This window comes from Myodes glareolus, chromosome 19 (assembly GCF_982192425.1).
Source record: "Myodes glareolus chromosome 19, mMyoGla1.1, whole genome shotgun sequence".
NCBI classification, from domain to species: Eukaryota; Metazoa; Chordata; class Mammalia; order Rodentia; family Cricetidae; genus Myodes; species Myodes glareolus.
The window spans coordinates 9703216-9809171 of NC_142044.1; the positions used below are offsets into that span (position 1 = coordinate 9703216).

General features: G+C 40.1%; 1 protein-coding gene across 1 annotated transcript; it reads left to right on the forward strand.

Annotated features, from left to right (window-relative positions):
* The first annotated feature begins 37389 nt into the window (after positions 1-37389).
* Trhr (thyrotropin releasing hormone receptor) lies at positions 37390-74015 on the forward strand. Its single transcript, XM_048457282.3, has 4 exons — positions 37390-37657; positions 38223-39095; positions 66248-66634; positions 71872-74015. Exons 2-4 carry the CDS (start codon positions 38307-38309, stop codon positions 71926-71928), a joined length of 1233 nt encoding a protein of 410 aa, XP_048313239.1. The 5' UTR covers positions 37390-37657; positions 38223-38306; the 3' UTR covers positions 71929-74015.
* Positions 74016-105956: the final 31941 nt, after the last annotated feature.

A 105956-nucleotide genomic window follows, 5' to 3' on the forward strand; every position in this document is an offset into this window, starting at 1 on the left:
TACTTATTTTTAAAACTAATTATTGGGAGGAGTGTAGAACTTTTGAATAAAATTTATTAAGCCTCTGTGCCATGGCCATATACCAATCACAGTTCTAAAGTTTTCACACATAAATATCACAATAAGCATCCTGGAATCATAGCTTTGGTGTGGACATTATCTTTCCTGTTTTTGCAGATAAATAATTTGGGGTCCTATTGAGGCACTCACAAAACTTTTTCAATAAATACCAGAAGAGTAACTATTTTAGACTTTGTGGGCAACTGAAACTCTATCACAACTGCTCAGCTCAGCTGTTGTAATGTGAAAGCTGCCACGGGCAACGCTTAAGCTAATGAATGTGGTTGTGATCCAATAACGCTATAGTCACAAAACAGATGGCAGGTCCTCAGGCCAGAGTTTGCTTACCTCTGAAAGCCATTCATAACTTGCTCGTGATCATTCAGGCAAGAATAGGGGAATTTGGAGTCAAATTCAGATTTTCTGCTTTGAAGATTAATGTTCTTTCTATTCTCCCATAGCTTCCTTGGATATTCTACTCTGAAACAACTGTTATTTCTGAGTTATAAAGAATTAGTTGCTTTCAAATCTAGCCAAAATTATATACTGCAAGCTGATGGAAAAATTTTAGCTCAACCAAAGAAAAAGTTTATAATAGTTTTGTTTACTTTGTGATAAATGCAAATGTTTTTAATTCAATGGTAGCTTCTCCCCTTTAGTTGAACAAATAGACAAATTATGAATGTGTTCACTCAGCCAGCAGAGAGAGAGTTGATGAGAAGTTTGCATATATGTGAAAACTGCACTCAGATTCAGAAAAACCCAAATGAACAAGACATGAACTGAGAAGGACAATAGTCAAGCTCCATTGTAGCACACATACAAACTCCCTGCTGTAATGTACCTGAAAAATTAAGTCTGCTTCTGACCATCCCAAGTAAGAAACAAAAACAGTTCCTAAAGGTGTAAGACTAAACGCGAGTAAACATTGCTTGAGCAAAGCCTATTACCATTTAAATGCTAGAGCTAAATGCAATTCTGAAAATATAAAATTTAAGAATGCTTGAGGTTTAATAAAAATTACAAAGCAGGAAAACAAATAACACAACAAAAAACACTTAGCAGAAATAGGATCGATATGAATCTATATAAATAGATTCTATTTCTATTTAATAGATGCTATAAGAACAAAAGAATAGGATCACTGACAAAGGCATTGATGCAGCTACTATAACAATATTCTATTTTATGTGTTTAAGTGTAAGGATGAAAACACTATGGTCGCCTACACAAACCAAATGAAGAAATGAATAAAGTGAAACATATAAAATATACCCATAAATAATTGGAGTTTAAAAACTGCATCCGGTAGAATTACAAGAAGAAGATAAAGAAAAAAATACCAGTAGGTGTGGAAGCATCAGATAAATTATCAAAAATAATGAAGCAGTCATGGTGGCCCATAGGCCAATATCAACTCTGCTATTGAAACCCCAGAAAAAGAAGGGAAAAAAAAGATGGAGAGGAAGACAGGCAAAGTCCTTTGGAGAAATATAGCCAGTATATTTTATAGATTTGATACAAATTACAATTTGCTTCCAATAAATGACCAAGCTCAAGGGAGATTTTAAAGCAACTAATTAAAAATTGCTCAGAAATAAGTATGTGTTGAAGTAGGATATCAAGGAAATGAGAACCCAGGAATTAGTCCTTATTTAGGTAATGTTAAAGACAAATTCACTAACTCTATAACCCTTTTACTAAATAAATGGATGTTTAAAAATATTTGCAGTAGTGTGTAGAATCAACAACCTACTAAAGTAAAATTGACTTTGAAGTAAGAGAAGAAAGACAAGCTTACCATTTCTAATTCCTATAAAAAAACTGAAATTGATAATATTATTTTAAGATAAAGTATACTGAACAATAATAAATATTGTCATATGTACAGAGGCACATTTCAAAATCTTATAGGTGAAAGCAAAAACTAATCTCAAGTAAGATTAAAGTGGAATAGTCATCTCTAAAGAAGGAGAAAACCAAGAAGGCATGGGAAATGAGCAGGTTAGACAATGAATAACAAAATTAAATAAGATAAAAGCAATAAGTTCTAGTGTTTCACAGTATCTAATTTTGTTATAATTTACAACAACATATTACATGCTTCATTAAGATTTATGAGAGCAGTTTGAAGGTCCCAAACACAAAGAAACAACAGAGATAGAAATGTCTCAACCGTTCAACATTTAAGCATATATTGAAATACTTTGTTTTACCTCATAAGTATGAAACATAAATTTTATACCCATAAAAGTTTATGTTATTTAAAAATAAAACACATGCTAAAAATATTGATGTGCATATACCTTTGAAACAGAATATTGGTAAAACTTAAGGAGATACAGCAAGCAACAGTTAGAAATACCAGCAGTTGTCTCTCAGTAGTGTATTGACCAAGCAGCCAGAATCCTCAAGGGTACAGATACAAGCATTGTCAGTCAACTTGTTCTATTTGATTTTTGCATTTTACCCAGCAGCTACAGCTCACCATCTGATCACAAGTACACAGAAAACATCAAAGAGTACATACAATCAGTCCATCACAAAGAAATCCTTTAGAATTCTTCAAATGAAACTGAAATCCTAAATAGAAGTATATTACTTAAGCACAACAGAAGTTGAGCAAATATCAATAATAGAAAGATACTTGATGTTGTTCTCATTGGTATACTAAGCAATTCTACTCCAAATAACACACATTTCAAAGGAGAAAATAAAAGTGAATTTATAATATACTTTTAATTTGATGAAAAACAAATTGCAACATGAAATTTGAGGGGGTTCTACTAAGTCCATACTTAGAGAATTTGGAGCACTGAACACTTATTCAATAAATGCCTATTGATAACAATCAATAAACTTAGCATGGAAGCACAATTTGTTTGACAAAATTTAAGTGTTACATAATACATACATTTTATATATATATATAAACATATATATATATAAACATCATGTAGCCAGTTAACATAAACACTTGAAGATTTTATACATTTACTAAAACATATTTTTAAGTATTTCATATATGAGTACTGTACTGACCTCATTCCCACTCTTCCCTCTTCCAACTGTTACCATGTCCCTCCAAAACCCTCTCAAATTTATGCTCTCTTGCTCAATAATTAACACTGTTACACACATACGCACATACACCATACACACTCACTACCTAATGAGTCCATTCGTTGTTGCTTTTATGTACTTGTATTGCTTGAGATTGGATAACCTATGCTTGGGAAGCAAGCAAGGACAATGGAAATTACCTGTGGAACAGACAGATTCTCCGTCTTTCAGCTGCCACTGACTGCTTCTAGCTCTTCATTTGAGTGTGGGACCTTGAGAAATTTCATCTCTTAAGATTAGTTTGCCATCTGGTGTTGTTACCATGCCAATCATCTCCAGACAGGTAGATTGTCAAGATTTTCATGCATGTAGCATTTCCGTCACAGGTAGAAGACACTGTCCAGCAGAAATCATAGTCCTCCAGGTCCTGTGATCTCTTTGTTCTCTCTTCTGAAGTGTAGATGTACCCGTTGTTCCAGACACCCTGTGATCATTTAATCTCTTCTTTTTGACAAGTTTTGGATCTCTGGAGTATCCTCTATGTGCTCCAAAAAGAAGGATTTTTGATGAAAGGTAAAAGCCACACTTACCTATGGCTATAAGAATAAGTACTTCGACTACATTTAGATATTATACTGGTTTAAAAAAATGGCAGTAGTGGTGGCTTCTCTTCTTTGGTCCATGACATATCTAGCCACTGGTTGTTGGTTAGATTTATAGTACATTGCATGAAGCTCCTTCCTTTTAAGTAGGCCTTACGTTCAATTAGGCAGCTGTTGGTTACCCACAAGATAAAAGTGCACCACTGGGGATGTCTTGCCAAGCTAATCATGTTATGGTTTATGCCATTTATAGCTGAACGCAGCTACTGATGGAGTTTTCTCCTTTGGTGGCCTGTATTGTACTTCCAATAATATGAGAGCTAGTCCTCATGGAGAAGTCTTCCTGTCGGTATTATGTAGATTCTTCTTGCAGGTCCTATGTCTGAAGTGTGTATGTAGTGTCTTCAGCTACAGGGTCCTATCCTGGGAGGCAAACAAGGGCACTGTGAATAGCCTTTCTATGCTCGGGCGTCTCCCTTCTAACAGCTCAAAGAGAGATTACCTATGCCTGGTGCTGGGTATTTTGTTAGATAGGCTATGGACCTTGGAGGAACATAGTCATTCCATGAGTCATAATTCTATTTAATATGTGTGTGTTTATGTTATATAAGTATTTTAAATAAGCTTATAAAATAATGTTTCCTTACAGCTTTTTAAAAAATCTTCAGTATTATTTAATTTTTATTCCTCCCTTTCCATCTGTATTAACCTCCCTTTACCCTCCATAGTTATAAAAGGAAACCAAATTAAACCTAGAGAGAAGTTTTGAAGATAAGAGTAAAAATTGATTATCTAAACAGAACCTAAACATGAAGAGAAAATGTATCCTGAAAGTATAAATAAATTATATAAAACAAAAAAATGAATCAATGTCAATTAGAGTGGTCAGAAAAAGGAAAAATAAACTAAAAATAGAAAAAATCTTGACTGTTGCTGGGTCCTAACAGCTCTCTTGGGCGAGGGGGTGAGAAGGCATGGTGTCAACAGCATAGACACTGGGAGTCAGGCAAAAGTCAAACAGCAGACTCATTTATTCGGTAGGGAGAGCCTTACACACCCTCCTCCCAGCACCCAGGCTACCTTTCTGTCCTTTGATATTGCATGGTCGCTCCTCATTGGCTAGGCACTTATAGGGTTAGTACCTGTTGCTAAGCCCTCAGGCAGACTTCAGGTTTGCTCAGCCTTGAAGGCCTTATCTTCCTACACTTAACTATATAGTTCTTCATATACAAAACAACATGTCATACTCTTAAATATAAAATGTAAAGATATAAAGTTTCTCCAATTAAATGAAAGATACATGTGAACTTTTACTATGCAATTTTTAGTTAGAATAGAATCATGAAAGAAAAGAATGGATTTTATCTGATTTTAGTTACAAATAGTGGTTCATGCTTATAAGCCTCACAATCAGGAGGCTGAGACAGTAAATTCGATTCAAGGTCAACGCCAGATTGGCTCTATAGTTGATTCTAAGCTAACCTGGTATCTCAAAAATAAATAAATACTTCACAAACGCCTAGTAATAATACATTAGAACATAAGCATGTTAAAATCTTCATTAGTCTTTCAGTAAGCATAAGTCTACACAAAATACAACTGGAATGGCCACTGCTAAAAGCTGATAGTGCCTGGCTGTGTCAGAATGCATAAGAGCTAAGATTCTCTTGCGGTAATGACAGAGAAAAATAATTCTTTCATTTTAGAAAAGTCTAATATATGCCTCCCCTTTGGCCTCAATTCTAGGTGTATTTTCAGAAGAGAAAATAGAAGACATGTGGATGAACAAAGACTCACATTTGAATACTCATTGCCGTTTTATTGGTAAAGCCCCAAACTGGAAACAACCTAGCTGCCCATGGGTAGTAAATAGGTATCAACACCCTGTCCAATAGTCACAAAGATGAAATGTTGCTCAGAAATGGAAAGAAGCAAGCTAACAATGTATGTGAGCATGGATGAGCCTGAGAAGAGTTGTAATAAGTGAAAGAAGTTAAGTAAGAATGTGCACCTTTGGGCAGAGTGGGGAGAAGCAAGGTCGTTGGTTCAGGCCTGCTCCCGAAGATGTCCCTAGCTTGGGTCTGCTGCTGCAGAGGTCTCTCTACTTTATTTCTTGTTTATAAAACAGAAAACAAATGGTCTGTCTGTAATAAGCTAGTAAGGACCAAGAAGTATTTCTTTCTATTTTCCTTCATTGTCAAATACATGACCAAACACTGAAAATAAAGACGGGACTGTTCTTGATGTCTGAAATTGGACACACAACACTTTGTCAAACCCTAATGTTATTTTTTCCTTCTCAGGGTGTGAGGATTTTGCTGTCCAATGCAGAAGCCCACCCAATAGTATTCACATTGACACTCTATGTCCAAGGCTCCTCTGCAACTGCAGAGCATATTGGATTCACTACCATATTGGTGGCTGATCTGTCTCATTCATCAATTAAACACGTACTTTTATGGAGTATCTAGTATGTGCCTTGTCAGTGCTTGATCTGCTTCATCAGTAAAATGTGTATTTTTACTGGCTATCTACTATGCCTAAAGTTCTTTCTCAAGTGCTAAGAGAACAAATTTAGAGTCTGGTAGTGAACATGAATGAAAGGAAAAGCAATAACAGTTCATTAAAGTGAGTCAAATGTCATGACTTCCTTAAGCTAGTTCATTCATCTGAGACACCAAGTCAGTATCTTGGTTTTATCCTTCTCTATTTGGCACCAGATTTTCATTTCTCTGCCAGGAATCTCAGGATTCTCATTCCTTAGAAGCTATCAAGGCAGGAGCATCCTGTCTACATTTGGGGAAAACAGTGGAGGCTCATAGTTAGAGTCTCGTTACAAATCTCTGTGAACAGTGATGTGGGAGGTTCCTCTATGTGTTGCTTGTATTGGTTAATGAATAAAGAAACTGCCTTGACCTGATAGGGCGAAACTTAGGTAGGTGAAGGAAACAGAACTAAATTCTGGGAGAAAGAAAGCAGAGTCGGAGAGAGATGCCATGGATCTGCCGGAGATAGATGCTGGGAATTTCCCCCAGTAAGCCACTGCCACGTGACAATATACAGATTAATAAAAATGGGTTAAATTAAGATGTAAGAATTAGCCAGTAAGAATCTAGAACGAATGGGCCAAACAGTGATTTAATTAATACAGTTTCTGTGTGGTTATTTAGGGGCTAAGCTAGCCAGGTGGCTGGGACAAACAAGCGGCTCCTTTCCATGCAAGAAAACAGAGAGTTGTCTATGACTACTGCAAGCGTTTTTAGATTTGACATCAGTTAGCAATCTAATGGGCCTGTCTTCTCAGGGGCTAAGATGAGAGTGGACTTAAGAAGAGAAAGGGGTAGGTAGAATGTTTTCTGGCCAAGATATAAATCCCAAGTGGCCAAGTGATTGCCACACTTGTGATTATAGGATCTCCCATCCCACACTTCACACTATAGCTAAATGGTCCTTGAATAATGAAACAATAGATGTAGTTGAATGATAAGCTCAAGAAAGTTTTAGCCAGAATGAATAGGTATTTCCATTAATGGAAAAGATATTCCAATCAGAGGAAAGCCTGTGAAGATTCATGTCACCAAACAAAATCGAAATAATAAAGAAACATCAGGAGTATGGCAAGTCACAGAGACTACAAACAGTCTGGCAAGGATGGAGAATAAGGTACTTAATAAGAGACAGAGGTTAGTAGCGTGATTCTGACTCAAATGTGATGAACACAATAATGTCACCTCATGAATTTGAGAATAAGTTATTTCCTTTTCCATAAACTGGGTGAGAGTTCTCTAACATGTTACATAATATCTAGATTTTAAATACTTAGCCACTTTCTCTAAATCATTATGGGTTCCTGAAGGTATCACAATAAACATGCCTATCCTTCTGAGTTTAAGCAAATATGATCATTTAAAACATAACTTCTTTAAGAGTGGCTTGCTTCTCTTCTTAGTGACTTGCTCCTGGTTGTCATGGTTAGAAAGCTCATAAAACCATTCTACAATTGAGAAATAGTATTAATCGGTTTTAAAATTAACATTTTGTTTTGTGTGTCTGCAGAAGTGGATTCTGAATGTTTCCATTTAATTAGAGATATCCAATTATAATAAATTTCTCAAATGACAATATAAAGGGACAGGAATAAAAGCAGAAGGAATTAGAACAGAGAAAATAGATTTTTGCAGGTCAGTCATACTTTAGCCTCTTGTCTTTGCCCTTGGAATCCAATACCTGGCCTCAAAGAAGGAAATATAAACCACGTGTGGTTAGTAACAACTGCATTTTGGAAGTCTTTAGAGGAGTCAGGCATCTTTCCCATCTGAATATTTAAGAGTTACAGTATTGATTGCAGGATACTAGTTCAAGAAACAATTAATCCTTCTGCATTGCTTCAATCACTGCGACCTCATTCAGATAATCTTGAAAAGCTGAAAGGAAAGAAGCCGTCAAGCGGTAGCATTCCTTTGAACCTAAGTTCATGGCTTATCGGTTAGGATTTTTCTTCTAACTTTTAATCATAACTCTTAATTACTAGACCACTAACTCTGCCAGCTCTAAATTCTTACAACGCATGGCTGGGAATAATATCCTGAATGGTTTTTAAGAAATCACTGAAATTCAGATATTCTGGCAAGGTTTTTAATCACACAAGTAGCATTAGAAACAACCAATTTTAATAAAACTTACAAGCCCAAATTTTTTTAATGTGTAGGCATCTACCTAAGCCTAGAACAGCACTTTCAAATTGATGATATGACTAAGTTCAGAGAGGCAAAGCATTTTTTGAAGATCTTTTTCCAATTGTAAAAAAATATATTTTTGTTACCAATTTTGTAAAAAAGGAAAGTCAAGAATTTATAAGAAATAACACAGGAAGTTTATGGGATAACTGTGTTTACTATTTGTTAACTAACATCTATGCTTTTTGTTTGGTTTTAGATTTTTGTTGTTATTGTTCCATAGTTTTCTTCTTTAAATTAATTTTTAGATTACATTATAATTGCAACATTTCTCTCTTCCCTTTCCTCTCCTTAAACCCTCCCATATAACCCTCCATCCTTTCTTTCTTTCTTTCTTTCTTTCTTTCTTTCTTTCTTTCTTTCTTTCTTTCAGATTAATGGTCTCTTATTTTTTACATTCCCAGATCCACTTCCCTTTTCTATCCATCCAACTCTGTATCCTTTTCTTTTTTAAATTGGCCAAATCCAGTTATTGATGCTTAAAATATTCCTGTCTGTGTGATCTTCCACTAGTGAGTGGCTGACTTACCAGGGGCTGCACTCTTGGAGAAGACTGACCCTTCCCTCCCCAGTAACTAACAACTGCCGACTGCTGTGTAGTTCGTGGTAAGATGTTGTGCCCAGTTATTTTCTCCAAGCTGGTCTGGCTTAGATCTGCACAGCAGTTATGTAGGCTGTTAGAACTTCTCTGCATTCATAGAGTTCACGTGTCTAACTGTCCTGCTGTGTCCCAGATAGGCATGGTTTCATTCATCTGACACGTCAAGCTTTTACATTCTCCCTGATGCCCCTTCCACAGTGATCTCTGAGCCTAAATGGGGTCGTAGATCAGAATATATACTCCCTTTAGGGCTGAGCATTCTACCGTCTCTTATTCTCTGCACTTTTGGCAAATTAAGAATCTACATTAATTATATTCTACTGAAAATAGAGACTTCTTTTATGAAGGTTGAGAGAAGCATTGATCTACAGCTATAATGATACAACTTTAGAAGTTGGTGTAATAGAAATTGGCCATTTAGCAGAACAATAGTAGTGGGTTCTTCCTTAGGTCTGTGATCTGAATAACCTGGATTCTTGACACAAAAATTGTGTCAGATATGAGTGTCATCTTTTGAGTGGGGTTTAAATACCACCAGAAAGCGACTTGTTACTCCCATCACGCTAATGCCATCATTATACTAGTGGGCGTGTGTTCTCGGTCATTTTTGCAATCGGAAGACTTCACAGCTAGGTAAGATTGGCAATTACTTTTCTTCTCCTATAGCTTACACTGAAACCTGCTGTCAGTACCAAAGCTAGCTAGTAGAAAACATACTTCCAAATACATTCTAGTGATTTATCAGGTTCTATGACTCAAGTATGTGGTGTCTTCAACAATGAAGTCTTCCCATCAAGTTCTAGAGGGTAACAAAGAGAAATGACAGTGTCCTGAAATGTTTGAAGACATATGGGACATCATTGTTCAACATCCACAAAAGATATGAACCATTCCTGACACCAGGCTTTGTATTCATTATCCTATTGTGACTAGTAGCGTTACTAGTAAGTTAAAAATTTTGCTCTCTCTCTCTCTCTCTCTCTCTCTCCCTCTCTCTCTCTCTCTCTCTCTCTCTCTCTCTCTGTGTGTGTGTGTGTGTGTGTGTGTGTGTGTGTGTGCCTGTCTGTCTGTCTGTCTGTCTGCCTGTCTGTCTCTGTCTGTCTGTGTGTGTGTGTGTCTGTCTGTCTGTCTGTCTGTCTCTGTCTGTGTGTGTGTGTGTGTGTGTGTGTGTGTGTGTGTGTATCTAAGAAAATAGGAGACAGACACTTGGCTAATGGCACAGCCTAGAAGAATGCAAGTTTACAGTATTCCAAAGCTCACAGCTTGTACGCCATACCCACAAGCACATGAGCATTTTAAAGATAACTTGGAGCCCTTAGCAACTTCACTCCTAGTACCCAAGAGGTGTTGTCCTTTTCCCTGAAAAAATGTCTAAAATACTGTATTTGTCCTTTTTTGCTGTTTTTGTTTATGTGATAGGATCTCACTGGCCCAGATGCCTCAAACTCACCCTGTAGTTAAAGAACTCACATCTTCACTTTCCACATACTGGGATTATAGTTGCATGCTACCACACCCAGCCAACAATCAGAAACTAAATAACAATTGTAAATCAACAGCTATACCATATTCCCTATCACACTTTCGACTTCATGAGGCACAGAGAGTAAGCACATAGATTCCACAACTATTGGCTTGAATTTGCATTCCGTCTTTGTCAAGTTAGATATACCTCAGTTTTCCCCAATTTGAAATGGAGACAATAAGTGCCATGACTTGAATAAGAAATGCTTCTCTGAATCTCATGCTTTGAAAGATTATTTGCCAGGTGGTAAATACAGCCACTGAGAGACAATGTGATCACAAAGGCTCTGACCCACCATTGATAGATCCATAAAATGAAAGCTTTATTAGGCAGTAATGGAAACCTTCGGAGGTGAGCCTAGCTAAAGAAAGTAGAACACTGGGAAGAAGACATAGCCTTGAGGGTTATAGTTTGCTTTAGCTCTGCCTGCCCTCCTATTCTTTGTGTTCAAAATGAAAATGAAAACTCTGCCACATGCCCTTCCTTATAATCTACCTAGCCTTAGGTCCAAAGCAATAGATCCACAAACCTTAGACTAAAACTATGAATCCAACTTCTTTCTTCTTTGAATTGTTTCTCTCATGTATTTGTCCCAGTGATGAAAAAAAAAAAAAAAACAGCCTGAGCATCTCCTTCACACAGCTGTACTGAGGGGTAAATATGAATTGCCTACAATGGTGTCTGGTTCAGATACATTTACAATTCCTGTTAGCTCTTTGAAGGAACCATAAATTTGACTCTACTAAGTCCATGCTTATATAATTATAGAATTTCCACTGTATTTTCTATTTGATTTTGGAAAATGGTACTTTTATTCCAAGCTTCATTAATACCTCATTAAACACTCACAGGAAAATATCCTACCTCCCTTTGAACAATATTTCAAACATCACTGGTCACAAATGCCCTTCTCCTCTAGCTTGTTCATTCTAGCAGGGTTTATGATCATGCGTTTTTAATGAGTTGAGCATTCACACATTTCTGTCTTTATTTCCTCTAGCTTTTAATAGTAACAATAAATACTCTCAACTGTTTATTAATTCAATCTAAGTAGCATTCTAATGTCTCATGTCTTTTGGTATTTCTGTGACCTTTAAAGCCAACAATTGCAGAGAAAAATGAAGAGCTCAATAAAAATCAATAAAAAAGAAGTCAACAATTGCTTTGTCTTAAAGTCCTACAAATGGTTATTAAAAGGTGACACCACTCCTTATTCTTTGGGATTTTTAAGTTTCACAACTGAAAGTTCTTTATCCAAGAAAACTTCTGGATCCTGTAAGAACTAGAAAGCCTGATCCTTTTATATCACTAATACTGGACAAATATATTCCAGTTTGTTATTAAAATATCCCAAATCATTAAAAAGTGAAGAACAACGATGGTATAAAACGAATACTTTGCATTGGTGTGGATCTTGGTTTATTGATACAAATTTTAGGTCAATTTTGCTATATGTATCTTTCTGTTCTTGATTAAGGTATTATGTTTGTACAACTCATTTTAAAAATGTAATGTATAATTAAGAAATAAAGGTTAATAAATAATCATCTAAGCTTATAATCATGTTAGTTAAGTTTTCTATATCTAGAGAGATATATTTTAGCTAGATGGGTTATTCTTCAAATTTTTCAGAGACCTTCAGAATATGGCATTTAAAATGTTTAAGAACTTAGGACTTTTCATGACAGTGAGACACATCTGCTCCTGGCAGCACCAATAACTTCAAGAGGAAGATGGGCATCAAAGAGGCTCCTCAAGGAGTTTGATAGCCATTTGGGCAAGAAACTGCGCTTGCCTGGACTGCTTGATGAACTGGACATGCAGGACCCACAGAGAAATGACTGCTGAACTTGCCTAAGAAGTCCTTCAGGGGTCCTGCTCCATGAAAAGTATGCTAGACATTCTACAGGAAACAGAAGAATGTGACTGACAAACTGCCAAAACAGGCGAAACTGTCTTTGAAATTTCCTGTTTTATGGAAAAATCTGTCAGATACTATGGGCCTGTGGGCTGAAGATTGGATGCCCCAATGATACAGGAAAACTTTGGGTGACTGTCCAGGTAGCAAGATGTCTCTAACAATTCTAGAGTTTTGAAAGTTGCTTACAATGTACTTCCTGTTTACTTACATAATATTATATCTTACTGGAGTCTTTGATGGACTTAAAGAACAGATAGCTATAGTTTTTGTTAGTTATGATAAAAGATAAAGTAGATATAAATATTGTAACTATAATTATTGCTTGATAATTGTTTTGTTATATGTAATTACTATGTTAAAGTTAAAACCTTTTTTATTTAAATAGAAAAGGAGAGGTGATGTAGGACTCCCCTCTTTATGCTGTGATTACCATTAATGAATAAAAACCAACTACTTTGAACCTATAGCAGGGCAGAACAGAGGTAGCCAGGGAAAACTAAAACTAAATACTGGGAAGAAGAAGAAGGTGGAGTCAAGGAGAAGCCATGTAGCCTCCACTAGAGACAGACGCCAGACAAAACTTTACTTGGTTAGCCACAGCCACTTGGAGATACACAGATTAATAGAGATGGGCTAGTTTAGGATAAGAGTTAGCCAAAAGTATGCTTAAGCTATTGGCCAAAGAATATTGCTAATAATATGGTTTCTGTTTGAGGCTGAGCAGTCGAGAAACAAACAAGCAACCTCCTTACTACACAGTGAAAGCAGCCTTAGACTAGTTTTCAATAACATGCTAATTATGTACTTTTATCTCTTCTATATTAGCCAGTGAAGTATTTAAAAATTTAAATGGAAAACACTGGTCACTCATAGTAGGACTTTATTGATTTTCCAAAGTCGTGATGGTCAGGTAGACAGTGTCAATGAAGAAAGCTTCACCTGTTCTTTGTTCCGGTCATAACATTTAATGCTGCAAAATTGTATTTCTACAAGATTTCAATTGCATTTAGTCTTCAAGAAGATCTCTTCCAAAATTTTGAGTTAAGGCTTTTCATATTCAAGTACGCTCTAGAGTCAAAAGATGGCATCCCAGTGCCTTTTTGTTCTGAATAATGGTGTTGATGTGGTCTCAGCATCTGCAACCAAAAGAACCTTCATTTTTATTAACCTTTCCATGGACCATCTTCTTCAAAATATGTACCAAAATATTAATACCACCTCCATTAACAAGCAAATGTCTGGTTTCCATGGTTTTGTATAATGTTAATAGAATTGAAAAGCTCTCCCTCAGCCAGGAAGTTAAGGCATCCTTTGTAGCCATGGTGACTATTCTGGCAAGATAGCCTCAGTTCCACCCAGTCCGCTGTGACTGCCTTCCTTCCCTCGCCATGTTGCCTCACTAATTCTGCAGCATGAGTCATCTCTCTCCACAAAGGGGAAAGAGGCCACTGACTTGCTGCTGTGACCAGCTGCTCAAGGTGTTACTATTTAAATTTCTTCCGCTTTAATAAGATCACATCTGTCTTGAGTAACTGTGAACCTATTGAGTAACATAGGGACTAGCATTTAGTTTTTGTCAGTGAGATAACAAAACTGTCTTGAAAATGACAGCCAGGTCTTCTCACTTTTCCCAACCTTGTATTTTGTGTTTCATTCTTAAGAGCAAATGGGAATAACAAGGGATAACAATTTTGTTGACATGGTTTCACAGAAGTAAGTCTGGTGCCATCTCTTGCCCCTCAACCAATGGACCATTAGTCAACCTCTATTCATTAGAATAAATTAAACCAAAAAAAGAAAAAGAACAGAAACGACAATCAAGAATAAATTGTATAATAGTCTATAGTAGAAACACACTAATTATAATTAATAAAACATGAAATAATTGCAAATGTATGGAACTGAGGTTAGCTCTGTTTAAGGATAGCAGAGACCCAGGCTTTCCCTGGCCAGATAAGCCAGCATCTAAAAGATACTCTGCGATCCACAATGGCCGCAAGATCTGAAGGTATCTCTTCTGTTCCCCAGGAAGAGACAAAATTCAAAGATTTCACCTCCTAATTTGCAGACAAACTTTAGTCTTCCAGGAACTCCGGAAAGGCAACTCCCACTTATGCATCTGCAACTAGGAATTAGAGGTCAGAAATGTTCACAGTGCTCAGGGTGGAATGAATATTGGGAGGCAGATAGCAACACCTGCCAAAACATCTAGGAAGAAATCCTCTCTACATAAATCATGCTTCACAAGATGAAACATGCTTTCTTTCCTGGAGATGAAATTACTGTCGAATAGAATGGTGGCCTTTTTTTTCCCCAGTTAATTTTGGGGCAGGTGGCTCCATTTCATTTTGGCAACAAATAATTTTGCAGCTCTCCACTCGCAGTGTGTGACAAAGTTTTCAGGCTCTTACACTGAAGCCGTGTCCAAAACAGAGGATCGCAAGTTTCGTGAGCAAAGACTTGAAAGGATGTTGTCTACAAAACTGCGCAGAATGCTTGAGGGAGTGCAGTGGGCCCCAGGATGCCCATCAGCCGGAAGCTGCAACCGCAGCAACTCCAGACTTCATCAGAGACGAATGTAAATGAAGTGCAGGCTGGCATCTTGTCATCTCCAAGGCGCAATCAAGACCTGAACAGGCTGTGGATAGTACCGGAGGCGTTATTCCACTTGGGAGAGGAAAAGAAGCTAGGAAGGCAACCTTAATGAGACTCCTGTGGGCTGAGAATCAAAAGAAGTAAGGTGTTATTTACGCTGACCACAGAGACAGCTTTGTATCGGTCTGTGAGCCTGAGCGACTCAGCGTTCCTTTTACAACACTTTCAAGGAGATTATTTAAACACCTTACTATGCTGCCATAACAACGTGATTCTATCTTCGTTATTGAAAATAGAATGCCAGACAAAACAGAACCTTAACAAATTGAAGGAATGCCCTATCACTACGTCAACCATCTTCTTCTAGCATTAGCTAAAATTTAGTTTGTCAAAATTAGCTTATCATTTGACCATGTGAATTGCTATTCAGGCATGACATGTGACCACAGTGCGATACTTGACAAATGCATACATCCAAAGGAAGTCTAGTTTGTGTGGGCACTGGGAGTCCAGAGCTCAGGAAGAGTCCACCTCCCACCCTCAGCGCTGCATAACTGCCTGAATCTCCTATCTTGCTTGCCTAAGTTTTCCCACCTGCAGAACTAGGATGCTGGCATTTTATAGAGCAGCTTCTCAGTTGGCTTCAGGTAAGGCTTGGCAATAAGGTACTCGGGATGACTAAAGAAGGAACGCGGTAGCAGAGAAAAAATAAGTCTGAGTATGAGGGATCTAACGTTTTCTCCCAAATATTCATAAGCAATAAAGTTAAATCTGAGCGCCCAAGTACTTGCTCTTAAAATAATAAATGGCCTTCATAATTAATGACTTAAATCTCCTAAAAGCGCAACTTCTCAATAATTTTGGAAAAGAGCTGAACACATGTTCCCAAATCAACATTTCTGTTTTGATGACAAATTAGAAGCAATTGAGAAATCTAAGGGCAGTCTCTAGTTCTTTCAGAGTCCCACCAGGACTGTGTGGTCTAAAATCTACCCTCTAGTTGTCTGTAACTGCTACCTTTCAATAATCCATTGTACATGGAGCTTTGTAAGCCTGACTGGTCAAGTTTAGTAGGATGCAATAAAGTAGAAAAAAAAAAACAGAATTGGTTATTGGATAGTTTTAAAGATTTTCAAATGATGTAAATTTTTGCTAAGCTGAATTTATTAAGTCAATCTTTACTCCACATTAGGCGTGGAGACATTATTCCTAAATCACCATGCAAAACAGAACAGGACCGACATCTGAGTTAGCCCTAGTACAAATGGATCCCTGGCCTCCATGATTAAGAGCTCTGAAGGGAGCCCAGCCAGGTTTTCACATCAGCTCTAAATGAGTCTCTCAGAGAAACTCTTTGCAGACTCTAGAAATGTTGCTACTTTGCTTGGGGATTTAGCATGAATACATAAATCCATTCTCCTGAAGAGGAACAGACACAAAGGACTGGCCAACCCAGGCTGTGCACTAAAACCCTATCTCAAGAAGAAAACACACACACAAAAGAATATATATATATATATATATATATATATATATATATATATATAATCTCATATGGCTTTTTGACAATCTGCTCAAGTACTTTCCAGCTCATACTTGTAGGTAAGATGTAAGATGTTATAACAGCTGACCCTGGCCATTGCTAGTCACTTTTTTCTTCTTCAAACAATACATTCACTGTCAGACAGCCCATCCCTGCCGATGCCACATGGATAGGACCTCTTGCTGCTTACAAGAACCATACATGCAGCAACTGGAAGTAATGTGTACAAAACCTGAATTTCATAGAAGGGAAAGATTTATTAATGCACAAACAAAATCCTCTCAAACCTGAGATGAAAGACCTAGAACTACACATTTGCAATGAATCCCAACTATCACTCGTCCGTTTCTATTATTTGTGAGGTGGTTTTGTTTTTCCGATTTCAAAGTGTTAATCTGATGCTTTGAGAAAGTCTCCTTTAAAAATATTTTAAGATGTTTATTATAAGCTCGCTAGAGGCAGTTCAAAGTAAAAATGTGTCTAGCAGTCCTTTAAGTTCCCGGAGATGGGAAACAAGATTGTGCCTGGTATAGCATTATGTTTTGACCCCCAGGATAGCCACAGGGATGTGAGAAGCAATGCTACAGACCTACGGGAGTGCTATATGAAAGCTAATGCATTACTTTCCAAAATTACTTCTAGTAAAATAAAACATAGACAGTGCACGCCAATGAATTCTGTGCTTAAATATAAGACTATGAGCTATGTACTCTATACCTTCACAGAGGTACTTGATATATTCTGTCTACATTTCAAAAAAAGGTAGGAAATGTTATTCAATAAATAACTTTGTTTAATACAGAGTTTCTCCACATTTTTAGGTCACAAAATTCTTATCACGTAATATTAGAAAAATACGTGTTTTCACTAAAACATGGTGGGGATTTTCTCTCAATAAGGCACAGGAAATATTTACATGAAGACTTGACAAATGCATTAATTTTACCTTGGTGCAGAGTTTCAGTATCTTTTAAAAAAAATTTTTAAACAAAATTTCAGTTTCACAGAAAAGGTAAGGGGAAGGTACTGAGGCTTCCTGCCCTGCTCTGACACTCACTTCCATGGCTTTCCCCTTCATCAACACCCTTCTCATCCCAAAGTGGTACAGTCATGGTAACTGACGAAACGTATCCGCACAGCATCATCTTCCAGGGTTCACAGTTCATGATGGCGTACACCTGCTGCGACGGACACCTGCTGCTGCGTGCTCCGTGACCAGCATATGATGGTGTGCACCTACCATACTAGTGTCGTGAATAATAATTTTTACTGTTCCCAAAGCCTCCCTTCTACATATCTGTCTCTCCCCAGACCACAGCCTTGGGCGATCATTGATCATTTTATTATTTTCCTAACATTGCTGTTTCTCAAACATTAATTTCAATAGATAAGATGCAATTCCTTTAAGTAAATACCAAGAACTGTAGTAGCTGAATTTATGATAAGAATGTATTTACTTTTATCAGAAATTTCATAGTCACCCTATGTATTTCTATTGTTTTGTGTTTCTTGGACATTTTTGTTGCACCATTACCTCCCCACCTTCTGAGACTCGATTTATGGATTTCGGTCTTTTTAACAGGTGTCATTTCATTGTTAATATAATTTGTACTTCTCTGGTATGGAACACCTTTACATACTACATCCTATGTGGTTGGTTTCTATGTTTGTCTCTCTAATTATTCGAGCATCAGTTGTTGCATTAATTATATTTTTTAAATGTAACTTCTGACAATTTTAATGTTTTTACTGTGTGGCCTCAACAATCATTCTTGTTCTTTCATTCTTCATAAGTTCAAAATTAATAATATTAATTTGACTAGCAATGTGAATGCTTTTGTCTCTACAGGCTAAGTGATTAGGCCTTATTTAGATCAACAAATGATTGGTTTTATAATCTTATTACATATTTGGCAGTGGTAGTCACTCCTTCCAACTTAGTTTCTAATGTCAGAACCTTATCCATAACTCTCGTGTGCCAGGTATGAAACACAGATTTTCTCAAAACATCCGTTCAGGTAGGTGGGATGAAGCTCCCTTGAAGCCTTGGTACCTCAGAGAGGCTGTGAATCTGTATTAGTTACTTTTTCCTTGCTGTGGCAGAATGCCTAGATAAACAGCTTCCAGGAAGAAGGAAACATGTGGCTCATGATTTCAGAGGTGCCACCCAAAGACAGACAGCATGACAGATCTAAGCAGCTCACTCCGTGTGGCCACAAAGCAAGGAAAGAGAAACAAGACAGGGACAGGGACAAGATGCCTCGAGGACCTGTTTTTAGTCTCACCGCCTACTTGGCAGAGCCTTCCAAAACAACGCCACTAGCTGGGGACCAACTCTTCAAAACAGGATACTGTTTGGACATTGCATATTTATTAAGCCTTAACAAGATCTTAATTAGTAAATATCAGAGGGCCAAACTCATGCACGACTAACCATACCCACTTTCCCGTGGATCCCTCAGCCTCCTGCTGCCGTGAAGCCTGCTTGCCTTCTGTTTTTTGGTCAGAATGCATGTAAATTAAAAGCATCCTGAGATACTGCTTTTGAGGGAGAAGAAAGGTTGTAGTTATGTACTTTAAATCAGCCATTGTACACATCTCATCATGAATACTTGTGGTCTTAACAGTGTGCGAGCGCAAACTATCTCAGCTATGCCTAACTTACGCTGGGAAAATAGCAACTGTAGGGACACCAGCAAAGAAAGTGAGCACGTCCTGAGCAGTGTGATTCAAACACACTAAATATGTTATCATCCTTTCTTCTCACCTCAGTGCCACGGCAAAAGTGCTTTTGTTATTAAAGTATTACGGATAAGAAGCCATGCATCAGGAAGGGAAGCAACTTGACCAAGAGTCCACATCTTACAGAGGGGAAGAGCCAAGGTCTGAGGATTCAGAGGACACACAAACGAAAAGTTAGTTACAGAGTGAAGACATGAACTCCCTCTCCGTGGCAGCCACCATTCTCCATCCACCATAGCTCCTATTCCTCTCATTCTTCACACATCGCTGCTGTGAATGCCATGGCTATGCCCCTATTTCCTACCTCAGAGGAAACTAGGTTTAGAAATAGGAGCAAAATAATCTGGCAAAAGACCTTCAGTGACTCACCAAAGTCCCAATGCTGCTGAATTCTAGGGCACCAATTAGAGCTAACTTCGGAACTCGGGCTTCCGTGTTTGAATAAATGAATAAATTAACTAATTACAACTTTACTTCTAAAACACACGTACCTGAATTTTTTCAAAGGTTTAATTAAAAATGACCAACCTCGGAAAAAAAAATAGCCACATTTCTCATGAAGTAATTAAAAACACTGAGAGTGGGGCATTTAGGTTGCTTCCAGGTTCTGGTTATTACAAATAATAGTGCTATGAACATAGCTGAGCACATGTCCTTGCGGTGTGACTGAGCGTCCCTTGGGTATATACCCAAAAGTGGTGTATTATTGGGTCTTAAGGTAGGTTCTTTCCTAATTTTCTGAGAAATCACTATAATGATTTCCAAAGTGGCTGCGCCAGTTTGCACTCCCACCAGCAATGCAGTAGTGTTCCCTTTACCCCACATCCTCTCCAGCATAGGTTCTCATCAGTGTTTTTTATCTTGGCCATTATGACAGGTATAAGAAGGAATATCAGAGTTGTTTTGATTTGCATTTCCCTGATGGTTAAGAATGTTGAGCATTTCATTAAGTGTCTCAGTCATTTCAGATCATCTGTTGAGAACTCTGTTTAGGTATGTACCCCATTATTTTATTGGATTATTTATTATTTTGATGGCCAGTTTCTTGAGTTCTTTGTATTTTGGAAATCAGCCCTCTGTCTGATGTTGGGGTGTTGAAGATCTTTTCCCATTTTGTAGGCTACTGTTTTGCCTTGTTGATCGTGTCCTTTGCTTGACAGAAGCTTCTTGGTTCCAGGCGGTCCCATTTATTAACTGTTGCTCTCAGTGTCTATGCTACTGGAGTTATGTTTAGGAAGTGATCTCCTGTGACAATATGACTGAACAATGCATAAAGAAGATGTGGTATATTTACCCAATGGAGTACTATACAGTGAAAAAAAATAATGACATCTTGAAATTTGCAGGAAAATGGATGGATCTAGAAAACACCATATTGAGCGAGGTAACCCAAGCTCAGAAAGACAAATACAGTATAGTATGTACTCACTCATAAGTGGCTTTCAGACACAAAGCAAAGAAAAACCAGCCTACAATTCACAAACCCCAGAGAACCTAGATAACAAAGAAGACTCTAAGAGCTACATACATGGATCTAATCTACATGGAAGGTGAAAAAAGACAAGCTCTCCTGAATAAATTGGGAGCATGGGGGCCATGGAAGATGGTAGAAGGGGAGGAAAGCAGAAAGAAGGGGAGTGAAGAAAATATATAGCTCAATAAACACAATTTACAAAATACTGACAGTAGTCTTCATTTTGAAATTCTACAAACTGATGTCCTAAGTTAAAAAAAAAATATTTTAGCACAACATTCTTTTTGTGACTTTCATCCTATTTTAAAGAAAATCAAATCAGCTTTTGTTTTGGTATTCCAATAAAACTGCTGAGGGATTTTAATTCCCACTGCATTCCAAAAAGGATGAAGACCATTAATAAGACAGTCTCCACGTATTTGCGAACTCCTTCCAAATAGGACATGCCTATCCTTTCTCTTCTACACTGCCTCCCACCCCAGCCAAATCCTCAGCCCTAAATTCTCCTAAAGAAACAGAAGTTCGCAATAACTGGAAACAGTTAAATCGCAGAAGATGTAAGTATCATTAAAATAACTGTGTTTTTTTTTTATGGGTGGCGCTGATAGGGCAGTTTTCTGCTGCCCAACAGCTGCACAATGTTCAGCAAAAATCTGTCCGCATAGATTTATGAGGTAGAAAACATGACCATCATAAGGTCTAAAAATGATGAGACCCGTCCTGAAAGCACCGTGTCGACACTTAGAAACTGCAGTAGGGAGCAAATAAACATGATTAAATTTCGTGTGACAGAAGGTGCCAGAATGCGGAGAACAGGCAGCTGTTTCCTTGGAGAACCATTCATTGTAAATGGTCCGTTGAGGCTGGCCAGGAGCCGGTGGGCAGGGGCAGGTGGATAAAGAGAGGCTTTTGATGTTCTGTTAACTTCAGAAAAGAGGCAGCGTGGAAATGGCCTTACCCCTGGCTGCATGGGCTCTTTCCAGCATCACGTCTTCCTGCTTCAGCTAGATGATGGTTGCACATCTCCCATAGTGCACAGAGGCGAACCGATGACTCATCATCACTCCTCTGAAGTGGCACATCTTGTGAAGAGCAGCTCTAAGGACAACATCATCCCATATTTAGCCCTCAACATTTTCCTTTGGTTTTGCATTATGACCAACTTCCTGGTACATACTGAGAGACCGTGACATGAAGATGGACTGCACAAATTGAGTAAGACAAAATAATCCAGGCTTCCCAAAGAGCTATTATGAACTCAAATCATACTTTCTTAACACTCTATCCAAATCTATAATCCTCTTCCTTCTGGACACAGCAACTCCTCTATTCCAATTGTCCGTGAACTAAGAGTTACTGGGGAAATCAAAAGAAGAGTGTTATGTAATATTTGAAAATCACACAGGAGTCTAAATTCATTGCTAATGTATAAAGTTTTATTGACACACTGTGAAGTTCATTCCTGTGTGTATTATTTAAGACTTGTTTTTGAGTTACATTGGCTGAACCGGGTCACTACAATAAGTGATGTGGCAGCTGACAAAGTCCCTTAAATTTTTCTCTTTTAGATCATTACAGGAAAAAAAAAAGCAGCACCTGCTCTGTGAAGTCCACAAGCAAGAGAAAGGCCGACGATCCAAATTTCCTTTTCCTGCTCTAGAGATGTGGTTAAGTAGTTGAGTGTACTTGCTGCTTTTTCAGAGGACTTGGGTTTGGTTCCAGAACCCACCTTGAGCAGCTCACGGCTACCTATACCTTCTGTTCCAGAGGGTCTGACACTCTTGTCTGGCCGCCTCTGAGTCCAAGTGCATATTCACACACAAAGACACATGCACAGAAATAAAAACAAACTTCCTGTCCCCATGGAATGATCTAGTCATTTACACTGCCCAATCCAACCCTCCAACCACCCTTTTCTGTCTCTCCCATGTTCACATCTGCCTCTTGAGCTGAAACATGGCATGACACCTGCAGTAGATTAGCTTGTGCTGGGGTGTGTGAGCAGAAATATGAGTATGAAACGCCAGCACTGAAAGGGGAAGACATTCTGTACAAAACTGAATAGCGAACAGAGCAGTTTTCCGTAAGTGTAACTCGCTTCATTTGAAAGGTATCCGGGGCAGTCTGAAGAGATGGCTCATTGGGTAAGGTCATTTGCAATGAAAGCATGAGGAACTGAATTTGGATCCCGGTACCCACGTTAAATAACAGGCCTGGAAAGATACTTATAACCTCTCTTTGGCAAGGAAAGAGCAGAGACAAGAGGGGTATGGCTAGCTCCAAATTCCATGAGAGACCCCATCTCAAAGGAGTAGGTAAGATAAGGATAAAGAAAGACATCTACTGACCTCTGAGAGTCACATGCACAGATGGGCACAGTGCACACGCAGTTATATACCACACACACACACACACACACACACACATGCACGCATGCACATACATGCATGCACTTGCAGGTGGACTTGGCCAGTGTTCTAAGCAGAAAGAAGGGAATTGACATTTGAAGACTGTTTTTTTGTCAGAGTGCTCCTAATGAAGAATCAAAGTTTGAACAATCTTTCAGAAAACAAAATGCCTCAGGCAGATCAGCCAGTGCCTTCTCAGTGGCTCAACCATCCGCAGCTAAAAAGGAGACAAGCCAATGCAGGTGTGTCGCTCCTGAGAAAGACACAGATGTACATACGAAAGCAATCACAGAGAGGGCACAGCAATTGGGAAAGCACTGCTTCATCCTCCCAGACGACCAGATTTCGAATGTTTTAATAAAGAAAAGTCAAAACCACATTGAATTTAAACATCAGTTTGGTAAAAAATTTCCCCTGAATACTTCATGCCTGGCTCTTGTCTCTCAGGCATCACTATAGCAACAGCCAGGGCAGGATTCAGCATTTCCTAAACCACAATTAAGTAGATAATAGATAAAAGCTGCGAGCTTACAACAAAAAGGCCAGAAAACATACATCTTTAGACTACAGAGCTCTGTTTTCTTTCCTCTTGGATTAATATGCATATATAAGAACAGAAAACGGGTGGACAAGTATCATGATTACCTCCAAATAGGAGGTATCACTCTGCCTCCCAGAGATGTGTTTATATATCTACAGAGATGGAACAGTCCCATTCTTGGTTCTTTGACCTCAATGCACAATTTTTATCTGTATCTTTATATAACTCTAAGTCTTCATAAACACCATCCAGTGGCAGTGAGCCTTGTATACACAAGAAGCTAGGCATTCTCACCAGGGAAGTGAGGAAGTACAATAGAGACAGCTCGGTAGAGGTCACACACAGCAGCCTCATAGACATTCAGTAAACAAAAGCAGTGGCGTTTGACAGATGGGATGAAAAGCAGGGTGCACACGCTACAGGTTCAACTGCATCTTCTAAGATCAAGCAAAGCTTTGTCTAGCAAGAGAAGAAACTAACCGTTGCTTCAGTTTCCTCAAAATAGTCAGCTGGGAGAGATGCTATGGCCTGACCGCAAGCCACCAGAACCTTCTGTGACTCTCTAGCAGAGCCTGAAATAATCTTAAAATTCAATATGAAAAGCAAAGCGAAACATCACTTCTCTTAATCCTCATTTCACAGACAAGGAAACAAAGGCACAGAGACAAATAGCTCAGTACTAACTTATTTATGGACTATTGAAGTTTGTGTGTGTTTGTGTGCACACCTGTTTGTAAGAAAGAGAAAAATTAGAGAGATGGGGAAGCAAGTGGGTGCATATGGACGTCAAAGGAGGATTGTAGGTATTAATAGTCTCCTATAACCTTAGGGGATCTGAGTATCAAACTCAGGTCTCCATGCCTGTGCTCAAACATTTCTCCTCTCTGAGCCGTTTCACTGTCTCCTTGACATTTGGGGGAAGACTCAAGTACTTCGTTTCCATAACCTATAAGATCACTGTCCTCCCTTGTTCTTCCAAAACTACAGACATTTGTCTTAAAGACACTGGATTGCTGCAAAGCACACTATTGTCAAGAATTTTATTGCTTACTGAGACACGTTCTTAGAAACCTATGTCTAGGAGAAGGAGACATTCTTCTACGGTGTTCTTTCACTGGGAGAAGTGGTAAACACTTGACAGAATCAAATTGAAACAAGTGAGGCAAGTTTGAAGTTGCTGCCCACAGCATCTCTCTTGAAAGATCATACATCAATCAATAGAAAGTGCTTCAGGCTTTGAAGTGTGCAGCCCCTTAGGTAAGCCATTTCAGGGAGGATTTATTAAGAATGGGCATAATATTGGGGACACTTTCTTTTTTCCTGTCTCAGCAGCATCCAGTTGTACATAGTGTAAGAAAAAGAAAACACCTTCTTTTCCAAGGTTCAGTCTTTCTTTAGCTATGAAAACTTAGGAAATATTATTTCCAATGATGATCTCAATAATGGAAAGCCTTATGTTTGATTAGTAGATTGGAACAAGCCATGATCTGCTTTCCCAATCCTCCTGTTTTGTACACATTCTTCCCTCAGCCTGAAATTCTGAGGAATTCAGAATTCTGAAATTTCTGAATTTTCTGAAATTCTGAAAGAAGAGAAGACCTCTCTTCTTTCTAGTCTTAAGCTTGAGGTCAAGCTTCAAGATTACTCCTGAGGTTTTCTGATCCTGCAAGCCAGAGCAGTGCTCACTGTTATATCTAGTTGAAGACCTTGTATAATTTCTTGTACTCTCCCCATCACACTAACAAGGTTTTATTGAAAGTTGTATCATGTGTTTGGTTGTTCAGCTATTAGGATGATGAATTACGTGCATGTGGAGGGCTTTGTTCTATTTACCTTTGCCCATGGAATATGTAGAGGCACAGAATACTTACTACCTAAAAAAATGTTTTGTGAGAGATACTGAATTTTTAGAGCTGGCACATCCTAGAAGTCCATAAAAGTGTGTCCTTCAAGACGTTGATGCTTTTTTCTTTTGTGTGCGCTTTTATTCCATTTTCATTCTTAAATTGATTAGATCATTTGGCTAAAACTCAGAAGTTACCTGAACACTGACACTAGGAGTTCTTGCCAAGACAGCTGACAGTCTGCAGACGTAGTGCCCCGGCCTAGAGGGTTGGGGGTGATGGGTCTGCCCATCCTCTCTCCCTGATGGTCTTTCAAACAAACGCTATTGCTGCAGGCCCATGGCAATATGTGCAGCATACACTACCCTCACATCTTTCCTAGCTTCTAGAGCCAGGTTTCCAAATTGGCATTGCCTCTGTCCTTAGAGGTTTTTCAACCTCTTAGTTTCTTCATTTGCAAATTTATGTTAGTAATAAGATCTGTCTCTTGGGGTTGCCATGTGAGTTAACTGAACTATCATATCAATTGAGTTCTTAGGACATTGTGAGGTGTTATGACTTGTATTATTTATATACATAAACAAAACCAGAAGCTTATGAAACACTTTATCATATCATCTGCACTTAAAGCAAATTTCTCATGGAACTTCAACTTGCTTTCAGAGCCAACATTTAATGCCATTGCTAGTGAATATATCTTTTATGTAACCATTTTTGCTAGTTCACATGAAAATGAATTGCTTTCTTTTCGAATGGGCAGCTGATACAATTTCAGCCAGAAGGATCAATACGCTTAGCCCTTTATTTCAAAGATATTTTCATCAAGAAGGGATCTACATTACAGCACTTGAATTCTGTTCTCTATAATACAAATGAGCATTGAGTTTTCTGAAGTTGGCCCTGTAGGGAATAATAACCTGACAACACTTTCAGAAGCCTAAATCTCAATGACCTGCACAATCCAAGAGCTCTTTTAAATCTATGCAAACGGAAACAACTGCTAAAACTTAGTTTGCATTTTCTCAGGTGTAGTTCTAGCAATTTCTACTCATATAATTTCACCTAATTCTTAAAAAAAAGCAATAACAATACAACCTTAAGAGATAACTACTTTTACTAATCCTACTTTGCATGTGAGGAAATCAATGCACAGAGAATTTAAATGTCTTTCAGTCACACAGGCAGTAAGTGAGCTTGGATGGAAATCAAAAGTCATGCGGTGAGCATAGGCCTTTTTAATGAAGCCCTAGACCCAGGGAGGAGTCAGTGTGAGCCTGGGCTGTGGAGTAGAACTCAGCACAGGACCTCCTTTAGAGAAGGATTTAGGCACTAGCTGTTCTGAGAACTTGCTTGCTGTGGATGCTTCCTTATACTCCAGTTGGCTGGCCCGAAGATCTTTTCCCAGCTCTTGATAGCCTCTTTTGTTTTCCCCTTGGCCTGTGTCCTCTTGGCTTCTCCCTGGTCTCAGAAAGCTACTCTATATGATACATCTCTATCTCTGTGCTCACTTGACAATGTGCACAAAACTCAGGGATAGCGAGGGATAGCAAACTTACAATGGCATTATAATTGGCACTTTTTGTTAAGTCACCAATACCATCCTAGGAACCCCTCTGTGCTTTCTCTATTTATATTTGTCATTGCAAGGGCTGGCATACAGCCTGCCAAATAATTGGCACTCGATCAGCAAGCACTTAACCAGTGTGAATGGGAGGCGAGGCAAACCTCCACATTGCAGGCGAGAAATTGCCTTAATGTGGGCTCCTATTTCACTCACCACACTTCTCTGCCAGTCTTTGTTACAGAGGCTTTCCTAGTGGGCTGGAAATCTCAAGCTAAAAATATAACAAGGTATCTCAGAAGTGTCTTGCTGTTACTGTTATTTGTGTTACACCAATGGTTTAATATTTCCACTATTAAAGTGGCTTCAGATTATCTAAAGTGTGATACGTTTCTGCCTGTACCAGGTTTTGCTCACCTCCTTCAAGTAAAATGCCATTGCCTACCATGATGACTCCCAACAAGTTCTCACCAAATCCACCCCGTGGGCTGCCAGACAACATTTCCATGAAGCAATATAAAGTGCGTAGCTACACATCAGTGCTAGAAGGACCTTGTTCACCAAATATCCAGTTAATGTTAACAATTGGAATCCTTGGCTGAGTTCTAGTCATGGTTCCTTCCTTCCTTGCATTTTGAAGGAATAAGAAATGTGTATCTGACTTAATACTGTGTGCTGTCCTCTCTGTCTAAAAGTAATACTTAAGCCAATGCAGCAGAGAGGGAAGACAATGTAACATAACACAAAGTTCTCTGTAAATAAGTTACTTGATTCCTCAGGCCATTGACTTACAATTTAATTTCCAGCGTAGCTGTGATAAGTTAGTGATGCACCATACAGTTGTCGGGGACTTGGTCCAGTGGTTGGCGCTCAATTAAAGCTTCTACTTACTAATCTATCAACGTGAGGGGATTGTGAAAGATAGAACTGATATCATTATCCTTGTTAAAACTCCACTTAACACTCTCAAAGTGATATCAAACTTACAAAATTATCTCTTTCTGTATCCAATGAGCTTTCTGGTGGTTCGGCAAAAAGACACATCACTATAGAGATTGTAATGCCATATCACCAAGGAGACAAGATGACAGAGCCTAAAAATATGTGATTCACAGCATGACAACAACAACGAAGTGGGAAACGTGAATTGTTCTGTATATTTCCACAGTGTATCCCAGAAATCAACAGAACAAGTAGGCTGAAAAATCAATAGGGATGTGGAATACTTAGCACCACCAGCCATTTCAAGCTAATCAATATTTAGAGAACATTCTGTCAAGCTGAAGAGAGCGTGTGGAATATCCATCACAATAAAACATGTTCTAGGCCATAAAGATAAATTGTAATACATTAAAAAGAATTGAAATCATGAATAGTATGGAATTAAAGTAAAGACAGTAGATAACAAAACATGTCTGGAAAATAAATCTATGAGAATCTAGAAATTAAATAACCCATTCCTAAGGTCTTAAAGGCATCATAATATGAAAGTCAGGGAGAAAATGATTTGGCATTTTGGGCATGACTCAGTGGGTAAATGCCTGCCATACAGGCTTGTGGACATGAGTTCAAATCCCAAGAACCCTCATTTAAAAAGACGAATGTGCCTGTGAGGGTAGAGACTGGGCAGGGCTAATGGAGCTTTTTGGATGCCGAGCCTCACTCCAGGTTCCTTGAGAGATCTTGTCTCAAGGAAAGAGGGTGGAATATTGATATGGGATTCCCCTCTATATGCTGTGAATACCATTGGTTAATAAAGAAACTGGCTTGGCCCTGATAGGATAGAGTAGAGCTAGGTGGGGGAAACTAAACTGAATGCTGGGAGAAAGAAGGTGGAGTCAGTGAGACTCCATGGAGCCACCAGAGGAGAAAACTGAGAGTTGCCAGTTGAAATCTTGCCAGTAGGCCACAAACTTCATGGTAAAATATAAAGTAGTGGAAATGGGTTGATTTGAGATGTGAGAGTTAGCTTGCAATTTCTTAAGCTATTGGTCAAACAGTATTGCAAATAATATAGTTTCTGTGTGATTATTTTGGGAATCTGGACAGCCGGGAAGCAAACAGGTGAAAATCATAGAGTAAGACACATGAAATACTCCTGTAACCTCTGAACATGCCTGATTCTGGACACACACACTCATATACATACAGAAAGTATAGTGAACTTAGTAAGAATAAAAGTATAAAATATTAATGCAATTCATTAATGCTAAAGAAGGAAATTAGTTATTCTAATATTTATATTGAAGACTAAGAGTTCTAAAATCAGTGAGACAATAAGTTTGTGATATAACCCTGTATTTCTACAATAAAATATTATACAGCAAGAACAAAGTACTGAGTCTTATAAGTATTTAAATTATGCTACTTGAAAAAAAAACAGTTGCATGCACTACAATCCCATTTATGTGACAATTCTGTAAGACAAACATATTCTAGAGATAGAAAACTGAGCCATGACTAGTTGACTACAGAATTTATTCAGGAGCAATGCACAGAGACCATTTTAGGATGATAAAGTTTTCTTTTGATATGGCTATAAGAAACTTACATAGTTGATGTAGCTCAGAAAATTCATAAAAACAATTCTTTTGTTCTACAGAACTTGTATTTCAATGAAGTTTCTTTTAAGTAATGTGTATGCATTTGTTTGATCCTTATGATTTTCTGAGAGGTCTGGGAAATAGTAAATATTTGTTCATTTGTATATACACATGGTATAATAAAACAGTATATACAAACAGTGTATATGGGTGTTTATTTGTATCCACATATGGTGTAATAAAACAGTATATATAAACAGTATATATATATATGTGTGTCCATTTATATACATATAGGGTATAATAAAAACATATGGTATAATAAAACCATACATATAAACATTATATATAGGTGTTCATTCGTATACACATAGGGTATAATAAAAATATAACACTAGGAGAGTAACCAATGGTCAAGTTCTAAATTGATGAGCTTAGTGAGGAAAAAATACTATTTTAGCAGTAAATATTTATACAACCTTTTATTTATGGAGGGGAATTTGACTTAAAATTTCTAGAGTACAAAAAAGAGCCTAGATACAATCCACTAAAATATTCAGATTTCACACTAGTTTTCTTATAGTAAGTTCCTCAAGTTACATTTACTTTGGAAAATCAGGTTATTGCTTCATAAAATATGCAATAAATCAAGCTAGATATGAGCTCACAATCTAGACAGTTTGATTAAAGTCTATTCTTTTGTTAGGTCGTTTCCTCAAGAAACACTTTAGAGAAACTTTCTTCAAACTGTTAACCTTTCCTGAATAGAAGGCTCGTCTGGCCTGATAAGAACATAGTACATAGTATGTAGTACAAGGAAGGGAAGTGTGTGTATTGGTTTGTTTCAATTGTGTGTTTAAATCTAATATACAAATTTCTGCACAAGTGTTGGTGCAGGTAAGATAAAATATGTAAGGAACAAAATATGAAAATCAGCAGCTTGCACCCAGCTCAGATAACACACACAGAGTCTCTTACAGCTTTGAACAAATAAGAAGGCATGTCTATTTTAGTCCTGACATGAAACCCTCACATGAAGAGAAGAAGCATCAAGTTTCTTCCTGGGTTGTTGAAGTGGCTCATCCTCATGTTGTCCTGACCCTGTAACCTACCCCCAGACCACAAGGCCTCCCATCTCAGACCCACGGACCAGAATCTTGGTAAAGTGCCTGTGGTAGTTTGGAAGAAAATGATCACCAAAGGAGGGGCACTATTAGGAGGTATGACATTGTTGAAGTGGGTGTGGCCTCGTTGGAGGAAGTATGTCACCATGAGGGGTGGGTTTTGAGATCTCATATTTGCCTAAGCCGCACCCAGTGTCTCAGTTCATTTCCTGTTGCCTACAAGATGTAGAACTCTCAACTACCGTCCAGTTCCATGTCTGCCTGCATGCCACCATGGCCTACCATGATGACAATGGACTGAACCTCTGAAACTGTAAGCCAGCACTCCAATTGAATGTTTTCCTTTGTAAGAGTTGCCATGGTCATGATGTCTCTTCACAGCAATAGAAACCCTAACTAATATAGTGTCTGAATCCTAATTTAATAGATCATATTTCTCATTTTTAGAGCCCAAAAACTTGCATTTCATAAAATTTCCCCAAGTGTCTTGTAGGCTAATCCTCAAGCGCCTGTTAAAAGGGATAATATGGATTTATTATGATACATTCACAGATACACAACAAGCTAGATTGCCCCTGTGGTCCTTCGTTCTTCCCCAGGGTTAATGGCACCTGCAGTCTGATACCCGACCACCCCTCGAGAGAGAATGACTGCACCCCTCTTTTTTTTAAAGGGGTCAAACCAGAAGAACTGCCACTATTGGGTCAACCCAAGGTCATGAGCACAGTGAATACCCACTGCGCTCTCTCGCGCTCTCTCTCTCTTTCATTGCTTTCTGAACTGGTCACTTTTCTAAATCTTGTCAAGTTACCTATGACAATTTGATGACATCTCCCATGGCCTCCAGCAGCCTCAAATGAGAAATGTGGACAGCATAAATTGTTAACTGTTAGTGGATTTGAGATGACTGGTGAAGAACCACCTAGCTACTAGAAAAGCTCCCCTTTAAACATGGAGATAACTCTCTTATGAATTTCTCCTGTGGTTTTGGCAACTTAACAGCCATGCATGTCCTACGGAAAGAGTTTGGTTGTATGAATGTAAACTTTCTTGGAGCAATTAGGAAAGAGAAAACCAAATTATCATGAGCAAGTCATCTAACGGAGAATATGATGGGGCTCGCGAATTTCTCAAGTTCAAACTGAAAGTGTAAGGCAAGATTAGAAAAGCAATGAACAAGCCCCAGCTAGGAACTGAGACACTCGTATGAGGTACCCTATGAACTGTGGTGCTGGTTTTTCTTATGAGAAATGTGTCACAGGGTTGAGAAGCTTTGCCTAAATGGCAGAGGGTCAGAAAAAAACAGCCAGCTCGTGGACTTGAGATGTGTGCGTGTCACCGTGGCTCCATCTGCTCATTGTCCTTATGATGGAGCACTTACTGACTAGAAATTAAGACATTATGATTAAGAAATCTAATTAATTAATTAATGCAAATATAAGGTTTGCTAACATTTTGCCTTATTTTGTGTTATTTGTTGCAAATAAAAAATATGTTATATATTAGCCCATTAAGGTTTATAAGCAAAAATCTACTTTACGAAATAACAGTTTCTTCAAAAACACAATGTTGTAGGGGGCATGAAGTTGATAGAAAACATGTAGGAACATAATGATCTGATTAGTTTGGAGGTGAAAGTGGGTATGTGAAGGACTTTTTCCAGACTGTAAAGAGCAAGTGGAAGGGGATAATGTGAGCCCCAGCCCAGGGAGAACCCTCCTTAAACACCCAATCTGGCAGCCACCCAATGTCTATCTCATCGCAGTTCAACTCCTCCAGGTCAAGGAGGCGGTCTCATCTTTTCCGACCCCATGAAATCCTTGCCACTTTACACAGCCTTGCCTGTCTCATCATCATTAATCCCGATGTCATCTTTTGTTCCCTCTTCTAAAGGAAGCTGTGCTTTTCTTCAAAACTTTTCAGATGCTCCCTTGTATGGGAAAACCCAACCTGGTTTCTCTGTCCACTGCACGGCCACTCATGATCAACCCACTGAATGTTCATTTTCAATGCACAAATCATGTAACTTTTCTAAGCCTGTTTCTCCCATTAACTGTGAGCTATTTGAAAATGTGATGTTTACTTACTAACCACACAGCACATAGTACGAACTTAACAGTTATCTGTTGGGAGGGGACGCAAAATGAGGTGCAGAGTATTTATTCAGAGTAGAGATGCTGAGGGATGCCCTCGGGAAAGACTTGACATGGAGCTGGAGCTGAAAGAACTGACTTCCTAGCCCGCAATTGCTCGCTGTATTGTAAAGACATCCAGCATGGGAGTCATCCCATACCAACTGAGAGCTAATTAAAGGCCACGGGAGAATGAGGAGGGAAGGTTAGCTTAGAAAGTAAGGCTTTAATTTGAAGTAGGTAAGTTAGGACCGAGGAGGAAGATAATGTCTCCCTCAAAAGGATGTTCACACTGATGAGCAGCCAAGAGAGGAATGGTTCAGAGTCATCTCTGCCCCGTAGGCCAGGGAGAAAGCATCCCTCAGCCAAACCAGTGGGCAGAACAAACTAAAATTCAGGCAAGGATGGACCCGGGGTGAGAGAACACACACTGGAATGGGGTCCTCCTTGCCACTCAGAATTTGGGGATAATTTAGAGGCCAAAACTTAAACCTTAACAGGGACCATACATGTATGATTATGGGAGAACAAAGCTGACTTGTGTAAAAGACAGGTGGAAGATTGTGTGGCGTGTAGAACATGGGAGAGATGGCATCCTACATCAAGGACTCTGACTATCAGTCACTGCTTGTCCTCCATTAACTTCCAGGTGGGACTGTAAGCCCATCAGGACCAGACCCTTTAAATTTTTATGAGAAAATGTCCTGATTTTAATATGTAATTTCTAAATTTTGAAAGGTAAAAATAAGCCAATTTTTTAAAATCACACTTGAGCTGGTCCTGTGTAGGCCAAACAATACACGCCTGAAGCCTAAATGTGCCTTCTGGGATGCTGCTCTGTAAGGAGTGATGATTGGGTAAAAGAAATGGGTACCAAGGGCTTCCTGCCAGGAGTCAAAGGAGAGGTTGTTCGCTATGAACCACAGTTGTGGCTCAGTCTCACTGTTACTGGCATTGGACATAGCTCTGGTGTGGGAGAATTGTCTGTATTCTGTCAATCATATTTTAATAAAACACTGATTGGCCAGGCAGGCAGTATAGGCGGGAAAGCCAGACAGGAAGTAGGGGTGGAGCAAAGAGACTGGGAGTTTTCTGGGACACAGGAAGCTCTCTCGCCACTCCTGCACAGACCACCGAAGAGGCAACATGTAAGCTGTCACACTGAGAAAGGTACTGAGCCCATGTGGCTAAAATAGATAAGGATAATGGGGTAATATATGTTATAAGAGCTAATAAGTAGCCAGAGCTAAGGACCAATCAGTTTATAATGTTATGGAGTCCTGTGTGTGATTTTCTCTTTGGGATTTGCCGGCTGTTGGGGTACCGGGCAGACGGAAACCCCAACAAGCCGGCCCTCATGTTACATATGGCGCCCAGACGTGGATAACTGAATCCACAGAAAGCTTGAGAAAGCTTGGGAACGAATAGAGTAAAGCATGTTTTGTTGGTAGCAGCAATTTCTCGGGTCTGCTCTGCTTGCTAGAGGCAAGCAAATGCTCTCATCTAAGAGAGGCTTCCTGACTCAGCTTTAGCTGTAAAATGTTGTAGCTCATTAAGAGGTCCTGCCACGAAACACTTAAACGGTGTTGGTGAAAAGCTGAACGCATGCTTTTTGGTTTTCAGCCGTAGCAGGAAAAAAGCTGCGCTGTTTTAAAATGCCGGCTTTCTGGGCTGTCCTGCCAGGGCAAACTCTGACTCTTTCAGGCAGGCGGTCCGACTGAGTGTGGTCTGTGAGCAGAATGATGCAGCTTGCTTTCTAGCAAGGACCTTGAAACACGACAGAGTTGTGGCAGTGAACACAGCTGTGGCTGGTATCTCAGCTATGAATCTGGAAAGCTAAGGAATGAGCTGGATCTAGCTGTCAAAGCCACGGCTTTCCATATTGCTTTGTAAATTAAAGGCTCATGTGGTCAGAAAAAGAGATATACAGTAAAGAGAGATTCAAAGAGGAAGAAAACCTCTAAATATTTTACAGTGTGTTAAAAATATATGCAGGCTAAAAGTTAAAGTTCTCAATGTAAAAAAAAGGAAGAAAGAGAGTAGTTGGGTGTGGTGGTACACACCTTAAATCCCAATGCCTGGGAGGCAGAGGCATATTGACCTCTGTGACTTCAAGGGACAGAGGTAGAGATTGACCTCTGTGACTTCAAGGTGTGGTAGTGCACACCTTTAATCCCAATGCCTGGGAGGCAGGGACAGACAGATCTCTGTGAGTTCAAGGTGTGGTAGCATACACCTTTAATCCCAGCACTGGGGAGGCAGAGACAGGAGGATCTCTGTGAGTTCAAAGACAGCCTGGTCTACAGTGTTATTCCAGGACAAAGATATACAAAGATCCTGTCTCAAAAAGTAAAAGTAAAAATAAAAGAAATAGAGGTTAAAATAAAGCCACATAAAGATGGAAAATGCACAGAGAATCTTCATACTGTATGCTATTATGCTCTCTTTAAATTGTTTGATTGCTGAGGAAGGAGCAACAACTGCTAAAAGACTTTTGTTTATAAATGCTGCTAAACTAACCCAAGATAGGAATTTTGAAAATACCTTGGCTTCAAAACTGAAGTCAAAAGGTTTGTTACTTTGGAGAAGAGATTTTGCTTGTGTTTCCACAGAAAATGAGAGCCTCTGGATTTATTCAGAGTTAAGAAAATTCATCTTTGGCCAAGGGAGACCACCTGAGCAATCTCCTGTAGGAACAGATGGCCCAGATGTCTGAGTTCTACATACAGAACGGATTCAAGGCGCTGCCTGAGATGATCAGGTCTCACAGGATACTCCAGTCAGGACTTGATTATAACTCTAAATTTTCTTTAGGTCCCCATAAGATCATCAGCGCCCCCAACCAGCAGGAAGTAGCCTGAAATACTACGCCCACATTCCCAACAAATGGACTATGGGTATTTTCTTTTGTTTAAAAAAAAAAAAAGAGGGAAATGGTGTGGGAGAATTGTCTGTATTCTGTCAATCATATTTTAATAAAACACTGATTGGCCAGGCAGGCAGTATAGGCGGGAAAGCCAGACAGGAAGTAGGGGTGGAGCAAAGAGACTGGGAGTTTTCTGGGACACAGGAAGCTCTCTCGCCACTCCTGCACAGACCACCGAAGAGGCAACATGTAAGCTGTCACACTGAGAAAGGTACTGAGCCCATGTGGCTAAAATAGATAAGGATAATGGGGTAATATATGTTATAAGAGCTAATAAGTAGCCTGACCAAATGGGCCAATCAGTTTATAACCTAATGTAGACTCCGTGTGATTTTCCTTGGGACTTGCTGGCTTGTTGGGGTACCGGGCGGGACAGAAACCCCAACAAGCCGGCCCTCGTGTTACATAGCTCGGATGTCCTTTTGGTCTTGTCCACTTAAAACAGACTCCCTGAGGATCTGATCTATTAAAACAGATACTTGGTGCCTCTGGCTGGGAGTCCAACTAACGGTTGTTTTTCATGGTAAGACAGTCAGTTAAAAGCACACAAACGTTAACACTTGGTGCATTCAGTCTGTGTCCAGAGAAAAGCCCTGTCATAGACTGGCCATAGAAGGCTTTAGAGAGTGGGAATGACCCTGGGCTAGAATTTCACTGCATAATTCTCCCTCGTAGGAACGTATTTAGATAAAGCTTTCACGGGTAGCTCCCGTGGTTGGCATTTCAGACAGCAACACAAGCGCAAATTTACATGAAGTAGAGGACTCCCGAGCCTCGCAAGTTTCCACAGGTGGCTTTAGATTGAAATATTCTGGTTGTTAATTTTGTTTATTTACTTATTTGTTTGTTTGTTTTTTTATTCATGAGGCAAGTTCTTGATATACAGCCCAAACTGGCTTCACACCACTGTCCACTGAGATCGCCAGTGTGCACCACCACTTCTAATCTGCAAGTCCTTTATGAAAACTAATGCTTTTATGTGAGCCTCAGAAGCTCGTAGTTAAAATGTTTTAAAATCAATTTTAACTTATTTTTCACTCATATAATACAAAAGGAGAGAGAGCGCCTTTTACTGATTTACTGAAGAATCAGTCTGAGGCTTTCCACAGCACTGAGAGAAGTTGATCTCATTGCAGTTACCGCAGGCTCCAAGGGCTCTGCCCAGAAGGTTTGCTACCTGCTAAAACACTGTCAAGAAAGAAGTAAAAATGCATTTCAGAGCAGCTCAGGCACAGGAGTTTCTGCAGAACTTCGAGCGCCATTATGTACAAGATCAGCTTTTCTCGCTCTTTTACCTGTGAGCAGTCTGCCACACTGAACACTATGAGCCACATGTTTAAGAGTACAGTCTTCAACGGATTATGAATCAGTCAGATCTGACGGGCAGCTGGGAATGCGTGTGTGTGTGAGAGAGAGAGAGAGAGAGAGAGGAGAGAGAGAGGGAGAGAGAGAGAGAGAGAGAGCGCGCTCTCATTAAGGAACGATCTATGATTTGACAACCTCACTGCTGCGCCTGCTGCTGCTTCTGTTACTGCGGCTGTAGGGTCTGTCATGAGTTGAAAAGGGTTTGGAGAAACGGCTGCTCCAAAGACTGAGCCTCTGCTAAGTGATTTCCCTGCCAGACAGACTAGACAAGATTTTCTCCAGGACTGGAAACTTGGACCCTATTTCCCCTTCGTCTGCCCTGAGAAGCAAGCAGCGAGACAGAGTGGAAAGGTAAGAGAAGAAACTGTCTTCTTTTGAGGCAGGGGGCTGGGGGAAATGGGGAACTTAGGTGCAAAGGGTTTGCTATTTTATACCAATGGTGTTTCACTCCTGAGAGCCAGAGGCAGTAGCTAAATTCCTACCAGGCTTGACCACTGAGGCTTTTGGCTTTCCCACTGGTACCTTTTTCTTCTTCACTGTACTTTCCCCGAGCATCTGAGAGGTTTCTTTGTATTTATTTTGCAACTAGCACATTTTCTTTTTAAGTTTGGAACTGTTTGCTTATTGTTTTCTGTTCTTCCAAGCGGACCCGGTTTCAAAAGAGGACTCTTTTCTGCCTCTCTTCTCTTCAGCATTTTTCTCTGTGAAGAGAGAGTTACCTGGTCCTCTTAGCATGATGTGGTCAAAACAGTTGCTACATTCTGCGTAGAATTGCAAAATAAGGAGTTTTCAGAAGTGCATAGGAGCCCCGTTACTGTAGAAACTCAGATGCAGAGAGAGGAAATGAGTTGCCTGTGAGTGTGGCTTGCTTGGCCGTTGTGGCATTGTGAGTGAACATGTGTGTGACTTTTCCCAGGAGGAAGAAGTACTTCAATAAAGGTGAAGCGTAGAGAGATGTTCTAAAGAGTCTGTGTGTGAGAGAAACTTCAAGCCACGGAAGATGGAGAATGAAACGGTCAGTGAACTGAACCAAACCGAGCTTCAGCCCCAGGCAGCGGTGGCGCTCGAGTACCAGGTGGTCACTATCTTACTTGTGCTCATTATTTGCGGACTGGGCATCGTGGGCAACATCATGGTCGTCCTGGTGGTCATGAGAACCAAGCACATGAGAACCCCTACAAATTGCTACCTGGTGAGTCTGGCTGTGGCCGATCTCATGGTCCTGATAGCTGCAGGCCTCCCCAACATAACCGACAGCATCTACGGTTCCTGGGTCTATGGCTATGCTGGTTGCCTCTGCATTACCTATCTCCAGTATTTAGGGATTAACGCATCCTCATGTTCCATAACTGCCTTTACCATTGAGAGGTACATAGCAATCTGCCACCCCATCAAAGCCCAGTTTCTCTGCACATTTTCCAGAGCCAAAAAGATTATAATATTTGTCTGGGCCTTCACATCCATTTATTGCATGCTCTGGTTCTTCCTGCTGGATCTCAATATTAGCACCTACAAAGGTGCCATTGTGGTATCCTGTGGCTACAAGATCTCCAGGAATTACTATTCACCTATTTACCTAATGGACTTTGGTGTCTTTTACGTGGTACCAATGATCCTGGCCACTGTGCTCTATGGATTTATAGCGAGAATCCTCTTCTTAAACCCCATTCCGTCTGACCCTAAAGAAAACTCTAAAATGTGGAAAAATGAGTCAACCCATCAGAACAAGAATTTGAATTTGAATGCCACTAACAGATGTTTCAACAGCACTGTGTCTTCCAGGAAGCAGGTAAGCAAAGCTGAACTTGCAAGTTAAGAGGGGAAGTGTGGAATAGAGATTTTGTAAGATGAGATCAATTTTGTCCTACTTAGCTGACGGCAAACCCAAAACACAATCATGCAAATGTTTCCCAGTGTTAGCTTCTGCTTTGCATATTAAACACACCTCTGGATCCACTGAAGATCTAAAAATAAATGGAGGGATTTGCTAGCCCTGTAGCAGGAAGCAGTTCCCTGTTAGGGTGTAGGGGATTGTAGACAGAACCCCAGAAGCCTTGATTTAAAACTCCTGTGCCTCTCAGAAAATATTAACTGAACATTGAGAAAACTTCTGGCCTCTGTAGGGAAAAATTCTATCGCATGACGAAGAAAGGCAATTTCAGGAATTTGACTTCACAGTTATCAGGAGACTTGAGAATATATCAGTGACTCAAAATAATGAAACTTTTCTTGCAGTGTGCAGTTTCTCATAACTAATCCTACAAAAAAAAAAAAAAAAAAAAGAACCTCCAAAACAGGTAACCAGCTTTATTTGGTTGGTGTTAATGGAAGATGATTCTCTAATCCTTTTCTCTCTCCAAGTTATGCAGAAACTGGAAAAATATATTTTCCTCGGGAAAAAAATATTTCAAAGGGATGATCAACATCAAGCTGAATCAGTTAAAAACAATTTTTTAATATAAGTTTCTAGCTTACTGTAACTGGAATTCTTTTATGCTTTCAGGTAACCTAAGTGCACATGTGATTACAGTGGAATGATGGTTTTATTAGTGAGGAAAGCACCTCATTCATCAGATAATGTAAAAATAAGAGGCTCTATGACATATACTCATCTGTTCGTGTCGGCACAGTAGTCCTGAGATACACACGAGCCTAGCTCTCAGTTCTTCCTCCTTCTCTCTTGCATGTAATAAATAGGTAGTAGATATTTGTTCTCATAATGAAAAGAGAAATTATGAAATCAACAATACCGGTTCTTTCAAGTCATCTGCATTGTCTTTTCATTTCCTGCAGGAAAACTAGTGAATTGCATTTATATGGGTAGAAAACTGAGTGTGCTCTTAAAACCCTGTATGTGGATCAGGCATACTGTTACTTCTTAAACTCTAGGCTACCTAGTATGTTGTGAACTGTGACTGAATAAATATACACACACGTATACATGCACACAACAGGGCCAACTCATAAAAGTGGAGATGTTGGCAATAAAAGGTGGGCTGTGGCTGAAGAGAATGCATGCAGCAGTTTAAATGATGCGTGACACTCCATTCATGTGGCATTTATTATGAAGACAGAGGGAGCACGTGAGGAACGACTACCAAGTCTTTGCTTCTGTGGCTAAGCCAGTGGTGCTACCTAATGCAAGATGTAGGTGGACATTACCCAAAGCTTGATTCATGGAAATGGAGAGAGAGATATTGGCCACCTGCCAAGACAAATATTAACAATGCAATAAGACAATCAAGAATATGCACATATTAACTGGAAACCAAACATTAGTTAGTATCAGCAGCAAGGTAGGTCAGTTAGAAAATTTGTTCCTTATACTCACACACATACATACATACATATATATATTTTAAAGCTTGTTTGTCTGGCCTAATGTCCATTCTTTTGATTACAGTCATTAGCACCTATCAGCATGAATAATGTACTTTAGATTGCTAATTAAGTTACATGTTCACAATATTTTCAAAGGATGCTAGTGGTGAGCATGTGGGAGCCGTGTAGAGTGTGTAGAGCTGAGAAGTTGACAACTCTGGATAAGGACAATTGGAAGGCTGAGAGATGGGTGGCAATATGTTTGCGTAAGTAAGATCTTCCTTATCAGTGGTGCTCAACCTTCCTAATGCTGTGGCCAGCCCTTCAGTGCAGTTTGTCATGTTGTGGAGTTCCCCAGCCATAAAAATATTTTCACTGCTACCTCATATCCGTAATTTTGCTACTGTTGTGGATCCATAATGCAAATATCTGTCTTTTCTGATGGTCTTGGGCTACCTCTGTGAAAGCGTCATTTGACCCTGATGGTGTCAGGACTCACAGATTGAAAACCACTGCTCTACAGGGAAAGTTTGAAGCAAAGTGAACATAGGAGACCTAGGGGATGAGAAAGGGGTCATTCAATATGTAGCAGGCTCACCCTTACTCCCAAAATAATGAAATAATTCTGAAATAGAATACAAGAAGTAAAAGCAATCATGACCTAATCAGTTTTCCTAAGCCCCAGTTTTCTCATCAATAAAATGGGTGCTTCTACGTGTATGGTTGTTGATGAAACCAAATGAGATGCATTCTCGAACGCGAACGCGGGGAGTGGCCCTGGAGAGTGGGATCACGGCTGTGAATGAGGCCAATGTGTTCTAAACTCAGAGACCTATATTCTGGCCTCACCCTTTTCTAAGAAAGTCTTAATTCTTCATAAGGTTCAAATCTGCATGTCCTATAACCTAAGGACTTTTATTTTAATATTTCTCTCTGATTTTTTTCTTTTAGGCAAGTATAATTTACATTTTAATAAATACTTATCTGGACCAGCACCTTCTTACCGAGTTACTAAAATCAAATGACATAGCTTAGAGGGCTACAATTTTTTTAAAGAAAATTAAAAAAAAAAGATTGTTATTCTGCAAAAGACAAATGTGATGCTTTCTTTGCCTGTTTATTTTTCACTCATATCTCCAATGTAAAAAAAAAATCTAGATCAAAAACTTTTCTCTATTACTCAAAGACTTGATTATATTGTAGTAAACTACCTGAGTTGAGATACATCAAATTCAACTGAACTCTGTGGCTGAAAGCTATGTAAAGGGATTGCCTGATTGAATTAATCTTTTATTTAACAGTTGGGTGGTTTGACTCTAAAGAGACAGGGTTTAAATGGTGGTTTTTGTTACAGTTTAGCTCTACCTACACAATGCCACAAGATCTCAGTGAATTCAGCTCCTATGTTCAGCATTAGGGAGAGAAGCCATCTCTATCATTGACTGTATTTCTGCATACATTATTGAATTTTAAATTTGGAAATAGAGAAGCCCTTTTTGGTAAAACTCTGTACTATCAATAAACACATTAATTTCAAATATTTACTTTCCATGGGCCACAGGGACATGTAAGATATTTTACAAAACAGGCTTCTGGTTTTGTTGTCAGGGGCACCATTTAGCAATTTCTCATGTCTTACAAGATGAGGAGTAGGAAAGTAGTGTGACCTAATCCCAATAGAAGCTTCCAGAGATATTGTCAATTGTTCGTAGGTTTATCTGATTAATCCAGTTGGCAAACTACCAGCCTTTCCTCCCATGAAGTGCTTACTAGAGAAAAGAGTTGAAAATCCAAGAAACAAAACAAAACAACTTCTCTTTTCAAAGTGACATGTGCCATTTGGGGACGACACTGAAGATGGTGGTGGTATTTACAATGTTGCAAATGGTGTCATCCAACCGTGCTTTTCAGGAATTAAATCTTCCTTCAACTCCTCCCCCCATATGTTCTGAGGCAGTCCTAGCCATTCTCTGTGTTCATGGAAATAAAGGTCGTAATGTACCTGCACTCTTGCCCTCCTACCTTTCTCCAGTCTTTCTCTAACGTTACCCACCTCCTGTATGTGTGTGTGTGTGTGTGTGTGTGTGTGCGCGCACACACACACACACACACACACATGTGCACATATGCACATGTCTGCAGTGGTATATAAATATATACATACTTGTGTGTGTGGAAGCCAAAGATAGCATGAGGTATCTTCTCTGGTTGTTCTTTGCCCTACTCTTTAGACAAGTTCTCTTACTAAGAGAGCTCATGGATTTGTCAAGACCTGGGCTTACTGGCACAAGCAACAGCACACGCAGGTGATGAGGATGTGAACTCCAGTTCTCAAATTTGTGCAGCAAACTCTTTACCAACTGAGTCATCTTCCTAGCTCACTGTGAGCTCATTGCAGAAACCAGGAAGACTTCAGCAGCCATAGCCATGCTATCAGGGAAGGTAGAAGGCTCACACGGCCTCAACTCTAGACAAAGAACTGCAGGCAACTATGGGATGCTGAAAGGAGAAGAAATAGTCTTCCTCAGGGAAGAGGACATGGATAGGTTATCTAATACCAAATGGACATGTCTGAAAGCATGTCAGTAACTTCACACAGGTAGAGACAGTTGTATTTATATAATTAAGAATACATACAAATACATATGCACACACACGCACACACTAGCAACAATAACAACAACAATTAAAGAAAAGGAGACCCTGAAAGAGAGCAAGGTGAAGACATATGGGAGGAGTTGGAGGGAAGAAAGGGAAGGAGGGAAACTATGTAACTATAACCTCAAAAAATTAAAAATAATGTATTTAAAAAGAAAGAACCTTGCATAAAGCACAAAGGAAGTCCATCATGGTGATGATTCAACCCTGTGAGGTCTGCACTTCAAAGGTGAGGCAAGAAGACTAGAAGTTCAAGGCCAGTTAGTAGAGTCACTGAGCAGTTTAATGAACACATCAGACTCTAAATAAACAAACACAAAGGAATGAGGCGAAGGCACAGTCCTGGAATGCCCTAGCCATAAGATTTGGGAGCACAAAGTCTTGTAAGCTGCATGACTCATCAGTCGGCAATTGCATGCACCTCTTGGAGAACAACTCTCCTCCCTGCTTCAGGATCCAGCTCAACATAATATAATCTCCTGTCTCACCCAGGACCTTAGCCAGTGAGTGTCCTTATAAAGCAAAGAGTAGTCAGCTGTTTAGCACTAAGCCGCCATTAAAGTTGGAGGTGCAGGCCTTTAATCCCAGTACTCAGGAGTCAGAGATAGGTGTATCTCTGCGTTCAAGGCCAGCTGGTTTACAAAGGAAGTTCCAGGGCAGCCAGTACAGTTACACAGAAAAACCTTGTCTCAAAAAACTTCCCCAAGTTTGCTAGGGCTGTTTACACAGGCTTGCCTTTCATGTTTAATTGTTTTGTTTCTTCCCATCATGTGGACTCAGTTCTGTTCATACTAGTGTAAAAAAAAAAAATCTAAGTTACAAAAAATAAGTAATTTATCCCTTAAGACACAGGTAGTTAAGTATGCCACTTTGATTTTATTTGAAGAATAGCTTCCTGCCTCCTGATTTATATATTGTTTCAAGGGCATTTCCCATAGACACACTAAATGATAACCTCTGTAGCTGTGTGATTTGTGTCCTTCATCCTAGATAAGTACACCGTTTGTTTGCAACTTTAGAGCTGCAGCTTTCAGCCAAATACATATGTGTGTATGTTTGCATATATATATGTGTGTGTTGTGTGTATGTGTGTGTGAGATGTTTAATATATATTAGTGTATTATATATTAATATATATACATATATACACACAGAGTGTGCAATCAATACATCTCCTAGTGGCATATGTATCCATATGTACATATATGAATATATTCTTATATGTTTACAAAAGGAGAAATCTTGTATCACTGCAGAATTCTCAGCTTGGATGACAGATCAAAAGATCTTAAAATCAGCTCTTCTTGGGAGTCACAAACCATACTTATCTATATAGTTACTTATCAATTAAAAAAAATACAAATTTTCAGGGTGATGTGTAACATTTCTTAAGTCTTGTTGCCTTTTTAATAAATAGGAGAAAAGTAAAATGTACACCTGAATTAACATTTAGCAAAGTTTTAAGTCTCGCATTCATTTTTAGTCAATACCCCCATAATGCCATTAAACATTCTTTCACAAACAGGACATGTCTCACATCACCCTAAATAGGGAGGATGCGGGAATATTGGACGATAACTTTTTTTTTACCTTCAAGAACCTTCAGGTTTGCCTTGCACACAAGCAACCCTGAATCAACTACAATGTCCTGCGAGTGACAACAGACGGGGGTGGATGTGGCATGAGGGAGATTGTGACGTTCCCGTGCCTCTCCTGTGCCAGTTTTCTGTTTACAGATAGAAACCCAAGAGTCCATCTAAGCGTATTTCATTGCTATTATGTCTGACCTAAATCCAAGCAGTAGTGAAGATCTTGAGGCTCTAGTGGTGACTCTCATAGCTGGCCCACTTCTCCGCCCACACTGCCACTGCGCCAGCTCACCGCCTCACACTGCTCTATTTCAATGCACACCTCACCAGCCTCTCCAACTCCCATCCCCCTCCACCAAACCACTCTGCACATTGCTGATTAAGTGATCTCTCTCATGGAGAGCTACAGCATCAAAAATAGTTTTTAGGGTTCCCTGAAGCCTAACATCCAAACCGCCTTGCATAACAAATAAAATCCTGGCACCTTCCTGCACTTTTCAGCTTCATCTCCCATGGCTCTCTCAACTTACATCTTATGCTCCAACAGAGCAAAATTATTTTCAGTTCTCTGAAAATGCTCTGTTCTCAGCCAGAACCTCCTTCATCTGGCAGTTTCCCAACTGTCTTTCAAATCTCAAATCAATCTCTCATGCACACCGCGAAGCCTTTTCTGAAATTCTCAGGCAGAGTTACACATCTGAATCCCTAGCTAGCAGCACACATTTAAGTGCTTTTCCTATGCATCCATAGTATTTTACATTTATTTCTGATTTAGTAACATTAGACAGTAGAATTATTAACCTGTCTGTCTTCTATTCCTTCCCATATCCATGTGTCCTCTACAAGGCTCAGCACTGAGTTGGAATATGATGGGGTCCTCGAGTGTAAGGATCCACGGTGCCCTGCGGCCTGGGAGCACAAGTTTTGCAGGAACAAGCTGTCCATTCTTTCCACCTCTGCACCCAGAACCACCACAACACTGCTTAAAACTGACCTTGTCTTCCGTGACTTCCCTATAGAAATTAATAAATGTAATGATAAAGCCTTTTCTCCTTTTGTTCAGATAAATAAATGTGAAGTATTTACCAGCATATTTCGCAAAGGCACCACTTTTCATAAGTAATATAAGTAAAAGTGTAAAAAGTAAATTCATGTGTGCTTAGGGTCTCATTCATGGCCAACAGTGTGTGGCCCATAAGAAAATACTACCTACGTGTGCCATATTCTTCCCTAATCATAAGTAAAATTTGCATCTCTTTTATTATATCCTCCTTTAAAAATCAAAAATTGCTCAAATGAAACTAACCAGTGGATGGAGATTAACTTAGTAGATAAGACCCTGTAGGAAGATTTTTTTTCCCCCTACAACTCTGACAGGGCTAATCTAGAACATTGCAGACTTGAACAGTAATTCATTTTGTAATACAATATCCAGTTGTCTTTCCCACCAGCTTTAAAAATCCTCTCCTGAATGGAGGGGCTACTTTGGACAGAAAAAACAAAGAGGTAAAGCAATGGCAACCCAGGGAAGATAAGCAATATGTGTGCCGGTGCGAAGACAGTAATAGAGCCAGGCAAATGTCCCTGTGTGCCTGACTTTCCTAAAACACTTCATGCACATCATGTCCCATAAAAAAAGTATTTTCAGTTTCTTCTAACTGGCTTTGAAAACCTTATCAGGTTTTCTGGCTTTGCTCACCTGTAGTTTATTTAATCCAATAATAATTTATTGAGCGCCAATCTCATGCCAGGCACCTGTTTAGGAGAAGCCACTGATGTCAGTGCTGTATAAATCTTACCGTAAGACGTGAACGATCAAAACCAATAACAGGGGAGAAGCAGGCAGTTAAGGTTATAGTGTCCAGAAGAGGCAACAATAAAGGGTGATTATGACATGTAAGGCTGGAGAACAAACTTCAACTGTGGTGAGACCTACCCCCATTCTTAAAGAATAATTATCTGCCAAACCAACACAAAAAGCAAAGATGTGCATAGAAGCAGAAGTCATCTATGTAAGCAAGGTATCCAAAATAAGACCCTGACATGCATTTTGTGGTATCCAAAGGCATCTAAACTTGATCAAGAAGTACTAGAGAACCAACACAGTCTTTTCCAGTGGTGGTAGAAAATACAACTTGACATTTTTAACTTGGTTTTAAAATTATACTATCTAGCCAGCAAGAATCAAGGAGCCAGAAATGAGGTTATTGCAATCCAGCAAGAACAATAGAAGACTTGGGGTAAGAAGCAATGGCTGAGGTGTGTAGGAAGGAGCACAGATAGGAAATATGTAAAAACAAAATCAGTAGACACTAACAGCAAAATTTGACAGGTAAGGAAGACAGAGTTTTAGCTGGAATGCAGCAGAATGCTGGGATACACATACCACAGAATGAAGGCAGAAGAACATTTTTATCTATATTTATTTCTTCTCTACAGACTCAAATATATCAGCTAAGATTGACAAGCACAACACACACACACAACTTTATGCCTTGTGAATTTTTCACTTATGTGATTCTGTACCCTTCCCTGTAAGGCCCTCTCTTCTTTTACACATCAGTGTAAAATTTTTAATGCTGCAATGATGTAGCATTCAGAGTATCATCTTAAAATGAGCTAAATCAAAGGATTCTATACGCTAGAAATAAACTAGGAGGCAAGAAACTATGTTCTCTCTGGCCAGAAAAGCATAGGACAAGTTATCAGATTACTACCTCTATGACATTTGGTAAGTTAATTTATTATACTTTTTAAATTTTTATTTTTATTATATTTACTGTGTGTGTAAATGTTGCATAAATTATGTAATGCGTGTGTGTATATGTTGGTCAGAGAACAACTTGCAAGATTTGGTTCACTTCTTCTACCATATCTGTCCTAGGGAATGAATTCAAGTGGCCAGGTTGACTAACTCCTTTAACCACTGAAGGATCTAGCCAGTCAGCTTTATTATACTTCTTATCAATGCATACAATAGGATATTAACAAGATTAATTTGTTAGGTTGCTCTGAAGTAACATAGTGTATCTTAGGTACTCAAAAATTAGCATTGCTTCTAATTATGTGTTTATATTATTTCTTTAAGACTTCCGTACACTATTATGATCATATTTACCCCTCCCCCAACTCCTCACAGATCTCCCCTTTCCTATCCACCTAACTTCCTGTCCTTTTAATTTTTTAACCAATCAGGTTCAGTTTATGTTCTTGAATATGCACCCTCCTGCCAGAGTGTAATCAGCCTACCATGGGCCACATCCCTAAAGAAGGCTGAAATTCCCTCCCCCAGCAGTTGTCAGTTCCCCAGAGCTCCTCCACTAGGAGCGAGACTCTGTTCCCACCTCTGAGCTCAGGTTCTGTCCGGCTTGGGTTTATGCTGTCAGAACCACTGTGAGTTCAGATGTGCAGCTGCCCCAGGGGAACCAGAAAGCAGCCTCCTCGTAGCCATCCACGGACTCTGGCTCCTACAGTCGTTATTCCCCCTCTTCTACAAGGATCCTGGAACCTGGAGAGAAGGAGGTGTGATATAGATGTCCTGTTCAGGGCTGAGCTTTCTAAAGTCCGTCTTTCTCTGAACCTTGACCAGTTGTGGGTCTCTGTGTACATCATCATCTACTGCAGAAAGGACTTTCTCTAATAAGGGTTAGGAAACGCAGTAATATATGGGTATGATAATATGATACCCATATATTAATATGTCATTAGGAGTTAATTTAATAAAATACTCATTTTTAGAACTAGTAGTAGGCTCTTTCATTGGTCCTATGATGTATCTAGCAACAAGTTTTTGGTCCTGATGAAGTGCCAGGAATGGGTTTCCTCTTGTGGACTGGGCCTTCAATCCAATCAGAAAGTGGTTAGTTGCTTCCAGGATCTTCATGCTCCTATTGGGACAGTGGGCATGTCTTTCCAGGAGAGTCATTATTGAAGCTCCCAGGGTTCACAGCTTGGTAAGACTAATGATTACTTTTATTCTCTAGTAGTATGCATAGAACCTTCTGGTACTAAGAAAGCTATCTAGTAGGCATGAATGAAGCTTCCAGGTCAGAGGGGTGGAGAGTTGTTCCAGCAATTAAGATCACTGGTTGCTCTTCTGACTTGCTCTATACAATTCAATTCCCAGCACTCATGTGGTGACTCAAAACTACGTACAAATCAAGTTCCAGGGTATCGGGGGCTCTCTTCTGGCCTTTGTACACACCAAGAATTCATGTTATGCATAAACTTACATGAAGGTAAAGCACCCACTCATATAAAAATAACAAATTTTAAAATCTTCCATACCAGTAACAATTTGATTTCTCCATTCTATTATTCAGATCTGTGTGGTGCCTTCAGCAATAGGATCTTACTGTCATGGTCTGGACAGTAAATAAGAGTATTGGCTGTATTATTAGCTCGCTGACCAAGAACTCATAAAGAGATAATTCATTTCAGGGCTGAGGTTTTTATTTGCTAGTCTGTGGTATCTAATAAAGAGATTTATTTTTAAAATACAACTTATTTACTCATTCATAAAATATCAAAACTATAGACTGATATTTCTACTATAGACAGTAAATATATCTAACAGAATATTAAGGAATACTAAGTCATTCTTGAAGCAGAAGTAAATCATTTTTGAACTCCTTTGATGTGCTCAGAGAGAGTTATACTAAGAATACCTCTAAGTCCCATGCATAATAAACATTCATCAACATTTTATTATAGATTTTACACTATTTGTGTGCTTTGAACAAACATACTAACTCAGTAAATCTCCACAACAATCTTGCGAAGTGGAGACTAAGTATAGAACAGGATTTTTAGTCACCTGTGCCAGCTCACATCTCTTTTTAATAAAGCTAGGATCTGAACACAGTACTCCCCCTCCAGAATATAAGGACCAGGGGAAAACTCAATGATTAATTTAGTAGAAGTTATATAAATTTCTTGAAACTGGGAGTATGAAAGGTATATGGAGAATTGTGGAGGATAGTTGAAAAGAATGGAAAAAGTCTTTTCAGATAAAGGAGAGAAAGAGTTTGAAATTATGTGATTATCAATAGAAGAATAGAGAAGAGGCCAGTATGAACATAAGGATTTCTGTCTCCGAAATGCTAGCATATAGGACAAAAGTTCATTTGACGAAAACATGGCAAATAAACTAAGAGATCACAGAGGCTGGGGTTGGAATGTTGAGTTCACCACAGCCAGTTCACTTGAACTTCCGTTCCAAAGAGGCCTTCAGTGACCTCTGGCAGTAGTTTCAGGGCCATAATCAGTTCTTTTTGTCAAGTATGTAACTGCCATTTTCAAAACACTCTCTTCTGAAGTCTCTTCTCTCTGAAATTTACCACACTTGAAATCATCCTCTTCCTATTGTAGTTACCGGAATCCCACTGCATTTCTTTCCTCTGTGCATGGTAGGCGAGGTGGCTAGTCTCACCAAACTTACAGAGGTTCAGTAAGCAATGTCCTTGCCTCTTCGTTTCCTCTTCCAATTTATCTCAGAGCACTGCTAGTATAGCATTTTAGAAAATAATGTGTTGCTGCCTCTCAATGAGCAACTCAAGTCCCTTCTGGCTACACACCCTGTCCGACTGCCTGAGACATAACTCTATAGTAGCTGGGAACATGTAGAGTATCCTATGCCTTTCAGTTTGGAGCCAATACTCCAAATTGCCAATACTGTTTGACTGGCATGGAGATTGAGAATATAGGTGAGCTCAGTGTGTTTATTCAGGCAGCAGTCATTATCTGAGGAAATATAGCGACACCACGTATCTCACTGAGTTGCTTGAGACTGGGAGCACTATGACAAGTAAGTTCTACGCACTCCGTGATGTTCTGAGAATTGTAAAGTGAGGTGACACAAGGTGTTCATCAGTGTTCCGGGCTGATACCTAGCATGCTTGTCCTGATAGTGCTCAGCTTGGATTGTTTCTACTTTGTTAATATTTGAGTGATGACAGATATGAGATAGGGCAGGAAAAAAGAATTCCCTGATACAGTTTCTATTTTATCAAGAATGATGGAAATAGTCTCATAGTCACAGTAAAAATTATAGGAGAAATATTTAATATTTAAAGCACCAGGGTGAATCTCCAGGAATTTCCTTAGGAATCATGTAGATATATCTCAATATTAAGAGCAATAAAATCAGTTTTATTGCATACACCGACTGCAGTGCCAAGTGGCGGTCCTACTCTGGTTTCAGTACGGTCTAGTTAGGCTCTTACAATCCCTTCCATGATGTTGCTACATAAGGGAGCAAACATGGGAAATAAAAAGCATAGATACAAATCCTGGACAGATTTGCACTTTTCACCAGTAAGTTAATAAGGAAAAAAAAATGCCTTCTAGGTCAAGCACTGCGTTAGGCACCATCTTGCAGATCTGAGTGAGGCAACATTTCTGCTTACAAGGAGATTGCAATCAAAGAAAGAATGTAATAACTGTCTTGGTCAATGTTCTATTGCCATGAAGAAATACCATGACCAAGGCAGCTCTTATAAGAGATAGTATTTAACTGGGGCGTGCTTGTAGTTTCAGAGATTTAGTTCGTTTTCTGCATGCTGAGAAGCATGGCAGCAAGCAGGCAGATATGGAGCTGGAAGAGAAGCTGAGAGTTCTACTTCTGGATCCACAGGCAGCAGGAAGAGTGAGATGCTGGGCCCAGATGAGGGTTTTGAAACCTCAAAGCCCACCACTAGTGACACATTTCCTCCAACAAGGCCTTGCCTCCTCATTCCTCCCAAGTAGTACTATTCCCTGAGCCTATTGCGGCCATTCTTATTCATGCCGTCACAAAGAAATAAAGTTATGATAGTAACCATTGCCTTTTGATGACTGGGAAGAAGTAAACAACCATGAAGCTATGTGGAAAGTAGGATTCCTGAGCTGAGCCTGGTGAGTTAATAGATACTGTTCATGAAATGGAAAGATGATGGTTTCAGCAGAGGAAACAATACAAGAAAAGACAAGAAAGCCTGAAAGACTAACCCTGCAAGGAAACTGCCAGTGCCACCTTAAGACTAACGAAAGATGAAGACACTGGAAAAAATCTTTATCTAGCTATTTAGGGAACTGGACAAGATTTAAAGGCTATAAAAGAAATCACCAGCAGATTGCAAGGCAAAAACTTCTGTCGCAGCAAGATCTATGAATATCATTCTATCTTCAATATAGGAAAATAATTAAGAACTAGGGTTAAATGCAATATTTAGGGGATATCTGCAGGAATGGGAGTCATCATACAAAGGGGTACCCAAATAAGATAAATGGCAATGAATATAGAAAAATTTTTGCTCATTTGGAATAAAATCAATAGACTTAGGGTGAATGAATGGGTAGAAAATGAAGGAAAAAAATTCAAAGGTGACGCTTGAACTATTGGAAGAGAAGGTAGTAATGGTATCTGTGAGCATGAATTCTACAATATGATTGCACTGTGTCAGAGCCAATGTTATGTGACCCACTTAATTTACAGTCTTGAACCACAGTTTGCCCATCTGACAAAACATGATAATAGCAATACTTTTCTTCAAAAGTAATTAGGATTAGCAAAAAAACATTTAAGCGCTTGTCATATGCTGGAATATGGAAACAATAACCATAGATTAACACTACCCTTCATTGAGAGTGTACTTTATCTTAGTGAGGACAGTAAATAGGGACAACAGACTTCAATGGGGGGAACATGGCATTTAGAAACCACAAAGGCACAATTAATAAACTAGACTTGGGGCTCAGAAGAAGCATTTATGATGTGGGAGTTCCCTCTGTTTGCTATGAATACCATTGGCTAATAAAGAACCTGTTTGGGCCTATTGTGGCAAAGATCAGGGTAAGGTGGGAATTCAAAGCAAACAGAGAGTGGGTGGAGTCAAAGAGGAGCCCTATAGCAGCCAAAGCAACAGATGCCTAGGAACTTTACTGGTAGCCATGAGCCTCATGGTAAAATATGAAATCATAGAACCGGGTTAATTAAAGATATAATAAGAGCTAGCTAGCTATACACTTAGGTGATCGGCCAAACAGTGTTTTAATTAATACAGTTTATGTGTGATTATTTCGGGTCCGGGCCACCGAGAAACCAACGAGCAGCCCCTGCCTACACAGTTATCCTAAGACTACTGCGTTCTGAGCAAGTAAAATGTAGATGGTGATGATGGCCCAAGAACAGACACAGTCTCTGGAGGAAATGCTGTGGTACAGGAAAGAAACCTTAAAGTAGCCAGAGTACTGGGGATAACAAAATGGTTAAGTTTCTTTACTCTGAGTATAAGCCAGAAAACCAGCATACTGTTTCAATAGTGATAGTAGAAAATTGTAAAGATGAGCACTCAAGAGGGTGGGGATAAATGTGGTGAGAGCAGACTCCATAAAGGAGGGAGGGCGTGAATGATGCTGCAGGGACATGATAGATCAGGGATGGAGTAAGACCCAGGAAGGCTAGCCATGGGCCAGCCTGATGCTGAAGGAAGAGTGGTAACATGGAGAAACTGGGTAAGGCGTTTTTGTTGGGCTTTACTTCTGAACACAGAAGAATCCAAGCCTTTTAAATCTTCATGAGAAGAGCCAATGGACTAGAAGGAATTATTTGTAGATGCAGAACAAAACTTAGTTCCGATGCCTGAGGAGTTAAGAAGGGTTACAGAAAAGAAATCTCCCTTGCCCTCAGCAGCAGGAGCCGTGTCTGCTTCACTTGAGCCATCTGCACCACCTGGTACTGCACGGGTCCACACGGCGGTATCTAGTAAGTGTTCTGTAGACAGATGGATAATGGAGTGGATAGAAGCAGGACTATGGAGTGGAAAGAGCAGAGATGGTTGTCATGGGTGTGGACCAAGACCTGTGTTAGCAGAGAAAGCTACAAGTCCTTGCAAGCTGGTCTTTATTTTCCTGGTGGGGTTGGTGCAGGTGATAGCAGGAAGGGGAGTGCAGCTGTCCGTGGCACGAAGCAGGGGAGACAGATGATGAACAGGATGATAGCAGAGTTACGTCCCATTCATGACTAGAAGAACAGAGCTAGCAAGATCATAAATTACTGAACATCTGAATTTACTAGTGATGTGTAAATGCTCACACTCCAGTGGTTCTGTCCTCCTAACTCACTCTCTCCAACGCGTATTTGGATGAACCAGTTTTGTTTCCCAAAAGCTAAGCTGGTACTATCCTTGAGGCGATTTCTTTTGTGCTGCAATAGGAATACATTACAATTTGTACTGTTCCACGGCATGGCACTGTCTCTGCTTCACGGATGGGAGGATCTTAAGACAGAGGGCCGGAATGAATCAGATTGGATGCATTACCGCATGGCCTGGACCTCTTTATTTGCTAAAAAGTTCCATCTGAAGCCCTAATTCAAATCAATAGAGGCCAAATACCTCTCCAAAATAGAATAAAGAAAAAACTCACCGGGAGAAATTCCTACCCCGCCCCGAATCTTAAGCGAGGTCTGTCCTTTCTCAGTATCTCCGGCACATGTCTAGGGTTGAGCCATTTCTCTCTTTAACTCAGACGTCTTGGTTGCCTTGACTTTTTCCACTTTGCCTCTAAAGAATTCAGGAAACCCACTTAGAAGAAATTAGACTTGGGATAAAAGCCCACAGTTCTTGATGTTGCTGCTGACATCCATCTCAAAGGTACACGGCACCGTGATACGTAAATGCTCTTAATAAAGTGAGCTGGCTTCAAGAGCGCTTGACTCTTTGCTCACAGATGAGCAGATGCTGAGCACACTAGAGAAGTAAGCCAGAAGAGGTTCTCTATCTGTGCCTCGCTCTCACAATCAGCCGCGCAGGGCGTCTGTTTATTCCTTGGAGAAATGCTCCCAATTTTATGTCTGCCACTCAAAATCCAGTACGGGCCCAATTTTGGAAGGTTGGGAAGCTGTGGTGGGCGGCCATACCATTTAAACTGAAGAGTAATAGTCTCTATTGCTAGCTGCTTTTTGTTGGCATACACTTCCTCTGACTAATGCTCAAGAGATGTTATTGAATTGCACTAGGCTTACTTTTTCTGTTGTAATAATATTTTAAAATGGACAAATATCTTTGTGTATGCATACTATAAGTTTAAAAAGCACTCATTAATATAAAGCAATATTTGAAGTAATCACTGCTCAAATATAGAAGGAAGCATATTTTCTTTGAATGTTTCAGTAGTGAGGTATGGAAATTACTGGGCTGTGGTAGTATTCATTCATACCTCAAATGAATCGTAGTGATTATTGAAAATGTCTTGAAGGCATTTTAAAAGAAAATAGTAATTTTGCAAATGTCCGTTATCTATAATTCTGCTATAGCCAAGTTTTCATCATTAGAATTTCATTTATTCAGGAAGGCCACCTTTCACCGACCTAAACTTGATCCAACATGTTTTTTTTAAGAGTTCAGGATCAAGATATTTTGTAACAATGAGAAATTTATTCTGTTAGAAACTCTAATAATTTTTCATAATAGCACCTCGAAGAATAATGACCAGCAAGCATACAACTTACAAAGACACATTCCCTAAATGGAAGCTAAATGTCAGCACTGAGAAGTAAAACAGCCTGGTAAACGGTCACAGATTAGAACTGTGGGAAATAAAATGCATAAATGACTGAAACAAATCGTGATTTTCTTGGGTACTAGCTAGCCGATCGTTTTTGTATTTGACAGTTCACACTCATCATAAAGATGTGAATATATTCTAGCTTAATAATGTGTTTGTCTTCAACATTTGTTCCACTCTAAACTCATTGAAACATAGAGAATTCTCCCGTTAGTAGCTGATTCAAATTCTAATAGTGAGGCAACACTGGAGACTTCCCTAGAACGTAGAGACTTTTGAAGAACCTTCCAGTATTCTCCTCAGCCCTCCTCATGCTTCCTCACACCAGTTTGAGAACCACTGTTAAAACACGCCAGCTTGCATCCTCCCTTTACCACCTCACACCACACCACCTATCCGTTATTCCTGGCAGTCCCAATGGCAGTCCCAATCTGACCCCTAGCACTGGTATCAGGCGTGTTTTAACCATTATGGTAGGTAATACTGCTATCCTCTTACTGTGTGTCAGGTACCTTGCTAAGTGGTTTTCTCGTGTCATGCCATTTACTGCTATTGCTATTAATGAATAGAGATCTGAGACTTAATAGTTTCATCAAAGTCCTCAAAAACTGGAAGAACAAGAAATCTCATTCTAGTATGCAATTACACCCTTTGACCCACACAACCTCACATTCTGGTCCGTGTTCACCAGGTGCTGAATACGAGGCAAAGATTGAGTGGGCTATATTTGTCCAAGAAAAAATGAAGCTTATCCTAATATACATAGCAGCTAAATTTATTAGTCAGTTCACAAAAATTGCATTGAACATTTCTTTAAAAATTCTAGCCACTAATTTAAAACTTGAAAACCCAGCAATGAACAAATTTTTACCCCATGAACCTCACATTCTATTAGGAAAGGGCATAGAAAAATTTGTAAACACACATACTATGCCAAGGTATAATACATAAAATTTTGAAGAAAATTTATGAATATAAAGGGAATAAGAAAAGGATGGAGTAGATTTGTCATTTTAAAAATGACAATTATAATTCTATATGCACACATGAACAAATCAATGCTTGAAACTCAACCAAGTCCTTCATATTTGCCCCAAAAATAAAACAGCAGGCTGATCTACAGAGGTCATTAGGCTTTTAAGCAAAGAAATGTGGCATTAGTAATACCAGTTTTATTTCATAAAACTTATAGGCATTCATTCTAAAACAAAATGTCTTATGTGTTCTGATTAAGATTTGAAGCATTCCCTGGTAATGGAAGAAGGACCACTAGGCATAATGGCAGCTAAGAGAAGTTGTAATAAATGATCTTTTATCCAAATGTTGTGTTAGCATCTGAGGAAGAAAGGGTGACAATCTCTCAACCTCAGGAACAGATGTTATCTGTTTGGGAGAGATGGGACCTGCCACTGTTCTGACTGACTTAGGTACCCATCTTACCATTCAGAAGTGCAACTGCTGCCTGAACTCCCTTATTTTCCAAATGGAAGTAATCAGAGTGTTTTCCTATGTACCATCATAGAATGGAATGAACCCTTATGTGTGAAGTGTTCCAAACAATTCTTGAAACACAGTAAGTAGGGTGTTTTCTAATGATGTCTTTGACTGCTCCAGTATTTACTCTGCTCCAAGGAGCGACCTTTCATCACTGCTCTTCTCGACACAATACCTCTCAGGGGAGAGATGAAATTTCTGTCATCACTTTACTGAGGAAAAAGAAGAACATTTGAAATAGAAATGGCCCAGGTCTAGTAAGTTCTCTATGTCTGGCCGGAATGACTGGTGTGGACGAGGTGAGGTTTTTCTCCTGGTGAATTAGGAGAAACTGATGGGAAAGATGAGAACCAGGGCGTCACCCCCATCACTTCAAATTGTGTCTCTTCCAAGACCTCTTGTTCTTGTTTCTACACAACTGCTGATCTAATCATTCTTAGGGTTCTTCTTCTAGAAAACTGGATTCCATGCTTGTTAAACAGCACAGTCTTGTCATGACAACATTTAGAAATTGCCAGAAAATCAATGCTAAAACTTAAAAGCCAAACTTTGCTACCAAAGATAAAAACCTGCAATTATTAATCTATATCATAAATCCAAGAATTATTAGATAAAAGACTTGAAAATTTATCCATAAGTCACAGTACTGATTTGAAAAAGATTCAGTGCCACTTAGCCTGTACACCATCCCCTTAAACTTAACTCCAAATCTCCCTAAAGAAGATACTTTTCCCATTGTAGTAAAGAATCCTAGATTAATAAACTCTAGAAGACCAAGTTGTCTTCTCTACATGCAGGATGACACTGGGAGAAACAGCTTTCTACAGCTTCTGAGTAACTAAGTAGCCAAATTGATTGACTGTGACATCAGGCAGATAAGATAGAACAACTGTCAGAATGATAATTGTACTTTTTGGTGGCAAATCCCATCTCACTTAAGCGTGTGATAACAGAGCATCAATCAACAGTTTGTACTGAACACGACTCAAGCATGGATCACATTAAGTTAGAATCTCCTTGAGTCTTTAATCTTCCTAAATTCTTTATAACAGTGTACCCAATAATTCTTCATTTTCACAGAATAAAAACTGTACTCCAAAAAAACCTTTGGGGGAGAAATCAACAAAAATTCTCTGATCTATAATCTCTCTTTTTGCAATGGTAGATCAGAAAATTTCCTTTTTTTTCTAAATTTAACTTTTAATTTCAAGTATTTTATTCAAAGCTTTGTTTTAGGGCAGAGATAAAAAAAAAATATGTCCAAAATGTTACTCCTACCACGAAGATCTTCCATGCCAGAGAAGAAAGGAGACACAGCCTCATAGTGACATGTGTGAGTCAGGCTGGAAGTATGAACCAGTCTTTGAATTCCAGGGAGGCAGTAAGGCTATGCACAGCATTCGTGAATTCTTTCCCTACTCATTTCCTTAATATTGGCAGAGGCGAGCAGATCTCTGTGAGTTCAAGGTCAGTCTGCCTGGAAGGGTTAATCCCAGGACAGACTCCAAAGCTACAGAGAAACCCTATCTCGAAAGTCCCTCCGCCAAAACAAACAAACAAACAAACAAAAAAGGAGCTCTGAGTGACATTCGCTGGTAACTTAGACTAGTAATCAAGTTCTGGTTTTGAACAAAGTGTGTAGCACATCAGAGAGCTAAAGTAGAGCCAGTTGTGTGGTGCATGTCTGAAATCCCATCGCTGTCCTCTAGGAAGATACAGTACAGTTTAGGGTACAAGAGACCCTATCTAAAAATAAAAATTAAGAAAAGCTGAAATCATGAAAACTAGTTGAGTTTGCAATTTGTTGAAGGCCTGAAACATGGCTGGGCTGCAGTCTGTTTCTGTGTATCCTTCCAGGCTAGCTAGGAAATTAGCTCTAGCTCTAACGGAGCTCACCAAGGTCCAGACTGTCTGTTCTGAGTGAGATACGTCCCAGGCACTGCCAATCCTTCGATAAAGGATGGTGTCTAAGAGTTTTAGAAGGGAGGAAAAAACCTAAATGTTCACGAAACTCTTGATAAATTTCAGAGCTTTACTTCTCCTCCGCCATTCAGACTTTAGATTTTAAGACTGATTTCGAAGCTTCAAGGACAACAGACCACCGGCGTATATTTCAGTCTCCTCTTGCCAGACCATGGTTGTATAGGTAGAAAAGAAAGGGAGAGAGAGAAGTTTGGGGGAAATGTCACTTTCAGAAAGAATCTGCAGAGAACTGTTAGATCGAGCAGCCAAAATCCCAATTTCCTTGCTAAGAGAACTGACCATTTAGAACGTCTAAGGCGGGTTCTGTGACATTACCATGCGCGACAACAGATGACAACATATACAAGGAACCCACTTTAAGAGTTTTTTTAATAAAGACCTTTCTTATTATATAAAGGATGTGGTGAAAGAGAGAGTGTGTGATGAATATGTCAGCCTTTTAAAGGGAGTTCAGTGCATACATACAGGGGATTATGTGGCTACGCCATGCACATTTATAGATTACGAGACCACGCTGTGCATGCGCATAGATTACATAGGGCATAAGACTCTAGGGTGATTAGGCAATTTGCCTGAATGCTGCTGGCACATGCGCAGCCTTGGGAACCCCCCCCCCAACTCATAACAATCCGAGCAGGATAAAATGTTCAAAATCAGTAGCCATACTTTATAAAGCAAAACTAAGGACGCTGAAGTAAGACGTATGAGGCAGCCTTTCCCTACAGTTAGCAATTTGATGGTTGGTACCTTACCTGGAAAAGATAGCAGCGTGGAATGGCTCAAGGACAAACCAAAAGCACAGCACATAAAATGTAGCATGGTTGATAAAAAAAAAAAATCAAAATGACATTTTCTAAATTCAGTTATTATTGTAATTTGAATCTCAATGCAGTCAGCTGAGACTTGCCTTTCCCAGCGTGTTTCCAAATATCCACCTCCTGTGAACAAGAAAACATCCAAGCAACAGCGGAAGAGCCAGCCTTTCATCAGGCAGCGTTATCAAGACTAAGTAATCAATCCTGAAACAGCCATGCGGCAGTAGTTGCTAGCGTTACGGAAAGTTCTGCACGGAGCCTAACTATTGAAGCTGCATAGAACACAATCGCTTGTAACAGAAGAACCCTGAAATAAGACGCATTCAAAAACATGTCCCAACAGGATTTAATGCCACAGTGAGAAGAGAAATCGCCTTGTTATTTACTTCAGGCATGTGGCTCAGTTTAGAAAGAATTCATTTCATGCTGGCTTCCTTCTTACATACAGCCTCCATCAATTCCAACTTTAAGCCCAAACTTTTGCTTTGTTTGCTGTTTTGAAAACATCGGAAAAAAAATATTTTCTCTCAAAATTTAAGGGACTTAATAAAGAGAAAAAGACTATGCCCTCAAATGTGCATATCTTCTCAAGGTAGCCTTGTACACTAACATATTAATAAAGAGAAAAAGACTATGCCCTCAAATGTGCATATCTGCTCAAGGTAGCCTTGTACACTAACATATTAATAAAGAGAAAAAGACTATGCCCTCAAATGTGCATATCTGCTCAAGGTAGCCTTGTACACTAACATATTAATTTTCTGTCGCCAATTTTACCCTCCACAACGCAGGTGAGGCGGGGCTGATGTGAAGAGAATACACACACATGTGCCGTGGAACAACACAGATTCTGCTCAGATGTCTTATTTTCTTCCCTTTAGGATGCTATTTCCTGTTACTAGAGTAGGATATTCTCAACATCCATTCTGTGTTGCCGTTTTATATGAGAACATGCTTAGAAATTACTACACATTCCCTGCATAACAGGCACTCAGCTTTCTTGTATGCTAAGAACTGACAACATAAGTTATCTTTGGTCCTCAGTTTCACATAGCTCAAGGTCTCATCCCCATGCCTTCTTGATGGGTTTTTGCCTTACATTCATCCTATATCATACATCTGTGGAAAGCGCTGTCTTGCACACTTATATTGGGTGAGGTGAGACTTGGATATTTTCCTGTGAACTGTGGTTGTCACGTGGAAAAAGTCACACTGTGTGTTGCATAGAAATACATTTGCATGTAACCTCAACTCTGGTATCTTTCAATGGCAGATCGTGTGGTCCTTTTCAACCTGAGGGCCATCTGAGTCTTAAAGTCCAGTTCCATCTTGTTTGTGTCTTTTAGGGAAAGCATCCACCTCAACCCATTCTAGACCTGTGGAGATAAAAGGAAAAACATTTTTGTTGTATGCACCACTTTTATAATCCTATACCTTTAAAAAAAAACATCTACTAGTGTGCCCCTATGCCTTTAAAAACCATCTACCAGTGTGCCCCTTTCCTTCAAACCCTATCTCTCAAGAAAAAATTACCAAATACAATTTAAAACTCTATTCTGAATAGAACATTCAATACTGGGTGGCAGGAGTAGTCAAGACGCCCATGGAACTGCATTTCTGCATGGCTTCCTGTCAAGAGACCCATAAGCAATGTGGAGTGCAGTGTCTGACAGTCATGGTCCCTCCACAGTGAATCATTACTCAGCCTTTACTCATTTTTATTGTGCTTCAGTGGATCTTGAGCTGATTCCAAGACCCTTTCCAGTCTCATCATTCAACTTTTAAACACCAATGGTGACCTCACACAGTGGTACGCAGTGCCTCACACTGATTATTGTTTTCAAAACTGAATGTCCAGACATACATCAAAAGAAAGCGGAACACTCTGCTAGCAAAAATAAAAGGGGGTGGGGACCCAATCAGCACGGAGGCTTGGCTACACTCAGATCTATTTAATTATCAAGTCAGTTTATCTTTCAACTGCCTCAATTAATATAACAAAATGCAAAAGGTCATTGATCATTTTGCTGAGAGCTAAGAGCAAAATATATCCAGTTTCGGAACACTTTGTTAATATGCAGAAAGCAAGAGAACATGGATAGAGTCCAGACACAGAATGTATTGCTGCCCTTTAAAGGATGGCATTAGAATATTAAAGGCTAACTGGTTTGTATTCATTAACCGACCATTGCTTTCAGAATGAAGTGTTCTGAAAGTGAGTCTCCCAGTCATAAAAAAGTGTGAGAGCCACAGCACTTTGCTAATTTAAAGGACTCTTATCTCATGCATATTTGGTAAGAATAAACATTTACCTGGCAATATAATCATTCACTGAGCTCTTGTTACGGGTTAGGCTTCTGTACTGAGGGCTCCTCCTGACTTTTTGTCCCCAAGATGTGTTTCCTAAGTGTCATCTTGTTTTTTCTTTGTTTTTGTTTTGTTTGGTTTTTTTTCTTCTTCTTTTTTTTTTTGAAGCTGAAAGCAGAGCACTAGACTTATACGATAGGGAATCCAAAATTGGTAAAGAACTTGTTCACAAATTAAGATTTCCTGCTATGATGCCTGGAAAACCACTCATTAAACAGAGAGGTAAAGAGCTATCAATAGAAACTCTTTAAGGACAGGTTTGGACGTCACCTTAGCCTCAGCAAAGCTCCTCCACACTGGAGAGTACAGCAGAATACAGAGAGTACAATGGAAGTTCAAACGTGGGTCATGGTCTCTGCCCCACGTTCCTGGAAAGGAGACACAAACTAGAAAACCTTGACACTGTCTGTCAGTTCCGCCTCCTTCTTCTATTGCAGTCATTCACTGACGCACAAGGCAGTAATGTCTTCTTTGTCTTCTGACAGTAGCGAGTCCCAAGACCACACACGGAATATTTCCCCCTCTGAATCATTCACAGAATCAAGGTTTAGGTATTTTTCTCAATCAGTACAAGAATTTCAACTAAATATCCTAGGGAACAGAGGTACGAATCAAAATCCCATGCCTTCCTAGGAAGACTAATAAGTTGGTCTCTGACAATTAATTAAAATGCCACCAGGTCCTCTCAAAACCAGAGCCTAATAAATGATTTGCAATTAATTGCACTGTGTCCTAAGAAACGCGAGTTTCCACTACTTTTCATGGTTATTTTCTGCATTTCAATTTCCTTGTTTGTTTGTTTCCTTGGGAAGCAGATTGGTGTGAAGGACTCCTGACTGCCTTGTGACAACTGTCTTTTTCCCAATCAGGACTCTAAATGCAAGACTTCAATTTGGGGCCAAAAGACATGGGGGGGGGCAGCATGGAGATTTCAGGGTTGCCAGTGATGTGTGGTAGCAATATCAACCCTTCCACGTTGTCCACAAACAAAAGCTATAGAAGTACATGTCTTAGTGAGTGACTAGGAAAGGAAAGACAAGAAGAACTAGAGTCAAGGGCGTAGCTTCCACAGCTGCTCTGTCACCCGTAGCAGGCTCCTTTTCTCAGCTTCTTTGAGCACATCTCCCACTTCCTCATCAACAAAATGGAAACACCAACACATCTCCCACAGACGCTCCAGTGATGGGAAAGAAGTCAGCTAATTCCAAAGACCTCAGCAATTAGCTATGACTAGAACTCTATTGGATTCTAGAGAATGATTAAAAATAATTTATCTGGTTTTTTTTATGAATTGTGTTGATCTCTTAAATGTGGCTGAAAGAGCAAAAGAGATCCTATCCCCACTAATGATGGACTGGATACGGTCTCTATCCTGAACACTCTACCTTCAAGCATCTTATTCCTCGTTCTCCCCTGTATCATAAATGTTTCTTACGGAACTGGTTCCGAAGGAAACAAAAATGCTGTGCTATAGTCCATCTTAGAAAGAAAGAAGGAAAGAAAGAAAGAAAGAAAGAAAGAAAGAAAGAAAGAAAGGAAGGAAGGAAGGAAGGAAGGAAGGAAGGAAGAAGAAAAAAAGAAAAGAGAAAGAAGGAAGGAAGGAAGGAAGGAAGGAAGGAAGGAAGGAAGGAAGGAAGGAAATCTGATTTTTCTCTCCCATCTCCAGTAAACCCATGATTTCTCTACTCTTCTTGACAGAAAAACATGTATAAATATTCCCATGACTATACCCACTTTTCTTTCTCTTTTGAATACACTCCAAACAGGCTTGTCTGATAAAGTGTGTGTGTGTGTGTGTGTGTGTGTGTGTGTGTGTGTGTGTGCGTGTGTGGTGTGTACAGTGTCTGGATAAACAGAAAAGGAATATGGACTGTGATTTCTTAGAGCTGGTGCTACAATAGACTGTGAGCCACCTGATGAGTGTATTGGGACCCTGATCCTGGAAGAGCAGCAAACATTCTTAACCACTGAGCATCCTTCCAGGCCCTACTCTTCTATTTTTAAGAACAACATAAAAATATGCATCCCAACAATTTTGGTTTCATCTCACTCTGTGTCTTTCTTGCATTCTAATATATCTGTAAAGTCAATTAGTGTTTTTGCTTTGTATCATAATGAGAATTATCTTTCAATGTTAAAGGAGTATTTCATATTATTGTATAAGACACCAGTTTAAAAAGGTACCAACCAGTAGTTTTACTGCTACAGATTGAGCAGAAGTAAAAGGTAAGAGAAAGAGCCACAAGCAATCACATAAAACTTAGACTCCAAAGTTTCACATCTGTATTAGTGGATTACAACTAAATATTTAAAGTATGAATAAAATTAATGTAATATCTATGCACTATGAAATAGTACTCAGCAATGAAAAGAAATAAGCAATACAATGCTGCAGTATGGGTCACTGAATATCTCAAGCTCTGCATAATTGACTGTATGTTTCATTCATATAAAATATTTGAAGTCGGTATCTCTATAGGAGCACCGCTTAGACTAGTAGTGGCCTAGGCTTTGGGAAGGAGAAAGGAGGCAGGACATGACCGCTACAGGGGAGCACTCCACCCGCTTTATCCCCATTGTCTTCTCAAATCACTTCACCTCAGTACTGAAAGAGAAAGAATATACTTCTTCTGGTATTGTTCATTAGAACATCACCAAAGTGTGAACTAAGGAAGTTGGTTTCTCTCAAAGCAACAAGAGACCTAAAGCTTGTTAAATGTGTAAAATATTGCATCTAAAGAAAATCAATTAGTTATTATCTGCATGCAAAGATGATCTCTGCAATAATTACGTACATTCATCATGTTGTTGGGAAACTATGATCTCTCTATAATGCCCTTAATGGGAGGTTAGAAATACACGGTGCTTTAGGGTTCTAAGTTCCACCCAACTAATTATTTTAATTCCTCAGTAACTCTGTGAAGTGAAGAAAACACAGCAGGCAGATCTTCAGATGTCCAAATGGAACAATAACTTGATTAAGGTCTTAAAACTTCTTGTAGAATCAAAGCCAGGTGATCTGAATGTAAGTCCAACGCGAGCAATGCCAGATTTCACCGAGCACAACTTAAGAAAAAACTGCTATAAGAGACCCTTGCTCACCTCACTCCTGGATGATTATAGATATTAGCCTCACCTTACCCATTTTCCTCCTACCTCTGGTGTTATGCTTGTTCTTCAAAGTCACTCAGCTCTGGGTAAAATTATGGAATCTCCCTCTGCACTCCCCTCCTTTGAAGCTAAAGACAGTCAGTCCATGACAAGAGCAGAAGCCTTGCCTTCAGACTGGCGCACATTTGAATCCTGAACTAAGGCTCAGCAACTTCTTCCAACACAGTGATCAGCCCCAGGACCCCATTCCCTGGTCTGAAAACTGGCAGACACAATGCTCACTCTAAGTAGTCTTAATATTTTCAGCTGTGATAAGGACTATGCGATGCTCGTGTGTTAGCTGATCCCGAGGAAGCATGACACAGCTCCCGCGTTTTTCTGCATCTTAAAGCACAATCATTTTATCTCATGTGATGGTGGAAGGTACTGCGATCCCATCTTACAGATGGCCCATGAGGAAGTCTAGAATAATCCCCTACAGCTGAGGAGATGGTATAAGAAATATGTCTCATAATATTTGTCACAGACACATTTGGAAGCAGCGAGAAAAGGCTTAGCTGGACTAATCCCACCTACTGTTGAAGTAAGTGACTCCTGACAGCATCCCATTCCAGATACTCAGTGGTCCCTGTAGGTCAGGACTTCTTTTCAATCAGAGAAATTTGTCTTAAAGTCTCTAGGAGTTCTTAAGATAGCAAGTCCTGAAAATACTTAGGTTTTCTGATCCTTAGGGACATCCTTCAACAAATAGTAGCAGGCAGCTGGTGAATAAATGTCCTTTGTGACAGATGATTCTGGAATACAGAATTTGAGTTCAGTTGCCCAAGCGAGAGCTATCTCAGTTAAATTCCTATTTTGTTCTTTCCTCCTGGGTCACATTCTTCTCTGCTCGCTCAACCCTACTTTCTGAGTTAAACTTCACAAAAAACCAACCTGACTGAAAGGCAGTCTTAGACTACATCTTGAAAAACATAGCTGTGGATGGAAAGAAGGCGGCAGGATTAGCTTGATTTGTTTCTATTGGTGTCTGTACTGCATCTCTCTCTGTTTCTCCACAGGTCACCAAGATGCTGGCAGTGGTTGTAATTCTGTTTGCCCTTTTATGGATGCCCTACAGGACTCTTGTGGTTGTCAACTCATTTCTCTCTAGCCCTTTCCAGGAAAATTGGTTCCTGCTCTTTTGCAGAATTTGCATTTACCTCAACAGTGCCATCAACCCAGTGATTTACAACCTCATGTCTCAGAAATTCCGCGCAGCCTTCAGAAAGCTCTGCAATTGCAAGCAGAAGCCCACAGAGAAACCAGCCAGCTACAGCGTGGCTCTAAATTACAGCGTCATCAAGGAGTCAGACCGGTTCAGCACAGAGCTGGATGACATCACCGTCACTGAGACTTACGTGTCGACCACCAAAGTGTCATTTGATGACACCTGCTTGGCTTCTGAGGTAACTTTTAGTCAGAGCTGATTCATGAATGAGAAGAAAGTGAATCATAGTCAGTGAGATTCTGTGCTGTGATCTATGCGAGAGAAAACAGACAACACTTACCCTGGAGACACAGCAGGCAGACTTGCCTTTGTTTCTACAAGTCTTGGCCCTGCAGCCTTTAACCCATGACACTGTTTTTCACTTTCCTTCTTTCCAAACTAGAATCACAAAACTGGGGTCTGTCTCCGAAGGGGATGAATGATGGAAACTAAAGGACTGTTCGCTTTCATTTAATGTGAGAAATCCTTCTCTTTCCTGGGGTAAAGACATTGCCATAAAATCTAGACAAAAACCTTATCAAATGTGGTTTCATAGACACATGCTCCAATTCTACACAGTTTGCAATTTGACAAAATGTGATTTTTAAATGGTTTAATTTCGCATTTCATGTAACAAAGTTCGAAGCTGTTTCATGAACTACATTATTTGAAAAATGAACTAGAAACTCAAAATGTCCCCAAATCATAAACATGAGGATTTGATTTGAAGCAAACCTAATTTTTGTCAACTCTTGGGTTTCCGAAATAATGAGTGGGAAAAAGGCATGCCCGGTTTAAACTTTTATGAAGCTCCCACCTAACATACAATGAAATTTAAATATATAGCAAGTGCCAGGCTGGATAGTTAAAACATGGTTTTACTTTTTTCTCAAAACCTTTTAAGCCAAAATCCCCTTTGAACCTTCTTGTTCAAAAGCTAATGAGCTATGTCAAGCAAATTCTTCCAGCTGGGCCATGCTTAAAAGTCTGAAGCAGTTTCTGAGGTTCAGTTGCTTGAAATCAGTCAAATTCTGGCTATTTTGTCTCAAGGTGAAGACACCTGACTCTGAGCTGGACTCTAACTTGCCTCCAATTGTCTTTCACTGCACTCCCTTGTCATTTTTCAGACTTACTTCACTTCAAATCTTAGGATACTTTGTTTACAGATTCTAAATTAAAACACTGCAAACCTCCTGAGTTTATTTTAAACTGATTTCAGCCTATTATTGCTAGCTCATCTTTACAGTTTGAACTTTGACCTAGCCTTCTAGTTATTATTAGACAGGTATGAATGTGCCTCTACCCAGGAGGCTTACAGGTATTATTTTTAATCCTCTTCAAATAACTCACCCACTGGGATAAAGCCAGTCAGATATTAAAGACTATAAATTGGTCTTGGTGATAGCTTCATAGTCATTAATTTTTAATAGTTGGGCTTAAAAGACATATTTTTAAGGGTCGCATAAAACTGTCACTTTCCTCTCTCCAGTTTATATCTTTAGTTTATGGTTTTTTTCTTTGAAGTTTATTTGATAATGATATTTAACCCTTTAAACCTGCTTAATGAAGAATATATTAGGTTCATGGAGATCCTGTCATTCAGGATCTATTCTGGGTATGTTTGTATGAAATTTTCCTCATCTAGTCCAGGAAGATATTTTTCTCCTTCCACATTATCAGTAAAAAGATACAATCAAATATTTACAGAAAGGACCAGAAGTTTACCTCCATAACACTACGCAATCTATTTCATTTAATTTCTACTCTGGATTAATTACTATTGGAACAATATATATAGGGAAATAGAATGATTCAACTTCAAATCACATAAGTACATGTTTAGGTGCAAGAAAATACACACCCACATGTAAAAGAGAATTAGAATATATTAAACCTTCTACATTAGGGAAAGGAAATAATATTATTGAACATCTACTATGTGTTCGACACACTGGTAGACTCTTTTTTTATTATTATAAACTGGTTGGCCTATTAGCTCAGCCTTCTTATTAACCAACTCTTATATCCTAAATTTCCTGATAATTCTTGTCTGTGTTAGTCATGTGGCTTGGTACCTTTATCAGTGAGGCATTCTCATCTTGCTCCCTCTGTTTCTGACTGACAACTGCAGACTCAACCTTTCCTCTTCCCAGAATTCTCCTATTCTGGTCACCCCACCTATACTTCTTGCCTGGCTACTGGACAATCAGGGATTTATTAAACCAACACACATGACAGATCTTTATAGGGTAGAAGACCATTGTTGTCCCATAGCAGAGAATTGGATCATTGGGTCTGCAATTCTTCATGATTATTGATTTAAGTATTCTGATGAAAATCTTATATTTCTTGTTTCATAATTTCATGTATTTCATAATTTCATGTATACAGTGTGTCTTTTTATTGATTTTTTTGTTGAGCTCTACATTTTTCTCTGCTCCACTCATCCCTTCTACTCTTCCCCAAGGTTCCCATGCTCAGGAGATCTTGTCTTTTACTACTTTCTACTTCTCATGTAGATTAGATTCGTGTAAGTCTCTCTAAGTGTCCTCATTGTTGTCTATGTTCTCTGGGATTGTAGTTTGTAGGCTGGTTTTCTTTGCTTTATGTTTTAAAACTACATATGAGTGAGTACATGTGATAATTGTCTTTCTGTGTCTGGGTTACTTCACTCAAAATAATGTTTTCTAGCTGCAAAATTCAAGATCTCATTATTTTTTCTGCTCTGTAGTACTCCATTGGACACACTGGTAGATTCTTAAACACCATTATCTCAATTACCATGTCTTAAAACATCATGTGACAACTACAGAGAGAAAATTATTTTTCCTTTTGTAAAGTTGATAATTAAATTATTGTGATCCAATGGCCACACACATACACACAATATAAGATAACAATATAAGATATTGCAAACAACATGTTTAACATAATATATGTAATATGCTCATCATAAATCCATTTTTCAGACCTTAGAACATTTAATATATAGCCTCAGTTTTTCCCTTTTAAGTTTTGAAAAGTTGTTTGTTAGCCTTTGTTTTAGTTCAGATGAGAAATTCAAAAGAATTTTGAACAGTGTTTCACCTTCAAAGAAAATGCCATTATAAAAGTAAATGTTTCTGTGTAATGTCCAACAGATAGCTGACTTTATACCAAGGAGGTATAACTTTCTAAAGTATTCAATATCATGCTGCATTAACTCATGAAGTGTCTCCATAGATAATCAAAACTATATTTCATCAAGAGGAAACTAAAGGACTAAAGTAAGACGTGCTGGTGTAGAGAAATCATCTTATTAGAGTTGTAATATTACTTCTAATACTGTTAATTGCTGAGGGACCTGGGGAGAGTGCACACCTGAGGGAAGTGGGCAAAGGTGGATAAACCCCAAAAGCGAATAAGGATTCCCTCTTAGGGTTTTTTCCTCTGTTTGGGCAAACGTTTCAAATTTGGCACAGATCACAAGTAGTCTACATGCTGAAGGTAAATGGGAAAGATTCAAATCCCATAAACATTTCTAAGTAGGTGAAATGCACAGAATTATGACAACCTACCCAAAGGAATGAATGGTTTGTGTGAACGGCTTCATAAAGCCATGTAAAGGAATGCAGAATCTAACCAGGTTTAAGTCACTAGTGGAGCTGTTTCATGGAGGGTGTATGTCTTAGCAAAACAAGAGCTACACTGTTCTGGACTCTTCTTTAAAAATGTGGAACCACTGGTGATCTCATTCTAATCTACAAATGATAAGTTGGAAGAATTAACTTTTAAGGGGACAATAATTTGAATTATTAACCCATAGTTTTACTAATTTTACAAACAACATATTCAGTATTATTTTCCTTTCGATTCAACTCCTAGAGGGAATGGGGTGTTGCATGTGAATTCAAAAAAGCATATGGGATTGCAAGAGGACTAGGAAACCCCAAGCTGAAGAAACATTTCAAATATTTAGAACCTTTCTGGCGACAAGGACACAAACTTGAGCCCCAGAAACAATTTAATTTAAATTTCTTCAGCTGGTAATGAATAAAGATATACAAAAACAAACACTGTACTGAACAAACATAAAGAGTTACACTAGCAAACACACACACACAAAAAAAAAACCTTGTAGAACACTCTATTGATAGCTGTCTCCCTGTTCCCTCCTTTCACTCTCTCATCCTTCCAGAAGTACCACTTCACACACAGCAGGAAAAGGCTGCTAAATTCCTCAAAGAGCAAATGTGAACCTGACGCATCCTAAGTAAATGTACAAAAGTTCTGTTGAAAATACTAAGTATAGGAAAATAGTATGCAAATTCTAATTTTTATAAAAGTATTAATTAATGAAAAACTGGTCTGTTGCTTCCACAATTTCTATTTAGGTTTGCCATGATTTGTATAGTAGAAATAATGTGGAATTGATATGTTTAGAGATATGATATGATATGATATTAATAGAGAGTTGACATTTCACAAGCACCAGTCAGAAACCTGAAAAAGAACATTAAATATATCTAAAAACCATTGATAAAATTTTATAAGAGACAAATGAGTCTTTCTATTCTTACAAAACTTACCCCAAAATGAAAGAAGGCAGTTCTGTGTGATATAACCTAAGGTAGCAATTCTTAGGCAGTATTTAGAATACAGATTAGAATCATAGGACCTATAGCCTAACCAGTCTTTAATATTCCTTCTGCTAATACCTAAGATGACTTGATAGAAGGATTATTTACATACTCTATTTTAATGGACTATAATTAGAAATAACTATTTTCACTCTTATTTTTACTTTCCACAAAATAAAGAAGACCATAAAGGACACTGGAAGGTTTTCCTTGTATATAATTTCATGATTATGATCTTAAGTCATTCAGCATTTGATGTCATTTAGGAGAGTTGTGAACTGGGATACAGTTTACTACTAAGATTTTTCAACAGCAAATAGACTGCATTGACTGGCAAGTTTAATCCGTATCATTCTTAATTCAATACCCAAATAATATTCTTTGACAAGAGTGATCATGGATGTTTGTACTCAATATTATCAGACCAAACAAGATGTAATCTGCCTTCTTTTCTACAAAGCACATATATGCTAACCAAATAGAATATGGTTTTTTTCATATTTTAAGAATTCTGTGTAGAAACACTGGAAAAGGCTGGGACAAGCAATGCTAAGTTAGTACATTGTCCAAAACTATCAAACCTGGATGTAGCAAGACAAGAAAAGAATTTAGTGACCAATAAACTACATAGTCCCATAATGATGACTTCAAGTATTGATAGAGGTCCATGCTATAGACTCTCCTTTCTGTTATTTCAGCAGGAAATGAAATAACGGGTATTGAAAGTTATACTAAGAGGCTGGTAACCAGTAGTGTTAACCAGTACTGTTAGTCAGCATTCCTGCAAGTGTTTAAGTGACTCTTTCTTTCTTTACAGAAAAATGGATCCCATTCATGCGCATATTCTTTGACTGACAAACAGGAGGAAATATGAACTTCCTCACGAACATCTTGGACCAGTATTAATAAAGGTGAAATCTTTCCAGAAAAGAAACAAGTACAGTACAACTCAGAATAAGTTTGCTCCAACTGACCAGAGGTCTTCATCCAGAGGTCAGTAAGGGCATCATGATACTGACGTGGTACTGGATGGAACAGTAAGAAATCAAATATTTAATCCCTATGAGTACAAGCCACTCCTGTTTTGATATACATAAAATTGACTGGAGAGTTTATCTTAATATGTGCTTTGTCTATCTCTGTCTCGAGAAATTAGCATTTACTGAGGACTCTGAGCACAGCCTGAAAGTCACTTTGTTTTGAGACTCCACATGTACCCTTCAAGAATCTTGAATATTGAATAATTCTGAATAAGTAAATAAACAGAAAATGTCATTAGGACAAATTCATTTCATCTTCACAGCCTACAAATTAAAGTCAGACCATGACTTTGACATTGACTTTCTGATAAGTAAATCTGTGAATCTCCAGTCAAAAAAATATAACCTGGATGGGCTGTGGTGAAACACTCCATTAACTCCAGCACTTGGGAGGTGGGGACAAGTAGATCTCTGTGAGTTTGAGGCCAGCCTGATCTATAGAGTGAGTCCAGGACAGGCTCCAAAAAGCTACAGAGAATCTCTGTTTTGAAATCACCACCACCACCACCCCCCAAAAAAAACAAAACAAAAAAATAACCTAAAATCTTCTTTATGATGCCTGATTTTCCTGTAGATTTATCTTTACAATTATGTAACTTCTTTATTGATTGTTTTTATTGTCTTAAACCATTCATTCTCTTGGCTCATTAAAATGTACTATAGTTGTGCCAGGTGATGATGACAACCACCTCTTGTGTAAACACCAGGAGTGTGACCTTGTGTATACACCAGGAGTGTGACCTTGTGTATACACCAGGAGTGTGACCTTGGGTATACAGCATAAGCTCGACCTTGTGTATACACCACGAGCTCAAACTTCAATAGCATCCTCACATCTGTCACCTAATTTAGTAATGATCAAGATTACTACATTGTCTGTTTGTTCAGAGAGTGATAACAAATTATCACTAAAATGTGAATAAAATGAATAAAATGTGCAGAGTACATAATAGAAAGACAAGCTATATGATTTCATACTGCAAACATTAGATTTCCTCTAGGGGAATAGACTATCAGCGAGTCCTAGAGTCATGTGAAAGATTTTATAAAGAAGATTGGATTTCTTTTAAAGATAGACTTGGTTTAGATAGTCAAGAAAAGACAATACATACATGAGAAAGAAAATGAATAAGTGCAGGTTAAAAAGAATCAACTCTGGTTATTAAGGCTGTTTCTAGTGTGGTATGATCATCAGGACTTAGTTAAGGTAATCCACTAGCAGAAAGGAAAGGAAGAGAAATAAAGGACTTCCTGATGTTTATATTGGATGAGGAAATAGTCACCCAGACACCGTAGATATATGTGTATATAAGTAAGCTATTGTGTGTTTTCTAAACTTTGTGGATTTCATTTGCAAACTACAGAAAATATAGTATACTATTTGTCTTCTCTGTGTTACAATTCTGAAAGTATTCTTAAAGACACAATTTTCCAAGTAAAAACTACATTGTATATGTGCATATCTTTTCTATACATATTGTCATCATCTACGGAGAAATATTTATTTATGTATATATGATTCAGAGGTTCCTAACAGCCATGAAATTATCCAGTTATGCTATATATAGAGGTCAATGCTAGCTCACAGGCCCTTTGTGGACCTAAGAATCCATATGAAATGTGAAACTGAGAAGCAGTGCATAGTTTTATAGTCCCTCGACCTGCTGACTTGCATGTTGCTTACACTGTGTAGCTGAATGCTTTGCTTTCTTACAATGTGCCTCGGAAGACTTTGGTTTCCTTTTATCAGTTGTAGAGAGCTGTGTGCCGACTCATCTCATTGCTTGGAATTTAACTATTGTGTCCATGTGGGCACAGATTCTTCTTTGAGAATGTTCTGTATTTTGTGTCTTCTCTACAGTGGGAAACTATCTGTTTCTGTATGTGTATGCCAAGCAATAAAGCATCAAATTGAAAGATCCATGTCCTTTGGTTTCTTTTCTTTGAAATCATCCTTTTTGGATATAGCTTGACTCTAGAACATTTGCCCCAATGTAACATGTAGGGGCCTGCTTGTTGGGGTTTCTGTCCTGCCCAGTACCCCACAGCCGGCAAACCCAAAAAAAATCACACACAGGACTCCATAAGATTATAAAGCTGATTGGCCCATTAGGTCAGGCTACTTATTAGTTCTTATGACACATATTACCCCATTATCCTTATCTACGTTAGCCATATGGCTTGGTACCTTTTTCAGCTGTCAGCTTACATGCTGTCTCTTCGGTGGTCTGCGCAGGAGTGGCTGAGGAAGTTTCCTCCTCCCTAGCCTTTTCCTATTCTCATTGCTCTGCCTCCTCTTCCTGTCTGACTGACCCACCTATACTTCCTGCCTGGCCAATCAGCGTTTTATTAAAATACATGGTTGACAGAATACAGACAATTCTCCCACACCACCCCAAGCATTTCATATTGATACACTGTTATCTGGCATGTGCCACCGACTGTTTTTCCAGATAAATGGACATAAATGCACAAGTACATGCTTTTCGATTTTAGTAAGAAATTTAGTGTGTATTGATTCAACAATGACTAACTCATGCTATCCATGATTACACTGATGTTAATGAGCTCATTTAATCTTAATATTGGATGAGGAGAAAATTACAGCTATTAACAAATAGTTGAAATTTGGGAACCTGTTTGGAGTAGTTGCTTCAAATATTTCTTATTGTCGCCTTTTCACCAATGGCAAAGTATACTCAAATACTTGCATGTAAAAAAGATTACACTGGTTTTCATTCAATTCCAAAAAGTCTTAGACAGTGCTGTATGCTGTAACTGGAGAAACAGGTTTGACCAACACTTAGAACACTCCACTAGCAAACAGATAAAATGTGCTTTGGCATATGAGAGGTAATTCATGCTCAAGCAAATCTCAACTTTGTCTGGATGACCCAGTTCTTTCACAGCTGTACACAGAGGTTTAATTATGTGTGTGTGTGTGTGTGTGTGTGTGTGTGTGTGTGTGTACTTGAAGCCTTGTAATTTACAGAGAGCAAGAGAAGATTCATTTAGTTTCTTCAAGATTATGAATCACTAATACTATTCACCATTGAATGATACTTTCTTATACAGTGATGCATAACACCTTAAATTTTTTTTAAGTTTTCAACTATCTAAGATAATTAGCTTCATGAGATTTCACCACGATATGTATCTCTCTCTTCTAAACCTTCTGAAAATAGCAATAAAAACTAATGAAAGCACACTCGCTCTCCAAGGTCAGCCAAGGGCGGTAATTTTCTCAGTACCTGGGACACAGCCCACTGACCCTTCGAGAAGCTTTTGCTAGTGGGTGAGAATGGATGGGTTTATTAAAGAAGAGACTGCAATGAAGATGAAACATGGCATATGACACATCCTAGCTACCGGGCAGATCCCCCACAGACACCAAGAAGTCTTAAAACTCCTCAGATTCAAACAACATCCGGTCATTGCAGTAACTTTAAAATAACTGCAGCTTCACAATTTAATTGTACGTCCTCTGATGAAAGCCATTTGCCTGCCCCATTCCTTTCTCACAATGTCCTTTCTGCTATTGTTGTAAAAGGTGATATTTATCACATCGTCATGAATAAGTACTTGTTGGTCATGGCAGCATCTGGCGCTGCCTTATGCCCTGAGGGCATTGTGATTCTGTGATTCCGTCACAGCTATGGTAGACAGGTTCACACACCCTGCAGTTCCTTCCTGTTGAGAAAAGTGAGGTGAGAGCCTCGCTGGCCAGCACCTGGTTCAAAGCTCTGGGAAGCCTTCGGTATGAACACAGGTAGCCCAGAATTTCAAGGGAGTTAAGACACCTGGGCAAAGCAATCACATAGAGAAAGAAGAAACCCAGTGGGAAATTTCCTCATCTTCTGGTGGGATACTTCTGAAGTGGCTGTGCATGGCTAAGCTTCCACTGTCCATATGGAAAACAACCCCCAAACACCTTCCTTTCTCTTGTATCTGACTGCTTGCCCTCTGCTTTCTAAAGAACCTCCAACACGAACCATCTGTTTCCAAATCCTTCTTGCATGAGCTACTTTACGGCCCCATCAACCACCAATGTTATAGTAGTTTTTAAGTTTTAAATTTAACTGTTCTCTTCATTATCTCTAATGGAGCCTATGAACATTTGACTCTCGGAGACTGTAATCAATACATATAAAATGGAAATGGAAAAGCATAATTTATGAATGAACTAAAAGGGTTGAATTACACTTAAAAGTTGTCTTAAGATAACTGGCCACCGTGTGTGTTTTTCTTTTCCAATGGACTGTCAAGAATGAAGTGTGACTCTGAAATCAGGCTGCTTTCATCCACATGGGAAACTTAGTTGGCTATGCCTCACTTCCTAAGACATATTCCTGGAAATATAAAGCATGATGATAATAACAGTAACAATATTATCTTACTAATTTTTTTCTGGTTTAGAATAATGTCAATAGGTGTAACTGTTCTGAATATCTAAAATTATCCAAAAGAATATGCTTGCTAAAAAAATAAGCAAGCAAACAAAAATATTAGCAATGAATGCCCATTAAGTTCCATCTAAATGCTTCCCCTATATGCTCCAAAATCATTTTAGCACCAAGATAGATGTTTTCAAACATTAGCCAAATGGCAGAATTATTCAAACCTTCTTCTCAAAATGACTAACAGTGTTCCTAACTGTCAAACACAATTTAAGTGCAGCAGGCAGGATCTTTGTGAGTGCATTGCACCGGAGTCAGTTGGCTCTTTATTTCCTTATGTAGCAACATGAGCCAGGAAAGAGCCCACAATAAAAATAGTCCCCCCATAGACTTGTCAGATGTAGAAAATAATATTAAATAAAAAGAAAACAAATTTTCCGTTTAGTCCATACCTATAGTACCCAATCATCATATGTGATGTGTCCTCCATATAACCTTTGGGAATTCTTATGTTTTCAGAAGCTGGAAATTACCTAAAAGAGTTTATAATGACTCTGATTTTTCCATGATAGCCTTAGAAAATTTTACATTGATTTAAAAAGGGGTGTTTCAATTTTCAGCTCATTCTCCAGTCCGTAAAGTACATCATGGAGATGGTAGGTTTATTAATTGTGGTCATTTTCAAGTTTTATGGAACACTAACTCTAACTACTGGACAAAAAAAAAATCTGAAAAGCAATTGGCAACAGCAACAAGAACCGTATTTAAGTCCAGTTTCTTATCGTTGAACAAAGTTCTATAGAAATATCTAGAAATGATACTTCTAACCAAGTAGACAAGGGCAATAAAAATAATTCTTTATAAAAGCAAGGATTAGTGAAAATGTTTCCAAATCACATATTTTTGCCTTGGGTTTATTGAATAAAAGGAAAGTATTTTAGCATTTAATACTAGAATATTTTTATATGAATAAGAAGTTAATCATGATCAATCATTTTCTCTGGAATGGGTTCCATTGACTGCCAGAAATATTTGGAATGATTGAAAGAGTCACCACCTTCACTTAGAACGTCAAGCATATTCTTCTTAGTGTAAAGATGTAAAGAATGCACAAGCAAATTTTCCATTGCCAGATGGAAGTTGCTGAACTTTCTCACCTATGGAACTTCTAGGGTGTAGCTCACAATTACTGTTATGCTCGCTAACATGAGATGGCAAAGAAGACAGTTAATATAAATTGTTATACCTTATTTTATTATGTCATTTACGTAAGGTTGGAAATTTTATAGAAATTTAGTAATGCTGTGTCTTATGGTTGGCATTACATAATCAGATAGAATAATATAATGGAAACACAAAAGATTAAGGTGCTGTATCAAAACTGATACCTGCAGGAAGCAAGTCCTGGGAGGGAAGACGCTGAGAACTAATTTCTCTTTAGAAGCAGAGTGGAAGCTCAGACCTGTGGAATAACAGCTTTGTAATGTGCATTATGTTGCATATCAGCGTGTGTTGTTTATTAAGCTTGTTGCAAGCAGACATTGAAAGTGAGTGGGGTTCCCCATTTCAGATTCTAGAACATGTATTTCAAGTGTCCTCCAAGGCTCCTTGGTTAGGATTTGCCTGGGCAACTGATCCTGAAACAGGGAGAAAAAAAAAATTAACAAAAGAGAACAAGAGGGGGCTAGAGAGATGGCTCAGCAGAAAAGAGCATTTGCTGCTCTTCTAAAGTACCTAGGTTTGAGTCCCAGCACCCACGTGACAGCTCACAATTGTGATTCTCTTTCCACAGGATCAGACACTTCCATGGGCACTGCACATACAAATGTCCAACAGGCATGTATACACACAAAATAAATAAATCTAAAAAAACTCAAAAGTTAAAATTATATTCATAATAATAGCTAAAAGGTATTTTAACCAGAGTTACTATTGTTAATCTCATAATATAAAAAATGCATGGAGGGAAGATAATGTACAAACTCATCAGTGGAGAAAATGTTCTACTTTCAATTAGGACCTCCAACATGGCTATTGCATCAGGACTTCCTCCAACTGAGTTCTGATGAATGTCTGTCTTGCTAATGCTAGTCTTTCCTCTCTCTCTATCAATTGGGCTACTTCTGTAATTTCTAATTGGTGTTATGAGCACTTGATTTGTTGATGTTTGATTATCTATCTGATGCTTCTGTCTGTTAGACTTCATTCTTTTATTTTTGCTTGCTATGTACTTAACAAAGTAGGACTATCAGATCATTATCTGCCTTTAAAAAAAAAACAGCATTTATTTCTGAGATTGAACTTTGTTTTTGCTTAGAACCGTTCACTGAATTGAGATTAGCAAATTGCTTTCTCCGGATGTATAGGCTTTGTCTATGGATGACTACTCTTCTTGTCAGCCTTGAATTTCACTTTCGGTTATCCTAATACCATTCTTATGCCCAACACATGACTTGTGACGTTCCAAATCCAGATCAGGATGTTTATGTTAAGACTGCTTGGTAATGAAAGCAATTGATCCTTTAATGATTCTTCTTCCTCAGACTGAGTTAAAATGTGTCAGACAGACAGAAAGATAGACAGCAACTGAGTATCTGTATTGTTTTCTTAAAGGCTTCATTTTAATGTGGGTAGGGTTACTCTTGCTGCTGCTGCCAATAACAGTGCACTTACTCGAAGTCTCCTCAACCTTGTATCAGTCGCTTTTCCAACATCCTTCATCATCCACTCTCGTCCTTCTTTGAATAAACCTATTTATTCAGCATTCTAGGCCTTCCCAGAAACGAGGTTTTGCATTTACTTTGTTACTAGGAGACATGGATTTTTGAGACTTTCATTTCTGAAACAGTCTAAAACAAACAAAGTTTTTCTCATCAGACCTTAGAAAAAAATGATCAGACACAAATACGAAATAGTTCATGCTCAACCTCCTTAGCGATCAGGGAAATGCAAATCAAAACAACTTTGAGATATCATCTTACACCTGTCAGAATAGCCAAACTCAAAAACACCAATGATAGCCTATGCTGGAGAGGATGTGGAATGAGGGGAACACTCATCCATTGTTGGTGGGAATGCAAACTTGTGCAGCCACTGTGGAAATCAGTGTGGCGGTTTCTCAGGAAATTGGGAGTCAACCTCCTTCAGGACCCAGCAATTCCACTCTTGGGAATATACCCAAGAGATGCCCTATCATACTACAAAAGCATTTGTTCAACTATGTTCATAGCAGCACTATTTGTAATAGCCAGAACCTGGAAACAGCCTAGGTGCCCCTCAATAGAAGAATGGTTAAAAAAGGTGTGGAACATATACACATTAGAGTTTTACTCAGCGGTAAAAAACAATGACATCTTGAATTTTGCATGCAAATGGATGGAAATAGAAAACGCTTTACTGAGTGAGGTAAGCCAGACCCAAAAAGAGGAACACGGTATGTATTCACTCATAAGTGGATTCTAACCATAATTAAAGGTCTTTGAGCCTATTATTCGTGATCCTAGAGAAGCTAAATAAGAAGGTGAACCTGATGAAAATCATGTAGCTATCCTCCTGGAGATTGGAAATAGACAAGAGTGTCAGGCAACCTCGGGTGCATGGGGGGGAGTGGAGGGCTGTTGGAAGGGGAGAGGGTTAGAGAGAAGGGAGTAGGGGAGGAATGGGGAAAGATCGGGGGACTGGGATGGGGGGAGGGAGGAAGGATGGATATGGGATCAGGGAAGTATATACCTCAACTAAGGGAGTCATTTTAGAGTTTACAAGAGACTTGATTATAAAGGGGGTCCCAGGTCCAAGGAGAGATCCCCAGATTGTTCTCTGGACAGAGGAGAGGGTGCCTGAACCGGCCTTGGCCCACAACCATACTGATGAATATTTTGCATATCACCATAGAACCCTCATCTGGCGATGGATGGAGATGGAGGCGGAGACCCACGTCGGAACACTGGACCTAGCTCCCTAGGTCCAAACGAGAGGCAGAAGGAAAGAGAACGTGAGCAAAGAAGGCAAGAGCAGAGGAAACCTTCATCCGACGTTGGATGGCGATACAGACGGAGACCCATATTGGAGCACCGGACTGAGCCCTCCATGGTCCAAATGAGGAGCAGAAGGATGAAGAAAATGAAAAAAGAAATCAGGACTGCGAGGGATGCGAGCACCCACTGATACAAGGGGACTGATATAATGAGAGTTCACCAAGGCCTGTTGGACTGGGAGGACGTGATCCAACCAGATTCTCTGAATGTGGCTGGATTCTCTGAATGTGGCTGGCCCGGAGCCTTTCTGAAAAGCCATTGACAATGACACTGGGACTTCGTTCCTCTGCATATACTGGATTTTGGCGATCCAGTCTGTTTGGATTCTCACCTTCCCTGGACCTGGAGGGAGGGGGGAGGAATTTGAACTTCCCACAGGGCAGGAAACCCTGACTGCTCTTAGGGATGGAGAGGGAGTGGGGGGAGTGGGAGGGTGTTGGGAGGAGGGGCGGAAATGGAAACTTTTATAATTTAATAAAATTAAAAAAAAAACAAATACGAAATAGTGGAAATAAAACAAGGTAATAATTGACAATAATTTGATATTAACTCACAGGGACCTCAGAAACGAAAGGTCAATGTTTCTGTTTTCAAGTGGATGAAAGCTGTGGTCCCAGATATGCATTTGAACTGTCTGCAATAGAAGCAATTGCAAGTTGCTCTCCTTTATCCTTCACCAGCCTATTGATACTAATTAAGTCACATTAATATGAATGAGCAGTTTCACCAGTAAGCCAATAACCTGCCTAGCCAGGGAGCTTTGGCTTCTCCTTCCTCTTTTTCTTCTATATTTTAGAAATAAAAAGCACACACAACACTTGACCAATAATAGCTCTTTCCAGCTACTAGCTTCTGGCTCCATCCCTAGACAGATAACTGCAGCTTTGGTCCAGAAGCCATCTTTTCTGAACTCAAAAATGCAAATGTGCTGCACGGCCAAGAAGAAGTGCATGCATTTTCCTGTCCTATATGTCACAACCCTCCTATTGCTTTCTATCTGTGTCTTTGTCTTGTTTATGTGCACTGAAGCAGGAAATTAGTGTATGAGAATAACCTATTGGCAAAGAGCAAACCTGGAGTCCCCAGACATCAGGGCAGGCACAGTGACACTGCAGGGAATAGGAAAGTGACTTGTGACATTATAAAGCATATGTAACAGACAGCACGTGCAAGAAAGCCTGCACTATACAAATGAGTCCAAAACGTTGATCCTATATATTATAAACGCCCCCATCCTTTGTGCAAGCCTGTCGTTGAGATCCTAACCTTTCTCTTTGCTCCTGTCTGCTTCCCAGAAGGATACTGTTTCTTGGGAAAGTGTCTGAGTTCCTGCTATAACTGAGTGTTGCTGTGAAATTCTTTGTTCTGGCACACAAAAACCTGGAAGCCCCAGCAGGTATCTGCAGATGTCAATAACACTATTTTCTATATCTTTGTGGAACAGTGATTTCTATGAAAACAGGCTCTCAGTTTCCACCAACAATTGCTCTCTTGCCAGACAATGAAATACAAGCTGCATGCAGCCTTTTCTGTCTCTTCTTTCTAATTCTCAGTCGCTAAATTCTCACCTTTAGTATATTTTTTTTTCTTAACACAAACCAACTTGTGAGTGTAACAAAAGGCCCTGGCGCATCTGAACAACAGACTTGTCTCACTGATGAGTGCAGTGAAAATGGAGTTGAATAGGTTCAGACCTGTAATCTATCTATTCAGGAGCTTGCAGCAGGAGGATTGCACATTTATGGCTTGCTTGGGAAGATTGGGTAGACCCTGAAATGTAAAGGGAAGTCATTCAGAGAACCCTGAGTTCAGTCGTCAGCATTAAAAAAAAAAAAAAAGAAAAGCCCTGTTGTGTTTCTCAATCCTAAGTAATCAGCCTGAAACTTATGTATATGTGGGGTGACACTAATCAGATTTTGTAGGTTGTGTGTTTGTGCATGTGTGTAAAAATGCAACAATAATAGTTATAAAGTGAGAGATCCTTAATTCAAGGATGTTTGGGACATGGGAGGAGTTGAAGGGAGAAGTAGAATTTATGTAAAATGTACTTACTCATGTATGATAGTACCAAAAATAAAATTTAAATAAAAAATTGAACACAAGCAAAAGATTTCACAAATTACAGCAGACCTTAAAACCAGAGGAGTTTAGGTTGTCATGGGATTTTGAGTTTCATTGGCAGTGTTTGGATATAGATAGATCTGTAAGCATCAAAATAAAACATCTATTCTTAAAACCCAGAAAGAGAAAAGGAGAAAGAGAGAAGAAAAAGGAGGAGGAAGAACGTAGGAGGAAGAAGGGAAAGAAAGGAAAGAAGGAAGGAAGAAATTCACAAAGAGAAAAGGAAAACAGAACGAGTTTTCCTGTTGTGTTGAAAATAGATGTTTAGGGAATAAGTAAATGTGTCACTTATTTTATTTATTTTCCTTGGGAAAATTGAATGAACGAGGCTTATGATAAAGAAAGCCTAATGGGAGACTCCTTACTGTACTTTAACTTGGATTCGACTTCACTCAAAGAGGAAACATTGACACAACCTCTGGCATCATCGGCCAGGGCTTCAAAACGCCTCTCTCAGTGTCATCGGTCGGTGTGGGGGTGAGGAAAGGGAATCCAGAATGAGACATATTTGATTGTCACCACACTAGAAATGACCAGAATGGGGGAAAAAACCCTTGTATTATAAGCAACTGATGTCAGAGAGTGCTAACATGGAATTCTGGGAGATTTAGCTGGTAAGTCAATAAATTCAGGTGAATTTATACTTCTTTTTTTTTTTTTTTTTTAGTAAATTTTATTAAATTATAAAAGTTTCCATTTCCACCCCCCCTCCCAACACCCTCCCACTCCCCCTACTCCCCCTCCTCCTCCCTCTTCGTCCCCCAGGGCGGTCAGGGTTTCCTGCCCTGTGGGAAGTTCCAGTTCCTTCCCCCTCCCTCCAGGTCCAGGAAGGTGAGTGTCCAAACAGACTGGATCCCCAAAATCCATTATATGTAGAGGAAACAGGTCCCAGTGTCATAGTCAATGGCTTTTCAGAAAGACTTCGGGTCAGCCACAGTCAGAGAATCCGGCCAAATTCGGAGAGTCTGGTTAGATCACGTCCTCTTTCAGTCCCAGTCCAACTGGCCTTGGTAAACTCTCATCAGATCCGTTCCCTTATATCAGTGGGTGATGGCATCCCTCGCAGTACTGACTTCGTTTTTCATGTTCTTCCTCCTTCTGCTCCTCATTTGGACCTCGGGGGGCTCAGTCCCGTGCTGCAGTGTGGGTTTCCGACTGTATCGCCATCCTTCGTCAGATGCAGGATCTATGGTGATAAGCAAAATATACATCAGTATGGACATGGGCCACGGCCGATTCAGGCACCCACTCCTCTGTCCAGAGAGCAATCTGGGGGATCTCTCCTTGGACCTGGGATCCCATATATACTCAAGTCTCCTGTAAACCCTAAAATGGGTCCCTTAGTTGAAATATAATCTTCCCTGATCCCTTGTTCATCCTTCCTCCCTCCCCCCCCATCCCAGGCCACCAAGCTTTCCCCTTTCTTCCCCTACTCCCTTCTCTCTAACCTTCTCCCCTTCCATCGACCCTCCCTCCCCCCCATGCACCCGAGGTTACCTGGGACTCTTGTCTATTTCCTACCTCCTGGTGGATAGCTAAATAATCTTCATCAGGTTCATCTTCTTATTTAGCTTCTCTAGGATCACGAATAATAGGCTCAAAGACCTTTAATTATGGTTAGAATCCACTTATGAGTGAATACATACCGTGTTCCTCTTTTTGGGTCTGGCTTACCTCACTCAGTAAAGCGTTTTCTATTTCCATCCATTTGCATGCAAAATTCAAGATGTCATTGTTTTTTACCGCTGAGTAAAACTCTAATGTGTATATGTTCCACACCTTTTTTAACCATTCTTCTATTGAGGGGCACCTAGGCTGTTTCCAGGTTCTGGCTATTACAAATAGTGCTGCTATGAACATAGTAGAACAAATGCTTTTGTAGTATGTTAGGGAATCTTTAGGGTATATTCCCAAGAGTGGAACTGCTGGGTCCTGAGGGAGGTTGACTCCCAGTTTCCTGAGAAACCGCCACACTGATTTCCACAGTGGCTGCACGAGTTTGCATTCCCACCAACAATGGATGAGTGTTCCCCTCACCCCACATCCTCTCCAGCATAGGATATCATTGGTGTTTTTGACTTTAGCTATTCTGACAGGTGTAAGATGGTATCTCAAAGTGGTTTTGATTTGCATTTCCCTGATCGCTAAGGAGGTTGAGCATGACCTTAAGTGTCTTCTGGCCATTCGAAGTTCATCTGTTGTGAATTCTCTGTTAAGTTCAGTACCCCATTTTTTAATTGGGTTAATTAGAGTTTTAGTGCCTAGTTTCTTGAGTTCTTTGTATATTTTGGAGATCAGACCTTTGTCTGATGAGGGGTTGGTGAAGATCTTCTCCCAGTCAGAAGGCAGCCTTTTTGTCCTACTGACAGTGTCCTTTGCTTTACAGAAGCTTCCCAGTTTCAGTAGATCCCATTTATTCATTGTTTCTCTTATTGTCTGTGCTGCTGGGGTCCTGCTTAGGAAGAGGCCTCCTGTGCCTAAATCTTGTAGACTACTTCCCACTTTCTCTTCTATCAGGTTCAAAGTGGACGGATTAATGTTGATGTCTTTAATCCATTTGGACTTGATTTTTGTGCATGGTGATACATATGGATCTACTTTCATTTTTTTACAGGTTGACATCCAGTTATGCCAGCAAAATTTGTTAAAGATGCTGTCCTTCTTCCATTGTATACCTTTAGCTCCCTTGTCGAAAATTAGGTGTTCATAAGTTTGTGGGTTAATATCTGGGTCTTCTATTCGATTCCATAGGTCGACTTCTCTGTTCTTATGCCAATACCAAGCTGTTTTCAATACTGTAGCTCTATAATAGAGTTTGAAGTCAGGGATGGTAATGCCTCCAGAAGTTCTTTTATTATATAAGATTGTTTTGGCTATCCTGGGTTTTTTGTTTTGCCATATAAACTTGATTATTGTTCTCTCAAGGTCTGTGAAGAAGTTTGATGGGATTTTGATGGGGATTGCATTGAATCTATAGATTGCTTTTGGTAGAATTGCCATTTTTACTATGTTGATTCTCCCAATCCAAGAGCAGGGGAGGTCTTTCCATTTTCTGGTATCCTCCTCAATTTCTTTCTTCAAAGACTTAAAGTTTTTGTCAAATAGGTCTTTCACTTCCTTGGTTAGAGTAACCCCAAGATATTTTATGCTATTTGTGTCTATCATGAAAGGTGATGCTTCTCTGATTTCCCTCTCTGCTTCTTTATCCTTTGTGTATAGGAGGGCCACTGATTTTTTGGAGTTGATCTTGTATCCTGCCACGTTACTAAAGGTGTTTATCAGCTGTAGGAGTTCTTTGGTAGAGTTTTTGGGGTCACTTATGTAAACTATCATATCGTCAGCAAATAACGAAAGTTTAACTTCATCCTTTCCAATTCGAATCCCCTTGATCTCCTTATGTTGTCTTATTGCTATTGCTAGAACTTCAAGCACTATATTGAAGAGGTATGGAGAGAGTGGACAGCCTTGTCGCGTTCCTGATTTTAGTGGAAAGGCTTTGAGTTTCTCTCCATTCAGTTTGATGTTAGCTGTCGGCTTGCTGTATATTGCTTTTATTATATTTAGGTATGATCCTTGTATCCCCAGTCTCTCCAACACCTTTATCATAAATGGGTGTTGAATTTTGTCAAATGCTTTTTCAGCATCTAGTGAGATGATCATATGGTTTTTTTCTTTCAGTTTATTTATATGATGGATTACATTGATAGATTTGCGTATGTTGAACCAGCCCTGCATCTCTGGAATGAAGCCGACTTGATCATAATGGATAATTTTTCTAATGTGCTCTTGGATTCGGTTTGCCAGTATTTTATTGAGAATTTTCGCGTCGATGTTCATGAGTGAGATTGGCCTGTAATTCTCTTTCTTGGTTGTGTCTTTGTGTGGTTTTGGTATTAGGGTAACTGTAGCTTCATAAAAGGAGTTAGGCAATGACTCTTCTGTTTCTATATTGTGGAATACGTTAAGGAGTATAGGTATTAGCTCTTCCTGGAAGTTCTGGTAGAATTCTGCATTGAAACCATCTGGTCCTGGGCTTTTTTTGGTAGGGAGATTTTTGATAACAGCTTCTAATTCTTCGCGACTAACAGGTCTATTTAGGTTGTTCACCTGTTCTTGGTTCAACTTTGGTATATGGTACTTATCTAAGAAAATGTCCATTTCTTTTACATTTTCCAACTTTGTGGCATATAAACTTTCATAGTAAGATCTAATGATTCTCTGAATTTCCTCTGTATCTGTGGTTATGTCCCCCTTTTCATTTCTGATCTTATTAATTTGCATGTTCTCTCTCTGCCGTTTGATTAACTTGGCTAGGGGTTTGTCAATCTTGTTGATTTTCTCCAAGAACCAGCTTTTTGATTCATTGATTCTTTGGATTGTTTTCTCTGTTTCTATTTTGTTGATTTCAGCCCTCAGTTTGATTATTTCCAGTCTTCTAGACCTCCTGGGTGAATCAGCTTCTTTTTTTTCTAGATCTTTCAATTGTGCTGTTAATTCTCCAATGTGTGCTTTCTCCGCTTTCTTTAATTGGGCACTTAGTGCTATGAACTTTCCTCTTAGCACTGCTTTCATAGTGTCCCATAGGTTTGAGTATGTTGTGTCTTTGTTTTCATTAAATTCAAGGAAGAGTTTAATTTCTTTCTTTATTTCTTCCTTGACCCAGGGGTGATTTAGTAGTTGACTGTTCAGTTTCCATGAGTTTGTTGGCTTCCTGGGGGGAGCATTGTTGTTGAATTCTAATTTTAGTCCATGGTGATCTGACAAGACACAGGTAGTTACTAATATTTTTTTGTATCTGTGGAAGTTTACTTTGTTACCGAGTATGTGGTCAATTTTCGAGAAGGTTCCATGAGCTGCAGAGAAAAAGGTATATTCTTTCCTATTTGGGTGGAGTGTTCTATAGATGTCTGTTAAGTCCATTTGATTCAATACCTCCAATAGGTCTCTCAATTCTCTGTTTGGTTTCTGTCTGATTGACCTGTCCATTGGTGAGAGAGGAGTGTTGAAGTCTCCTACTATTAGTGTGTGTGGTTTGATGACCGCCTTGAGTTCTAGAAGAGTTTCTTTTACATATGTGGGTGCCTTTATATTAGGAGCATAGATATTCAGGATTGAGACTTCCTCCTGATGAATTGTTCCAGTTATGAGTATGAAATGTCCATCTCCATTTCTTCTGATTGATTTTAGTTTGAAGTCGATTTTGTTAGATATTAGAATGGCCACGCCTGCTTGTTTCTTAGGCCCATTTGCTTGGAAAACCTTTTCCCAACCCTTTACTCTGAGTAGGTGTCTGTCTTTGTGGTTGAGGTGTGTTTCTTGTAAACAGCAGAATGTTGGATCCTGTTTTCGTATCCAATCTCTAAGTCTGTGCCTCTTTATAGGTGAATTGAGACCATTGATATTAAGTGATATTAATGACCAGTGGTTGTTGACTCCGGTCATTTTTTTTTTTGTTAGGTAGTAGAGTATATGTGTTTTTCTTCTTTAATTTGTGCTTGTGAATGGTCGCTAGATGTTCGAGTTATTGTAGGCCGTGTTGGGAATGTTGGATTCCTTCGGTAGTGATTTTCCTTCTAATATTCTCTGTAAGGCTGGATTAGTAGCTACGTATTGCTTAAATTTGTTTTTATCCTGGAATATTTTGTTTTCTCCGTTGATAGTGAACAGTAGCTTGGCAGGGTATATTAGTCTGGGTTTGCATCCATGGTCTCTTAGTTTCTGCAGTACCTCTATCCAGGATCTTCTGGCTTTCATGGTTTCCATAGAGAAATCCGGTGTAAGCCTGATAGGTTTACCTTTATAAGTTACTTGACCTTTTTCCTTTGCAGCTCTTAAAATTTTTTCTTTAATATTTATGTTTTGTGTTTTGATTATTATATGACGCGGGGATGTTTTTTTCTGATCCAATCTATTCGGTGTTCTGTATGCTTCTTGAACCTTCATAGGAATATCGTTCTTTAGGTTGGGAAAGTTTTCTTCTATAATTTTGTTGAATATATTTTCTGGTCCTTTGATCTGCAGTTCTTCTCCTTCTTCAATCCCTATTATTCTTAGATTTGGTTTTTTTATTGTGTCCCAGATTTCCTGAATGTTTTGTGAAGAGAATTTGTTGGATTTGCCGTTTTCTCTGACCTGAGCATTTATTTTCTCTATGGTATCTTCAGAATCTGAGATTCGTTCTTCTATCTCTTGTATTCTATTGGTTATGCTTGATTCTGTAGTCTCCGCTCGTTTACCTAGGTTTTCCATATCCAGCCGGTTCTCGTTTTGTGTTTTCTTCATTGCCTCCATTTCAGTTTTCAATTCTTGGACTGTTTCCTTTACTTGTTTGATTGTTTTTTCTTGGTTTCTCAGGGTATCACTCACGGATTTACTTATTTCTTCAAACTTTTTGTTATATTTCTCATCCATTTCTATACTCATTTCTTCAAACTTTTTGTTATACTTCTCGACCAGTTCCTTAAGGGAGTTATTCATATCCTGTTTAAGGGACTCTATTGCTTTCATAATGGCACTTTTTTCCACTTCATCTGGGTTAGAGTGTTCAAATCCTTCTGTTGTAGGGTCGTTGGGATCTGATATTTTCATGTTGTTTTTCAGATTGTTGGAGGAGGTCTTGCCTTGGCGTCTGCCCATCTCTTCGATCCAATGCTCTCTATTGGAGCTTCTGGTATCGGGTCAGGTTCCCTTGTTGGGCAGGGAGTTCACTGATAGAATGCCTACCTTTCCCCAGGCAGGGTATTGAAGCACAGGCACTCCCTCTTTCCGGGATGCCCCTACAGAGCAGGCCCAGTGTGCAAGGCAGCTGAACTGGGGAAATTTTATGGCCTCAGTGGGCGGGGAGAAATATAGAAATTTGTACCTGGATGGAAGCTGGGATGGCAGGCGGGAGAGCCTAGCAGTGTGGACACAGCACTGCAGGCTGACCTGGGAGTCTATGGGGTCGGGGAAAGTCCTAGCTCCCCCTCGCCGGGGCCCCTGCCGTGACCCGAATCAACTCACCACTCGGAAGGCCCTCTGGATGGAAGCTGGGATGGCTGGCGGGAAGCTAGCAGGGTGGAGCCAGCAGGGCAGGCTGACCTGGGAGTCTATGGGGTCGGGGAAAGTCCTAGCTCCCCCTCGCCGGGGCCGCTGCCGTGGCCCGAATCAACTCACCACTCGGGAAGGCCCTCTGGATGAATTTATACTTCTTTTCAGATGCTCTTTTGCAAGCCTAGAGACTGGATTGAGATGATAAAGCATGCTGCCCAACAAACCTCAAACTGCCGGACTTTGGCTGTGCCCTTGGAGGGAGGCCCCAGAATCCACATGAGTTCTTTAATCATTAGCTGATGGGTTCATAAAATTCAATTGCACGGTGAAAGGCTGCGACGTGGCTCTCTCCATACTTTAGAGCCCATCAGATGGCCCATTTTATCCTTTCACGAGGGTATCGGGAAACAGTGAGAACTAGACCTCCTCCTGCATTTTTATTAGCAAATCTACAGTGCCCCCAAGAAGCCTCATCTCAGCTTGTACATGCAAATCACAGAGCACAGCGCAACTCGATTCCCCAAACCCAATAAGAGCAGAGGCAAATTCCACTCTTTAAATGGAATCCTCGAAGCTGATTTCCCTTTTTGCTTATTACCTCTCCTAGCAGAAGTTTCTCAGCAATTAAAGGTATTGAACTCATGCAGAGTGCCTACTAACACAGACAAAAGTCACACACAGAAATCGGAGACACACAGCAGCAGCGAGCACTGTCATTAAGAACATTATTTTTATGGTTTTTCTGTGAATACTAATGAGTGAATAGATGACCTGGTAATGTGGCCCCTTCGTCACTGGCAGATGGGGAAAGGGCGCTGAACTCTTCATGAGATACAAAATGGCTTAGCAGGAGAAATAGGGTGCCAATTTCTCTCAGTAAAAGAGAGGGGCCTGAGTGCTTGCAAAATAGAAGATACGAAGACATGAAGTTTTAGTGAAGTTGCTCATGCATTCATTATTCGGGGTCAAAGGAGAAAATACAGCAGAACCATCACAGCAAGCGGCAGCTGGAGAAGTGTGCAAATTGCGCTAGAAGGCACCTTTCCCTAAAGTCTCAGCTTCCTGGGAGCAAACACGGCTCTTCGTTCTGGCTGCGATCTGTGCTCTGATGGCTATGAAGGCTTTTATTCTCACCTCTCTGTGCCTTACCAAAGAGCAGGAGAGTTGTAGGATGCAAGTTCTAAAACAGCGATGAGCAAGGCAGAGAGGCACTGAGCACAGCCCCCAGAAAAACCTACTTGTCACAAAGGGAGTAAAGCCTTCAAGGACCACCTTTGACAAAGCAATGAGGAAATGCTTGAAACTATGGAGTCGACTTAGAAAGTAAATAAAATCCAACATTCCAGGGGCATCATAAGCAGCGAAAGAAGAAAACAGAGTCTATTGCTGGGCACTATGCCTTCAGAAGGACAGGCCTGCTGGTCCTAACTCATAGCTTCTCTGGGAGATTTAGTGACATATTCCAAGCCAAAACGCAAATCCTTTTCACAATACTCTCAGAGTCTTCAAATATAATCTTGCAGCTTGAGATGCTCTTTTAATATACCTGTAGAAACATTTTAAAAAGTTCATATTAGAAAACTGGCTACAACATACCTAGAGACCTAAGACCACAGTCTGATTAAAAAAAAAACATATAATAACAGTCCCATGAAACATAAAAAATAAAATTTTGGTGGAGGAAGCATGTTCTTGCCCAGCACCATAATGAACTGAGTGGGACAAAGAGACTTGCGTGCAAATCCAGGGCAGAATGCCTCAGGCTTCGAGGAAAAAACAGGGACACTATTATGGTGAGCAAATGTATGATATGGTATGGAAGAGAAAGAGAGACAGAATAGTTCGTGTGGACAGAGGAATATCTGAAGAGGTGAAAGAAGTGAGGAGCAAGTGTATATGGTGTGCACAAAATGTTAATAACTGAGTTCAGAAGTTGGAATATGAGAAGAAAAAGCAGGTAGTTCTTTTTATTTTTTTTATGTTTTAATCTGCTTTTTCAGCCTTTTTTATTTTTATTGAGCTCAACATTTCTCTCTGCTCCCTACTCTGCCTCTCCCCTCCCCTTCAACCCTCTCCCAGGGTCCCATGCTCCCAATTTACTCAGGAGATCTTGTCTTTTTTCTACTTCCCATGAAGATTAGATCTACGTATATCTCTCTTAGGGTCTTCATTGTTGTCTAGGTTCTCTGGAATTGTGATTTGTGGGCTGGTTCATTGTTTTATTTATAGGACATCTGAGAGACCTTTTAATTATTTTCACATTTTAATTGCTTATATTGAAGTTTCACCCCTTTGTGCTGAGGTGTTGCTGAACCCTTCTGAGGAATGAACCATCAGTAGAGAGCTGGACTCTGGGGCACAGAAAGCAAGCCACATTTATTAAAAAGGAAATAGAATCTGGAATATTAGCTCCATAAACATTTGGTAAATCTCTGAGGAAATGTACAGCCTAAGTATTCCGGAGCAGACCTTATCCTTGCACTGAAGCTTATCAACCTGTGGAAAATTACAATTTTACTTATTCAGAGGGAGAAGCAAAGGTGGGCCTGAAGAGCTATCTTGGGTGGATGCCTGTGTTTGAGGAGTCCTTTGAATGCCTAAAGAGATGGAGCATTGAGAAGGAGCGATCATGGGAAGAAGGTGAAATGATGCTAAGACGAATCAGGCTTTTCCTAGTTTCACCTGTTACTAATTGTAGCCATAAACAGGGACGTGAATCTCTGAATTACTCACTTTGCTGCAACAATATCTCACCCATGTTTCTTCTTTCTTTGAAACATTTATATGTCACATATATGGTTTAAAACCCTACAGATACACACACACACACACACACACACACACACACTTTTTCTGAAACACAGTTTTGATCTAACTTTCTGCTGTTTGGAAACACTTGATTAGCCATGTCAGTGCTTAAGCTATACTTCATAAACAGTTGGAAAGTGAGCTTGGATTTCTAGATAGAACCAAAGATAGAGAGAATAACAGTGCGGATGGACTTTCTTAGACTGTCAGCTTCAAATAACAGCTCAGAGTCTTATTAGTAATTATGAAAGCTTAGCCTTAGTTTAAGCTTGCCTGCCTAGCTCTTATTACTTAAGTTAACCCATTTCTATTCGTCTATGATTTGTCATGTGGCTCAGTTACCTCTGCTCTGTACAATATATCTGACTTATTTGGAATTTTCCTAGCATCCCCAGAGTGCCTAGATTGCTTCTCCTCTTCCTCTCCCAGGAAATGCCTCTCCTATCCTCTCCTGCCTAGCTATTGGCTACCTAGCTCTTAATTAAACTAATCAGAAGAAGCCTTCGGCAGAAACACATCTTTACAGTGTATACAAATATTCTGCAACATTGCAGAATGGAAAAGAATGAAAGACAAGCATCTCATCTCATTTCAGTGAAGTGAACTGAAATAAAGTTCCATAAAAATGGATTGCTGTGAATATGTGTTCTCCTATGCTAAGGGAGAGAGAGAGAGAGAGAGAGAGAGAGAGAGAGAGAGAGAGAGAGAGAGAGAGAAGTAAGGGACAAAAAGAATGAAAACTACTCCTAGATTTTCTTCCCAGAAGGATTTATTCTACTTACTATGGGGAAAAATCCCATGCAAGCATCTTCATGTACAATCTCCCTCACAGTCTAAGTCGGCTTCACAAAGGCTCAGACTGAAATATCCCTGCTCCTGTGGATGCAGGCAGTGAGCCCTATGATGCACAACCCGGATGTGATTGCTTCCTTACAATTACACTGCTGCCACACCTCTTCTCCCATCCCCCTGTTATCTCCCCAAAACTGCTGGTATACAGGCCCAGGTGAGAAGCTCACCTCGAGTAGGGGGCCCACAAGACTCCTCTAGAAAACATTCACACACAACCCTAAACTCCAGGAGGAACTGTGAGGGTTATGAAAATATGTATTTCATCTCTTCATCTCACCAGATAAACATTAAACTGGGCGGTGGTGGTGCAAACATTTTTGATCCGAGTACTCGAGAGGCACAGGCAGGCAGATCTCTGAGCTCGAGGCCAACCTGGTCTACAAAGTGAGTTCCGGGACAACCAGGGCTACAGAGAAACCCTGTCTTGAAAACCAAAGAAGCAAAAGGAAAAGAAAGCTAAAAAAGCAACATTAGAAATCAATAAAACCAAAAACCAAAATGTTAGCTCTTTCTCATTTGAATCATAAACACAGGCCCTGTTTCTCAGCTGCACCTTTTATTTATTATAAAACCATTAAAATTAATTAAAAATTCATTTAAAAGTGGAACATTGCAATAATAAAACCAGGATACAGTTCTGAAGACTGGTAACACCCACCCCTCCCACCTGTCGTGGCACAAACAGAACTGGAGCTTGGCATCAGTCTCCTGGTGCAGGCGTTTCCACAGCAAGGCTCCTGTCCCCATGTTGAAGTCATGGCCAAGCATGTCCTCTGAACAGTGGATGCCGCACACCTTAAATGAAGTATCTCCTCAAGGACCACCGCAAAGGACTTTGCAGGCCTCTGGCCCAGGCTCTGGCTAAAAAGGAAGCAGCCACTGAGGCCCATGCTGGCACAGGGTTTCTACAGGGTGGGTTTGGACTTGGCAGCCCCAGTGCTCTGGGCAGCTTGTTAAGCCCAGGCTGCTGTCTTGCCTCTCCAGTATCTGGTTTTGTTGTAGGGGAGAAGGTGCCTCAGTGGATTAAGATTTTTAATCATTGCCCTGGTGATCCTGATGCTGCTGGGCCTCTCAACCGGCTATTAAGAAGCACAATCAGGTGAAGCTAAGCCATAGACCAGGCAAAGAGATTTGACAGATTGCATCCCTCTAGAGAGCAGCTCGCTAGGTACCCAATTCCACACCTGAAAACTACAAGCAAGATCTTCCCTATATGCGTCAAATACATAATCTCCTTAAATGGTTGCAGTTTGCTGGTGCTACTCTGAAAGATCACACCTAGATATTGTAAGATTGGCTGGTGGTTCTCAGAACTCTACTCTCAATGGAACTAAGACTGGGTGGTGTTTCTCAGAACTCTAGACAATGGAACTAAGTAGAGGGAACACATAAGTGGAAAATGCAGCCTTTTCAGATCCCAGGGGAAGAAAATGCCTTCTACCAGGATACACGAACTCATTTACCTTGGATTCGTTTCATCCGGAGTCTGCAAGCCAGCGACACAATGAGAAGCAGTGCAAAAGCCCTTTCCATTTTCTGCCCATAAAGGTAGAGGATCATGTCACCTACGTCCCACTCAAGGTTTATAGAAACACTGTGGGTATGCTCGAAGGATGAAAGTAGTTCAAAATCCAAACCTGGGAAGGGAAGAGGATGCTCAGCTGGGAGCAGCAGCAGGTGCATCCAGAAAGACTGCCGGTTAAGATGGGAGAAATAAAAAGAAAAGGGAAATTTCGTGGGGCCCCCTTAGATTTGGCTGACATTTATCTACCTTTCTAAGAGAGGCTGGATCAGGGACGCACTGGACCAGGGAGTTTGATGACAATTAACAGATCATGTTCAACTGTCTTATTCTCTCCAAGGGCACAGGCTCCCACCATACTCACCAAACAATCCTTTAAAAACCCACAACTCTAGACGGACGGTCAGAAAACAAACATCGAAATTAAAAGTCGGAAACAGCCCATGGGAATCACCACCAAACTGCTGGAAATACATGGGATCTCTGAACTGCATCCTTGCCCTGCGAGAAAGGGGCATCAGAAGATCTTGTAAGGCTCCACCTTCTTCGAAATGGCGCCTCTGCCCTCTCCTTCCCATCGCTCCACCCAAAGCCAGTGCTTCTCTTTCAGTTACTCTCCCTTTACAGTCTCTCTGGCCATCTGGGTCCCTAGAACACTACACAAGGCTCCATCGTGGGTATTGAAAAGGGGCTTCTACCGAAGAATCAGCCAAGAAGGGCTCTGTCTGACCTGGGACACCACATGCCAAGAATCTAGAGTCAGGGGAGGAGTCAGGGGAGGCTGTGGTCAATGGAGCCCACAACTTCTCTGAGGAGTCCCTTATCCCCAAAGACTCCATAGTTTCATAGAGGTCCATCTCCACCTCCCATAGGGTCTGTCCCACAGTCCCAACCTAACACTAAGTTTCAGGGTCATACACTCTAGACCCTGGAAAGAGACATCAGTTCTGTTGGGATGAAAGTCATTCAGCTAATTGTTGGCAGAAATCTAGATTGCCCAGGAGGAACCCAGATCTGAAACCCAGAAGGGAAGACATCTGCTCCGTGCCCCAAGGTCTGAGGGGAGGTGAGAATGTAGGATCCTTTCTACCTGGGCCTTTTAGAGTCCACAAGACAGCAGGCACCTGGAGGAAGCCAGTGGACTTGCTCACAGGTATGTACTTCCCTGGCCCCTCTCTCTCGACCCAGCACACACAACACTACCTCTTTCTGTTTTCATCCTGCTCCTCTCTTGTGTCCCCCTGTCCACTGGGACCCTGGCTTCTCTTGTGTCCCCGACCACGCATGCTCATGGTTGGTAGCCTGCCAGAGCACGATGGGGTCTGTGAGTGATGGGAGCCAGATCCATCCTGAAGCTTTGGAATCGCCCTAACCCTTTAAATCTGTTTCCGGGTTGCCTGCCTCAGCCTCACTAACAAGCCAAATGAAGCAAATAATTTGCTACACCTGTGAGTGTGTTGCGCACAGGAGTCTGAGATACGCACGCTGGGGACACTGCAGTCCTGACAGAGGACTGTGAATTCTGACACCAGCAGAAAGGGGCTGCTGGGACTTGAGTATTGTCAGAATTCTTCTAAGCGGGAAGCAATCAGGAAGGCTGTGTGCAGAACCCTGGCCGCTGAACCTTGGGTGCAGTCCTGATTTGACCGTCTCCATGTGTGATCTTGGGCAATTCCTTGAGCAGCAGTGGGAGCACGGTCAGGGGATGGAAGGAGACCCAGAGTGATGCTCTGGAGGTTTACAGTCAGCGCTGTTGGAACACGGTCTGAGAATGGAGTCACGTGAAGATTTGTGAGTGCTTGTGAGAAAACTCCAAGACCCCAAGGCAAGAGTCTTGTGACTTCAGATTCTTAAAAACTGTTGAATTGTATTGGATTACTCTTCTATGTGCCACCCCACAGGTATAGTGGAGAGGAGTGAGTTCACCTTAGACTATTCTCTATGACAGGCTAATGTTGTTTCTTTATGTGCCTCTGTGGAAAAACATGTTTTGGGCACTTTCAGCTTGATCATCACGTGTGGTTTTCTCTTGTGACTGCATGCTTTATTCATGTGACTTTTCTTAGCCCTAAGAGTGAAAAGAGTCCGATGTTCTGGATCGAGCTGTCTGTTGCATGAGACTTCAGTTTGCCCTCAGTCTCCCAGGTCCCACAGCCTCTAAACAGGAACCACGGTCTCTGAGGAATGTGTAGGATCCCTTATCCTCTAGGATCACAGCTTTTTCTTAGCTTTTGCTTGATAGAAGATCAAGTCAGTCTCACGTGTTGGTGATCTTCCTCCAAAGAGAAGCCCCGACTAAGAGAGACACTACGTGTACACGGACACCCTTCATGTGAGGAGTGTGCATGGCTCTCTTCCCAAGCCTGCCATCTGTGACCCTAACTCCTGCAGGTCAGTGTTCCTTTACATCTCTTCATCAGCTTCCTCCTCTCCCCTGCATCACTCTCCTAGGTCAGGTTCTCCTCCATCTTTGAAGCTCTACCCTATTCTCCTGACAGCCAGTGGCTCTCTGGCCTCCCTGTGTGATGTGAGAGAATATTTTCCCATCTGTGTTTTTCTGCAGTTTGCCCTGGAATTGAAGCCCAGTGTGTCTGCAGGATATAGGTCCCTCTCTGGTGTGGCTCAGCCTTCCAGAGATCAGGTGTGGTTATGACCTTGAAGCCTTTTGAATGTGGACACTTGATTGGCATGACCATGTAGTGCTCCCTCACAGGCGATTTTTAAAGTGTCCTGTGGGCAGAGAGCTGCACAGGAGGCTCAGGGAAGGTCAGTGTGGCAGCACCCTGGCCTTCCCAGCTTCTCTATTCATTAGAGAATAGCAGTAACACATACACAGAAAAATTTCTCACACCAAGCCTTACTTAGTACCCTGTATATGTTCAAAGTTAAGCTAAAACAAGTAACTAGAAATAAAGTTTGTCTATTCAGATATACTTAGACATTTCTCAAAAATATATCAGAGATCTACAACATATGGCATTTAAAATGTTGATTTAAAAGCTTATGATCTCATCCAGAGACTCCCAGATCCTATCAGTGACTCAAGGTCTCCAAAGAAGATTACGTGCCCCACGACTACTCCCCCTGGATTTGGCAATGCTGACCACTGGGCAAGGTGCCCCAGTGAAACAACTGCCACCAGGACCCGGCCCAGGTTGTGGACAAGCAGGAGGACACTGGAGAATTGATCGCACCCTCTTTGCTTAGACAAATAAGGTAGGTCTTACCCATGTTCCTCCACAGAAAAGACTCTCAGCTTATGGGCCTGGCGAAGACTGGTACTGTTCTGATACTTCTGCCTCCAGCACTATAAGACCTGGGTATGGCTCACTGGGTTTGGGCTGGTCCCTGTCATTTTTAATAGATTCAGAAGCTGCTTGGTCTACACTCAGCTATAATTTAACCTTCTTGGATCTCTGATAGAATTGACCAATGGACTAGCTATAGCTGTCAGCTAAGAAGCAGGCAGCCAGGTTCTTCCCCAAGGCTGCAGCCAGCTTGTTAGCTCATTTCATATGTAAAAATCCAGAGATGCTTTTCCTAGTGCTACTAGGTCTCCTGTTGAGAAAAGGTAGACAGGTTTGTCATTCTTCATAAGACTCCCACAGTGTTCAGGATTTCAGAGCATCATGATAGACTAGAAACATGACAAGTAAGAGAGGAGGGACCTATGAGGCCCCATCCCTTCCTGAAAGTCTAGAGTCCTTCAGTGTAGTTCCTACAGTCCTGTAAACAACACCTCACACAAACAACTTTAAAGCTACCCCGCATATCTCTCTCTCTCTCTCTCTCTCTCTCTCTCTCTCTCTCTCTCTCTCTCTCTCACACACACACACACACACACACACACACACACATATGAACTCATACACTCATACACATAAGGTGAAGTGGTAGGGAGGAAGGAAGAAGGAAAAACTTCCTAAGACCCTTATATACTATGACATTCCTTCATTGAGTCAACCCACAAAGGCTTCAGCTAGAATAAGAAAATGTGATTTTCAACTACTAAGTTTAGGAAGATACCTTGTTAAGTAAATCCTAAATTACAAAATTTACAAATTGTCTTAAATTAAAAGCTAGGCTGAAGTACAGGTTACTCTGTCTCCCGCGTATTGCTAATACCATAATATCTGTCTTAACCTTTGTCCTGTTGTAATCTGGAGCTGTAGGGAGAAAGGAATTTCACAATTCACACTTAACTTCACCTGGATGACCATCAACACACTGTCCCAGCATGCTCTGCGTCTCTGTGCATCTGTGCATCCCTGCAGTTACTGCTGTGGGAAAGCTGTCACGCCACCAGTGACAATGTCATTTCTTAGATATATCTTTATTTTATGTTCGTGTGTGCTTTGATTGCCTTTTTGTGCACCACATGCTTGCCCCCAGAGTCCAGAAGAGGGTGTCATATGCCCTGGAATTGGAGTGACAGATGGTCATGAGCTGCCATGCGGGTGCTGGGATTGAACCCGGGTCCTCTACAACACCAACACGTGCCCTTAACCTCTGAGCAATTTTTCCAGCCCTATCGATGTCATTTCTGAAACAGTGAGAATTTCTGTTACTTTCATGCAAGTTCCGACTCAGAGCTCTTATCCACAAACAAGGCAATCTGTCACTGACTTCCCTCACACATCAGCAAGTTCACTTGGGATTTTTAGGTATAATCATTGAATCACAGGTTTCGGGCAACTAACCATTGCATTCTGATCTCGGTGGTCAGAGATTCATGTCACTGCCTGAGTCTGCATGCCCTCCCAGTGTCCAGGGCTGGCCCCTTTGTATCCTGGTGTGCACTGCTAATTTCTCCTCAGCTGTAGAATCTGCTCCACTGCTCTACTAACAGCTGGCAAAGCAGCAGTGCTGCACTCCAGGGTGATGCGCATGTGCACAGCACAGGGTCTCCAGTCCGTGTGTCAGTCAGTTCAGGGACGAGCTGTGTCTGACAAAGCTCATGAAAGAGTGCATGTCACAGGCAGCGAGCTCCTGGCAGAGAAAGAAAGAAAACCTGTGGGGAAGGCGAGTGTCTCAGGAGAGCACTGTGGAGACTGCTGGGGACACCTGGGAGATCTCAAGTGCACAGCAAGGGCTGAGTCAGGAGCGCTGCTGAGGGTGCTGGTGCCTCAAAACTGAGTCCATTGTCCCAGCCCTCAGCTGCCTGCCTGTGGTGCTATTTTCCTGGGACCATGTCCCTGTTCTTCTAGCCTGCCTGCACTTTAGTCTTTCTGCAGCCCAGGCTCTTTACTCACCATTTCTTCAGCTGAGCCTGCTCCTCTCCATCCACATGCTGGGCTTCCCCATCAGGTCCTTGTCCAGACAACACAACGCCCCGATTAAGAAACTTTCCAGGGCTTGGTTTTGAGTTCCCAAGGCTTGCCATGTGCTCAGCACACTGGAATATATACATATTTTACAATATGCCAAAAAATGGCTCAATTAAAAATTGACTATGGATCTGAACAAAGAGTTCTCAAAAGAAGTAATAAAATTAGCTAAGAAAAGTCTTTAAAATTTTTTATTTGACTTTAGCAAATAGGGAAATAAAAATTAAATCTATTTAAGGTTTAATTTTGCACCATTAGAGTGGATGGACACGACCAAACAACTGACAAATAATACTGAAGTTGGTGTGGGGAAAGGGAACCCCTTATTCACTGCTGCTGGAATTGCAAACCAGTGAAAACCACTCTGAAAATCAGGGTGGGGAATACCCAAAAAGTAAAAAATAAATCCAACACCAAACTCCTCTGCATCACTTCTAGCCTTGTGCCCGCCCAAAAGGACTCAGCATTACATGCACAAAAACTTCCTCAGACATGATACTGCCACTCTACCCACAATAGTTAGGAAATGAAAACAACCCCAGTGGCCTCAGTAGGCACACGACAGAGTATTACTCAGCTGAAGAAGGAATGAAATCCTAACGGATGGAACTAGAGTATGTGTTTAAGTCATCTAGACCCAGATAGACCACACTGTGTGTCCTCTCTCTCCTGTGTTTCCTATTTCCAAATCCTCAGGTTTGAGGATACAGCCTGCAGTCATCACAGAAATGAGACAATTAAAAGGAGACCGTGGTGGGTACTAGAGAGGAGAACAGCAAGATACGAATGATATGAAAGGGAAAATGGCGAAAGGGAGGAGCAAACATAGGGGAGAAAGCAATATATAAAGAATGGGAGGGAAAAGAATGAATCATTAAAGTATGTGAAAACATCATAAGGAATTACGTTATTTCATATTTACCTGAAATCACATGTGTGTGTTGGCTAGCTTTATGTCAACTTGAGAAAACTACAGTTATGTAGGAGAGTAAATGTCAATTGAGAAAATATGGCTTGTAGGCTCACCTGTAGAACATTTTCATAATTAGGAATTGACGCAAAATGGCCCACCCCGTTGTAAGTGGTGGCATCAGTGGGAAGTGGTTGTGGGTGTAGACGACATCAGACTGAGAAGCCTGCAGGAGCCAGTCCGTAACCAGCAATTCTCCATGGCCTCGGCTTCAGGTCCTGCCTCTAGGCTCCTGCCTTGAATTCCTGTCCTGACTTCCCTGGGTAATGGAATACAAGCTGTAACATGAAGTAAACCCTATCCTGTCCAAGTATCTTCTTCTGTTTTTCACAGCAACAGAAACCTAAGAAAACAGATATGGTTTCTTTTCAATGGAGTTCTGTTGCCAGGGGTCATGATACTCTCCTTCAAAGTCCCAGACTGCCTGCTACAAGTCTCACTACCAGGTATGAGGAACTCCCATTTGAGTTGTTGGCCAGAGGAGTGTAAGAGACTCCCCAAACAACATAGGCTCTTACGTTGTCCTTGAAGGTAAGAACCCATGGCTCAAGACACAACACACTTCTGACACAGGACTTGGAGGAATCAAGCTGGGGCTTCCCTGACAGCCTCCCCCCTGAGGACGAGATTCCATAACACCAGCTGGGATTGTCAGTTGCCAGGGGAGAAAGGAAACCAATAGCCCTACCTCGCTGTGATGCCCATGAACCCAAACAACAACCAGCATTGCAAGATAGACCTAAAGTTCATATCTTGATAGTAAACAACAGCTATGTCATTGGACCTAAGCCTTGATCAACATGAGATAAATTGTGCCTGATACGGAGAGAATCAGTCAACCATCCAGGGCTAGCGAAGTCAGGGATCTTAGAGGAAAACATACTACTGCCAACTTCCTTAACCAATATAATTCCTAACTGCATTCCCAATACTTGTTCTTATAACCAGAGATAGGTATAACTCTAGTGGAAGAGGGGGTGATACAAATAAATATTTTATATTCTTTTGTACGCACCTAACAAAATCAAATTACTACTCTATTGTATAAAACGTCATGGAAATCTACGCTGAGAAATTTTACAGGTATAGAATTTTCTTGACATCACCTCTCATGAATGAGGCTTCTATTTGCAGCAGTTGGGAACCATAACAGAAAGTCACAATTGGTCAAAATGCAGATGATACCAAACTATGGACTTCCCAGGACCACCCAACTGATACATCTACAACTCAACTCCCACACCTAAAGCTCAGGAAACATTGAAGAAAAAGGAGCAGCAGGATTATAAGAGCCAAAGAGACAGAAGTCTGAGATAAAGCTGTGCCTACTATGCCAGGGAACGTACACCTGGAGAATCTCAACATGGCTGCCTAAACAAGACCTGAACAATTCCAACACCAGTTGACATCCCAATATAGATGAAGGGCATCTGGTTGGCCACACCTATACATAAGGAGCTACAAACAACTTGCATCTGTTGAGGGGTAAGTTGGCATTCTCAGGGATGTTGCACTTGATTGGTTCAAATACAAAGTGGTCAACCTTATTCACATTCATGCAGGTAACACTAGACAGAGTCAGAGAATGTATTTATGTTGATTCTTGATATGTATATATAACAATGATTAAAGAAAAGGAGACTGAATTTTTGATAGTTTGGGAGGGATGGACACTGGAGGAATAGTAGGGAGGAAAGAGAGTGAAGAATGATGTAAATATATTTTACTTAAAATTTAAAAGAAAAAATTACAATAAATACTGGTAGATGTGGCAGAGATGACTCACTGGGTAAAGGCATTGTCTGCCAGACCCACCACCTGAATGTAAATCCCTGATCCCACACAGTGGAAGAAGAGAATCAATTCCACTAAGCTGTCCTCTGACCTTTACATCTACACTCTGACACGCATACATGTGCGCACATTTACATGTAAATGTGTAAGTGTGAAATAAAATGGCTGGTGATCAAAGAGGAACCCCTATTAACTGCCTGTGGTATGTAAACTCGTATAGTCACTGAGAGGAGCAGGGGAGAAGGTCCTCAGAGACCACAAAACCCTAAAATTCATGCCAATTCTTCACTTGTCAGGTCTTTCTGACAAAAGACCTAAGTCTCATGTCTGTCACTGTGCATTGTGTCAGCAGGCTGTGGTCACAGTTACTCCTAAAACTTTGTGTTGCCATGGTAAATGCCTCAACTTACCACTTCCCCTAGGAATGTGTTTTGACCACTGAAAGGTAACTCCTGTAACTTTGTTCATTGCTTCAGGCATGCATCAGGGTGGACTTTTGAGGCTAGAGGAGAAGGAGCTAAGAGGAATTAGAATTCGGACAGGAGAATTAAAAGAGAGAATGAACAAAAATGAGACATGTTTGGAACAGCATGGAATGAGAGTTTGCTCAACCTCAGATTCCCTAACTTCCTTTTGTTTGCTATAGTGTTCGATTTGAACCTGTAAGATGACTTGGACCCTCATTAAGAATATAATACCACCATTATTCCATTCCTGGGTATATTCTCAAAGGCTTCAGGGCTATGACCACAGAGGTAAGTGTATCTCCATGGTTCACACAGCAGGAAGTGGAAGCAGCCTGGATGAACATCATCAGATAAAGATCTATGGTATGGCTATACAACGGAATTTTATGCAACAGCAAAGAAAAATAAAATCGTGACATTTTCACAAAAATAGAAGGAACTGGACATTATTATATTAGGTGAAATAAGTGAGTCTCAAATTGACAAATGTCTCAGCTTCCCTCTCAAGTAAAGAAACGTGTGTGATGTGTTTGCATTTGTAGGTCACACAACAGAAAGAGAATTATGACAGAAGAGAGATCTAGGGGAAAGCGAGAGGTTGATGGAAGGCAAGGGAATAGTCAAGCTGCCATGCGAAATGCATCTGGAAGGCAAGAGCTTTTCTTAGCTGGAGGGAGAGGGTGATGGGGCAAGGGAACAAGGGTGATGCATATGGTTGAAGACATCCTGATGAAACCCATTACTTCCTGATACCTACAAAGTCTGAAAATAGATTCCTTCTGCAACTTAAAGAGCAATAAAGAAATAAACTCAAAGTTGTGACATTAACAGTGTTGTGCCTGGATTTAATAAAAATTATTATAACCCATTGTATGTTCATTCTGATAAAAGGCAACATAGTAAGAGCCTTGTTCTGCCACTCACTGGCGTGTGGCCCTGGAGAAAGGATACAACTCCTACTCTGTCTGAGGACCCAGGAAATGACCAGGAGCCATGTCATCGGGGTTGTTTCTACATTGAGAAAATCAGCAGAGTTAGCTCCTAAACGTCAGCAAAAACACCTGGAGAAGTAGCTGCTTAATTTTTTTTGTTTGTATCTTTTTTGAGATTATAATCTAATTATATCATTCCCCTCCCTTATTCCCTCCAAACTCTAGAACACACTCTCCATGCTCTCCTTCAAATCCATAGACTCTTTTCTCTCTGTTGGTACAGCATATACATACATGTACATACATTTATATCTATCTGCTTTTTAAAAGTACTTTATTGCCAGGCAGTGGTGGTGCATGCCTTTAATCCCAGAACCCAGGAGGGAGAGACAGGTGGATCTCCGTGAGTTCGAGACCAGCCTGGTCTATAGAAGCTAGTTCCAGGAAAGTCAAGATTGTTACACAGAGAAGATATGCCTGGGAAAAAAAATAAAATGAAACGAAAGAACCAACAAAAACCCCCAAACAAAGAAACAAACAAAAAATTACTTTGTTTGGTACTTGAAAGCAGGGTCATCCTATGTAGGCCTGGCTGGCTGAGAATTCAAGGTCTTCCTGCCTCCTCCTTCCAGGTGCTGAGATTGAGGGCGTGAGCCCTCACTCCCGATTTAAGATTTTACCATTCAAGAGAGTGTTATGTATTTAAGATTTCACAACTTAAATTAGTAAGACTCTGGCTCAGATATAAGAAACCAGACAGTGGCACCTGCTCTCAGGCGACATGGAGGGCACAGAAGCAGCTGGTTACAGAGAGGTTTACAGAGAGGTCAAAATAGGAAACCACAAAGAACACAGTCTACTTATAAGGTATGTTTTGACTTCTTAACTGTGAAACTAGTTATAAAATCCCTCTGCACCCTTTACTTTGGACCTGCTAAGTCCTGCTTTAAGTAACTCCAGACCCCACAGGGCATGACAAGAGTCATCTGAACACAGTGGACGCTCTATCTCTCATCTTGCCTCTGTTCTCAGCACCTGTCAATCTGCTCCCTCCACCCAGGCTCTGGCTCTTACTCCTCTGCCTGTCATTGGGGCTTGAAGATGTCAGTTATCCTCATTGTCCCTGGATGTCAGACTCCACATCCCATTGCCACTTTATCAGAGGTAAGTTACTCGCTTACAGCTCTCAACCTGCAAGTCTAGACTGCACCCCCGGAAAGAAAGAAAGAGAGAGAGAGAAAGAAGGGAGAGATGAAGGAAAAGAAAGAATAAAATCTACTCCTAGATTTTCTCTCCAGTAAGATGTATTCTAGTTACTATGGGGGGAAAATCCCATGCAAGCATCTTCATGTACAATCTCCCTCACAGTCTAAGTCAGCTTCAAAAAGGCTCAGACTGAAGCGTCCCTGCTCCTGTGGATGCAGGCAGTGAGCCCTATGATGCACAACCCGGATGTGATTGTTTCCTTACAATTACACTGCTACCACACCTCTTCTCCCATCCCCCAGTTACCTCCCCGAATCTCTGCTGGGATGCAGGCCCAGGTGAGAAGCTCACCTCCAGGAGGGGGCCCACAAGACTCCTCTAGAAAACCTTCACACACAAC

Bases quoted from the DNA above. Each gene is read 5' to 3' on its own strand.
- Trhr (XM_048457282.3), top strand. From the start codon at position 38,307: ATGGAGAATGAAACGGTCAGTGAACTGAACCAAACCGAGCTTCAGCCC. The intron at 39,096-66,247 runs GTAAGCAAAGCT...GTTTCTCCACAG, and splicing joins CTGTGTCTTCCAGGAAGCAG to GTCACCAAGATGCTGGCAGT. The intron at 66,635-71,871 runs GTAACTTTTAGT...CTTTCTTTACAG, and splicing joins ACACCTGCTTGGCTTCTGAG to AAAAATGGATCCCATTCATG.